General features: G+C 41.9%; 5 protein-coding genes across 13 annotated transcripts; 4 read left to right on the forward strand and 1 right to left on the reverse strand.

Moving 5' to 3' along the window:
- Positions 1 to 9013: 9013 nt before the first annotated feature.
- Positions 9014 to 66437, forward strand: LOC117551778 (EH domain-binding protein 1-like protein 1). Of its 8 annotated transcripts, XM_034224810.1 has the most exons (25): positions 9014 to 9318; positions 31242 to 31299; positions 32662 to 32757; positions 33350 to 33403; positions 33517 to 33695; positions 34191 to 34330; positions 35254 to 35322; positions 37924 to 38091; positions 38476 to 38661; positions 38767 to 38907; positions 39763 to 39981; positions 40155 to 40214; positions 40306 to 40411; positions 55851 to 58046; positions 58269 to 58359; positions 58797 to 58963; positions 59054 to 59102; positions 59195 to 59695; positions 59787 to 59838; positions 60152 to 60186; positions 60720 to 60831; positions 61194 to 61293; positions 61453 to 61526; positions 63221 to 63335; positions 64497 to 66437. In XM_034224810.1, the coding sequence occupies exons 1-25, from the start codon at positions 9215 to 9217 to the stop codon at positions 64588 to 64590; spliced, it is 5166 nt and encodes a 1721-aa protein (XP_034080701.1). In that variant the 5' UTR covers positions 9014 to 9214; the 3' UTR covers positions 64591 to 66437. The 8 variants fall into 8 exon arrangements, with proteins under 8 accessions (XP_034080701.1, XP_034080707.1, XP_034080702.1 ...); XM_034224816.1 differs by lacking the exon at positions 55851 to 58046; XM_034224811.1 differs by lacking the exon at positions 35254 to 35322.
- On the forward strand, positions 42772 to 51516 carry LOC117551780. Of its 2 annotated transcripts, XM_034224818.1 has the most exons (4): positions 42779 to 43216; positions 45561 to 49055; positions 49148 to 49213; positions 50380 to 51516. In XM_034224818.1, exons 1-4 carry the CDS (start codon positions 42783 to 42785, stop codon positions 51479 to 51481), a joined length of 5097 nt encoding a protein of 1698 aa, XP_034080709.1. In that variant the 5' UTR covers positions 42779 to 42782; the 3' UTR covers positions 51482 to 51516. The 2 variants fall into 2 exon arrangements, with proteins under 2 accessions (XP_034080710.1, XP_034080709.1); XM_034224819.1 differs by having other exon boundaries at positions 42772 to 43216; positions 45561 to 49213; positions 50380 to 50484.
- Positions 66438 to 70979: 4542 nt separating the features above from the next.
- On the forward strand, positions 70980 to 93652 carry si:ch73-40a2.1 (tyrosine-protein kinase receptor TYRO3). The gene is made up of 15 exons (XM_034224820.1): positions 70980 to 71206; positions 72521 to 72582; positions 73235 to 73832; positions 74842 to 74997; positions 75449 to 75781; positions 81693 to 81888; positions 83099 to 83190; positions 83792 to 83908; positions 84835 to 84915; positions 85000 to 85092; positions 88410 to 88531; positions 89869 to 89978; positions 90413 to 90572; positions 91204 to 91340; positions 92901 to 93652. Exons 1-15 carry the CDS (start codon positions 71092 to 71094, stop codon positions 93235 to 93237), a joined length of 2709 nt encoding a protein of 902 aa, XP_034080711.1. The 5' UTR covers positions 70980 to 71091; the 3' UTR covers positions 93238 to 93652.
- A 294-nt stretch (positions 93653 to 93946) lies between these two features.
- rab1ba (zRAB1B, member RAS oncogene family a) lies at positions 93947 to 108454 on the forward strand. The gene is made up of 6 exons (XM_034224821.1): positions 93947 to 94260; positions 101484 to 101556; positions 101648 to 101743; positions 104255 to 104350; positions 104826 to 104957; positions 105541 to 108454. Exons 1-6 carry the CDS (start codon positions 94247 to 94249, stop codon positions 105733 to 105735), a joined length of 606 nt encoding a protein of 201 aa, XP_034080712.1. The 5' UTR covers positions 93947 to 94246; the 3' UTR covers positions 105736 to 108454.
- A 7599-nt stretch (positions 108455 to 116053) lies between these two features.
- peli3 (pellino E3 ubiquitin protein ligase family member 3) lies at positions 116054 to 141962 on the reverse strand. The gene is given in 7 exon segments (XM_034224861.1): positions 116054 to 116291; positions 116293 to 116850; positions 117922 to 118110; positions 121521 to 121745; positions 132495 to 132596; positions 134831 to 134960; positions 141768 to 141962. Coding segments are annotated over 7 exon segments (1419 nt in total). The 5' UTR covers positions 141941 to 141962; the 3' UTR covers positions 116054 to 116249.
- Positions 141963 to 144179: the final 2217 nt, after the last annotated feature.

Raw genomic sequence — 144179 nt, forward strand, 5'->3', positions numbered from 1 at the left:
GACAGTTCAAAGCCACTGAGTGACTCGTCAGCCTCAGTGTGGTTTGTAAAGATAAGAAGGGTGCGGAAGATTCCAGAACAAACAGCCTCACACACTGATGCAGCAAGCTTTTCATTTTACTCATCAATTTGTTGTTGTTTACTTTTAGTAGTTATACTTTAATGATATGACTGTGTTCTTCTGTTATACAAGACTTGTTTCACGTATAGAAGCAGAAGTCTTAAGAATTATTCATATATTATTGTGTTTCCACAGTATTAATTGCTGGATCCTCTACTTCCCATGATGCAACTCAATGACGTGACATAAACCAGGCAAGAAGCACACGCAGTCCGACAGTCTAACCAAACAAACCCCCGTGTTAGAAGAGAAATGGAAGGTCAAATGATCAGCATTACCATCATACTTTCCCTGATTGATAATTGGCAACATTTCATTGTTCTTTTTTGTTTGTCCTCCAAATAAAGTCTGGATTCGATGTGTCCAGCCTGTTGATGTCTAAGAGCTTAGGTCACATGAACATCAGTCTCACTTTGTAGAGATCTCAGCACTAAACTATTTTCAATAAAGTACATTTCATCTAATCAAAATACTTTTGTGGTGTTATATATGTTTGAATTAAACATAACTATTCTCTAATTTAGCATTGCACACAAATCGCTAAAGAATAAACATTCTTCTTCCTTGTTGCCTGGCACCTACATTACCCAAGTTTGCAAATCAAATGTTGAGAGTGAATTGAGTTTGTTATGCGGGTAGATGCTATTGCAGCCTGCAGCAGATGCTCACGCTCAATTTGTTCAAACACTTCACCTCCAAATGAAGTTCATTTTCAAACTTGGGGTCTTTGCGTCACCAATTCACAAATAATGACATTTATCAAACCTCACACAGCTCCCTCAGAAGGGAGTCTTTATACAACTCTTTTCCAGTGCTAACAAGTAGCTAAGTACATTTACTCAAGTACTTAATTAAGTTTTTCAATTTTAAAGTATCATACTTCTAATCCACTACAGTTTGGAAGAAAAATATTGTACTTTGCACTCATTACATTTATTTGACAAGATTAGTTAATAATTACTTTAAAGTTCATATCATTAATATTAAATACATGTAATTATTATTATTATTATTATTATTATTATTATTATTATTATAGTATAGATTAAGATACCTGGCAGTATCAAACATACATTTAAATTATCTCCATATATACTAGCTGCAAAATTAAAATGATGTTCACATTAACAAATCATTAATTATAATCCAGTGATATAATAAATAATATTCAGAAAATTGCTATTTGAGTACTTTTATGGCGCATTTCCACTGCAGGGCCTCGCACGGCTTAGTGCTGTATAATAATATAATAATATTGGGAGGGATGAAACCCTCTTTAATGGTCACGCATGCAGAGCACACAGCACATACAGTGATTCTGCATTTAACCCATCCTAGCACCAGGAGTCTAGTACTCCTGGTACCAGGAGTCTAGTACCAGGAGTCTAGAACCAGGAGTCTAGAACCAGGAGTCTAGAAACAGGAGTCTAGTACTAGGAGCAGTGGGCAGCTATTGTACAGCGCCCGGGGAGCAATGGGAGTGAGGGGGGAAGGGGGATGTCCGAAACACAAAACCAACATAGCCGTTAGCTGTTAGCACTCAGAGCTCACAGCTCCTCATATCTGTTCAGAAACTAGACAAAAGTTAAACAAGTACAAACCACAGACTGTCTGTGTCATGGCGAGTACAGTCGCTGGTTTATTTATGTCTGTATAGGCTGTTGTTGTGAGTGTGGACGGTCGGAGCATATACTGCGTTAGCTTAGCCGATCTCCATTCAGAAAACACGCATTTTAAAAGGGTGTTTCGCCTGCCATCTGTCTGCAGACTTGTCAAAGCATTAATTCATGGTTGTTACTAACCGGTATCAGTATGTTGTTACTTCGGCATCATTTTGAAACGTGTATTACAATTAAATCACGGTCAAATATGTTCATTTTGTTGTAGATGCCAGCGATTCTCTCACTAGTTTAGCATACTCAGCCCGGTTGTTGGCGCAGAAAGAACCTCGATTTTGGAGAGCCAGAAAACTGTGAAAAAGTACCCGTTAGCCGGAATTACGCCTAGTGGAAACGCAACCAAAAACGGGCCGGGCACGGCACGGCACGCTTAAACCGTGCTGTAGTGGAAATGCGCCATTAGTTTTAGTACTTTAAAGGTAGGGTAGGTAATTCACTTCAGAAACACTTTTTGTTATATTCCATGGAATGCTCTTAACATCCCGATAGCAATAAATATCTGAAGTGCTTTGACAATAAATCCATAAAAAAATCCATCTGTGGAAGCCGTAGTACTGTAAAAAGCACGACCAATCAACTGAGCCGGCTAAAGTAACTGGATGGCCTACCTGCCTGTCAGCCTTCCATCTGTGCACAAACTTATCTCGTGCCCTCATTGGTCATGTGCGCGTTCGTGTGTGTTGATGACTTCTTCCACCCCTGCTCTTTTAACATAACCAGTACACCCATACACATTAAAAGATCATATTCAGCTTTTCAGAAAACTGATTTGAAGTGATGATCCCACACTCTTCTGCACAGATCCTTTTGAATGGTACACTTAAATAAAATGGTCCTTTAATCAACGTCTAACTGAAGGTTCACACTGCACAGAGGCCTGCTGTGTGTTCTCTACTATGGCTGTGTTTGTACAAGGCACAGAGGACTGGGAGGGGGCCGCCATGAATCTCAGCCTGTGCCCAGCACTGCCCCTCCCTGGCAACACACGCACGCACGCACGCACGCACGCACGCACGCACGCACGCACGCACACACACACACACACACACACACACACACACACACACACACACACACACACACACACACACACACACACACGCTCTCTCGCTTCCTCAAGTGTGATGTCAAGTCTTTCTTAGGTCACCTCCTTGACATTTCAAGTATTTACATCTAGGTTAAAGGCGTGCAATTCTTTATCAACAAACATATGATGTTGATAATGAGACTCGTGGATTTACCTTATTTCACCTCCAAACTCCAAATCGAGATTAAAAGTTCAGAGCACATGGCAAACTACACATGCTAGTTTTTTCATGTGTCCATGCATCCATATTGTCCATATTTTTTGTAAAATGTACAATATGGACAGAAAATAAATATATTAACACTAAGAAACTGCTCTGAGATAAGGCTATGGAAAAAGGTTATTATTATGAAGCTATACAGTACTTACAGTGTTCCCTGCTCCCAGTCTTTATTATCCATGTCTTTAACCAACATGTTTTTAATTACATCTTGGAATTTTGGAAATGAAACCCAGAATTTAGCTTAGCAGGATCACTTCTTTTGCCCTATAATTAGCTATTTTCAAGATATTGTATTGTCATACAATATGTATAACAGGAAGTTGCACTGTACAATGACATTCTTACGTTTCAGCACTCCACATCTAAATATTAAGAAGAATAGAGTATACATAAATATGCATAAGAATAGATAGATGTTCTTTTGGTGAGAAATGGTTGTTTGGGTTTTCGGCTGAGTGCCTCTATTGTCCTCTTCCTCCAGTCATCAGTCTGTGGCTGTGCTAAGGCTAACCGCTCGGCAGAGACACAGAGATGACTGATGGTCATGACAGCCTTGTGATGGCTGGTTATACGGACACATGAGTCTCCTTAGAGCTGGGTCAAACACAGAGACAAATCCCCCCCGACAACTGCTGTCCCCATCACGGCTTCAAAGCTTACAGAGTCACGTGATCAACAGAATGTAGCCCCTAGGGAACGATCTGTTGGCTGGAAGCTGTTGGCTCGGACTGTTAGCCTCCAGCTTACTGCTAGTAATACTACTTTCTCTTAACTTTATAGCTGTACTGATCAATATTTGTATGTGTACAATGGGTCAAATGACATTGACAATTATTTGAACCGATGGATTATGAATATATAATACATAATAATACAGTACTGCAGGGATGACAGGTTTTTTAGGCCAAACTTGGAAGTTAACATTGCACTGGTTCCCTTGGCACAAAAGCCAATGGGATTTTTCCATTGGATGTTTAATCATAGCACACAAGTCTGTGGCATACAAATGTTAATGATACTTAAATATTTAGTTTCAATTAAAAATATCTTCAGAAATGTACCACACTTTTATGATTATTGAGCCGTAATTCAAATGTAAAAAGCTAATGTTAAGCTATTAACAATAAACTATACTGTACTTCACTGTTGCATAGCTCACATCACCACCAGTTAGTTAAAGGCAAACCAGTGTTAACTGTTTAGCCTTGTCATTTAGCCACTTGCTAGCAACTGCATTTTTCCAGACACCTAAAAGCTTCAACAGTGTTCTATGGTAAGACAAAACATTTTCAGAATTACATTTAAATTGTAGAAAAAACTGTACATTAACAATAAATGAACATTAAACTTAGCAACCATTCAGTACCATTTTATAAACTGTCCTGAACCCCATAGAAACAGCATAGTAACCATTATAACATGTTGTAATAACTACCCAAAACATTCATACGGTATCACCACAAATACTTTATCACCACAAGGAAGTATAACCTAGAACAATATTCTATTCCAGGACCACGGTATATGAAAAGAAAATCATTAAAATATATAATGTGGTTTAACGACATATGATATACGTAGTATCATGGTGTGTAGAAGTCTGCTCAAAGGTCATACATGTGACTGTATGGTTGCATCACGGTTGCAGGGACACCACACTATTCAGTGACCTTATTATAAGTGGGGTGCATGCTTTTGCTGCCTGTCGCCCTCTCTGTGCTTCTGACAGACAGCGCACAGGTGTTTGGCTTAGCAAGGCTATTTTTACAAAGGTCATAGATGGATCTGTGGGGCATGATACAAGCAGGGATCTGATTACTCCACCATTGGGATCTCTCACGTACGTATTCACTCATACCTAGAAATGAATAATGTAAGCTCGTTATTTTTTTAAGTGTTTCATTGAGCTTGTGTGGTGGCGGTGGTGGCGAAGTCGATAGGGACTTGGCTTGGCAACTGGAAGGTCACCAGTTCAAGTCCCGGCAAGACCAAGTGCTACCGAGGTGTCCAAGGCACCGTTCCCCACACTGCTCCCCGGGCGCCGTTCAAAATGGCAGCACACTGCTCCTAACACTAGGATGGGTCAAATGCAGAGAAACAATTTCCCCACGAGGGATTAATAAAAGTCCATCTTAATCTTAATCTTAAAAGAAAACCAAAAGTCAATATTGGCATTGTAATACATTGGTCAAAGTGTACACTCAATTTCATTGCAATGCCCTGGACTCCAAAACAGGATGAACACCAACTCGTGGTTTGCCTACAGACAGGAAATGGATTGTTTCGGAATGACTACACTTAATAGTTGCCACCATGGCCCCCTCCACCACTCATGAACCCTGAACTGATCTTTTTTAATTAATCAAACTAAAAAACAGGGCTGTTTTGTAGTCCTTTCAAAGTTAACATTCTTTAAGCACTTACAGTTTCTATATGGAGGGCCAACTGCTGTTTAATGTGACACAATACATTCATTACCAAATTAAACCTGTCACTGAAACACAGGATACAGGAAATGCAATTCCCAGAATAGTTTCTCAGACAACCATAACCTCCCCATGACGGAGCTTTGGCAGAACGCCAAGTTTAAAAAAACTGCTATTCCCACATGAGGAGACTCCCCTCTGCTCTTCCTTCTTTCTTGCTTTATTTTTACTCGCCCAAATGCAGCTGTTTCCCAGCATGTCTGTACAGTAAACTGCTGAGAGACAAGGAGGAAGGACAGTCTGACTGGGAGATTCAGTCACATAACGGAAAACACCAATGGCTAGCGCAGGAGCCAGATAAATCACTTAGCAACAGATGGATACTGGGACAGGACAGCATGTACTGGAATCAAACCATGTGAAAGAACGTCTTTATAACCAATATGGTCCAATCTTGTCCACCTATGGAATCAGTACTATGATAGAACACAGAACATGCTGTTCTATCTTCTTCCTTATCTCATGTGGGGTTCCACAAGGCTCAATACTTAGCCCGATTTGATTTACTATGTGTTTGCTACCTTTGGCGTGTGCTCTGCCCAGCATTCCTAAGGATTACGTAATGAAAATATTGGATGATTCTGTCTAATGTGTAAATATTTCATGCAGATCGCCAGAGGCCTGCAATTAAGGATCACTTTTTTATTAACCTTTTTATCAACCTAAACTGCAATGTTTTTGGTTTATTGCAACATCGACGTTACCATAACCTCACACATACCAAATCTTTCATGCACACATACTGCAGGATTAAAACAATTCGGACATAGGATGAAATATCATGCAGCCGGATGTATTTGCGAAATACACATTTACACAGATGACTAATTTACAGGCAATGGACAAGCAACTTGTTTCGAATTAAAACATGGAGGTCGATTGCGTTCTGACTGTAAATAAACCACTCTAGAATTTAAGTGGAGGACAGCCATCCTGTCTGGGCAATCTCAGCTTGATTTGCCCCGCGTCAGAGTGTGATGGGTGTGCTTACATTTGCCAAAATGAATTTAGCCTGGGGGTGAACACAACATGTTTTGAAAAGAACTGATTCCAACAAGCTAGTTGGCAATATGTCATTGAATTCTTGTTCAGAAGTATTTCCAAACTTTGACCAATCCCGCTTCCCCCAACCCTCCCTCAGACAGGGGAGAATGCAGCAAGACCCCAGGCTCTAACTTCATTTAGGGTAACAGTCTAGATATGACTCTTTTTTCAAATTCAGTTCAACATTCTTTTGATGACACACAAAGCGTTCATTGACATTGGACAAGGAACACTATTTCTTTGATGAGTTTATTTGATTAAAAGGAGCCATAATTCAACATCATTCATTCATTCATTTCTTGTAGACCCCAGACAAGGTGTGTCTTGTGGCTATGGAAATGAATGATGATTGTATTATGTGATACTATCACCATGTATAGAGAGCAAAGTAGGGGACCCAGACAGCTTCCTTATGCAACTCCAAAACAAAAGTCATATTTCTGTGATGCATGATTACAAAGACTAACGTACACATTCCTCCCTTTATTGTATTGAATGTTTGGAATTGGATATAAACACAGAGACTGACCCAGTTCCTAGACCCAAAAATACTGCGTCAGCAGAAACACTTATCCTTCAAAATAGAAAATGATCACCTGCCAGCTTTATATGCAGTAGCTTAACATATTAAAACAACAACCTGTGAAATACAATTCTGCAATGACATGAATGTACTGAAACTGATTACACGTGTGTACTAGAAATAACAAAAATGGCTCTTATTGTAGAAGTGACCAGTGTCCTAGGTATTAAGGTGAGTAATTAAAGATTTAAAAATGGTGCCAATCTATAATGTTGTATCCAATGGTTTAAATGTCTAATGTGACATTTTGAAACTTAAATCAAGCATTTTCTTTAAGATAAGATCAAATTGAACTTTATTTATCCCTGCGAGGAAATTCTTTTATAGCAGCAACAGGGTCAGAGTATGCCAAGAAGTATACATCATTTGCATGAGAGGAAGTCCTCTAATCCTTTAAATACACTTGTATTTATAGATACATAATAAATATGCTGGACGAAATAACTTCAATGCTTGATATGAGATTAAAATGTGTTTCATTCTGGGTGTGAACAGGGTGTGTATTTCTGTTGTGTGTTTGTGTGACATTATATTCCCAGCTGCTCTATGTGTCAGAAGCGACAGATTATATTTAGACCCGGGGCTAAACTGGAAAAGTCCCCCCATCTGAGGTGGACTCATGATGACACAGGGAAACTTTCCCTGACACACTGACTAACGCATGTAATTTGTGTTTTGCAGTCAGGCCTTGATAATACCCTTCAACACAGCTTCTTGGGAACCCACTAATCATTGTTTGGCTCTTCATAGAGTCCTGCATCAGTTACACGTTACAGTGCGCTTTTTAAGTCATCTGCTGGAGTCTGTTGTATCCTTTTATAATGACTGTCATTATTGTTTGTATTACCACCATTCCATTGTTGTTATCAGATAATGCTGCAGAATAAGGTCATAGTAGTGTGACTTGTAAAGTTTAGGGAATTAATTGCCCAATAACCATCTTGGCTCTGTCAAGTCAGCAATGATTAACACTAGCGTAACAGGAAGTATGGGGTGACAAGAATGCCATTTTAAATTAGATTAAATCAAATCAAATAATAAACAAACTCGAGTTAAAGGTTTTCCTACATCAGTTTTATTTTCTACAGAGATAAAGTGCTTGCACACATTGGCTGATTAGAGTCTTTTCAAATGTACTGCTCTTTGCAAATAAGAACAAAATATATAATAATGATATTATAAAAAAGGAGCATTTGACTTTTCGCTGGTCATGTGTAGTTGATTAGATCGAGGACATTGAAATATAAATATTGTATTGCCCTGGGGGGAGAATACATTCCACAATTTAAAAAAGGAACTCTATACTCAGAATCAAGTTTTTTAAATAATATAGTTTTACTGTATCTCATAAGATCTTTATGTTAAACTAGCCCTAGTTGAGGTCTGGTATATAAAAACTCAACGTTGAAAAGTGGACAGCCAGTGACTGTGGAAGCAGATCGGGTTTAATTTTCCATCTCAGTGAAGATGATTTGTTTTCTATTAACCTTTTAAAAGAAATTGAAAATATGCAATAGCCTAGTATGTTAAGTACATTGATATTTAACATTAACAGTATACAAGGCTTAATAAAGGCTTTTATTTCTTGGAATTGTATTTTTGGCAGTGTGGGGAAACCTTTGAAACACCATCTTTGTGTTTGGACATAAAAACAAATCCAGATTTTTTTGCTGCGTCATAAATAATAGCGCAGCTCCGACGACCTGCATTCAACAGGCCCTTTATTTTGAAAGTCATAAACCTGTAATTTCCGCTTCATCTTGTTTAGCTTGATGCTAGCTGGACGGTGGGTGTGTTTGTTTTGTAGCCTGTGCAGCGGAGCCGGTGAGGAGCGGGCACACACCGCTGCGGAGGAGCTGTCAGCGGAGCAGGTGGACTTTCTCTCTCTGGTACCCCCGTTCAGGTCCCGGCGGAGGGACACGGTGGCGACGATAAACCGTGAAATATTAGTAGTTCTTCGTGTCTTTGAGAGGTAATTTGACAATCCTCACCATGACTTCGGTGTGGAAGCGGCTTCAGCGGGTCGGAAAGAGAGCATCCAAGTTCCAGTTTGCTGCTTCATTTCAAGAGCTGACGATAGAATGCACAAAGAAATGGTAAGTAACACTTCTAGCTTGAATAGTTAATATGTGTTGCGTTTTATAACAAAAGGAAACCCTTGGCATGCCGTTTATGGGGAGAGAAAGTGATGCCATAGGCTACTGGCAAAATAGTACAATTTCCAAGTAATATACGCCACAGAACAACAAGGCATTTGAAGGATATATACCCAGTTCATCAGTTTTCAAAAGTACAAATCTGCATGTTTTTTTCAGTTTTTCTTGTTATTCCATCATTATTACCCACCCGCCACTGTTTACACTCAGGGGCGGAAGCAAACATCCATACAAGTTTAAGCTTTTCATAAAAAAACACGTTTTTTAAGGGCTGTTCACGTGTGGACTGCGTGCCCTGCATGGTTTAATATAACAATGCCAGACAAGCGGTGGCTTTTGCCACACAATGTGCTAAGAAGGTTTTTTTAAATAAGGTTTTAGCCTGGTGCTTTATTATCATCTAAATATGGTGACACACCTTCAGATGGCACGCCCCATTACTTCCGCATCTGTTTTTTAAATAAATAAATACTGAGTATATTTAGTTGTTGCCATGTAGGAAGGATCCTGACTATGGCAGCCCTTCATGCTGAATACAGTGGTGGGAGAAATGCTTTACTTCAGTAAAGTAGAAATACTTTGGTCTGAAAATACTTCATTACAAGTGAAAGTCCTGAATTCAAGATGTAGAAGTGTAGAAGTATTACCAGCTAATTGTACTTAAAGTATCCAAAGTAAATTATTATGTACCATGGCTGTTGAAAGTATTATATTATTATGGAATATTAAATTATTCTTTATTTTAATTGCTTATAAATACATGTAAGAGCAGTTACATTTTGTCGTTTGTTAATATTAAGACAATTTAATATTTTGTTTAGTATATTGGTAGTAGTGTACTGCATTATATCATATAAAGATGTCATGTGTTTTCATATGTAAACAGTCGCTGGTAACTACTGGTTAAATAAAAGTAGGGCACTAAGAAGTAGAATAAATGCTTCCAAAATGTAGTGGAGTAGAAGTATAAAGAAGCTAAAATGGAAATAAAGTACAAGTTTGACAAAATAGTGCAGTACTTGAGTAAATGTACTTAGTTACTTTCCCCCACTGCTTGTAGGAAAAAGTGTTTTTTTAAATCTAGTGTCAGGTGGGGAAAGGATGTGGTCATCCACCCCGTCTTAGAACAATGAGAGCATGTAAACCTCCCCTTCAGTGCCATCCCACAACTGATCCAATGTTTCTGACTAGTCACCATTCCCAGAATAACTGGTTGGGGTGGGGGGCTGGGGTTCATATTCCTCCCCCGTACTGAAGAAGAAGAAGAAGAAGAAGAAGAAGAAGAAGAAGAGCCTTTGCTTACCCCCCAGGGGAAACTCAGTTTTTCACTCTGTTATTGTATACTCAAATATGCACACATTAGGTCTAAATACAGATATGCACAAACATGCATTTTTATGGAGAGATGTACATTTTTCCCAGTGCCAAGGAGCAGTTTTTTTTTGTGGGTGGGGGTTCAGTGCCTTGCTCAAGGACTGGCTCCTCCAGCTATCAGTATCACACTGCTTTTGTTGGTCCTATCGGGACTTACCCATGCCCAAGTCCCCACAGACCGAGCTATTTCCCTGAAGACGTACTGTATTTCACTGCTATGGAGCATTATTCTCACCCAGTTTTCATCATTTGTATTTATTTAATTGTTTTGATAGTTCAACTATAACACAAATCTTGAATTGCAATTCAAATCAAGTCCAACTAACCCTTGAGATGTTAGCTTTTTGGGTCCCTGGGGCTATTTTCTAGCTTTGCCCTGTTGGTAGAGACATCACCAATGTGTCTTTTTATATAACTCACACATTGGTCAGTCAGTGTTGTTTGTCTGTCACAAATATTTAGAAAATTAATTAAAGTTATTTAACCAGCAAAAATGGCAACATATTCTTAGCTTGTGAGAATGTTTATTTTTGTATATTTATATAAGTATAAAATGAACATCTTAAGAGTTAAGACTGTTGACAAAACCAAAAACACGGTGTCGGATCAAATCTGTTAGGGGTGCCTGGGGCTAACTAAATGTATTACCCATCCAGGCAAAAACTGTGACATTGTTTGAGACATTTTAGTTTTATTTTGAAATTGTGTGAGCAACAAGAAGATCATATTCAGTGGCACCTTTTAATACTAGACTGTTGTTCATTCATACTATATTTAGTTGGTTACCAAAAAAGATATTGAGGTTCAACCTAACGCTGATTAAAAAAAGGCCTGACCCTAACCCTTGCTTTGTCATTTTGGTCATGCTCACAGTCAGATCAAACACTTGATGATATCCACACCCAATGTAGACCAGAGTCCTGAAGAACAACCATATGTTGTTAGTGTATTAGCTGTTGGCCTGACTGCTTCAGTTTTGGCACTGTAGTTCTTTTAATTCCATTATTATTACTCATGATGCAGTCCGCATGTGTTTCCAATCCTCCAGCCCTGGCTTGTATATTTGCCTCACTTCCTGTGACTCTGTTCTGTACTAGCCAAGAAGTTTCACACACACGACCAGTATCAACATGTCGCTGCTAGATCCCGTCATAGGGTTGTGATCCACAGGATTGACACACTTGTTCTATGCTTTTTCTCTGCTATGCTCTGCCCCATGGCCTACAATAGTACATTATATTACACACACAATGGAAAGGGAAGCAAGATAGTCTATGATATTGAAATTGTGTATTTTTTAAACGAGGTCTGGAGTGATCTTTGAGGTGAGGGTCCTTGATGAGCTTTGTTAGGGTAGGTAGATGTTAGTAATGACATACGTACTCTTGATAAGTCAAATCTATGACTTACTTAGGTATAGTAACCTGAAAATGAACATAAAAGGGCCCTTTTTAATTTATATTTGTATTTGCTGGCTCTACTGTTCCAGTAGCAGTGGTCTTTATTTTTCTCATACTCCAGTGGACACGGTGGCGGGGATAACCCTTCAATATTAGCAATTCTTCGTGTCTCTGAGAGAGCATCCAAGTGTCTTATACCACAAATGTTTTATATCTTAAAGGTGGGGTATGTAATTCACTTCAGATACACTTGTTGTTATATTCCATGGAATGCTCTTAACATCCCGATAGCAATGAATATATTAAATGCTTTGACAATAAATCCATAAACACATTTCATCTATGGAAGCCGTGGTGCTGTAAAAAGCACGACCAATCATTTTGGATGGCCTACCTGCCTGTCAGCCTTCCATCTGTGCACACACTGATCATTTTGATAAATAGAGATACTTGGATAAATATGACAGTTAGCCATAGCAACATTTTGTGAATATTGTGATACTATGATTACTTTTATACAAAGTAGCAATTCTTACTGACCACTTCATAATTGATATCATCATAATAATCATTTTTATAGGAATATAATACTTTTTTATTAATGTATCTTATTATCTAATGATGTTGAGGACAGAGGGACTTTGACTCAATTTCGGACAATAATGACTTAACATAGCATATGTCAGCCTAAACATTGAGAAGTTGTTTTCATCTTTAAAATGTCCTGCCAAAAATATGTATTTATGTTATGTAACAAAAGATTATGTTTGCCAATAATATTTTAAACTCTTATATAACTCTCATTTCACTACATGTCCAATATCGAAGTGGCTATTGGTTGCATACTACCTTATATTGTTTTGTAATTTTGACATAGTTAGTCAAACTTTTTATTAACCTTCTCCTTATTATTACTAGTATATCATCACTTGGATTGATGAAGTCACAGTTTATTTTAAGGTGTCCAATAATTATGATTTAACCCAAGTATTGAATCAGTCCTTACATTTAGTCAGATTGCTTGTCTTGGCAGTATTCCATAATGTTGCAATGTTTAACATGAATAGATAGAGATCACACGGTGTCCCAGTCCTATTGGCTACTGCCAGTCTTGGAAGACTATTTGGTTTGATAACAATAACAAAGGTGTTAAGCAGTGAAATGAGTGAAATACTGTTATTTGCTCATCATCAATAATGGGAAATGGACAACACCAGAGGCCTGTACTACGAAGCTGGTTCAACCTAACCTGGATATGTTTGAGTTAGCCGGTTGGCCTAATCCAAAACATACGCGCTCTCGCTAAACTGTACTACGACGCTGGTTATCAAGTGGATCGCTCAAGCCAGCCGTGTCCTATCTAGTTAGGTGCGCGTTCACATGAAAGGGGTGGTATCTGGAGCATTCGACCAATCACAAACATGGAGAAGCGTACTGACAGCGCAGCGTCATACTTCCTGAATGAAAAGTCAACTATAATATTAGACATATGAAGAAGTTAAACTTTAAACATCCATGACTTAAACACTTGATCCAGGATCAAAGCCACAGAGCTGCACCTGCAAGGTGAATACAGCTGGTAACAGAACAAGTGTTTGAATGCTACATTCAGGGCCGTTTCTTCCTATAGGCCAGTGCTTCTCAAAGTGTGGTCCGCGGACCACTGGTGGTCCGTGAGCGCCCCCTAGTGGTCCGTGAGTATATTGGTAAAATTTCACATTTGAAATAAATAAATAAATGTAAGTTTTCCGCACTCTCGCGGGAATATCTCCGCAATGGAGCGAGCTTAAGTTTCACTTTCGATTGCATGATATAACCCAGATAAACACCTTCATCACACATGTGGCCACTTGTTTGTACCATTTTCAGGCGATATGTAAAAAACGATGTGTTTTTGGATATTTGTGGAGTTAGGTGGTCCGCGAGTGTTTTTTTATTGGTTAAGTGGTCCTTGGTATGAAAAAGTTTGAGAAACACTGCTATAGGCGGACTATGCAGATGCATAGGGCCCCCGCGGCCACTAGGGGGCCCCCAAGCTGAAAGTAATTTTTTTTTTTTTTATTCATCCAAAAAACAAAAACAGTATAATTCATCCACACAAAGATGAACAAAATTAGTAGAAGTGGGAGGGCTGAAGCATAGCTTATGGAAAGTAGCCCTCCCGTGCATCATCCTAATACAACATCGGCATTATTGCGTCAAAAACGTATAGAAATGAAGGAGTACAAAGAAATAAAGAAAACGGGAGAAACAATTAAATAAAAGTTAGGGCAGGAAAACAATAAATGCATATATATATATATATATATATATATATATATATATATATATATATATATATACGAAAACTAGATATAGGGTCATTTTCTGCACATGTCAATAGCAGTTTCAACTATCTTTTTTTGGAAATGAAAATACTATATATAAATATATACATATGTACACATGTACTTGGCAAATTAATAATAATAATAATAATATATGCATAATTGCATATAAACATTGTGAACACTTATTTTCAAGTGACTTTTTTTACATTCATATGTTCACGCTGGGGTTTGGAACTGCTTTTGAATGTTATTAGGCATTTTCTTATGGAAAATGTTGTGCATAATCAGTACTGTTTTAAGCTGTACTATCTCAACACATTTTAATAGATTGAGTTTTTTTAAATATGGGAGTTGTGTGTTCATATTTACCAACACCACAGACTATTCGTAACACTTTTTTTTGGGATGTTATTATTTTTTGTAGATTTGTTGAGTACGTGTTTCCCCATATATCGGAGCAGTAGTAAAGGTAAGGGAGAAATAGACTGTTATAAAGAGTATATTTTCTTCAAGAATGTTCTTAGTATGATACAAAATACCTGTTTTTGACAGTTTAGTCTGTACATAATTTATATGGTGCTTCCAATTTAGTTTTTCGTCAACAAGCAGTCCTAAAAATGTACATGCACCAATTTTTTCTATCTCTGTATTGCAAATCCGTATAATGCAGTCATTTCTACTCTCAGACTTTGTATTGAATAACATGTCATTTGTTTTGGCCACATTAAGGGATCATTTATTAACTGCAAACCAGTTACATAGTATTTTTAATTCTGCATTCACAATTTGAACAAGATTGCCAAGATTATGATGGGAGCAGAGAATTCAAAGTTCAGGTTCAGCCTCAATATATTTGGGGAGAATTAAAATGAGCCGTCTTTATTTGTAGACAGCCAAGCCCCCTCCTGTGAGTGTTCTGTGAAGCATTATATGCTTACAAATCCAATGTAGGATATAAACCCGACTAAACTGCAATGATAGCAAAGCTGTGTCTTGTGTTTTTGGGGTAATAAAGTCAAAATCATCGTTGGGCTGTCAGCCAATGAGTGACATCTGAGGAAGATGAAACATGTAAATTAAACATTGTTGACAAAATGCTGCATCTCTTGCATTTATTGACATAGAGGAGCCTTATTGTTTATCTTTTTAATATCATTTTTTGTAATTTTCAATTGCTTGGTTTTCGTGAAATTAGCCTGTTTTCCTATTAAAGTGTAACATCTCCACAGATCATCTTAAAGGCTTCGGAATCCCCCCATTGTAGTTAAAAAACTGTAAAAACTAGGGCCCCCAAACAGCATCTTGCATAGGGCCCCCAAAAAGCTAGAAACGGCCCTGCCTACATTAACAGGTTTATGATATCACTGCTCGTCTAAGACACGATCTGACTTTCATTACATTTGAATCGAGTGTTTCGTCAACTTAATGTGTTGCTTAAAATAATACTTCTGCATACAGTATGTGACACTGTGAGTGTTGCACGGCCAGATACGGCTCAGCTGACTCAGATAAGAAAATATATGATACATTATGAAGTGATATGCCGCGGACTGTACGTAATGTTACTCTGATCCGGTTACTTATGTTGTGGCAGATATTTAAGTAAGCTTTCTTAACGCTAATGTTATAATAGTCAGATTGCTCTGAAGATGGAGGTGATATTCTATTAATGTTCACGTTCACACAGTCGGTGATTTTTGCCGGCCGTCTTTCCTGCGACGGCAGCTTTTCTGTATTTCCTTTCTCCTGTAATATGACTTGATCGCTTTAAACTCTGCACACTGAGCTCTGATTGGTCAGCAGGCGGTGCTTTCACTGAGTTGAGCTCTTAGCCTGCAACCTAACCTGCTCCGGAGCAGGTTAGCCGTTCAGCATCAGTTACCATGGAGATCTAGCCGGCTAAAAAGAGAACCAGCGTCGTAGGACCGGAAACACCGAGTTTTCCCTGAAGTTAGCCGGCTAAGCCAAAATCCTGCTTCGTACTACGTAGTACAGGCCTCTGGTTCAGGGGGAGTTACACTCTGGATCTATTTCTTAACAACAGTGTATTCATCCACCCAGTGCCTCTGCACAGTGTCTCTGACTAAGTCTTCATTTGCCAGACAGTCTTGTTTTGGCATGATGGTGAAAAACCTGGCACCCTCACAACCCCCTTTTTAAAAAATGACACAAGATACAACATGTTTATCAGGGGTGTTGGGACTTTCTTATGTGCTTCTTTGAACAGAGGCTTGGCCTGTTGTTTCCACCAGATACAGTCTTTGGCCGGCTCTGGTGTGATTGGTCAACTGCTTAGAAATGTTCCGCACCTTAGCGTCACGTACAATGTTTTGGAGCGCTAGCCAATAGTAGTGCGAGTGTTACAAAGTGATGTTATTATTTGTTGTCCTCATTGTTTCATAAGGATATATTTCTTCTTTAAATCAACTCCTGCAGAAGAGTCTAAAATGAATAAACACTACAGTAATCAAACATAATATTATTTTTTACACAATTATTGAAGTATTTTTGAACATTTGGAGTCCGGTGCTCCACCCTCTTTACACTTCCATTTATGCATTCTATACTTTAGTATTTCAACTTCTATGAATATTTAGTGATTCTCTGTATGTACAGCCCTTTAGTCTCTTGCCCTATTATGGGCACTGGTGGGAAGTTGACCTAATTATGATGAAATGGCACACTCACAGTTCGAAACACTTTCTATAGAACACACCTGAATGCAATAGGATGAGATTGGTAAAGGAGGCTCATTCATTGTACAGTGGTGGAAGGTAACTAAGTACATTTACTCAAATACTTGACTTAAGTTATATTTTGTGTGGTTTGTACTTTACTTGAATAAGTTAAACTTCTACTTCACTTCCTCTTAGAGGGAAATATTGTACTTTTAACACTTTTTTCATAAGAAGCATGATGTGTTTTGATGATTTAAACAATACTTATCTACTCAGTAGTAAGTATACATAATTTGCTCCTCACTAACAAATATAAAATATAACTCAGGTGACTCACGATCACAGTCTGTACGTCTGGGTTATCTACGACAAGAATGTGTGAAATGTGGATCAGCTAGTTCCTTTAACTGATAAACAAAAGTCACCTACCTCGAAGTACAAGTATTCAAAACAACTGGATGATAAACAACTCTCATCACACCATACAGCATTCCATCATAGGATAAAGCTTAAACCCCTCATCATTCAAACTGACGGAGACAAACATTGTGTAGCCATCAGGCGAGTGTCAAAATGATATAGGCAGTGGTGTAAAGTAAGTAAGTACATTTACTCAAGTTCTGTTCTTAAGTTCAATTTTGAGAGACTTTTACTGTACTTGAGTATTTCAACATGTTGCTACTTTGTACTTCTACTCCACTACATGTATTTAATACTTTAGTTACTTCACAGATGTGGATGAATGATGTGAAATGTAATCAAGTGTTGAATCAGACTTTAGTTCCACCTGGAGTAAATCCACAAGCTACCCTGCAGTATACAAAGTCATTCAAACTAGCTGCACCTTCACCAGCTTTGAGAACACTTTCATGATCAATCATTATAAAACATATCATATATATTATTCTGAAATGGACCAATCTGCACAATGACTACTTTTACTGTCGCTACTTTCACTATATTTTGATGAGAATACTTTTCTACTTTTACTTGAGGAACATTTTGAATTCAGGACTTTTACTGTGACAGAGTATTCCTACACTCTGGTACTTCTAGTACAAGATCTGAGTACTTCTACTTTTACTCAAGTACAATATCTGAGTACTTCTACTTTTACTCAAGTACAATATCTGAGTACTTCTACTTTTACTCAAGTACAAGTTCTGAGTACTTCTACTTTTACTCAAGTACAAGATCTGAGTACTTCTCCCACCTCTGATATTTATAAAGAACACTTATTTTCTTCACTGCCAACATAACATTAAAACCGTTATGACAGTTAGCATGGCTAGCGTTAGCAACAACTGTTTCGTGATTTTACCGTGAAGTTATGTTTTGTTAGCTAAGTGTCAACTCTAAGAAACTCAAATACTGGGTAGTTGGAAATGAAAGATACCTGGTTAAAGCTTGGTTCTTGCTTTAGTTCCTTGACAAAGCACACTATAACACCTTGGACGAAGGACTTTAGGCAATTTGTGTCCGACTGTTCAATGAGCACTGCACTGGTACTTCTACGTTTACTTAAGTACAAGACCTGATTACTTGTCCCACCTCTGGGGAAAGCTTAAACACACTTATACTTCTAACCAACACTTAAATATGTAGCCACCAGGTCTCTGTGAGGGTTGGTAAATGATATGTGTTCTGTCTTGAGAAGCTGCACCCTGCACACACTCATCTACCCTCTGCTGAGCACTGGAACACTGCACCAGGAGGCCAGCCTGTTGCAGCAGCCCAGGATCAGCTCTGTGATAAATAGAGCAGCAGGTGTAGGATTGATATTAAGCCTGTGTGAAGTTCAGAGAGGCGGACGTTGTCATCTATTTCTGAGCTCTATCTTTCACTGTCACTCTCACTCCTCTCTCTCTCACAACCTCTCTCTCCCATACACACTTTGAGACGTGCAACATGAGAGGAAGGCCCAGGCCCCCAGCTCTTTAAAGGCCAACTGACAACATGGATTCAGTCCTGTTGGGAGTGAAGCTGCCCGTGTTGATCATTCTATATTCTTATTTCTAATTCGGGCTTATGAGGATGTGTCTCTTATTTGGTATTTGTTTCTATCAGTAAGGTTAAGTTGTACTCGCCAAAGAAATAACTATGCATTCAAACAGAATTCTGACTTTAATGTCAGAACAAAAAGAAGTACATGTGGCCCTAATCCTCTTCTGTATTAGTGTAGTATTTTTAAACCTTTATTTAACCAGATGGTCCCATTGAGATTATCGATCTCTTTTTCAAGGGAGACCGGTCCAGCATGGCAGCAAGTAGGTTACAACATGACCATAAAACAACAGATAACACAAAAGGACATGGTATTTACAGGGCTACATGTACACACCTAGAGACATTGACAAGTACCAACAGTATATTTATATCTCTGTCAATAAGCCTCACCTTCTTGGCAAACACTGTATTGTTTTTGAAGTGGCAGAGAGACAATGCACAGTTTGACCCACTGCTGTCACCCATGGCCAAAGCATATCTCTCTCCCAGCAACATCAGTACCAAGCAAGAGAGTTGTTTCCACAGCAGGGGATTTTGTAAACACCCAAACATCCCAGCTTCTACCTGGAAATGTGGACATGCTCATATTCCTAAAAGATAACCTTGATGACGCTGAGTGAGTGAGTGAGTGAGTGAGTGAGTGAGTGAGTGAGTGAGTGAGTGAGTGAGTGAGTGAGTGAGTGAGTTAGAGTTGAGTTACTTGAAAAACTAAAGTGAAATTTGATTTATTCTATTGCAGGGTCTGATTATTATATTGTTGACACTTTAAAATACTACTATCCTACTAAAATGCTGTACAAATCAGATGTATTATTTAATAAAAATAAAAAAATAAAAAAAATTCACATTTTTTTTTTCTTTATTTTTCAATATCGCGATAAATATGGTACCGTGGACTTTTTAATCACGATATTATCGTACCGTGAGTTTTTGGTATCGTTACATCCCTAATGATTTATGATTATTATTATTACTGGCTGCTACTTCCTAGTAAGACTATTTAATACTCTACAATCTGTAAATAACTCTATACTTATATATACTAAATACTTACTGCTACCACACTACTTTCTTCATGTTACACTTTTTATATAGTTTAACAGGACTGGGCAGATAAAGAGAAAAGTGGTAGTGCAGCAATCATGACAGAGGCAGTGTTCAAACCCAAAAAAGGCTTTATTGCTATCAAACTCAAAAATACCTTCAATTAAACAAAGGCTAACGTAGCCGGGCCGCTACCCGACTTACCAGCTTACCAAAATGTTTCCTCACGCTGGGAGCCTCCTGCTCCCTCCATGTGCCACACACAACTGAGCAACTCTGTGTGCTTTGTCTCCCTTGAGGGAGTGATTAGCACCAGGTGTGAGGTCTCCACACCTGCTCCCAATACTGCTAATTGGAAGAGGGTGGAGCCACCTGTTGGGAATGTTGGTGCCTCCCACTACCCTGCCTCTCAGCCCCTTAAACACCCCCCTTCAGTTCTGGCCTAGGAGAGGCGACCTTGGTCCACAGGGCATCTCTACGGGACAGGGCATCTGCACTCCCATGCTTGGCTCCGGCTCTGTGTACGATAGAAAAGTTAAACTCCTGTAGTGAGACAAACCACCTTCCTACTTTAGCGTTTGTGTCTTTTTTATTTGCCATCCAGATCAGTGGGGCATGATCAGTTACCAGAGTGAAGTGACGTCCCAAGAGGTAATACCGGAGGCGATCAAGCGCCCATTTTATTGCTAGGCCTTCTTTCTCCACAGTAGCATTCCCTTGTTCCCTTGTGTTCAGCTTCCGGCTGATGTACATGACAGGATGTTCCTCACCGTGAACCTCCTGGGATAGTACTGCTACTATGCCCACCTCTGACGCATCCGTCTGCACAATCATCCCCCGGCTGAAGTCTGGGGTCACCAACACCGGCCGTGCACAGAGAGCCCTCTTCAGTCCCTCAAAGGCGTGTTCAGCCTCTCCTGTCCACTTGACCATTAGCGGCTGTGAGTCTCTGGTCAGGTCTGTAAGGGCAGAGGCTACTGTGGAGAAGTTTGGGATGAAACGGCAATAGTAGGATGTCAGACCCAAGAATGTTTTCACCTGTTTCTTTGTTGATGGCCCTGGCCAGTCCTGGATCGCCTGAACCTTCCTTTCTTGTGGTCTAACGTTGCCGCGCCCAATGGTGAAGCCCAGGTATTCGGCTTCCTCCAGTCCAAGCTTGCATTTTCTTGGATTGGCTGGCAAGCCCGTCCTGCGGAGAGATTCCAGCACTGCTGCAAGCCTTATGAGATGGCTATCCCATGAGTCACTGTGGATAACAACGTCATCTAATAGGCAGCTGCATACTCACGATGTGGCCTCAGAACCTTGTCCATCAGTCTCTGGAACGTGGCTGGTGCTCCATGAAGCCCGAAGGGAAGCACAGTATACTGGTACAGCCCTGTGGGGGTGGCGAAGGCCGTCTTCTCTTTTGAGGCTGCTTCAAGTGGGACCTGCCAATACCCTTTCGTCAAGTCCAGAGTGCTGATATACCTGGCTTCCCCAAGCCGATCAATTAGCTCATCTATCCTGGGCATAGGATACACATCAAACTTGGAGATTTCATTCAATTTTCTGAAATCATTTCAGAACCTGTTGGTTTTGTCTGGCTTAGGAACCAGAACGACAGGGCTGGTCCACTCACTGTGAGCTTCTTCAATCATCTTCAGCCAGCATTTTCTGCACTTCTTCTTGCTCAATGGCCGCATCTTTACCTTTTGGCCCGGCTCTGTGTGGATTTGATGTTCCACCATCGTTGTGCGTCCAGGTCGTAGTGAGAACACCTCCAAACTCTGCTGAACCAGTTCCTTGGTTTGCTGTAACTGAGCTTTGGATAGCCCTGGACCGTATTCAACTTTGGCCACCTCATTGTCTACTCCTGGAACTGGTTTTCCCTCTATTTCCGTAACATTGCTGCGTGCATGCAACAAATTGGGGTCTTCATTTGCAAGGGATAACAAGGGTTATCATTTGCCTCATCTGCACTGGAAGATTGGTTTCCTCTCTGCTCCTCCGGCACAGCACACACAACTTTGGGGGACAGCTGAGGAGAAGTACCCTGGGTGGCAATTTGTCCTTTCCCTCGTTTTCCTTTGGCACGCTTGGGCTTTTTGGGACTCACCTCCTTCTGGTGCCGCAGGCTCTTGTATAGTGGGCAGTCTCGCCCCACCAAGACTGGGACTGGTAGGGAAGGAACCACTCCCACTTTCAGCTTACAGCTGCCTTTAATCGTGGTAAGGTGGATGAGGCATGTGGGGTATAATTTAGTGTCCCCATGGACACAGGAAACGGGCACTCGGCTCGGCCTCGCTCGGTTTGGTTAGGCCTTATTAGGCCCGGCTCACTTTAATGCTGCGCTTCCATTACAGTTTAGGAACTGGGGTAGTTACTATAGTAACGCAGTGTAGGCAGAGCCGTGACGTCATCTTCAATGAGCGCCCCAGAAAAACAACACAGCCGTTAGCTCTTAGCACTCAGAGCTCACAGCTCTTCATATCTGTTCAGAAACTAGACACAAGTTAAACAAGTACAAACCACAGACTGCCTGTGTCATGGCGAATACAGTCGCTGGTTTATTTATGTCTGTAGGCCGTTGTTGTGAGTGTGGACGGTCGGAGCATATATAACGTTAGCTTAGCCAAGCTCCATTTAGAAAACACGCATTTTAAAAGGGTTTTTCGCCTGCCGTCTGTCTGCAAACTATCCGGTATCAGTATGTTGTTACTTCGGCATCATTTTGAAACGTGTATTACAATTAAATCACGGTCAAATATGTTCATCTTGTTGTAGTTGTAGCCCCTTGCCAGCGATTCTCTCTCTAGTTTAGTATACTCAGCCCGACTCAGCCTGGTTGTTCCTGGCCCTAGAACCACGATTTTATGGGGCCAGAAAAACTGTGAATTAGGACCCGCTAGCCGGTACTAGGCCAAGTGGAAACGCAACCAAAAACGGGCCCCGCACGGCTCGGCACGCTTAAAGCGAGCTACCCGCTGCAGTGGAAATGCGCCATAGGTGCCTCCCACTACCCTGCCTCTCAGCCACTTACAATAGATACTGCTATTGCTACTTATTTTCTTTACCTTATTGTAGTATCCAATTCAATCCAACTTAAAGATATAAAAGATACGAACACAAAGCAAACCAGAATAAACGTAACAATTACAAAATAAAAATAAAAACATCAAACTATGTACATGCCTGTAATAGTGCTTCACTGTAGATTAACTTGAAGAGTTCGGCCTCGCACCCCTTACCTAAATTAAAGTATTGTATTTTGACACTTTTTTCACTAATTTGCATATCAATGTGGCGATTGTGATGACGTTATTAGATATACATGTTACTGTATTCACCTGTAGTGTCTCCCCTTAAGTACAGTACATTAGCCTGTATGCCCATGATAAATTGCCTTAGCTAAACCTTGAGCTAACTTATCCATTAGCTGGTAGCCTACCTTAGTTAGCCTACCTTAGTTAACTATATGTGTTATTGTCTTTTAGCTAATTAGCTGTAAACTCGAGGCACTGGCAGCTTAGTCATTTATTTATCACCACTCACCTTCAAAATAAGCCAAGAAAAGCCGGCATAACAAGGGACTGTAAAGTGGGAGGTGCTGCTACCTGTCTGTCTGAAGGGACTGTAAAGTGGGAGGTGCTGCTACCTGTCTGTCTGAAGGGACAGTAAGGTGGGAGGTGCTGCTACCTGTCTGTCTGAAGGGACTGTAAAGTGGGAGGTGCTGCTACCTGTCTGTCTGAAGGGACAGTAAAGTGGGAGGTGCTGCTACCTGTCTGTCTGAAGTGACTGTAAGGTGGGAGGTGCTGCTTACCTGTAAAGTGGGAGGTGCTGCTACCTGTCTGTCTGAAGGGACAGTAAAGTGGGAGGTGCTGCTACCTGTCTGTCTGAAGGGACAGTAAAGTGGGAGGTGCTGCTACCTGTCTGTCTGAAGGGACTGTAAAGTGGGAGGTGCTGCTACCTGTCTGTCTGAAGGGACAGTAAAGTGGGAGGTGCTGCTACCTGTCTGTCTGAAGGGACAGTAAAGTGGGAGGTGCTGCTACCTGTCTGTCTGAAGGGACAGTAAAGTGGGAGGTGCTGCTACCTGTCTGTCTGAAGGGACTGTAAAGTGGGAGGTGCTGCTACCTGTCTGTCTGAAGGGACTGTAAAGTGGGAGGTGCTGCTACCTGTCTGTCTGAAGGGACAGTAAGGTGGGAGGTGCTGCTACCTGTCTGTCTGAAGGGACAGTAAAGTGGGAGGTGCTGTTACCTGTCTGTCTGAAGGGACAGTAAAGTGGGAGTTGCTGCTACCTGTCTGTCTGAAGGGACAGTAAGGTGGGAGGTGCTGCTACCTGTCTGTCTGAAGGGACTGTAAGGTGGGAGGTGCTGCTACCTGTCTGTCTGAAGGGACAGTAAAGTGGGAGGTGCTTCTACCTGTCTGTCTGAAGGGACAGTAAGGTGGGAGGTGCTGCTGTCTGTCTGTCTGTCTGAAGGGACTGTAAGGTGGGAGGTGCTGCTACCTGTCTGTCTGAAGGGACAGTAAGGTGGGAGGTGCTGCTGTCTGTCTGTCTGAAGGGACTGTAAAGTGGGAGGTGCTGCTACCTGTCTGTCTGAAGGGACTGTAAAGTGGGAGGTGCTGCTACCTGTCTGTCTGAAGGGACAGTACGGTGGGAGGTGCTGCTGTCTGTCTGTCTGAAGGGACTGTAAGGTGGGAGGTGCTGCTGTCTGTCTGTCTGAAGGGACTGTAAAGTGGGAGGTGCTGCTGTCTGTCTGTCTGAAGGGACTGTAAAGTGGGAGGTGCTGCTACCTGTCTGTCTGAAGGGACAGTAAAGTGGGAGGTGCTGCTGTCTGTCTGTTTGAAGGGACTGTAAAGTGGGAGGTGCTGCTACCTGTCTGTCTGAAGGGACTGTAAAGTGGGAGGTGCTGCTACCTGTCTGTCTGAAGGGACAGTAAGGTGGGAGGTGCTGCTACCTGTCTGTCTGAAGGGACTGTAAAGTGGGAGGTGCTGCTACCTGTCTGTCTGAAGGGACAGTAAAGTGGGAGGTGCTGCTACCTGTCTGTCTGAAGGGACAGTAAAGTGGGAGGTGCTGCTACCTGTCTGTCTGAAGGGACTGTAAAGTGGGAGGTGCTGCTACCTGTCTGTCTGAAGGGACAGTAAAGTGGGAGGTGCTGCTACCTGTCTGTCTGAAGGGACAGTAAAGTGGGAGGTGCTGCTACCTGTCTGTCTGAAGGGACAGTAAAGTGGGAGGTGCTGCTACCTGTCTGTCTGAAGGGACAGTAAGGTGGGAGGTGCTGCTACCTGTCTGTCTGAAGGGACTGTAAGGTGGGAGGTGCTGCTACCTGTCTGTCTGAAGGGACTGTAAGGTGGGAGGTGCTGCTACCTGTCTGTCTGAAGGGACAGTAAAGTGGGAGGTGCTTCTACCTGTCTGTCTGAAGGGACAGTAAGGTGGGAGGTGCTGCTACCTGTCTGTCTGAAGGGACTGTAAGGTGGGAGGTGCTGCTACCTGTCTGTCTGAAGGGACTGTAAGGTGGGAGGTGCTGCTACCTGTCTGTCTGAAGGGACAGTAAGGTGGGAGGTGCTGCTGTCTGTCTGTCTGTCTGAAGGGACTGTAAGGTGGGAGGTGCTGCTACCTGTCTGTCTGAAGGGACAGTAAGGTGGGAGGTGCTGCTGTCTGTCTGTCTGAAGGGACTGTAAAGTGGGAGGTGCTGCTACCTGTCTGTCTGAAGGGACAGTAAGGTGGGAGGTGCTGCTACCTGTCTGTCTGAAGGGACTGTAAAGTGGGAGGTGCTGCTACCTCTCTGTCTGAAGGGACTGTAAGGTGGGAGGTGCTGCTGTCTGTCTGTCTGAAGGGACTGTAAAGTGGGAGGTGCTGCTGTCTGTCTGTCTGAAGGGACTGTAAAGTGGGAGGTGCTGCTACCTGTCTGTCTGAAGGGACAGTAAAGTGGGAGGTGCTGCTACCTGTCTGTCTGAAGGGACTGTAAAGTGGGAGGTGCTGCTACCTGTCTGTCTGAAGGGACAGTAAGGTGGGAGGTGCTGCTGTCTGTCTGTCTGAAGGGACTGTAAGGTGGGAGGTGCTGCTACCTGTCTGTCTGAAGGGACTGTAAGGTGGGAGGTGCTGCTGTCTGTCTGTCTGAAGGGACTGTTGATTGATTGATTGATTGAAAAGTTTATTAACAGCTTGTATATTGGGTACAGTACAGTACAGCTCAAAACATACAATTGTTAAGAGGATGCAGACCAGAGAAAGACTTTCGTCTTGTTTACATCAGGGTCCCCCATTTCCAATTCATCATATCATTTAAGACATATAAGACATATTTGACATACAGATGGCTTATTTACAATTTACATACAGGTGGTTTTTTTACATACAGATTGCTTGTTTACAATTTTCATTTTAGATTTCGTTCTAATACATCCTAACCGGACATTTAAGACATACCAAGTCTACAGATATACAGTTAGTAACAGAGTCTAAAATGCGAGTATATACATAGATGGGGGGGGGGGGGGGGGGGGAAGCTGTCCATTGAACGACAGGTTGAGATTTGTACCATTACCGGGGCCAGTTTTGCAATGCTCTCCCCCGAAGGTGCTCTTTAAGAGAGGTAAGGTGGGAGGTGCTGCTACCTGTCTGTCTGAAGGGACTGTAAGGTGGGAGGTGCTGCTACCTGTCTGTCTGAAGGGACTGTAAGGTGGGAGGTGCTGCTGTCTGTCTGTCTGAAGGGACTGTAAAGTGGGAGTTGCTGCTACCTGTCTGTCTGAAGGGACTGTAAGGTGGGAGGTGCTGCTACCTGTCTGTCTGAAGGGACTGTAAGGTGGGAGGTGCTGCTACCTGTCTGTCTGAAGGGACTGTAAGGTGGGAGGTGCTGCTACCTGTCTGTCTGAAGGGACTGTAAGGTGGGAGGTGCTGCTACCTGTCTGTCTGAAGGGACTGTAAAGTGGGAGGTGCTGCTACCTGTCTGTCTGAAGGGACTGTAAGGTGGGAGGTGCTGCTACCTGTCTGTCTGAAGGGACTGTAAGGTGGGAGGTGCTGCTGTCTGTCTGTCTGTCTGAAGGGACTGTAAAGTGGGAGTTGCTGCTACCTGTCTGTCTGAAGGGACAGTAAGGTGGGAGGTGCTGCTACCTGTCTGTCTGAAGGGACTGTAAGGTGGGAGGTGCTGCTACCTGTCTGTCTGAAGGGACAGTAAAGTGGGAGGTGCTGCTACCTGTCTGTCTGAAGGGACTGTAAGGTGGGAGGTGCTGCTACCTGTCTGTCTGAAGGGACTGTAAGGTGGGAGGTGCTGCTACCTGTCTGTCTGAAGGGACAGTAAAGTGGGAGGTGCTGCTACCTGTCTGTCTGAAGGGACTGTAAGGTGGGAGGTGCTGCTACCTGTCTGTCTGAAGGGACTGTAAGGTGGGAGGTGCTGCTACCTGTCTGTCTGAAGGGACAGTAAGGTGGGAGGTGCTGCTACCTGTCTGTCTGAAGGGACTGTAAGGTGGGAGGTGCTGCTACCTGTCTGTCTGAAGGGACTGTAAAGTGGGAGGTGCTGCTACCTGTCTGTCTGAAGGGACTGTAAGGTGGGAGGTGCTGCTACCTGTCTGTCTGAAGGGACTGTAAAGTGGGAGGTGCTGCTACCTGTCTGTCTGAAGGGACTGTAAGGTGGGAGGTGCTGCTACCTGTCTGTCTGAAGGGACTGTAAAGTGGGAGGTGCTGCTACCTGTCTGTCTGAAGGGACAGTAAAGTGGGAGGTGCTGCTACCTGTCTGTCTGAAGGGACTGTAAGGTGGGAGGTGCTGCTACCTGTCTGTCTGAAGGGACTGTAAAGTGGGAGGTGCTGCTACCTGTCTGTCTGAAGGGACTGTAAAGTGGGAGGTGCTGCTACCTGTCTGTCTGAAGGGACTGTAAAGTGGGAGGTGCTGCTACCTGTCTGTCTGAAGGGACAGTAAAGTGGGAGGTGCTGCTACCTGTCTGTCTGAAGGGACAGTAAAGTGGGAGGTGCTGCTACCTGTCTGTCTGAAGGGACTGTAAAGTGGGAGGTGCTGCTACCTGTCTGTCTGAAGGGACTGTAAAGTGGGAGGTGCTGCTACCTGTCTGTCTGAAGGGACTGTAAAGTGGGAGGTGCTGCTACCTGTCTGTCTGAAGGGACTGTAAAGTGGGAGGTGCTGCTACCTGTCTGTCTGAAGGGACTGTAAAGTGGGAGGTGCTGCTACCTGTCTGTCTGAAGGGACAGTAAAGTGGGAGGTGCTGCTGTCTGTCTGTCTGAAGGGACAGTAAAGTGGGAGGTGCTGCTACCTGTCTGTCTGAAGGGACAGTAAAGTGCGAGGTGCTGCTGCTACCTGTCTGTCTGAAGGGACAGTAAAGTGGGAGGTGCTGCTGTCTGTCTGTCTGAAGGGACTGTAAAGTGGGAGGTGCTGCTACCTGTCTGTCTGAAGGGACTGTAAAGTGGGAGGTGCTGCTACCTGTCTGTCTGAAGGGACAGTAAAGTGGGAGGTGCTGCTATCTGTCTGTCTGAAGGGACTGTAAAGTGGGAGGTGCTGCTACCTGTCTGTCTGAAGGGACTGTAAAGTGGGAGGTGCTGCTACCTGTCTGTCTGAAGGGACTGTAAAGTGGGAGGTGCTGCTACCTGTCTGTCTGAAGGGACAGTAAAGTGGGAGGTGCTGCTGTCTGTCTGTCTGAAGGGACTGTAAAGTGGGAGGTGCTGCTACCTGTCTGTCTGAAGGGACAGTAAAGTGGGAGGTGCTGCTACCTGTCTGTCTGAAGGGACTGTAAAGTGGGAGGTGCTGCTACCTGTCTGTCTGAAGGGACTGTAAAGTGGGAGGTGCTGCTACCTGTCTGTCTGAAGGGACTGTAAAGTGTGAGGTGCTGCTACCTGTCTGTCTGAAGGGACAGTAAAGTGGGAGGTGCTGCTGTCTGTCTGTCTGAAGGGACAGTAAAGTGGGAGGTGCTGCTGTCTGTCTGTCTGAAGGGACTGTAAAGTGGGAGGTGCTGCTGTCTGTCTGTCTGAAGGGACAGTAAAGTGGGAGGTGCTGCTACCTGTCTGTCTGAAGGGACAGTAAAGTGGGAGGTGCTGCTACCTCTCTGTCTGAAGGGACTGTAAAGTGGGAGGTGCTGCTACCTGTCTGTCTGAAGGGACAGTAAAGTGGGAGGTGCTGCTACCTCTCTGTCTGAAGGGACAGTAAAGTGGGAGGTGCTGCTACCTGTCTGTCTGAAGGGACTGTAAGGTGGGAGGTGCTGCTGTCTGTCTGTCTGAAGGGACTGTAAAGTGGGAGGTGCTGCTCTCTGTCTGTCTGAAGGGACTGTAAAGTGGGAGGTGCTGCTCTCTGTCTGTCTGAAGGGACTGTAAAGTGGGAGGTGCTGCTACCTGTCTGTCTGAAGGGACTGTAAAGTGGGAGGTGCTGCTACCTGTCTGTCTGAAGGGACTGTAAAGTGGGAGGTGCTGCTACCTGTCTGTCTGAAGGGACTGTAAAGTGGGAGGTGCTGCTACCTGTCTGTCTGAAGGGACTGTAAAGTGGGAGGTGCTGCTACCTGTCTGTCTGAAGGGACTGTAAGGTGGGAGGTGCTGCTACCTGTCTGTCTGAAGGGACAGTAAAGTGGGAGGTGCTGCTACCTGTCTGTCTGAAGGGACTGTAAGGTGGGAGGTGCTGCTACCTGTCTGTCTGAAGGGACTGTAAAGTGGGAGGTGCTGCTACCTGTCTGTCTGAAGGGACAGTAAAGTGGGAGGTGCTGCTACCTGTCTGTCTGAAGGGACAGTAAGGTGGGAGGTGCTGCTACCTGTCTGTCTGAAGGGACTGTAAAGTGGGAGGTGCTGCTACCTGTCTGTCTGAAGGGACTGTAAGGTGGGAGGGGCTGCTACCTGTCTGTCTGAAGGGACGTAAGGTGGGAGGTGCTGCTACCTGTCTGTCTGAAGGGACTGTAAAGTGGGAGGTGCTGCTACCTGTCTGTCTGAAGGGACTGTAAGGTGGGAGGTGCTGCTACCTGTCTGTCTGAAGGGACTGTAAAGTGGGAGGTGCTGCTACCTGTCTGTCTGAAGGGACTGTAAGGTGGGAGGTGCTGCTACCTGTCTATCTGAAGGGACTGTAAGGTGGGAGGTGCTGCTACCTGTCTGTCTGAAGGGACTGTAAGGTGGGAGGTGCTGCTACCTGTCTGTCTGAAGGGACTGTAAGGTGGGAGGTGCTGCTACCTGTCTGTCTGAAGGGACTGTAAGGTGGGAGGTGCTGCTACCCTGAGACGTGGAGGGGGGGAGGGAGAGCTACGGAACTTCACAGTCTAATCTCCCGACCTGATATTTTGTATTCAATCAATATGTTGGAAAGGGAAACTGTGCGCAAACAGCAGTAGATATATATTCATTTATAAAAATAAAAAAGGGGGGAAAAAGGGCACTTTCTCTGGAGGAAGAAAAAGGGCAGGGGCTCAAGCCCACTTTGATGTCTATGTGTGTACGTGCCTGGTGTTAATTGTAGGAATCATTGCAGCCATATAAAATGTAATACTTTCTGTTTCAATCACCAATAATGGTGACCTCATAGGTTTGTCATAAACTGTTCCAGAAAACATGCACATTGCTGTTTTGTGTTGACATTTGTTTTGAGCTTGATTCCCCCTTATTGCTCCTGTGTGTGTGTGTGTGTGTGTGTGTGTGTGTGTGTGTGTGTGTGTTCACTATCTGTCTGTCTGTCTGTCTGTCTGCCTGTCTATTTATGTCCACTGCTTTTTACTTGCAAGCAGTATCAGTGATAGCCCTACAATTATTATGAATCAAAGAAGTCACACATGTCAATATTCTTGCCCACTAAAAAGTGAACTATTCAATATTAAATATGTATAGAATAGTGAATGGAGTGAACAAGAGAGGGAGTTCAGTAACAAGCCCAGTCTTGTCTAGTCACTTTTTACTATAGAACTTTATTTAAAGACTGTACAAGCGCTATATAAATGCATTCCTTTACCATTAACATTTACAATTTATTTGCACAGCAGTCAAAGAGAAAGGAAACTCTACCTTGGTGTATGGAAAAAAGGTGATTTAAGGAACACTTGGAAAACACTAAAATGGTATTTGTGCTCTTCTGTGATTACAGGCAACCAGACAAACTGAGAGTGGTGTGGATCAGGAGGAACAGACGTCACGGCACGAAGGTGAGGAAGCAGAGAACAACCACATGAGAGGAATTAAAATGGTCTCACAGGGCTCATATTGGTTCAAATGTCCTTCATTTTGAATGTTATGAGCCCATGGCATAGCTGTCATGGGTTGTTATCACCACCATTATAATGCTTCGTATGGGCCAATCTGCACCGACCCGGCACACGCTGTGAAAGTGAAATGGTTTAAACACGTGGTCAGCGTTGTGAATTTAAATATGACTTGTTACGTATTTCTTGGTTAAATAAAAAATGGTGGTTTGGGTTAAAATAAGTACTATGGTTAATTAGAAGTAGAGTTGTGATGGCTTTAGGGTTCACAAAGGACACTAACTAACATGTCATCCACCAGGACCTCCTCTATAACCAAATTGTGTTCATTTTTACATTACGTTGAGTTTATTCCATAACAATGATTGTGCAATAATACATTGGTCTAAAAAAAGACGCTTTGTACTAGACAGCTACTAGCTAATTGATATCAGTAATAACTTCTTCTGTTGCTTCTTCATAATGAATACAGCTACTGCAGGTCACCGGCTAACAGTTAAGAACCTTCTCGCAGTGACACAGTTTACCAGTAGATTATCATTTCCTACTGAGCCAACTAGGAGGTAGAGTAGGGCCATATTACCTCAAATCAATCAATCACAATTAGATCAGCATACGGCACCCTCTGTAGACCCCCGCACTATTGACAGGGAAAGATGAAAGGAGAGCAACAGAGGAGGGACCCCTCTCCTGGACAGACCTGAAATAGATGTTGAGTTTATAGATTACAAAGATAATGAATTTGCTATATTAACAGTCCAAATGTTAGAAAAATGCATGTGTTTATGTATAAAATGAATAGTTACTAACATACATTTTTGGACATAAGTGCAAAAAGAGGTGGACATGACTGAATACAGAAGAAGAGAAAGAGAGGAGAGATGAAAGGTGAAAGTCAAAGCCCCCTGACAGGCTAAGCCTTGCAGAATAACTAGGGGCTGGTTCAAGACTAGCCTGAGCCAGCCCTAAATATAAGCCCCCAATAACGGCCTGTTGATATCATTCGATAACGAGTGAACATTTGATGAAATGTGTTCTTGTTTGCATGGTTCCAAGAGTATACACCTTAGTCTTGTATTTAAAGTGAGCTCTGGAAATGCTTAAATACCGACTGAAAAACGTTGACTTTAATTAAATGTGTTATGTCAACAGATTTCACATTACTGTATCAGGTTAGCTGAAAGCAATAATATTAAGTTGAACCTCTTTAATGGTAATATTACTGCAACGTGTCTCAGTCCAGTCCGGAGGACACTGAAGCAGCTGTAGAGACCGAGTCCTTTGTGTCTGTGTTCTGTTCCTCAGCTCCACAGCTGGCAGCCCGGGATCAGAAACCCCTACAGAGGCACGGTGCTGTGGCAGGTTCCAGAGACTTTGGACATCAACGTCACACTCTTCAAGGTAAGAGGCTGAATCAAAGTAGTAGCATTCAGTCGTTTAATATAACTAAGTACCTAATACTAGTACTTTACTTGAGTATTTCCATTTTATGCTACTTTATACTTCTATTACACTACATTGTGGCAACCAGTATTGTGCTTTTTACTCCCCTATATTTATCTGACTCCTTTAATTCATATTTACTTTTCAGATTCAGATTTTTACTAATACAAAAAAGAAATACATTCTTCAATAAACGTTGACATTAGATATCCAGCAGCACTATTTAAAGCATTAGCTCCACCTTTACCAGCTGTAATGAGCATCAATTATCATTATATACAAATGTAATATATGTGAGTCTGAAATTGGCCGTTATGCATAACAAGTACTTTTACTTTTGGTACTTCAAGTACATTTTGCGGATACTTTTGTACTTTTACTTAATTAAGACTTTGAATGCAGGCATTTTATATGTATCAGAGTATTGTTACAATTGAGTTCGCTACTTTTACTCGAGTCAAAAATCTGAATACTTCTTCCATCCCTGGTAGCAGTTTATACATTGTTGGATTACTGATGGGAAGTGTGTGTTTTATTTGTTTGTCAACAGGAACCTACTGCAGAGGAGTTTGAGGACAAGGACTGGACTTTTGTCATTGAAAATGTGAGTCTGCAGGATCGGGGTTTTCTCATTGAATTCACTTTTAATCAGAACATAATACTAAGGAAGGAAAATGTTTCTGTGTTGAACTTTCTTCTCATTGGTTTTATTTACAGGAGACAAAAGGCCGTAGGAAGGTGTTGGCATCGGCAGACGTCAACATGAAGAAGTTTGCCAGTGCCACGCCGGCCCAGTACGATGTGACGCTGAAGCTCAAACCGATGTCCGTCAAAGTGGTGGAGGCCACTCTGAAACTGAACCTGTCCTGCATCTTCCTCAAAGAGGGCAAAGCCACGTGAGTCATCAACTCAGAAGCATATTGAATACCACCTACTAAAAGCAGTAATTGTCAAATTGTATCCCGGAATTTAAATCAATCTCTTAAAATATTAATACCGATTTGGATTTTCCTTGCACTGAAAGAAATGCTGCTCCAAAAACAAGTACAAAAACCTGCCAATAGAACAATGGAAAATGTGTTTGGAAAGATTTCTTGAAATAAGACGGGATATCTACATAATAAATAACTTGTCATTTCCTGGGAAAACTTATTTTGAACTATATTTACCAGAATCAATAAATGTTGTGTTACAAAACAAGCCAGAAAGGCTTAAAAGCAGTCTTTGAAGATAATTCAGATGCATTGTTTAAAACAAGACCCTATATCTCAGTGTATTGTTACTTCTTAAGTTAGTATGTCAAGTTTTAAGACATATTCTGACTGGATGTTAGACAAATATACTTGGCAAGATTCCGAGAGTCATCTAATGTTTTGTTCTGCTCTCCACAGAGATGAGGACATGCAGAGTCTGGCCAGTCTGTTGAGCATGAAACAGAGTGACATTGGAAACCTGGATGACTTTGCAGACAGTGATGATGAAGGTGGCGAGGAGAGGAGGGCCAGCTTCGGACCGGCTTCTCATGTCACTGGTGAGACTGATACTGAAGGTCCTAATTCAACGACTTAAAGTTGATGAGCTATAAGTACTGATATGAGCTGAATGAGATATAAACGGAAGGAAGCAACCCTTGAAACAGGACTGACGCGATCTGATGGAGGAAACCACATTATACCCTTTTGAGTATACAATCTTGACAACAGATCATTTAAATGTCAGTTTTCCTCAATTATTCCCAGGGTTATTAAGCCACAGCTGATGAAATCTGCTGCTGTCAAAGTGTATAATTATAACCTGGGAAGCCTCGGTCAGTCCTGGCTCAACATGAGAAGCTTTCACCCAATGTTTCTATTGCTTCTTTTTATTAATGTACACACCTCCAGCTTTCCAACTGCCTACTGTAACAACTCTTTTTGTGCACTCTCTACTCTCTAATGAAATTCCAAGACCCATACCATTTCTTTGTCTATGACATGGCATCCTAGCTTGTTAAAAGACCAGATTTGAGTCCCCATTTGCCTGTTAGATCATTTGTTCGGTCTTGGATGTGCGTGTTTTCTGTCAGTCCATCTGTCTGTTGGAAACTCATCTCACGTACTACTTGACCCGTCTTATATTTGTCATGCTCTTTTATGACTGAATGCTGTCTGCTTTTTCAACACATAGCCCAAGCCTGTGGACAGCGGCTACTCACTGCACATGCTTCCAAATGAATCTGTGTCAAACAAAGTGTTGCTGTAGATTAAGCAGGGGAATGTGTGCACTGTCATTTGCAGCTTCAACACTACAATGTTTGCCGTCATCTCTATTAACTTTAAGGATCTCCCTTTCACCTTTTATATTTCTATTTCAATTGTTTCCTCTCCAGCTGCTTCCCCTTTTGTTTCCTATGTTCAAAACTCAGTTCCCTTTTCACATAATCTGTATGTCTCCTGTTCCTTCTTCCTCTAACAGCCTCTGCTTCTTCTTTCATGAGAGTACATGATTTGGCTTGGAGGCCTGCAATGGAATCAGGTCCTGCAGGTAACTGTGTGTCCACGGATCCACTGTACCACCTTCCGATTGCCAAATTGCACTTTGTTTCATCTTAAAGGGGCCCTATTATGCTAATGTTCAACTTAATATCAGTGTGTAGTGTCTCTACATGTCTCCATGCTTTAATGTTCTCATACTGCCTCTGTCTGAAACCAGAGCCCAGTCTGCTCTGATTGGTTAGCTGGCCCCTCTGTTGTGATTGGTCAACCTCTTACAGAGGTCCCGCCCCTTAGCCTATCACGTACAATGTGTTGGAAACTCCCCCTGTAGGGAACACAGGGATTTGACCATTTACATGCACACAAGCCATCTTAATTCATCATGCACACTACAGGAAAGGGAAAAGCCCAAAAGCATGGTAGGGCCCCTTTAAGCATCTGTTTAATTTATTTAATATGTTTATATTAAAACATATTAATCTTTGCCAGAAAAGCCAACAATAAACACATACCTACTATCACTGTCCATCTCACTGCTCTTCCCCTTTTCACTTCCTCACCTTCTCGTGTGTTTCCTCAAATATGCTGTACAACTCCTTCCTACATCTCCACTTTCATCCATCTGTATTCTGTGTTCAACTGCTCTGCCATCCTCCTTTTTCTTATTTTCCTCATTTCCTCCCTCTCTCCATCTTTTCTCTTCACCCTGTCCTTCCATTCTGCTCATCCTCAGAGATGGATTGGAAAGCGACCTCTGGCATTTCCTCCACCATCTCAGCCCCATCTCAGCCTCCTCTGCCCAAACCCCCAGACCCCCCCCGTTCCATCCTCTCTATGCATCCGACCACCGAGCACTGGCCCCCAGGCCCGGCCCTCCCCCTATGCCTACTCACTGCCAGCCTTTACTCGTGCTCACCCTCCTGCACTTCCCAAAATCTTCCAGCCCGCTGCCGGATCAGGTATCGGTTACCAGATATTCCTCATCCTGTGTGGTCACTCAGGGTCAGATTTGATGGTCCTACACTTCTCTGTTACTTGTGGAATTTAATTCCTACCACTCTGCACTGAAAAAACATGAACCGTTGACTTTAATTTGATGTATTACGTCAACACATTTCACACAACTGTATTACGTTAGTTGAAAGCTATAATATTAAGTTGAACCTAAATTAAAGTCAATGGTTCCGTTTTTTCAGTGTGTATGGTTTCCAGGAATATTAGATATGTATATATATATATTTGATAACGTTTCTCAGCATCGGTTCCATGTACATACTGTAGTTCAAATGTTCATATCCAGTCATTCATTGCTGATGTTTTTAAACTGAAACCAGTTTCTAATGAATTTGTACCTAGTTGCTTCCATTTGCTGTCAATAATTCAACACTTTAAACCCAGGTTTTCCACATTAGGAGCTTTCCAGCAGCTCAAAGGACATCACGTTGAATTGACATTATTGAGTTTGAATTGATGTTACCATAAAAACAGCAATATGAATGTATTTCTTTGAGCTTGACACTGACATTATTTAGATTTTGACACTTTTTAAATGTATTAAACCATTAGGATACAAACCATATCATTTGTGCATTGTAACTGGCTGGTCCTGTAGTTCAGCTCGTTTAGTTTGTTTTGATTTAGACTTGGAACTGGCCTAAAATCAGATTTAATCAGATCTGGATTCTTCACCACATACAGAAATCAGTGTCATTTAATACCTTGGTTGATGGAATCAAATGAATAGAAAAAGTCCATGAATTTAAAACATGTGATCTGGAGTAATGTAATATGTTGTCATTGTAGTGTCCTGCCGGGCTGATAAGTTGGAATGCCCTCAATTTGAGTCTTTCAGCCTCCAGTCATTGTCTCCATGAGTAACCACAGTGTAGTAACAATGGCCTCTCGCTGACAATGTGTGTGTAGAAATACCTCCGTCTTTCAACTGGTCTCCATCACCATCCACACACTGTAAGGCAGTGGTGTAATGCAAATAAAGACATTCACTCAAGTACTGTATTTAAGTAGGAAATGTAGGTATGCTACTGGTACTTAAGTATTTTTACATTATTCTATTTAATAAATTTTGTAGGCAAATGTTGTACTCCACTACTTTTATTTTATAGATTTAGTTACTAGTTACTTTCCAGATTTAGGTTATTAATACAAAAATATAAATCAACACACATTATTATATATTATTATAGGTTAGGCTACACAATAGTGTATAAAGTAATTCATAAACCCACCTTAACCAAATGCAACATTGAAGCGATGAACACATTATTGCACCAATAATTGTAATACATTAAAAAAATATATCTGGGGCTTTCCATAACAGGTTCTTTCATTTCAAGTATTTTTGAATTCAAACATTCTGAATAGAGGACTTTCACTTCTAACTTAGTATTTGTACACTGCAGTATTGCTACTTACACTTCAGTAGAGAAGTAGAGAGTACTTCTTCCACCTCTGCTGTAAGGCCAGTAAAGACCGGTGGCTCCATTTGTGGTTTGTCAGGGAAAGCTTGCCTACATTGTGGCTTTACTTTACAACACTGAGTGATGTCCTTTCCTCTTCCTGTCTTTGGGTTTGTCTTCCCTCTCTCCCCTTTCCTCTCACTTCCACCACTTCCTGTCTGCTATCTTTTCAGGGCCCATTTCAGCTCCGCGGAGGCCCCACAGCTTCCACAGTGGCTCCACTCCAGCTGAGGGCCTGGAAGCTTTTACCTTCACCCCTCCTAAAGCCACCTCTTTCCTCTCTGCCTCACCCTCTGATCCATCTCTACATACTCCCACTTTCCCTGGTACCTCCCAAACAGGTATTACATCATTAAATAAAAAGAATGTGATTGGTTTCTAATCGACAAGACTATTCAAATGACGGTATACATATGGTGCTGTTCAGTGGTCTTAATGAGCTTTTCGGACTGATGCTGCTTTCCCATTAAATAGAAAAGATGGACATAAGCTCATATTTAAAGATATGCCATTCATTCAGCTTTTATCTGTCTCAGGTATTTATGCTGTGATGGAGACATGACACCCTGGCGACATGTACATTTTTGCCCATTTGACACTGCTATGACATTCATTTAAGTGCATTTTTAATACAATAAATGAACAGGGACTTTTGTATTATTATTTGTATTTATTAAATTACAAATGATTATTCTCTATTTCTTTCATTTGTCTTGCTTTCTCAGCCTGTCCCAGTGTCCCTTCCTTTTCTTCTCCGTTCTCCTCCTTCGCTTCATCTTCAGCTCCTCTCAGTTCCTGCCCTCCTCTACCTCCTCCTGCTCCCAGAAACCCTAAAGCTCGCCCCCTCTCAGTGGGGGAGCCGGGCTCTGGCCTAACCCGGCCCACCAGCCTGCCCTCGGCCCCAGAGACAGGTACAGGGAGGGTCTTGTCAGAGGCTAGCTCCCACCTTCCAATTCAAATACCTGTCACTTCTGTTTCTCCCTTCATCCCTCCATGTTCTTCCCTTTTCTTTCCAGCTTCCTGGCAGAGTGAATGGAGGCCTCCTAAATCTCAGGCTCCTCTAGCACAACCTGCCATTTCTCCTAAGTTCCTGCATCTCTCTGCCAAGGACCCTGGAAAGCCTGCAGTGCCACAGAAAAAGCCGATAGAGACGCCATGTAATGCTCCACCTTTAACCCAGAGCACACTGTTATTCAGCCTCACCCTCCCTGCTCTACCTGTGTGTCATTCATTTCCTCTTATCTAAACCCAGTTCCTCCTCTCCTGTGCTAACATGGTATTTATAATTACATTCATCAGTCATCATGATGATGAGGACTTCAGATAGAATGAGTTGAGACTCATTTAGATTCACTGCTTATTTGATGCCCCAGTGCCCAAGTGGATTTGAACAGGTCAGGATTTGGTCATGACTCTCATTGGATTTAGATTTGTTCACATGCTGTATTTTCCTTTTGACTCAATTCCACGTACAATTTCCTGCTGCCTTAAATACTCACTAGAACACCAAAGTTGGATCAATCCGCAGCTGAAAATAGTCCCATACAATTGGACTATTTGAGTCAGTTGAACGTTTGTTAAAAGCTTTAGTGACCTGCTGTTTTAGGAAACTACTGAGTTAAGGAGAAACATTAAAGAGGTCCTATCCTGCTATAGGCATGTAACTGGTCTGCAAAGGTTCAAATGTTCTTTCTTTAAAGAGTTTCTTTATAGAGGGGTTAGCAAAAGTCATCCATTTCATCCATCCCCATCCCATGCTTTTCCCATTTACCTTGTTTTGCTCTTGGCTCCTCATGTGCTGCTTCCTTGGACATTTGTTCATGTTCTGCACTACCTGTTGTTTACCTAGTTACTCACTGAGCTAAGTGACTGCTACGAAAAACAACATAGGAGAAAATGCTTGCTGAACTTATTTAGCTAAATATACTTTAGTTATGTGTCATTTATATTCCATCTTCAATTCCCTCTATCCTTTTCCTCCTTCCTCTTTCCCACGTGTTCCTCTCTGTCAGCTTCAGCCTCTGTGCACCCTGGCCCTTCTTCAGAGCAGAGGCTCCAGGGAGGCTCTGCATTTGTTCCGTCCTGGAGACCCCAGGTTCCTGCTGCACTGCAGACGCCCTTACCTTCTCTCAGCCCTCCTTCTGCTCTCATATCCTTTGGGCCTCCTCCTCCTCCTTCTCAGCCTCATATTTCCCAAGCTGCCATACCTTCTCACAGTGACCAAGATGCAGGTACAAAATCAAAAGGGATGCTCCACTGAGTGACTAAACCTCACCAATATGTGAGCACATGCCTCCCCCTGCTGGTTTTCCTCATAAAAGCAGAGAAACAACACAACATGGTCGCATTTAAACTTCAAGCTTTTTATGTGTAATCTCTCTTCCATGTTTTCTTTTGATTTCAGAATTCAAAAGACAGTTGAGTACGTTAAACGAAGAGGACAACCAGTCTACAACACCTACAAGTGAGCTTGAACACACATTGAGTAGAATAAGTGACTGTTTTTATGGACTACACAGCTTTTTAACTCGAACAAAAATGCCTTTGTTGTTCAGCCCCTGATCCCAGACTGCCGCCTAGCTTTAGGACCGAGTCTTCCAGGGCTTCAGAGCGGAAAAGAGACGCACAATTTGGATCCGAGGTCGTTAAGGCATCAGCAGGGTGAGTTCATATAAAAGGTTGCTTTTGATCTGGTTTGGTGTTTTTTGCATATTTGGTGTGGTTGGCATGGCTGTAAAGGAATAATCCACCCTCTGATACTCCAACACTTGTTTTCAAAATGTGTGATGTTGGATGTTTTGTACGGGTTGCATATGTAAATAGTTGAGCAGGGTTGTTTATTTGAGACATTGGAAGTAGCAGTTTGATTGAGAATAGGGATAGGGTTCAAAAGGGCTCCAAAAGGCTAGTAGAAGTATCTCAATTTGGCATTGTTGTGTCTAACATTTTGGAGCCTCTTCAAAATTATTTACCAGAAAATGTCTAACAGGCAGGATTTTGTGAAACCCCAAGAGCAACAATATTAGGACCCCCTTTAACCTAGAGAGAAACTCCCTCTGGAGGGAACACAGGGATTGTAGCCTTTGCAGACCATTTACATGCACACATCCTACAGGGAAGGGACAAACCCAAATATAAATAAAGGTTGTTTCCTCCCAACGGTGTGCAACATTTATTCATTTCAATGTGTAAAGCTTAACTAAACAACTGGTGATGCCATTCCGCTGATCAATGAGACTTCTCTTTGTCTTGCCTGACAACTATTTGGCATTTCTTGTATAGATCCTGGAGAAGTACATTGCAAAGCCGATTGCTGCCATGTGTGTTTAACAATGTTAGAGCATTTGGGGTAGACTCTTCTTTTAGTAATATGATCCATTTAACGTTAATTGCACTGCATGTTATTGCTACCAACTTTCTTTTTGCAGTTTGAACATGATAATGTCTTGTATGATATATATATATATCTATTCCATACTTACATTTGGCAACTATGGGATATAGGAGATAATCACTGCCTGTATGTTGAGAGAAATGGTTCGTTTTGATAAACATTTTTCTATCTTAACATGGGTTCTTTTTGTTGCTTGACCCTACACAGACACACTTATTAACTTGGTTCTATGTGGAAGCTAAAGTTTGCACTAAGTGGTTCTCATCTTTTTGCAGATTGCAGTGTTACAGCTGTTTCAAGCTATTTACCTTGATGCTCTTTGTCTGACAAACAATGTCTCTGAATCTAAGGTTGAGCTAGGCTGGGTTTATATGAGGTTAGAGATGATGTGTCTTGATGTATTCCAGTCATTTCTGGTGAAATATTGTCTACAACCTTCATCATAATTAAAGTTAAGCACAAAAGACTTTGTTCAGGGCAGTATGGTACCTGGGACTGTCACAGCAGACCTGATATTTATACAAACAAAAGATTGTACAGATAACATTTTGTAAGCTTGAAGAGACAGTAAATAATGGGATTAAAGCAAAGGAATGTTTTTTGATAATTGAATCAAATGACTCCCTCCACTATGGAAAGGTTGACAAATCATTATTTGCGTGTGCAGGTTTGTATTAAATGACATGTAAGCATGCACAGCTGCCATTAGTTCAAAAGCTTCTATGTTACCTGAACAGTGCAAAAATGGTAGAACCAAATTAAGTAATTTGCTTGGGAAGAGCCAAATATATTTTCTGAAGTGAATAGATTGTAAAATGCAAATTCAGTTCCATTTAACAGAATTAGCAAAAGGTACAGTAGCTAAAAGAGGTAGCTAATGTAGTGTAGCATGTTTTGGCATGTATTTGCCATTGATTGGTCAGGCTTGGATTTGCAGTTTTGGCATCAGATACTTAATCCCACACAAACACACTCCTCATTTGTTTGGTTTGAAAGCAATTCTGGGAATCTTACAAATGATTTTGTCTCAAACTCAATTACGTTAACTAGAGAACTCTGTTATGTTATATAGAAAACTCTATTAACCTCAGACGGCAACAAGACAGAAAATAAGAAGTATGCTAAGCTAAAATATATAGCATTAAAAACGAGATATAAACATTTATTTTACATCATATATATTTTTTAAATATCTTGTTATTTTCACTGTAAATCTGATGAAGCAAGACCTTGATTCTCTCTGTTGAGCTGCTTCTATATTCAAAACATACAAAAGACGTGTTATTACGCTGCTTGTTCAGTTGCATGTGAAATAATAACATCGTTTATGCGATTTTTAAAAAGGATTCTTTAAACGTTAAAAAATAAACGAGAGCACCCCAGTCAAAGTCATGTTGATGAAGCAAGTTCCAAGTGATCTGGCAGTGCATTTTGAGTGAACATTATACTTTTAAAAACTGCTGCCTAGCAAGGACTGGCCATTCCTTCTGTGGTTCCATGTCACATTGCTAATTTGCTTGTTCGCTTCTGTGGAATTCTGTGGCCTGGATATGGAGTGCATTACTGCCGTGGGGACCTTCCTGATGACGTAGCAACATAACTCAGATCTTCATTTGTTTGTCCCTCAGACCTGAGAGCATGGCCTCACTACTGCCACTTAGCCCCAGAATGCCCGTAACCCCAGGGCTTAACTATTTTGAGATGCCAACAACAAAGATGGATCAAACAGAATCATTGCCAACAATGAAATTACCACGAATCCAGCCAACAGTACCTCCCTCCCTTACTGCACCTAAGCAAAACCCTGATCCTCAAGTTAACACATCTGCTTCAGTCAAGGAGGCCCTGGATAACCCAAGAAGTCACAAGAAGTCCAAGATATCCATTCAGTTAGGGAATCCAATAGCCAAACCAGAGCTGGTTACAAATGTACCGTTTACTCCCACCAGCCCCCAACCTACTTCCAGATCACTCCAGGGAGCTTTGTTGCACTTCCCTCAAACTGCTGCAACCTCTGACACAAAAGCAATAGAAGTGACTCTTAAAAAAGAAGCTGTAACTATGGATTTGGGGTAAGTTAAATACCCATTGTATTGTCTTGAACATGCAGTTCAGTATGAATAAACTTAACACAAAAAGTAAGGACATTTGTGTTTGGTAGATTATTTCTTTGTTGTATCAATGCTTTTTGGCAAACTATCTTATACCGTTGGAAAGCCTGTTTTCTTACCTTTCAAACGGTGCCACATTTGTGAGGAACATGCATTTGTGGGATGAGCAGCAGAGCTGAGTATGTGCGTTGCGCCCATGGAAAATGGGACAAATCTCCTCTGCCAATGCCAATCAGCTTTTTTCTGTTGACTCTTGTTTGGAGTTGTTTGGTGGATTGGATGATTAAAGTCTGATGAAACAAGACTTATTGGCAACAATGTATTTATTAACAATTGATTCATTTAACAAGCAGCGTGTGGAAGAACCAAACACAGCCACAACAGCCTCTCCTCCTCATGCTGTCACCAGCCTGCTCACACACTGCTGTGGGATGGCATCCCATTCTTCAACCAGCATTTGTCCCAAGTCAGCCAACGTGGTTGTGTTGGTCACTCTGGACAGCACGCCCAAGATGATCCCACAAGTGTTCAATAGGGTTGAGGTCAGGACTGCAGGAGGCCATCCCATCCTCTGCCCTCGTAGTCTATCGGTGCAGCAATCAGCAAGGCGTTCTCCACGTCTTCTCCACACCGGGACCCTACCATCCTTGTGCCGTACACAGAATCTGGACTCATCGCTGAACATAATGTTCCTCCTCATGTTGAGGTTCCAGTGCTCTGAACATAATGATCCTCCACATGTTGAGGTTCCAGTGCTCTGAACATAACGTTCCTCCACATGTTGAGGTTCCAGTGCTCTGAACATAACGTTCCTCCACATGTTGAGGTTCCAGTGCTCTGAACATAATGTTCCTCCACATGTTGAGGTTCCAGTGCTCTGGACATAACGTTCCTCCACATGTTGAGGTTCCAGTGCTCTGAACATAACGTTCCTCCACATGTTGAGGTTCCAGTGCTCTGAACATAATGTTCCTCCACATGTTGAGGTTCCAGTGCTCTGGACATAACGTTCCTCCACATGTTGAGGTTCCAGTGCTCTGAACATAACGTTCCTCCACATGTTGAGGTTCCAGTGCTCTGAACATAACGTTCCTCCACATGTTGAGGTTCCAGTGCTCTGAACATAACGTTCCTCCACATGTTGAGGTTCCAGTGCTCTGGACATAACGTTCCTCCACATGTTGAGGTTCCAGTGCTCTGAACATAATGTTCCTCCACATGTTGAGGTTCCAGTGCTCTGAACATAACGTTCCTCCACATGTTGAGGTTCCAGTGCTCTGAACATAACGTTCCTCCACATGTTGAGGTTCCAGTGCTCTGAACATAACGTTCCTCCACATGTTGAGGTTCCAGTGTTCTGAACATAACGTTCCTCCACATGTTGAGGTTCCAGTGCTCTGAACATAATGTTCCTCCACATGTTGAGGTTCCAGTGCTCTGAACATAATGTTCCTCCACATGTTGAGGTTCCAGTGCTCTGAACATAACGTTCCTCCACATGTTGAGGTTCCAGTGCTCTGAACATAATGTTCCTCCACATGTTGAGGTTCCAGTGCTCTGGACATAACGTTCCTCCACATGTTGAGGTTCCAGTACTCTGGACATAACGTTCCTCCACATGTTGAGGTTCCAGTGCTCTGAACATAACGTTCCTCCACATGTTGAGGTTCCAGTGCTCTGGACATAACGTTCCTCCACATGTTGAGGTTCCAGTACTCTGGACATAACGTTCCTCCACATGTTGAGGTTCCAGTACTCTGGACATAACGTTCCTCCACATGTTGAGGTTCCAGTGCTCTGAACATAACGTTCCTCCACATGTTGAGGTTCCAGTGCTCTGAACATAATGTTCCTCCACATGTTGAGGCTCCAGTGCTCTGAACATAATGTTCCTCCACATGTTGAGGCTCCAGTGCGAGTGGGCCTGAAGGTGAAGGCAGTCATGGCAGTTCTCCTGGCAGCCGTACGAGACCGGAGAGTGGCTGCTGTTTGGCATTGGCAGAGGATATTTGTCCCATTTTTCATGGGCGCACCCCACATACCCAGCTCTGCTGCTCATCCCACAAATGCATGGTCTTTACAAATGTAGCACCATTTGAAAGGTAAGAAAACAGGCTTTCCAACGGTATAAGATGTATTGCCAAGAAGCATTGTTACAACAAAGAAATAATCTACCAAACACAAATGTCCTTACTTTTTGTGTTAAGTTTAGTTGCAATGCAAAAGTATATAATGATGTAAACAGACTTTCTAAAAAGAACACCAGCCATTTGACAACAATCTTTGGTATACTTTGTTCCTTCAGAAATGAAAGAACGTCTGCCTCAGTGTCATCTTGTCTCAGAGATGCCAGTTCTGCTTCTTCTCCAATGGTGATGAACAAAACACCTGATATTCAGTCTGGAGACTGCTCCATTGTAAAAAAACAAAAGAAAAAGAAGCCAAAAAGAAACACACAAAAAAAAAGCCCTGTTCCAATACCCATCATGGACCAGACCACTATCTGCAACAGGACTGTTTCAGACAAGGTCTCAGCACAGCAGGCCACAACAGACAATTTATTAAAACAAAAAGAAGATTTTAAAGTAGATTTGGCATCAACCTACAAAAAAAGCTTTGATGCACATGGTTTGGATCCAGAACATTGTATGGCAAATGGCAGAACTGAAAATGATGTGAGGTACACCAATGAAAGACCAGTGTCTGAAAAAGATAGCAGTATTACGGGGGGACATGTGGTACCAAGCCCTGTAGTAAGTGTAGAGGAAAAGTGTGTGTACATATCTAAGGTGGAAGTTAGTCCATTGTGTACAACAGGGTTTTCTATTCCTCATTCTCCGTCCACTATACAACCTAAAGTTCAGATTGAAGGAACAGTGGCAAGTATGATTAAATTACACTCAAGCTGCCCACAATATTCCAAGATTCCTGGCTTGCCGTCTGTTCATCCGTCTCAAGTTATTACTTGGCCTGCTGATTGCAGGTCATTGTTTAAGGAGTTACCCATAAACAGACTTCCTTCACCCCTGTCTTCAGATTATGTTAGTTCCTTTTATGGGGGTAGTGCAGGGATTGCAAGTATGGTGGACTTAGCTCCGACCTGCCCCAGGTCTGCAAGTATTCCTGGATTCCCATCTGCTTTAAAACGTGAGCCAAATATGACTTGCCTTTTACCTATATGTCCCAGAGTGTGCAGCATTCCAGGTTTAGCTGCTGCTGGATCAGCGACTAGATATGAAGATATGGTTTGGGACAGATGTTCTCTATGGAAGAAACCATTGCAGATAAAAGAAGCATTTATTTCGCAAATGTCATGTGTTCAGGAAAAATCTGTGGGTGATACTAAAGCCATGGTGGCTATGTTGCCAACATGTTGTACTAGGGCCAGTGTTCCAGGGTTTCCATCTGCACGCCTGCAAAATGTTTCAAATACTCCAAGTATGGCCAGTCTACTCCCAACATGCCCCAAGCAGTCAATGATTGTAGGTATGCCAAGTAATCACAGATCTATGGTATATAATGATACATGGCATATTTTGAGGGAATGTATCTTAGACAGACCATTGAGAGGTTATACTGTTCTGGTTCAGGGAAAGTCATATGAGGATAAAGAACATTTTAATCATATGGTAGATATGTTGCCCTCATGCCCATCGAGAACTTGCCTTGTAGGTATGCCCACAGCACCCAAGAAGTGTTTACCAAGTATTGTTAACCTTGCACCTATATGCCCTAAACAGACACAAACTGTTGGCATGCCATCTAAAGATCAAAACAATTCTGAGAACAAAGATTGGCGTGCCATGAAACGATTCATTAACAGAAAACCAGAGAAAATAACACCAACCTACATTGAGCAGTGGATACCAAAAGAAATTCCTAAAGATATGGTAGCTATGTTGAGAAGCTGCCCACAAAAAGCCAACGTTGTTGGCTTACCCTCTGCTCCACGACAAAAACCCAGTATGGTTAACGTAATGCCTTCATGTCCCATACAAAGTAGGGTCCCTGGTTGGCCTTCAAAAACTGGACAAAAACTTGGTTTGTCCACTTGCAATGAATGGTTTGCGGATAAAGGTTTACAGTGCGAGAATCCATTAATCAAAAAGGAAGTGCACATTCTGAATTCAGTTTTGTGTTTTGATAAGAACACTACTCAAAGTATGAGTGCAATGTTACCCTCTTGCCCTGAGAATGCTAGGGTCCTTGGGTTTCCCTCTGCTCTGACATTAGCAGATGGTACAACTATGGTGAATATATTCCCTAGTTGTGCAAAGCAATCTAGAATTTCTGGAATGCCAAGCAGAGACACCGGCAAAAAATTAGGGTGGCCAATGGAAAGTAAGCCACTGCTACTCCCTAGGAAATTATCTGCAGCAATGTTAGATTTACAGGATGTTAATATGTTCTATTCTGATAGACATACACTCATAAATATGGTATCAATATTGCCCTCCTGCCCACAGACAGCCTGTTTAGCAGGTTTTCCATCAGTGCCATGTCAAGTGTTGGCAGATATACCAAATATGATAACTCTGCTACCTACTTATCCAAAACATTCTAGGGTTCGTGGAATACCCTCTCTACTCTACAGTGAGGCAGAATGGAGTGTAGACAAAAGCCCAATTTGGGAAAAACCATTAAGGAAGCCAGGTAGACTGTCAGTAATAAATGACCATAAAATGCATTTCAAAGAAAAGGCGTTGTTAAGAATTATGGTATCAATGTTGCCACCCTGTCCGAAACATTCATGTATACCTGGGATTCCCTCAAAGGCTTTAAAGAGACCAGGGAAAGTTGTGAGGAAAGAAGCTCCCAGTATGTTAAAATCCTTGACCACTTTTCCAAAACACAGTAACATTTCAGGTCTACCTGCAAAGAATATTGCAAAGGACTCTGATGGCTGGTATATGGATAAGGATGTAGTTTGGGAAAACACATTCAATAGAAGGCATGGAGTTGTCCAGCAAGATTTACCTGTCAAAGAAATGTCATATAGGGACACATCAATAATGCTGAGTATGCTTCCATCATGTCCACGACAAGCCCTGCACCCTGGGTTTCCATCTGCTCCAAGACCCAAAGCTGTTGATGACATTGTGGAAAAACATCCAGAAATGTTACAGTTGCTGTCATGTTGCCCACAACACTCACGTATCATTGGTTTCGCCTCAAGAGTTTCAATTATTTCTGATTCTAAAGTAGTGGGATGGCCAGTGGTGACAATTAAGACGCCAGGGGATCTTTACACCACAGATAGTTCTAACAAAGATATAATAATGGCAAGCATTCCTCTTAAACGTCCTCTTACAAAAATGTTTCTCAGTTCTGGCCTCACAGCAGTTCCACCACCTGGTGTAAACCGGCTACCAAATATGATAAATATTGTGCCATCTTGCCCAAAGAAAGCTTCTGTTCTCGGGGTACCATCAACACATGTGCATCATTCAGAACAGGGTTGGCCAGGAACTAAGATAAGTGTAAAGCAGAGGACAAACCTCATGGCTTGTAAGCTTTCACTGAAAGAACAGCAAAGAATGGAGATTGAGTCATCAACCTGTCCTATCAAGGCCATTGTTGAGGATTTACCAGCATCAAATTCAGAAATTCAAGTGCACCAGCAATCCTTCATAGTTAATGGGAGTAACATATTGTGGGATGATGCCAGTCCAACTAGATTAGATCTTGACACAAAGAAAACAAAATCTGATGTTTGCTCAACTTTGGAGGGACATAAAGATGAACGGGGCTTTTGGATACCGATTGAGGAAGAAGAAGAAATAGCTGTTCTAGAAAAAGGGTGAGTGAGATGGAGATTTGAAGTTGGAGTTCTCTCTGTGATGTCAGCGTGCTAGTTTTTGAAACATTTGCCTTTTCAAATGTCTTTTTCAGAAATGTGCATTGCAGAATGTGGCACTCCACTCCTGACATGCCACTTATCTTGAGTGTTAGGAAGAGGTGGGTTGCCTTGGCTTGCACTGTGATGCAATGATGTGATGCATAATGCATTGCCTTATCTTAACACAATCTGACTGCAAAATGTGCATTTGTTGTGTGTCATACTTTGAGTAGTTCTGTGGTTTATACCGTTTTTTCCTCTTGTTACTTGTATTGTTTCAGTCACAGAGGTCAAAAGCATATTCAAGAAAAACAGATATTAATGTATGAAAAGGGCAAAGAAGTAGAAACTGCTGTAGTGAGCGTGAAGGGTTATGGTATCATACCCTTAGAAGAGTCAAATACTCTACATACAACTTTGCCGGGAGAGTCATTGGACATCATTCCTAAACCTTATGACACTGTGGATTAAGGGTGTGTTAGATATTCTGATAGAGGGTAACTGTGAGAGGCTAATACACAGCCTCTGCTCTTGTCAGTTTGCTATAGGTGTATTGTTGTTTGTTGCATGGTTAATTGTTATAATGTCCACTGAAGTTATAGCAGTAGTGCTAGTGAGCAACATGGTTTGACAAACACTTTAATGGCAGTAAAACAAAAGTGCAAGTCAGTTTATAAACCCATCCTTAAATAAATCGGAATAGAAGTCAGTTTTCAGCTAATCATGAATTATTAAAAACATTTGTGATCGTTTTTTGTTATTTGAAGAGTTTTAAATGTTAAAAATTAAGGTTTTCTACATAACTCTGGAGGTAAAAACAAAGTTATCCCAGAGGTGTATAACAACATCCAACATCGTAATAAAAAAAGGAATGTTAACTCGGTACTAATGCTGGCTTTACTGCAGTGGCTGTTACATGTAGTAGTTTATTCAACACAAACAAATACTGTGGCATGATGTTTTGTTTGCAGTGCAGCTTTTTTAACTCAAGTGAACGGTTGTTTTAATACAGGCTGTTTGGAGTGAATATCATTTGTTAAAATTGCATGCTTGAGAGTTGATTATTTGTCTTAAGAATGATGATGAGAAGTAATATACAGTTTTTTATCAGTCATTGCTATCATAAAATAGCATTCATTGAGGTACACTGTACCAGGCTTGCATTCAGTTGTGATAAATGTATGTAGAATTACAATATAGCTTATAGAAAGGCTCTTGTACATTATCATTATTATTTGGTATCTTTCAACAATACACTTTGACCTTTATTTGACCTTCTCTTCAGATATGGACACTTGGGTTCACTACAGCCATCATGCCCAATTGTTGCTGGGGCAGAAGAACCCCCATCCCAAACCAAAATAAATAATGCTGAACAGCAGTTACAAAGACATCCAACAAACACGACTATACTGTGGGAAGAGCTACCAAAGTCGACTACAATAAAATGCTCTACAGACAAGATCATATTATGGGAGGAGCTACCAAAGGCGACTACAGATGTTTCTAGAAAAGCATCAGAGACTGAAATGAAAATGATAAAAGAAATGGTCAGTGTCTCTTCAATGATGTTATACACTGGTAATGAATTGAAGACACGTACAGAACCTGGGATTGCAGATCAATTACCAATTTGCCCAACAGCGAGCGGCATATTTGAATCCACAGCAACTGCTAAACAAACAGATCAAACCCAGCTGGACAGAGAGTCTACTTTCGAGACGCCATCAAAGGATAAGGCAATGGGAGAAAGAAAGTTTGCCTGCCCACCCACACAATGTGTGCCATCTTCCGTGAAGACTGAAACTGAATACAAACAGTCCACTTTCTCCGAAGTCTGTCCCAGTCTCACAATAATTGCTGGCATGCCGTCTAAATTGCCTGTAAAAGAGAAACACTGGCTCCTCGATCCAAAGCCAATCTGGGAGAAACAATCAAAAATAAATGTAATATTCATGCCATATGCATCAAAGGATGATACAAAGGACACAAAGGAAATGGTCTTAATGCTACCCTCTTGTCCCAGAGAGGCCAAACATCCAGGGTTCCCATCTGCACCACAAAACAGTTCAAATATGGCGGATAGTTACCCTGGTAGTTCAAGTGTGTCCAGTAAAGCTGGTTTACCATCTATCAGTAACAGATCATTGGTATCTCAACAGGAACCACTTCTGCAAAAGAAAACTGACCTTGTTTTCGTACCAGCGTCAATAAAAGAAGAGAACATTGAACTAATGGGAGCTTTGTTACCAACCTGCCCAAAATATTCTTGCATACCAGTCATCCCTTCAATTCCACAACATACGATAGCACATTGCGGATCAGATATGATGAGCCTTTTCAGCTCTTGCCCAAAACTTCTCGTATTGAAGGTGTTCCATCATTAAAAGAACATTTGAGCAAAAGCTGGTCTACAGATCACAAACCTTTAGTGGAAATATGTTCAAAAATACATGCAGTCATGATTGAAGAGAGACCTTACCATGAAGACATGGGGGCCATGTCAGCTTTAGCTCCAACTTGTCCAAAAGAAGCTTGTATCCCTGGATTTCCTTCTACAGTACGCTATAACAGATTTAGTATGGTCAATCTCCTTCAATCTTGCCCAGCTACCTCAAGTATGGTGGGTTTTCCTTCGATGCAGAACACTGACAGCAAAGATTGGAACACTGTTTATCAGCCATTATGGGAGAAGCAAATGAAACGGGAATCTGTATCACTACTAGGGGACGATAACATGGACAAAGACATGAAAGGAGTTGTTTCTCTTGCACAAAGTTGCCCAAGAGAATCACTCATCCCGGGCTTTCCCTCTGTCCCTAAACCGAGGAAGATTGATGTTGTTGACATGACAAATATGGTCAGCCTTTCAAGCTCATGCTCACAAGCATCACAAATACCCGGATTTCCATCATCTCATACTTCAAAAGATTGGAAAGTGAGCAGGAAACCACTATTTGAACCACATTTTAAAGAAAAGCAGGTGTTGTTGATTGACAAATGTGAAGTTCAAAAGAGATCAATGAAAGCAATGGTTTCCCTTGTACCATCCTGTCCAAAAGAGGCACGTGCACCAGGATTTCCTTCTAATCCAAATTACAGAACTGTGTGTAGTGAACCAAATATTATCAGCCTTTTTACATTGTGCTCACAAGCCTCCAAAATACCTGGATTTTCTTCAGTTAATGTGGATATGAGAGTAGGATGGGTAGCAGAAAAGGGGTCATTGCTGAAGAAGTTACCAAAGAAGAGGGTCATATTTGACACACCAAATGGCAGCAAAAAGATAATGAAGAATATGGTTTCCTGTGTACCATCCTGTCCTAAAGTGTCAAGTATCCCTGGTTTCCCATCTATTCCAAATCCCAAAAAGGTGTATTATGGACTAAATGTAGTCAACCTCCTTCCCTTGTGCCCCTTGGTGTCTATCATACCTGGATTTCCATCAGTCGAAGATCACAAGGAAGAAGGATGGGGTGCCGAACTGGGTTCATTGATGCAAAGACCTCAAAAGAATATTCCGTTTCTGAATAACAGCTCACCAATTAATGTAGACAAATCCAAAAACATGTATGCTTTGGTTCCTTCTTGCCCAGTATCATCAAAGATTCCAGGCTTCCCATCCGTCTCTCAATACAATATGCTGAGTCTTGTACCTATTTGCAACAGAGTGTCCAATCTCCCTGGATTTGCATCCTTTGTAGGGGCCTCAATATTACAATGGCCTCCTAATCCACATGCCGTGTGTGATAAGCCTATAAAGAGCACTGTTTTTGTGATACACAGTCCAAATCAAGATGTAGTAACTGCGAAGACGATGTTTGCCTTAACACCATCTTGCCCAGAAGCATCCAGAATCCCTGGCTTCCCCTCTGCACCTCAAACTAAATCCAAGATTGAACCCAATATGATACGTTTTGTACCTAGCTGCTCTATTGCTTCAAGTCTCAAAGGGTTTGCGTCCATGACTACACACCCAAGCACAGGGTGGCTAAATGAAACAAAACCAATTTTGATAAAGCTTCGGGAGAAGAGGGCACCGATGATGATGATGTCACTTGCTGGACAGGATGAGCTAAATTGCTACAATATGAAGGGCATGGTGACATTAGTGACAACCTGCCCTAAAGAGGCCAGAGCATGTGGTTTCCCTTCTGCTCAAGTTGTAAACAGACCACCAAACATGGTCAGCTTATACACATCTGCACCATGTGTTTCATGTATCCCAGGATTTCCATCAGCGAGGATGCTTAGTTCTGAATGTACAAATATACCATCTAAGACAACACACAGCAAGCCACTGTTTGAAAAGCGGCAGATTGAGAAGCATCTAGTCATTGCAAATCTTCAAGCCAAAGAAAAACATGAACAAGATGAACCAAAGTATATGGTAGCAATTGTCCCATCATGTCCAAATGTAACTCGAATCCCTGGGCTCCCCAGCATTTCCCAACTGAGTCCAACAGAGAAGGAAACATCGACTATTCCATTCCCTTGTTGTACAGAAAGGGTTACACCACATGAATTGCCTCATGTACAGTCAACTCAGTCGCACCTCAAGGACCCAATAACTCCTGGTGTTCCCTCTACATCTGTTAGCCTCCCCAGCACAGAACTTGCAAATGGTGAGACTTTCAGTGTGCATTTTCAGGTCACATTCTTTTTTCTTTATCCTATCTTGTTTAGTGTATTTGACTATGTTTGCTTTCATGACAGAGGAGAAATTCAAAGGCAGTGCAAAGCAAAGCATAGACCTATGTGTAGATCATGGGTAAGTAAAAGAGCCCAGTGCTCTTGCATTGTTTGCTGTGAAAGAAGTCAGTTTAGTGCTTGCCTAACATGGACTGTTTAGACCAATAAACCATTACTCTAGTGAATTAACAATACAGTGCATGGTACATTCCTGTATTTCTGTGAAGTCTGTATTTCATTACATCTTTTATTGTTTTGCTTTCGTGACCTATCTGGGTTATTCTAACATTTGATGTATCTGGGTCCTCAGCAAATCACACATAGAAAGGGGTGTTGCAGAGAAAGCCCAGACAAGGAAAAGAACATTGGACCCATCAGACCCAGCAGGAGTCTTGGATTGGGAAGTAGTGGAGGCAGAGGGAATAGTTACAGGAAAACAGACCAAATCCTTTATGTCAGCAAAAGAGGAAGAGTCTTCAGGATTAGTAAATGTTATTGCGGGTGTTTTCCACAAAGGGTAAGTGTCGGAATGCTGTGACATGAACTCTTTGCAGCATGCAACATAGTGTGCATAAATCATTTTGTAACCCTGCATTTCACGGCCCACTTATCATACATTAAGCTCATTCTATTTTTAAGTGCAGATTTCAAAGTTTTGGTTCATATTAATTTGGATACATTTGCATGGGAATTGATTCTACTTTCTCCGATACTTATTGTTTTATATAATTACCTACATGCAAATGGAAACCATGGCTTTCACATGGTTCCAGGTTTCACTTACTTACTCCAATATCCATGTCTCACAGTTATGAAACAGTAGCATCCATTTTGGGGCCATCTGGCTCCGCTCTAGCTGAAGTGGAGCACCAACCGAAGGCTGTCTCCTCTATAGATCTGAAAGACAAGACAGTGACCCCTTCAGATGAGTCTTCAATGCATTTTGTGGACAGCACTACTGCCATACAAAAGATAGAGGGCCAGATTGAAGACGTTCCCCCCCAACATAACACCGAATATCTCACAAGTGCTGAGCCTTACATGTTGGACTCTCCATCACCACCTACCAGCGAAAGTGATGACGGGGTTTCGGTTTGTTTAAACATGAAGAAATGGCCACCACTGACTGAGGCAGATATCTCTAAAATATCAGAGGAAGATGGTGAGCAAGTACAAGAGGCATTTCTTGATCATACAAAGGCGAGATCACTCACAGGGCACGACTCTGATCAAACACCTGTAGACGATGAAAGTTTGTTAGCAAGGCACCAGACTGAGACAGAACAGGATGAGGTTAGGACAGTGTCAACTTCTCCACAGCTGGATAAAGGGTGAGTGCTGGGGGACAATGACCCATTTAAGTGTTTGGTTGCACGGTGTGGTACTGTAAATGTTCTGCATTACATAGTCTCTTGTTCTGCTTATGAGCACTTACTCCTTCGGAAATCGTAATGGACAGCTATTTGTGATGGCAATAAAGATTGGCAATGTGATGTAGAATTGTAATTTTGCCTTTTTTGTTGCGTTGTACGTAGATGTGGTCTTTATGTCCTTTATGTGCTGCTTTGTATTTTCAATGAGTATGGATATAATAATAATAATAATGCATTACATTTTTTATTAGAGCGCTTTTGCAGGTGCTCAAAGCGCTTTACACATTACACAACATTACACATATTAGACATGTAAGAGTCATTACTGTGGACATTACCCACAGCAGCAAATGCAGGTCAAGTGTCTTGCCCAAGGACACAACAGCCTGACGAGGCGGGTTTGAACTGGAGTTCACCAACGCCCCTTGATCTGATGATCAACGCTCTAACCACTGCGCCAAAACCGCCACGTATACCGTATACCACATACCCATATACCGCCGCATATACACAAGTAAAGCTGAATATTTACAATGACAGACAGTTTTTCGCTTTGCAATGCGTAATAAGATTAGGATGCTGTCTTTCTGGTTTGGTTTGGATTATTTGGTTGGAAATGAGGTGCACCGTACAACTATGACAAAATAAAAAACAGCACTTTTTTTAAGCTTCTCCTTTTCTTTTCTTTAAGACCTCAACAAACAAATATGGAAGGAGTTTCTGCCACTTCCCAGCAGCCTACATCAAATGAGTCACTGACAGGTACAAATGTTCACAAGGAGATGCTCATGGACAAGCCTGCAGGTTGTCAGGACATAAGTCCAATTGGACCACAAGCTGACTTTGCTGTCCCTCAGCGAGGCAGAAAGCCAAAGAGAAAAGTTCCAGACCCTCAGAAGAAAAAGTTTGATCAGAAAGAAGAAACAGTACCAGTACGACCTCTCCGACGGAAGGATAGTTTGACACCAGACCGCAAACATAAAACTGATAGTTTGACAGTCAAGCCCCCACCTGAGGTTGTTCCAGTCCATTCTGAAGGAAGAAATGCTGCTGATGAGATACAACCTGCAGCTGATCCATGTTGCAATCTCAACAAACAAGACACAAGCACTGCTCTTGATGTACCTCAGAATGGTCATGCTCAAGATGAACCAAACACAGGGGACTATAGGCAGAAAGAAGAAACAAAATCAGTTCAATCTATTGTTGTTGTTGCACCTCCTCGTGTGAAAAGGAGAGATAGCAGTTTGCCACCTGTAAAGCCTCCGAGGAGAAAAGGAAGTGTCGCTAGAGACTCATTTGTTCGAAAAACTAATGACCAACAATATTTAAAAGCCCAAGTCAGTTGTTCTTTGAACACTACAGATCCAGTTTCTTCTCAACCTTGTGAGAGTAGCTCTAGCGCTCCATGTGCTGGAGAAGATTCTGTTGGGAGTGCCTCTCTGCAGACAGACACAGAACTGGTCTGCTCAAAGCAAACCTCTTCTACCCCAGGATCGCCCAAGAAAGACAGTAATACAGCTGTCCAGGCCTCTTCTCCAAAGGAAATTGAGAGCATCACACCAAAGCAAGAGCCAGATACATTTTGTGCTAAGCAAACTGCTTCTCTCTCCATTATCAAAAAGATACGACTTCCAAAACGCAACAAGAAATTGACCTCAAGCAAATCTGGCAAAATTGAAACTGACGAGAAGTCACAAGAAAAACCCGTCCAGATCGAAAACGCAATGGAAGAAATAAAGCAGACAAACAATGCTGGTGACGCATCTGTTGATAAAAGCAACACCACATATTGTCAGAAATCCCAGGATGCATCAGAGATAGCAGAATCAGAAATGGGCAAACAAACAACCCTTCAAACCGTTACAGCTATGGCAAGCACGTCTACAGTATCTCATGTTGAAGATGCAGAAAGGGAAGGGTGTCCTTCATCCCTTTCCTCAACAACTAAAGAATGGTCAATGGTGCCACACAGCAAAGGTGTCCCCTCTCCTCTGGGTGATAAACCTTCTACATCTACTGAAGAAGATGCTCCTGTAAAGTTGAGGAGAAGCAGGTTGATCATTGAAAGCATTGTTCAAGTAGAGGATGCTCATATTTCTGAGAAACCATCAGGAGCTTCAAGCTTGCCCGTACCGAAACCACGAGTAAAGAAACGTCTTAGTGGTTCCTTTCCAGATGACATTACAATCTCTGGTTCATCACCTTCCTGCCAGGAAGACAAAGGAACCGACAACACTTGTCTTGGATCAGTCCAACAGAATGAACAGTCAAGCTTGCCTGTGCCATTGCCACGGGCCAAGAAACGTCTAAGTGCAACTTATTCAGATAGCCCACCACCTGTAGACAATGCATTCCCCATAGAAATGGAATTATCTCAGATAAACCTTGAGGATACATCTGCCACTAGCAAGGAAACAAAGGAAGGCTCAACATCATTGGATTCCCGTGTGATCTCTGAAGTCCCGGTCGAAGGAGAAGATGGTGCTGCTGCATCAGAGTTGGAACAGGGAATGCTAGAAGCAATGGGAGAAGAGGACTTTACTCTGGTAGACTCTGTTGAAGATACTGAGAAGGCATTGGATGAAATCATTAAAGGATGGACCTTTACAGAAAGACCTGTTGCAACACGTGACTCAGAGAATGCTACAAAGTTGGGGTCTGAGCAGGCGGACATTGAAAAGGTCCTGGGAGCAGAGGTCGATATGTCCCTTGCTTCCACTGTTGCATCTTCTCAGGATGACTGGCTGCATGTAGCCAATGATAAAGACAATGATAAAGACGGTGAACTAACGGAAATAAACTCAAGGAAGGAAATGAGGGACGAAGAGTTGGACTTTGGCTTTGAGTCTGTAGATGTAGACACTGGTTGTTTACAGGAGGAAAGGTAAGATTAGTCGGTACACATTTATGTGTGGGGGTATAATCATATCTGACTAACGCTGCACAATAGAAATTCTCATTTCCATTCATTTTTTCTAATGATCTAATATGGTATTTTTTAAAAGGTTTCAATTGTGAAAATCATCAATAAGCAGTGTTTTGCTTTTCATCAAATTACTAGTTGAACTTATCTCTTGCTTTGCTTTGTTTTTGTGTGTCTTTCCAGGAAAAGAGAGAAGTCAGCTGCTGCCATCCATCAAGGGGGTGAGCCAACGACACCTCAGAAAAGGCCTGCAGATGGGGCTGCCTCTATGGAAGTAATTTGCACTTGTCAATAAATATATATTTTTAAGATTGATCAGAAACTGTGTGTAAGAATATATCACCTGATAATTATCCCCAACTTTGCAATTCCCTTCATCTTAAAGAAGTTCATTCGCCTCTTTGCGTTTTTTGTTTTGGTTTAATTACCTGCCAACTCTATTGTAATCAACCTAATTACCAGCAGCAGAACATGTTGATGAACCTACTATCTACCTTCCATTACCATTACCATTGTTACATTGTGTTGGGCTATAGACAGAATAAATAACTTGCATTTGGCAAGTGTGTTTGTCTCCAAAGCGACAAACACACCATTATATAATAGTCTTTATTCAGTCACAAGCTCTAGCTCACTTAATAGGGATTATTTGGTCTTAAATGTAATTAACATTTCAATAATTCACAATAATTGTCATTTTGTGTGTTCTAGGGCTTTTCGCCCAGTCCCAGCTTAGTAACATCCAGTCAGTCTCTACTGGACTGGTGTCAGGAAGTCACACAGGGTCACAAAGGATTGAAGATCACCAACTTCAGCACCTCCTGGAGAAACGGCCTCGCGTTTTGTGCCATCTTACATCACTTCCAACCAGAAAAGATGTAAGAAACATTTGAAAATACTCGGTCTACAGGTAAAGATTTGATTTTAATCTTCTAAATTCACCATTTATTTTGTCTTTCTTTGTGTAGTAATTATGAAATGCTGGACCCCTATGACATCAAGATCAACAACAAAAAGGTGAACTGTTAAATACATTTCTAACACAACCTTACAGTAATGTCTTTGCATGTGGTAATTCCTAATCTGATCTATTTGTCTCCATTTGGCAGGCTTTTCATGGCTTTGCAGAACTTGGCATATCGAGGCTAATGGAGCCTTCGGACATGGTCATGCTAGCAGTGCCTGACCGCCTCATTGTCATGACCTACCTCAACCAGATCCGCACCCATTTCACGGGCCAGCAGCTCAGTGTGCTCCACATAGAAAAGGACAGCAGCGAGTCCAGCTATGCAGTAGCAGGGGACAGGGATGTTCAAGAGGACCCAGAGGCCACCGCTCGCTACTGCGCCCAGAGGCTACAGGAGGGGGGCATCAATCTGGAGACCAATGGGGCTGCAGCAGAGTCGGACAGTAACACCGGGGAGGTCCTTCCACCTCCCAGAACCAAACGGGTTGCTGGAGCAGGTGGGGCTAAGTTACCAGTGGCCCCACCAAGGACTCACTTCCTGTCCAAGACTGGTTTCTCTCATGTCAAAGACGCTGATCTGGTCAAGAAGCGTAGGTCCTCACAGCGAAGGAGTGGGTCATTAGAAGAAGGAGACATATCAGTGGTATTGTACCTACTCGGTTATCCCTTTTTATTCTTATCATTACATTGTTCTCTTTTACTTATCTGTAATATATAACTTTTTGTGTCTGCAGGTTGTTGAGGGGCAAGAAGACACTATAATCAGTCGGAGGAAGTCGGACACTGGTTAGTCCAATTCAAGAACAACTGTCATATATCCATCTTGTTATTTATGTTAAAGATTCTTCTGGTGGTGTTCCCTTTCCGGTTTTGTAAACATGTCACAGTAGAGGCACAAAATACAAATATCAACCTTTTTTTAAATTGTATTTGGACGTGTCAATTTGTGACGTATATCCATTGTTTAATTAAAGTTGTCCAGCATTGATTCATTCTTACAGTAAGGTTCTTTTCATGTATTCAATGCATTTCTAATTAAAATGCAATCCCTTTGTTGCATATCTACTCTTATCCAATACATCTTGTGTTCATCTTACAGAGAGAACAGAGGCTGTGGTTGAACCAGAAGGCCAGGTCAGTACGGTTTGTTTCATTGTAGGGTTAAATATCTAGAACTGACTCCAAGTGTACGTAGGTCATTGTGTGTGTGTGTGTTGTGTGTGTGTGTGTGTGTGTGTGTGTGTGTGTGTGTGTGTGTGTGTGTGTGTGTGTGTGTGTGTGTGTGTGTGTGTGTGGTGTGTGTGTGTGTGTGTGTGTGGTGTAGTGTGTGTGTGTGTGTGTGTGTGTGTGTGTGTGTGTGTGTGTGTGTGTGGTGTGTGTGTGTGTGTGTGTGTGTGTGTGTGTGTGTGTGTGTGTGTGTGTGTGTGTGTGTGTGTGTGTGTGTTGTGTGTGTGGTGTGTGTGTGTGTGTGTGTGTGTGGTGTGTGTGTGTGTGTGTGTGTGTGTGTGTGGTGTGTGTGTGTGTGTGTGTGTGTGTGTGTGTGTGGGTGTGTGTGTGTGTGTGGTGTATTGTGTTGTGTGTGGCTGTGTGTGTGTGTGTGTGTGTTGTGGTGTGTGTGTGTGTGTGTGTGTGTGTGTGTGTGTGTGTGTGTGTGTGTGTGTATCCAGGACCCCAGCCAGTATGTGCTGAGTCAGATGGAAGCCCTGGAAGCGGAACAAAATCATATTGATAACAGAGCAGGTGTGGTCGAGAGGAAACTCAGACAACTGCTAGAAACAGGTAGGATAATCGTAAAGTATTTTATAGCTACACATGTGGGCACAATAAATTCATATTTATGGTAATGAAGTACGCATTGTACTTATTGATAGGAAGAAATTGGTTTCAAAGAATAACGTGTCATTTGAAGGCCCAATTACTACAGGATACTGTGCATGTCACCAAATGTTCACATGTTCCCGTATTACAATAGTAAAAGCCAACATTTACATAAAAACATATATTAACAACTGTGGTTATAGAGAAAAAATAAATGATACATTTTGATGTTAGCAGTTCTGATCGTACTACTGCATTAACCTAATTAGAAAGGAAGTAGAAGGGCTATAACTGACAGAGTTGTAATGTCATTCCTCCTGCAGGCAGTGACAAGTTGGAGGAGGAGAGGTTGATTCAGGAATGGTTCATGCTTGTCAACAAGAAGAACGCTTTAATCAGGAGGCAGGACCATCTGCAGCTGCTGTAAGATTCCACACACCGCTGGAACTATGTGTAGTATACTGTTCAATTTACAGTACATATACATCTCATTGCATGGTCCATTAGTACCAGTTGTGGCGCTTCTGATAAATTCGTTTTTTCTTCTCATGGATGTTGTAATGCATCTCTTGTGATTGACAGGCTGGAGGAACAGGACTTGGAAAGAAAGTTTGAGCTGTTAAACAAAGAGCTGAGGGACATGATGGCGATGGAAGGTAAGACTTTAATGCTTAACGTACATTGCCTTAACAACATGCTGGAAAAAAGTGAATTTATTTATCAAATGTGGATAGAGTATTTCTTGCAAGAAAGTCCAGTCAGTCACACAGAGAGCATACAGTCTGCAGAGTGACAGACGAAGAGTAGAGTTTGGGTTGCATGTTCAAACACAGAGAGGGGAGAAAGGGAGGGGGGAAGCTTGGTGATAATGAAAGGGGGAGTTAGGGAGTTAGCGAGGCCGTATCGGGATGTTCTCAGTTCACCTGAGTTGAAGGTCATACTGTTGGTGCACATAGAGTGAAACTAACAACACTGCAACACATCTTCTTAATAAGGAATTGTCCCAAGTTTAGCAAAGAAGTGTGAGAAGTAGTAAATATAGATTAACATTAGCCAATAAGAATCACACAATGATATTATTAAAGCAAGTAAGTGAGTATAATATGTTTCTATTACAATGCTCATACTGTAGGCGTGTGCTCCTCTTGACTTTCTGTCTCATTCCATGGAATTCAAATGCAAAGTCTCTATAATCATTTAGGAAGTGCTTGAAATATGTGTGACTGCTTCTCTTTCGTTATTTCTAAAACCCCCTGCCTTGACAATGCCAACATACTGTATATAACTTCTTCTTTTAACAATGGATAAAGTTGATGGGCAGCTTTCTGGGGATTGGAGCGTTTCCCCCAAAATGTATAAAATGGGGTTCAACTTAGCACTAAAAATCATAAGAGCTTGTTAATTAAATGATTCCAAACTGACCAAAAAAAGTTACTTTTAATTAGTATATGCACTAATATATGTATAATGCAGTGTCATCCATAGATCCATTGGCTGCTCATAGCTAATACTTCACAGGGAACCTTAAACATTATTTTGAAGACTCCAAAGTTCCCTGATTCCCTGAGAGGCCAAAATAAATGTTCTTGAAGAACAGATTACACCTTGTTTCAACAGGTGGGGAAATAATGAACTAGATGCAGTAACACTTTTGACAGGATTCTTTTTAAAGCAAATACAGGTGTAACATTGATAGGCCTATGCATATTTTGAAGTGTATGTTGTTGTAATACTCATTTCGACCACAAGAGGCTGAGTGCACCTCTACCCCATGTTGTACATAGATAAAAACATTCACATGTTAATATAAGTTTTAGGGCGTCTGTGTGTTTAAGTGCAAAATAGTTATTTTCCCCCAAAACTATTTGTGATCATCATTTCATATTGTTCTTTTTTTATTTTTGTAATACTGTGAGCCATGTTCATCTCTGAATATATGTTGCACACATTTCAGCACAGCCCTCCATTTTAAAATATAACACAGTGCAGAAGTTTTTTAGATTTTTCATGTATTTAGTATATTTAAATGTGGTGTAAATACTTGTCTTTATTCTTTTTGAATGCTAAATAGTTTTCTTTTTAATATTTTCTCTTTATAATAGTTCTGTCTTTGACCTTCTCTTACAAATGATTTCCTTGTGTTGTTTACGTTTGCATCATCATTCACTATATCTGTAAAGCGTTAACAACATAAATCTATTATTATCATCATCATACACCAAAGCAAAGTCCTTGTGTGAACATACTTGGCAAGAAAGCTGATTCTGCAAATAATACCTGCACAGCTCCAAGTTCTGATGTTGTCTTTGAAGCTTATCGTTCTCTCCCTCTCTCTCTGTTGTCTGTGCAGAGTGGCGTAAGAGTCAGGACCAGAAACACAGAGAGCAGCTGCTGCTCCAGGAGCTGGTGTCCCTGGTCAACCAGAGGGACGAGCTGGTCCAGAACATAGACGCCAAAGAGAGAGGGTGAGACACACGGCCAGTAGGGTGACCTGTCTTTATCATTTGTCCCACACATGTAGCCCATGTCCTGCATTTGATTGACAGTTGCCCGTCTTAAACTTGGCTTTAATCCAATGGCTGTGTAGAAGACAAGAGAGCGCATCACCATCAGCTGTGTCAGAGGGTAACTTAACTCATGTAGTCTGTGGAGGAAGACTCACTGGAGTTTTCCAGATATTTTCCAGAGTTTTGTTTCAATTGCGCATGGAGGGGAATACAATGTGAAGCAACACTACCTGCAAAACTCACAGAAACATACATCAAATAAATATATTGCCAGGATTTTATTTTAAGTGAATACAGGTGTAAAAAAATGGAGTTTTTTTTAGACATTTGCTAGAGTTTTGGTGAATCCGGTTTGATGCTACATCATAGGCGGCGCGTGAGGCTCAGGTTTGGGAAGGCTAAATCACTTTTTTTACCTGACGCTGCCCGCCTCCGGCGTCTATAGAAAGAGATCAACTGCTGACCAATCAGAGCTCAGTGTGCGGAGTTTAAATCTATCAAGTCATATTACAGGATAAAGGAAATACAGTTTAAAACTGCCGTATGCAGAGAAGACGCCGACGTGTCGCACTTATTCATATCACACTGATATCACATCATCAATCAGATCATCGATCATATAATATCACAATATTTCCTTATCAGAGTCAACTTCTCGAGCCGTATCTGGCCGTGCAACACTCACAGTGTCACATACTGTATGCAGACGTACTATTTTAAGCAACACATTAAGTAATTAAAGTCAGATCCACTCGTGTCTTAGACGGGGCAGTGATATCATAAAACTGTTGTACCCTTTCAGACACTCAGTAGTTGATTTATTTTTTAACCAGTTGTTCTGTATTCACCTTGCAGGTGCAACTCTGTGGCTTGTATCCTGGATTATATGTTTAAGTCATGGATGTTTAAAGCATTGTTGTTAATATGTATAAGCTTTTAGTTTCAATAGACATTTTTGTTGGACAGACATTGTATTTAAATCTAAGCTCTTATCCTTGCAGTAACATGTCCCGCATTGTCCCACTCATACGTACTCTTTGTCCCACATGTGGCATTGTGGCGAAATATGGGTGGTACATCAGTTCATGCATACATAGACCCCTCTCTCCTCTTCCTCAGGGCTGTGGAGGAAGACGAGCGCCTGGAGCGAGGCCTGGAGCAGCGGAGGAGGAAGTACGCCAAACAGCAGAAAGAAAAGTGTGTGATGCAGTGATTCTGTCAGCCTCCAGCAACAAAACTGTCTCACTACCTTAAAGAAAACGGGGAAGACACAACCAGGAATGGTGCGGTCGTGTTGGTCCTCCTGCTGTCAGGCTGGTTGGTGTGTCAGAGGATATTTATACACAGGAAGTTACATGTGATCAATAGGAGCTGGATGTGTTTCCAATGGAGACTCGGATGGCCCCAAACCACAGAGAGGCTATGTTTAGGCACATTTTATTTTGGTTTGTTTCCCTTTTTTAAATGTGCAATCAAAGTGGGCAGTAGATTCATTTCCTCAAATTCAATGTCCATGTCCATTTACCTAACCCAGGATTCCGCACCCGTTGAGCAGAAGCCCTTCAGAGCCTTCACAGAGCTGCTTGTTCGTCCGGACCGTGTGCTTTGCTGTGTTTATAGTGACTATTGTAACAAATCGTGAAAGTGTGTTTGATAAAAAGTGTCTGTATGAGACTGTAAATGTTTGGGAGAGATAAGAGCTGGCTACGGCAGGAGAGAGTCAGTTGTTATTAAGGTTCGGCAGCATTTCTGACATGTTGGGAATTGTAGCTGCAGACTACCTAGTGCCAGTACATTCATAAAAACAGGTTCAGCAGTTCCTGGTGACTGTTAATCACGGCAGGGTTAGAAAGCCCTTAAACAATACCATATTGAATAGCAAATCTCTCACAATGTAACGCTATAACACACTGCTGTTACCTCCTGAAACCATTTTGGATCCTGGATCTGGATAAGGTCTGTTTAAAGGGACAGTTTACGTACAAAAAGAAACGTAAAACGTTTTTTCACAGCACAGAAGAAAGCATGCGAGCAGCTCAAGGTTGCGTGAGCTATCTTACGTCACAGCTCCCCTGAACGGACGACTGTCCCTTTAATTCACATTTAAAAACAGCAAGGTTCAGAAAACAGATTGTAGTTAAGGGTAAAAAAGGACTTAAGGTTATAGACATATTTTGATCATGTTGGGTGAGTACAACAACGCATGTGCAAAAACAAGTATAGGTCACCAAAGTTGCCTTATTAAAGGATGTTTTACATTATAAAAAACACCCCTGTTTTAGGCCAGGATTTTAACGCATGGCAAATTCCATTGAAAATGAATTTGGCTCATGTCCTGTCCAAGTTTGAATATTTTCAATGTTACGTTTAAATGTTTGTTTAAAGTTGCAAATTGAATGCAAGGATAAGGAAAGCAGCTATGGGACGGATCAGATATTCTAAATAACTTATTGGAATGATTTAAAGTTTTACTATTTATTCAAGACAACTGTAAAATGGTAATTGTTGTAACCAAAGCCATCGCTTAGTGTAGCATTTAAATGTGTAGAGAATGTTCACACAGGAGCATGTGTCCTCTCTGTAAACGGATTCATATCATGACAGTGATATTTCTATAGACTTGTACATTTAGGACGTTTCTTTTGCCGACTATTAGGAAAATGTTCTGATACGTGTTTGTTTCAACACATTCAATGAGTCCTGACAATTATCTCTCCTATTCAAGAAATTCGAAATACTTTTACATTATGCAAATGTGTTTTTGTAATTGAAAGCAGAAGATGTGATCTTTGTTAGCGCAATATCAACATTAGCTTAAAGTGTTGTTGCACTTTGACTTCAGTACGAGGATGTTCTGTGATGTTTTAGGCCTGAGGTTTTGTTTTACTTTTTAAAGTTTGCAGTTCTCATGTTGCCAACATCTCTGGTGCGAGCAGCTCCGTGCACCTCGTGTGTGAAGTGGTTACAACCGGTTTAAAGGATTGCTGTTTTATTTGTGGTTTTAATGTTACACTTGCACTATTTGTAAAGTCTGGAAAATACAAATGATTGAATGCCTTATTTCATCTCATGGATTTTTATTTAATAGAATGTATACTTTGAAGAATGTAGGAATGATTTCAATCAATCGCATTATATTGATATCATGAATTGATAAAGGGTTTATTCAGCGTGGGGAAGTGCTAATGTTGGTCTTTTAGATGCACTGAAACATGTATGACTTTAATGAAATGTATTATGTCAACAAATTTACACATAATTGTATTAGGTTAGTTGAAAGAAATATTAAGTTTAAATAAAAAACATTAGGCTCAACCTAACATTATTGCATTCAACTAACCTAACACAAGTATGTGTTACAAGTTGGCATTAAAGTCAACGTTTTAGTTTTTTCAGTGTGTTTTTTAAAGGTTGTAATTCAGAGCATATCTGTAATTGAGGCCTCCACATGGCGATGGCTAATCAGCTAGCTAGCAGCTAACGGCGCTAATAGCACAAACTACAACTGACAGAGCTTAAAGTGTTCTGGGAACTCATCAGGTATTGGCTGACTTTCATTTAGCTTCTTATTAGTCAAAGAAATAACTGTTAAAGGTCCCATGTCATGGTCATTTCTACTCATCATAGTTCCATTGTTGAGGTCTACTAGAATAGATTTACATTGTCCAATTTTCTCAAACAGCATCTCTGTATAGTATGTGTATTCACTCTCTGTCCTACACGGCTTGTTGGAGCTCCTGCCCCCCCCCCCCTCCCTGTGAGCCCACTGTGCTCTGATTGGTCGGGACGTCGCGAGGCTCGTTGCTGCGAGGAGCGGACAGGCTTTCGGGTCGGCGATACAGCGAGAACAAGCGAAACTCATCCTGAGCACGCAAACACTCACAGCCGAAGTAAAAACAATAAGTGTGGCTTGATATTGAGAAAGAAGAAGGTTTATAACGCTGTGAGAACGGGTCTGCGGAGAGCATTTCTCCGCCATCCCAACTCGTCTATTACCAACCAGGGAGCTCTATGCAAGTCAATGGGACTCCCTGATAGTTAGCCAAGGGATCCTGGTGTGTGAGGTGCTCCACGGATTGGTCCATTAGAGTTTTACTCGCTACAGGGTGTACTTTGTGGGTTTGTGACTCTGCAGAAAAACCTTCATAACACACAAGGGGACGGGTAATAACCAGAAAAGCAAGACATGGGACCTTTGACTGAGTCTAAACCTATGGTCTAAACTAGCTAGCTGCACAGCTCCAACTCCATTCTTGTGTTTTAATTGCTAAATTGTCATCACACTTATATTACGTAGCTTGGCATTGAAAATGGCATTAGCATTTATTTGGAATCAGGTTTCTGGCCATCCAAGTCAAATGTTCTTTTAAAAAAAAAAACTTTTTTTAAGTTCTTCATTCCGTCCGTTCAAATCAGCTATTTCCCAACCTTCTGACAACAGCTTCCTCTGTCCTACTGCTGGACACAAGTTTCATAAGAGTACTTAGAATGAACTACATGATAAGTGGGCTCAAAACAAAAGGAAGTTTTTAAAAGTGGTCAACCCTCAACAAATGTCTATTTGATTGAATGAGAAATATTTAGAAATGTTTTGTAATGAAAATGCCAGTTTCTCATTCCATTGAATGATATGATGACACTCTTTGGTGTTAGAGGCTGTGAGTGTGTTTTCAGTTGCAGACAAAGAAATGAGAGATCTTATATCTGCAGGTTGATGTGCCAGCGCTGCAATGTAGACGGAACAAAACATGTCTTACAATGTCTTACAATCAGGTTCAAACTTCAGTAAGTTAACATTGTGTATTCTTTTCAGTCCTCAGTTTATTTGAGGGTGAATAATACTCTTTACATGACAGAAAGCTACAATTCTTTAAAGTCAGCATTTCCAAAAAGATAGAAAATAGAAATAGGAAGTGAGAAAGTCTTGCCCAATACTGCCCATAAAGGATTTTGTCTTTGGGAACTAAAACTAAATACAGATGTTTATTAGGGTTAGGTTAGGGTTTAGTACTAGTATACAAGTACTAAATACTTGTATACTAAAGCTTAATTCAAAGAAATTACAGTTTATTACAATTGTCTTTATGCATTGAGAATTAAAACCTGTTTGTGAATTTTTGTACAATTCCAATTTTTAAAATGATCGTCATTATCAAATCAAATCAAGTTTTATTTATATAGCACATTTATAAACGATTTTTGGTCGAGCCAAAGTGCTGTACATATAATAAAAATAGCCTACAGTAGAGACACTTTACAGCAAATACAACAGCACAGATTGTTCAGAATATGAGTATGAGAAAAACGACACCCTCTGTCCTTAGACCCTCTGTCCTTAGACCCTCACATCGTACAAGGAAAAACTTCCAGAGAAAACCCACAGTTTAAAGGGGAACATGGGAGAAACCTCAGGGAGAGCAACAGAGGAGGGATCCCTCTCCCAGGACGGACAGACGTGCAATAGATGCCGTGTGTAAATCGAAGAGATAATACATTTTACAGCATATAGACCGAATGTTAGGAAATACATGTGTCTGTAATAAGAAGATGAATCCACGAGGATGTCAGCTACAATCCTGTGGAAGCCATCAGGGAAGCAGCATGACGAGACCCAAGGCAGGATCGCAGAGACAGGTTCAGCCACGACCCGAAGTCCACGACTTAATCCAGAACTCAGGATAGAAGATCCAAGACACAGGACTACAGCAAGAGGATCAGCCTCGACTCCGGATCCCGGCGTAGATATAGATACAAGACAAGAACAAAGATTTGGCTGGGTTAATCGGAACAAGAGAATACACAGACACAGACAGAGAGGGAAAATGTCATTGGATAAAAGTTATTCTTGATAACCCTCTAGAAAGATCTCATGAACTTCCCCACTCAATCTATCAAGACCCGAGCAGTTCTATTAGATATAGGATAAGAAACAGAGATAGGGAGCACAACAACCTATCTCTTCGTCAGATGCACTCCCCCGCTTATCTAAGCGACTCTGTACCCCGTTACCCTACAAGGCCATAGACCAGCAGAGGGACCGTTACCCTCTACAAGGCCATAGACCAGCAGAGGGACCGTTACCCTCTACAAGGCCATAGACCAGCAGAGGGAACATGGGGGGTGTGTAAGGGTAAGGATTTTTAAGAATAAACCGCAAGGGTCTAAAGGGAAAAAAGATTAAATATAAGTTACTATATTTTAAGTAATCCTATCTACTATTCCTATATTTGAATAATGTATACACTATTTTAAAAATACTTTATGAAATCCTATGTTATGTTATAAATATTAAAATAAAGAACTAAATGAATAAAGAACTAAATAAATGAATAAATTAAACAAAAGCCAAAGAGAAAAAGTGAGTTTTAAGTGTTGAAATCATTTATCCACTTTTGGACATTATATATATATATATATTAGGGCTGTCAAACGATTACTGATTTTATCAGATTAATCACAGCTTTAAAATTAATTAATCATGATTAATCACCATTCGAACTATGTCCAAAATATGCCATTTATTTATGTATATTGTTGTGGGAATGGAAAGATAAATGAAAGAAGGCGGATATATCCATTTAACATACAGTATCTATGTTTATTAAAACATTTTTCTGCGTGTCAAAATGAAAGACAACCCACACACCTATCAATCATCAAACCGTGGGGTCTTAATTCATTACGTGTTGATTTCTATCAACGGGGGAGTACTTCAGGAAAGTCGACAGAGGGGGGGGGGGGCGGCGGCTCGTGGAGTACTTCTTGACCACAGAGTGTGAACGTTGTGATCAGCTGTTTTAGCGCAGTTCTCCAGTGAAGGGGGGGAGTCTCCCTCCGCAGCCGGTTGGCGTAGTTTTGGCACAATTCCGTTGTACAGACCGACGTTAACAGCAGCCCTGTCTGTGCACACGGAGACCGACTCTGTCGTCCGGTGATCTAACCGCCTTCTGGAAAAGCTTCACAAGTACGTCGGTACGCAAATGCACTTTGTGACACAAGTGACGGTACGCATTTCAGATTACGCACATAACCTGCGTACCAGTTATGTGCAACCCTGTACTACAGCAAAAGTATTCTCCGTCGGGACTTCCTGCAAAAACACCACGCCGTTATCAAAGATGTTCTATTGAGAAGACGATCACTACGTGACAAAAGTTTTCAAAACCGTGGCTACTGAAATCAATCTTACTAACAGCTGTCTGTGCAATTTACTCCGCGCGAGTTGGCAGACTTTATTTCGCTTACTTTAACATCATTTTTCATGGTGGGGCTAAGCCATTTCTTGGTATGGGTGTAGCCTACCCCAGCCATACCCTGGCGCTGCCACTGGTGGCACGTATGGGGCGGGCCATTCTGCACATGCGTTAAATGCGTTAAATATTTTAACGCAATTAATTCAAAAAATTAATTACCGCCGTTAACGCGATAATTTTGACAGCACTAATATATATATATATATATATATATATATATATATATATATATATATATATATATAGTGAGGATATCAGTGTGTTCTGAAGTATACTGTCTTATTGTATCGTCAAAAGCAATAATAGAGGAACTCCAGTGTGGGAGGCGACATTCCTCTGAGTCCAATCATTATAAGGAGATGTAAACATTGTTCCAGTGACTCCCTCAGTGCAGACTGACAGGCTGGATGTGAGATCTGGCAGGCGTAGATTATGATACTCATTTCTAACACGCTGTAAACATGGCTGTTAGTAACACTACACTGTTTACACCCCGGTGTGTTTGGCCTACTTTACTCCTATGGTGGATCCTGCTGTGGGAAGCCGGCTGTGAAACTCAATACCAAGCAGAGGAGGGTGAGTGTTTCACATTTCATTATTTGATACAAATGTATAATCGTGTATTTAATCTCTGTGGGACATTACACTGGTTGTCAGAAAGTGGATCATTTTCTAACTGTTGCCTCTGCACACCCTAAACCAAAGAGTTAGTGCAAAAGTACAAATAGAGTTAACTTCCCTTAGACAAAGGTATTATTGATGTTAAATTACACACAGTATTGTGTTTTTCAAAGATGATATAGTATATTGAGCGTGTTATATTATTTAGTGTAAAGGCAGTGATAGAAGAAGATCTTATGAGCAATAAAGCACGGAAGGTTAACAAGAATGCTTGCAAATTTATTGAAATGACATCAGCAAAAGGTTAGTTTAAGCTTTTTAAGCAGCATTTTAATGTTGGAGCTGTAGAGGCAATTTAATACATGTGTATACTGTTGGTTACGTTATAACATCTATAACAATCTGTAAACCAATCATTTGTTTTGTATATAAGATTCATCTTTTAACCGTACAATATTCCCCACTAAGTACAGTGTTTAGCAGATTTACTTTCCAACATGTTGCCATTTCTTGCAGTCTGTGGTTCAACCCCATCATGTTTACAGTCGGAGCTGATGGGAAAGTGCTAAGGATCTTTACCTGACAAAAACATGATTTTATTTATACAGGTTTTATTTACAATCCATCAATTGATCATGTGACTTCAAAAGGGAAATATATACAACATTACTATACATGTCAGATAAATAACAACCATCTTTCTTAACTTTACAAAATATTCAATAATTGTATTTGATCATTGTTAGGAAGTGTTTTAATATTTGTAACCAATACATTGGTTGAAGTTAATGATATGTCGTCTTTCTTGACCTCATTTTTTTACAGCAGTCAATTGAACTCATTCATATGTTTAAAGCGTCTTTGGGTTCAAGAAAAGCGCTATAGAAATAAAAGATATTATTATTATTATATGTCAATTTGGACTTAACACTTAATATCTTTCCTTAACGGAAACATTCTGGTAAGATTTCCATTTTGTTTTGTTTGTGCAAATGTTATGCAACTAAAATCAATGTTATTGCAACTGTAGAAAGAGGAAGCACCCTCATAACGAAAAGCTGAAAGCATTTAGGAAATTGTTATTGTTGTACTAAATCAAAAGAAGCCAGTACTAAAGGAAATATGTGACCCCAAGGAATGATCCAGCTCAAATGTTACGATATTTTACTCTTTATAGATGTTTTTTTTTCTTATGAAACGCCTGTTGTCGTTTTGAAAATGTCCAGCATAATTAAACGGAGTGTGTTGGCTTTCTCTCTCCCTGTTTAGTGGAGATTTTCCATTCTGATAAACAGAAATCATTGGAATGGAAATCCGAGCCAAACGCAGAGGTAAGACGGGATGCGAAATGACACATTTTTGATCATTCTAATGCTTGTTTCATGCGCAGTAAAAGTTTAATCCATCACTAAATAATGACGATACAAGATTGGACCCAATGTTAAATGCTAACTAAACACGTCACTGTATTTACTCTAGCTGTGTTACCAATCATGGTGTGCAACCTGCCTGTTGCTTGTGTTTTACATAACGAAATATAACGTAAATCATAGGATATGAATTTGGGAATTTGACCAAGATGTCATTCAACAAGAACTCCCAGTGAATGGGATCACTGTTCAGACAACATCATATTAGGTTGAATGATTAGTATGCATACCTTATTATTTATTTGCTTATTCCACTTTGTTGAGTCCCATCAGGATTTTGTCTACCCTGCAGCTTTTCAGCAAGTATACATTGTTTACATGTTGTTAGTTTAGGCCTATCAAAGTATACTGACTTCAATTATATTTGTTAATCTGTATATTAATATCATATATTCAATAGAGATACTCTAGGTATACGTAGATACGTATATATGTACTGTTCTGTTTTGTATACTTTTTGATACATATACAATGTTGGTCTACATTGCTGCTATGATCAAATGTTTTCCCACACTGGTATCAATATGTTATCTTATCTTCCCTAACATCCCAGTGGACTTCAGTTAACCTTGCTTCAGTCCCTGTGCTTCAAGCTTGTGCAAGGCGCATGACAAGAACTGTTTTAAGCCCGTGGATGGAGCGGAAAGATGCCCACTACATACTGATGGATATTTCCTTAGCCCAAGAACAACAGCCGTCTGAACAGCTGAGCCCACTACAAGTTCACTTTTTTGATATAAACACACCAATGACAATCTTTCAAAATAGTTTGACCGTCCTGAATCTTAACACCTCCAGGCCTTTCCCTGTCAATGCAGTCCTGCCATCCGGGTACTTTGAGCGCAGACTAGCTCTGGGCCTGGGCCCCGTCAGACGGACAGGCTTCCAGCTGGCCTTCTCCTACTCTGGAACATGTGTGCTGCTGACATCCATCAGACTGTACTACAGGAGGTGCCCTGACATCGTTAGTAACCTGGCCTTGTTTGAAGGGACGGGGGCCGCGTCGGGTGACCTGAGGGGCTCCTGTGTGAACGGAGCTGTGGAGGTTTCTCCTCCTGTTAGAGAGTGTGAGGCGGATGGAGAATGGGGTCCAGAGCATGGAGGATGTACCTGTAATCCCGGCCATCAAGTCATGGATGACACATGTCAAAGTACGGAGATTAACTTTTTCAATTACATTACTTTAAAATATGCTGCTTTACTGATGACTAGAGAATACAATTAGATAGAAGACAGACAAGTCAGAGGAGGAGTTATGTTTCCTGACTGTACGCTTCCTAAAAGCTCCACAGGTCTGCTTGATGGATTTATTTACTTAGATTTATATATATATATATATATATATATATATATAGAGATATATATATATATATATATATATATATATATATATATATAGAGATATATATATATGACAGCTTTAGCTCAAACGGTGTATGTCCGCCAGTGACTAACAAGACATGTCAAAGATAAATGTGATTTTTTACTTTTACACAAAATGTTCTGTTCACTATATAAAAATAAATCTAAAAAGGACAAATTAAAAAGGTCCTTGTCAGAAATAATCTTTGTTCGCAATGCTTACATAAAAAATGAACTGATATATAAAACCAGGGTCATTCAGGAACCCAACCACTCTGGAATAAAGTTCCTGGGCATGCATCAGGTATTTTCTTTAGATGCCCAACATGCATCGCGCGCGCGCGCGCACACACACACCACACACACACACACACACCACACACACACACACACACACACACACACACACACACACACACACACACACACACACACACCACACACACACACACACACACACACACACACACACACACACACACACACACACACACACACACACACACACACACACACACACACACACACACACACACACACACACACACACACCCACACACACACACACACACACACACACACACACACACACACACCACACACACACACACACACACACACACAGGTCTTGAGGTAGCCCTAATACATAAGGATTCAACATCTGGGGACGGTGAACATGCACAGCAAAATGTCATTGTATTCTGAAAATAACATTATTACCACAGTAGAAGAGAACTTCTTTTTTTTTTTTTAAATAAAAGTTAGAGGAAAGGGACTCACTCTATCTTTTCCCACCAGCTTGTGATATGGGCTACTACAAACCAGCCAATGAGAGTGGAGTATGCCGGCCATGCCCACAGAATAGCAACACATATGGGAAGGGATCTGAGAGGTGTGTTTGTCTGCAGGGTTACACCCGCCTACCAACGGACCCTGAAGACCTCGGATGCACTAGTAAGACACACTCAGTGAGTTTATGCAAATAAACTGGTATCAATCAATATACTATTCAACTAATGAATGGGATTTGAATTAAACGTTGACTTTTATTAAATGTATTATATCAACAGACTACAAATAATTTTATTAGGTTAGTTCAAAGCAATAATATTAAGTTGAAATAAGGTTCAACTTAATATTATTGCTTTCAACTAACCTAATTCAATAATGTGAAATCTGCTGTCATAATACATTTAATAAAAGTCAACATTTCTGTTGTTTCAGTGCAACATGGAACATTTCCCCTCAATTGTCATTGATGCAGTTTATTTTATTATTACTTGTAAATCTAATGGACACAGGTTGTCTCCCTTGTTCTACCTTTATCTAATGTGATGCTAAGGACACTTATTTCATACGATTTTGCAAACTCTCCTCATGTTTTACTTCCCTTTGTCCCCCACAGAGCCGCCCTCTGCTCCAGTGAATCTCACAGCCCGTCACCATAATGACTCCGTGCTGATGGTGACGTGGGATCCTCCTCATGACCGTGGAGGCAGACAGGAAGTGATGTATGGCATCAAGTGTGAGAAGGAAGTGGAGTCCAGCCGTCAGTGGCAGGCGTGTGGCGATACTGTGGTTTTCCTGCCTAACTCAGCAGGGCTGACCAACACATCAGTCACTGTCACCGAGCTGAGCCCCCAGCACGGATACAGGCTCTCAGTGCAGGCCTGGAACGATGCATCCACCCTGGGGGGGGCTCCACCTTCATCCACTGCCACCGTCACAATCCACAGATGTATGTAAACCCAACTAAGATTTCGACACATTAGAAAGTCCAAGAAAGGCGAGGGAAATAATGAGACAGACATGTGTTAGGAAATAACAGTGTTAGGGTTCAGTTCTGGTTTCAGTTCCTAACTTTTAAGTTTTTTCCTTTGTGAGTCATTACAGAATTGGATGACGTTCAGATGTAAAAAAAAACTTTATTTTCTAATTTTCTGTTATGTATTTGAGAAGAACAGATAGTAAATCATCACATTTAGTTGGCCAGCTCAGGCATCAATGGTATATATTTTAGAACATTACATTGCATTTAGCTGACGCTTTTATCCAAAGCGACTTACAATAAGTGCGTTCGACCAACAAAATACAAACTTGAAGAAAACAGAATCATAAAGTACATCAGGCTTCATAGAGCCAAAACATTTCAATTGCTACTCAACTGGCTTTAGATAAGCCAGTGCTTTGTTAGTATATAAGTGCTCTGTTAGTATGTAAGTGCTTAGTTAGTATCTAAGTGCTTTTTATTTTCTTTCGTTTGTTTTGTTTTTTTGTTTTTCATTTTATTGCTCGAAGTGGAGTCGAAAGAGATGAGTTTTCAGTCTGCGCCGGAAGATGTGTAAGCTATCTGCTGTCCTGATGTCAATGGGGAGCTCATTCCACCATTTTGGAGCCAGGATAGCAAACCCACGTGTTTTTGCTGATGGGAACTTGGGTCCCCCTCGCAGTGAGGGTGCAGCGAGCTTGTTGGCTGATGCAGAGCGGAGTGCACGCACTGGGGTGTACGGTTTAACCATGTCCTGGATGTAGGAAGGGCCAGATCCATTTGCAGCATGGTAAGCAAGTACCAGTGTCTTGAAGTGGATTCTAGCAGTTACCGGAAGCCAGTGGAGGGAGCGGTGTGGTGTGGGAGAATTTAGGAAGGTTGAAGACCAGGCGAGCCGCTGCATTCTGGATGAGCTGCAGAAGTCGGATGGCACATGCAGGTAGACCAGCCAGGAGGGAGTTACAGTAGTCTAGGCGTGAGGTGATGAGAGCCTGGACCAGAACCTGCGTGGCTTTCTGGGTCAGCTGTGGACGTATCCTCCTGATGTTGTAAAGTGTGTATCTGCAGCAGCGGGTTGTAGCAGCGATGTTTGCAGTGAAGGACAGGTTGTTATCTAGGGTCACACCCAGATTCCTTGCAGTCTGAGTCGGGGAAACAACAGAGGTGCCGATGTTGATTGTTAGGTCAAGAGTGGGACAATCTTTTCCCGGAAGGAAAAGCAGTTCAGTCTTGTCAAGGTTGAGCTTGAGGTGATGAGCAGACATCCACTGAGAGATGTCAGCTAGACAAGCAGAGATGCGTGCGACGACCTGGGTCTCTGAGCGGGGAAAGGACAGAATTAATTGGGTGTCGTCAGCGTAGCAGTGGTATGAAAAACCATGCGGGCTAATGACTGATCCGAGCGAGTTTGTGTACAGGGAGAAGAGGAGGGGACCAAGAATAGAGCCCTGAGGGACCCCTGTAGTTAATTGACAAGGGTCGGACTCCAACCCTCTCCAAGTTACCCTGTAGGTGCGGTCTTTGAGGTATGAGGTGATGAGGGAAAGTGCAGAGCCTGAAACTCCAAGTTCTTGGAGAGTGCGAAGGAGGATCTGATGGTTCACCGTGTCGAATGCAGCAGACAGGTCCAACAGGATGATGACAGAGGAGAGGGATGCTGCTTTAGCCGTGTGCAGTTCCTCAGTGACAGCAAGGAGGGCAGTTTCTGTGGTGTGACCTGCCTTGAAACCAGACTGGTGCGGGTCCAGAAGGTTGGATGGAGATGGAGAGTTGTTTAAAGACGGCGCGTTCAAGTGTTTTAGACAGGAACGGGAGTAGAGAGACAGGCCTGTAGTTTATAACATCAGACGGGTTGAGAGTGGGTTTCTTTAGGAGAGGGTTTACTCTTGCCTCCTTGAGACTGTTTGGAAAGTGACCAGAAGTTAGAAGTGTTGATGAAATGGGAGAGAAACGGTAGAATATCAGGAGCGATAGTCTGAAGGAGGTTTGAAGGGACAGGGTCCAGAGGACAGGTGGTAGGGCGGGCAGAGGTAATGAGGGTAAGAACCTCACTTGTGGCGCATTTCCACTACACGGCCTCGCTCGGCCTCGCTCAGTATGGCTAGGCCTCGTTAAGCCTTGTTACGACTGGCTCACTTTATGGCGCATTCCATTACAGTTTAGGAACTGGGGTAGTATCTATAGTAACGCAGTGTAGGCGGAGCCATGACGTCATCTTCGATGAGAACCCCAGAAAAATAACATCAGCCGGTAGCTGTTAGCACTCAGAGCTCACAGCTCCTCATATCTGTTCAGAAACTAGACAAAAGTTAAACAAGTACAAACCACAGACTGCCTGTGTCATGGCGAATACAGTCGCTGGTTTATTTATGTCTGTAGGCCGTTGTTGTGAGTGTGGACGGTCGGAGCATTAATTCATGGTTTTTACTATCCGGTATCAGTATGTTGTTACTACGGCATCATTTTGAAACGTGTATTACAATTAAATCACGGTCAAATATGTTCATCTTGTTGTAGTTGTAGCTCCCTTGCCAGCGATTCTCTCTCTCTCTAGTTTAGCATACTCAGCCCGACTCAGCTTGGTTGTTGGCCCGGAAAGAACCTCGATTTTATGGGGCCAGAAAAACTGTGAAATAGTACCTGCTAGCCGGTACTACGCTAAGTGGAAACGCAACCAAAAACGGGCCCCGCACAGCTCGGCACGCTTAAAGCGAGCTCCGCACTGTAGTGGAAATGCGCCATTGGAGAGAGAGGGGAAAAGGAGGTCAGTGTGTTGGTGGAAGGAGGGTCTGGTGACCCAGCGGTGAGTAAAGGTGAGTCAGAAAAAGAAGAGCGAATATCATCAACCTTTTTTTCAAAGTAGTAACAAAGTCGCTTGACAGAAGGGAGGAAGGGGCTTTGGGTGGGTCCAAGAGGGAGGAGAAGATGGAAAATAGTTTTTTGGGATTAGAATAGGAAGATTGGATCTTATCTTGAAAGAAAGTGCTTTTTGCCTGAGAGATCGAAGCAGAGAAAGAGGAGAGGAGAGCCTGATAGGTTAGGAGGTCGTCATGGTGTTTGGATTTCCACCGTTTCCGCTCTGCTGCCCGAAGGACGGTTCTATTAGCACGCAGTGCGTCATTTAGCCAGGGAGCCGGAGGGGACTGACGAGCCTGCCGAGATGTGAGAGGACAGAGAGAGTCCAGAGAGGATGAGAGAGTAGAGAGGAGAGTTTCTGCAGCAGAGTTTGGAGGCAGGAGTTGGAACGAGTCAGAGGAAGGGAGGGCTGAGAGCACCAATGAGGCAAAGGTAGAGGGGGAGAGGGAGCGAAGGTTACGGCGGACAGGTGCAGGATGAGAAGAGATGAGTTTGTTATGTTTGGAAAGGGGTAGAGAGAATGAAATGAAGAAGTGATCGGATGTGTGGAGCGGGTTTACAGAGAGGTTAGAAGCAGTGCAGTTCCTTGAGAATATGAGATCAAGGACATTGCCAGCTTTATGAGTCGGTGGGGACGGAGACAGTGAGAAAGCAAAGGCGGTTAACAGAGATGTTAGTTCGTCTATCTTCCCTGTCTGGAGGTTGAAGTCTCCGAGAAGTACAGCGGGAGGGCCAGTTTCAGGGATGTGTGAGAGGAGATTATCTAATTCCTCCAAGAAGTCCTCCAAGGCGCCTGGTGGACGGTAGAGAACAACAATGGTTAATTGTATAGGATGGGTTACTGTGACGGCATGGAATTCAAAGGTGGAAGGAGTGAAGTTAGGTAGCTTGAAGAGGGAAAAGCTCCATTTGGGAGAGAGCAGGAGACCAGTGCCACCTCCTCTGCCAGTGGGTCTGGGTGTATGGGTGAAGGAATATGCTGTGGAGAGAGCTGCTGGGGTGGATGTGTTGGATGGAGTAATCCAGGTCTCAGTGAGAGCAAGGAAATCCAGGGACTGCAGGGAAGCGTAGCCAGAGATGAAGTCAGCCTTAGGAACAGCTGACTGGCAGTTCCACTGGCCGCCTGAAACTAGATGTTGGATCTCAGTGGAGCATGTGGGATAGACGAGAGCAGGCCGGTTATATCGAGTAGGAGATACACGGGGCCAGTGATAATTGCGAGAAGACACATGAACAGGGTTGGAGAATATACACATGTCTTAGCAAGAGGGGACCAAAAACACCAGAGATACTTAGCACAGTTAAAGTAGGATTTGCCTCCTCTTTGCCTCCAACAGGACTCCTTTGTCTTTGTCAGTCTGACGCTCCAGGAAAGTGCTGCCTAAAATGGACACCAGTCCTGATTGTTAAGTTGTCAGAGCTGTGGGGCCACGCCCCTTTAATTTGTTAACTCTCTGCAGCTGGTGGGCAGCAATAGGAACTGGCTCACTTCACACTAGCTGGAGTCTCCATGCCTTTCTTAATGAACTTTTTAGTGACCATTTTTTCAATTACATTAACCCTAGGTAATAAAGTTATGAGGTTAACCCTAATACAGTTACCCATAGTCAATAAAGCCCTTAGTATTATACAAATGTTTAAATCAAAGTTAACCCTAAGAACCAGTTAGTTCAGTTTTAAGGTTTCTGTAAAAATAAGTTTCCCACATTTCTGCCTGAAAGTCAGATACTTTAGCTGTTTTGAGATTAAAAGCACAATTTTAATCAGACGAACTACAGAACATTTATACAGAGCACACTGAATCAGAGAAGTCTAAAAACAAAATGGTACTTATCCCAGGTTCTAGAAGTCAGCAGTTGTATCCTATCTTAAATCGAGTTGCACACTATAAGATGTTTTATCTGTTGCTTTTTAACTGTGCTCAACGGTTAGCTAGAACTTTGAAATAAATAGAATCAGTTTAAAATGTAAAAACTATAATTTAAACACAGATGTGTTCATTTAGAATTTATTTTTAACAAAAGGGTTCATTGTTGCCATTAACAAAGAAGGCAATTATTATTCTGGGAATATACAGTAAAACTTTTGGATTATGCTAAATGTAAACATTTAATTTAACTTTAGATAATAAATGGTACTGCAGTAAATGCAACTCTGTAACTGTAATTACTTTAACTATAGTAACAGGGTTGCAGATCAATGCTAATATTAGTTTTTACCTCAGGAATTGATGCTCGATGCAGAATATAAGGCTACTTTCAAGGCAAGAACAACATTATTAAACTAAAGAAAGATAACTATGATTTTTATGTGTCTTATTCTGATAATATGAGTAACAGGGTTGACCCATTAATGATTTAGCTAGCTCGATGAAAGAAGGATAACACATTCTGCCTCCTACACAAGAAAACTGAAGCTATACTCAGTAACACTTTTGCTCAACACAATTAGAGGATGGGTTAGCTAACGATGGCTAAAGTTAGCTAATATTAGCATTCAGTGCTTCTCAAAGTGTGGTCCGCGGACCACTGGTGGTCCGTGAGCGCCCCCTAGTGGTCCGTGAGTATATTGGTAACATTTCACATTTTTAATTAATTAATTAATTTAAGTTTTCCGCACTCTCGCGGGAATATCTCCGCAATGGAGTGAGATTAAGTTTCACTTTCGATTGCATGATATAACCCAGATAAACACCTTCATCACACATGTTGCCACTTGTTTGTACAATTTTCAGGCGATTTGTAAAAAACGATGTGTTTTTGGATATTTGTGGAGTTAGGTGGTCCGTGAGTGTTTTTTTATTGGTTAAGTGGTCCTTGGTATGAAAAGGTTTGAGAAACACTGCTTTAGCTGGATGTTGTTGTCTTTTTAGCACTCTCTTGTTATACTTTGGGTTACTCTGGGTTCTGTACATGTGCACAGGCTAGCTTTGAATAACTACTGAACAAAAAGTGCATCATTGAAGTAAATAAAAGTCAAAAGTGCTGTTAATTTGAGCCACCTGAATCATTCTGTTCTGTTCCAGGGAAGGTTCCTCCTGTGGTGAGCACACAGATGCCGGGCTTAAACTTCTCAGAGCTGGCAGAAGTTCCAACAGCTTCTAAGTCCCAGAGTCGCACCTCCATGTGGATGACAATTGGTATTTTATTTGCCATCCTGCTGCTCATGGCTCTAATCCCCATTGTTGTGTGTGTCCTGCGCAGCAACTACACTAAACTCAGGTAATGGGACCTAACACGTCTTATTCTTTTGAGTACTACTTTAAAGTTATTTTTGATGAAGTGTGTGGTCATTGCTGAGTTGAGATGTTGAGAGTGTTGGAAGGGAAAGTAATCAAAATAACTACAGAACATGAGGTGTCATATGAAATTACAAAGCTTTATAATAGGCCATAGATGAGTTTCTTAGCGCCTTCATTGTGAGATACTTTCGCACACGAGGAGATCAATGTGAGGAAAGATTTATGTGTAAAATTACAAAGGTAATAGGTGAAATTGTTCCATATTAAAACTTTACTTTCAGCTCAAAAACGTACTTTGTCAATAAGGTGGTGGATAGTTTTGCACAAAAAGAACCCACTAGTGATAAAAACGAGACTGCTCACACTGGTAAGGATTAGTTTAATGTTATTCAAGCAGTTTAAATTGCATTTAGAGTTGACTTTGACTCGGTTACAGCTAGAGCTACAATACAGGCTGATGACTTGGCCTGTAAAATGTATCATGAAAAAGAAAGAAAAAAATCCCCAAAAGGTATACCAAATATATTTTTTTATAAATCCCATGTAGCATATTAATAAGAAAGCATTCTGAAAGTTTATTAAAGTAATCTCAGCCAGTATACAACACATCTAAGATGATGAATGAATGCCTTTGCACTGAGGTATCCCATCAGGCATGTATCAAATATCAAAATGATCTCCAAGAAGTATTTTAACTACACACCAGTCAGTGGTTTAATGTGCATTCATCTTGAACATGTGTAATATGAAAGCTGACCATAGTCAGTTTTTGCAATAACTGTCAGTGTGCACCAGAGGGTGCTCCACTAACTGAGGACTGCACAGCAGCATGCTGGGGAAACATGGAAGGGCTTAAAAAGCTAATTTGCTGTAAAGGACAAAAGACAACAAAAGTTACACGATGAGAGGCTTTTGTTTAGTAAACATTCTGGCTTGGTGGACCTTGGATTAGAAAATATATCTAAAAAGGTACTGTGGCAAATTACTACCTAATTCAAGTATATTATAATATTGTCTGAAAATCTCAATTTATTCTAGTAATACTCAAATGAATATATCAACATTGTTTTACTTACTATGAGATAAGATTAGTAGTTAGGATGCCCGTTTTTCTTAGCAAGGAGTTATGATGACTAAACTGTCAAGAAAAATGTATTGACAATTAAAAGAAAGTTATAATGTTGCTGCAGGTCCGACCAGGATGTGGAGCTTCTGCCAATGAACGCTGGAGTTTCCTACAGACTTCAGCAGGAGGAGGAAGCTGAACCTCAGCCAGCCAGCAGTGAGTGTCATGTTCAAATGTTATGTTTATTACATGAAGGGTATCGCACAATACTTAGGACACAAATCTAATCCCAAACAAATAGCATTCCAATAACCATCCACACAAAGGACAAAGCATGAATAAACATATATATATATAACGTTGTTTGTGCTGCCGACACATGTTCTTTATCCCATAAAATGTTCTATTTTTTTTAATGGATAAACTTGATAGCCCGGCACAGCATTATCATTAGCACTGTTTGAGTCATTACACAAACACGGTAAAATATCAAATGTACAGAATTCCTTCATAACATTTAGCCTATTTTAGATGTAAATTATTTCAAGTATATGTATATGGGTGTGACGTATAAGGTCTTGTAGCCCCCCCAATGTAAACAACCCACTTAGTTTATGAATTAACGCTAATGACTAAAGTCTGAACTTTTACTAACTGTAATTCATTGTGTCAAATTGTACACATGTGAACTTAGGCAAAGAATGTCCTTTATGCTGGTATTTGATACAAATACAGTCTCTATTGTACTTCCTGTTTTAAGGGATTTCAGATTTCAATGTGCAGTTACTTTGAGTTTACTCCTTTGTGTTCCCTTTAGTTTCAGTGGTGGGGGTGGTCCAGATGTTGGAGGCGCTCGGCGGCAGCATGCTGGACAGTCTGAAGGAAGTCCTGGTGGAGAGGGAAACACTCACCCTGGGGAAGGAGCTCGGCAAAGGTCAGTTCATGATGACTCAGCAACAATTATAGAGACTTTGAATGCAGGGCCACCATTTGCAAACTGGAAACAGGGTGAATAATACTGTGGATGTCTCGAACACTTCCTACAGTTCAGTGTTAAAGCAGCCTAGTTCACTTTCACACAGGAGAGCAGAGTCCCACATCCAGCAGTGAGTTCTTCCTAAAAAACAAAACCTTAACCTCCATCTTTTTCCAAAATGTTAGAAAAGGGTTTTAGTTTCAGTATGATTGTTTCCTACCCTGCAGCACAGATATTGTAAATGTAGAAAGGCTGCAATGAAAATAAGTTTAGTGTAATAAATAAATCGACCCACTATAATTTTCAGGGTTCAGTAGGCCAAGTAAAATAAGATTGATTCTGATTTTAAGATCATGGTGATGTGGTGATGGTATATTCATATATACATATATGAAATACATAAACCATTAATCATCACCACCTTTTATTAAACGTTGCTTTTTATTGCTAAGCATATTGTCATTATGTCCACTACTTTAAGTTGTAGTGTAAAACCTTGGTTATGTACTGTGGAAAGTTCATTCAAATGATTTTTGATAGTAAAGAACATGGTGATAAATGTTGCAGATAGAGTCTCAAATATAATCTGACTCTACAGATTAAACACTGATTTCAATTCACGGTAGAAGAGAAGTCAGAACATTACCAAAGTCATGAAGATACATAATCTAGCCACCCCAAAAGTTTTCCTAATCCATTTAGTAGATTTAGAAGTATTTCAGTGAAGGACTGAACACTTTGACCTTCTAATTGCACTAGAAGTGAAGCGATGTTATGGTGATCCATCCAAATGCTGTCGAATCTTCCGTTTTGAAAAAAGAAAAGAAGTATTTTACTTGGGAGTAAAACTGTGTGTTAAAATCATGACTTCCTGTGTTCTCCAGGAGAGTATGGATCAGTCTATGAAGGGGTCTTCTCACCAGAGGAAGGAGGGGACATGAAGGTGGCTGTGAAGACCATGAGAGGTGGGGACTGAAATTAACCCTTTATCTAAACTCAACTGTACTTCTACTTATTTTGTGTTTTTATTCTCTGTCCTACAAATCCAGTTGGAATCCACAGCCAGGAAGACTTGTATGACTTTCTGAGAGAGGCAGAGATCATGAAGACCTTTGATCACGAGAATGTGGTCAGACTCCTGGGTAAGAAACCACCTAATGTTTCCTATCGGACTGTGATACTGTGTTTATTCAGAAATGATTAGGACACATCCACTTCCTCTCCCGTCCCACAAACCATTGCAAGCTGGTTGTTGGTATTTGCACTGAAAGGCAGGTTCATTTAACTCGCCCTCTGTGTTTTCACTCTGTTGGCCGTGTTCATACACAGTTCTGAATCAGAATCAGGATATCTTTATTGTCATCATACATAGGTGTATAACATTATGTTGTTGGCATCCCTCACTGCAGTAATGGAAATAGTCACAAATAAATAAAAGCAGTGATAAAAGCAGAGGTAGCAGCAATGACAGTGCACTGCAATGAGACGGCACTTTGATTAAATTAAACGTCAATGTACAGTTACACATTTCACAGACTGTAACATTTAAATATACAAAGCTACAACAGTTTTAATATAACTGTGTTCATAAAAAGATAAAGTAACTAACGTCACATAGTTCTGTTGTCTAATATAAGACACTTAGGTTAAAAACATGTTATCGATATTTAGTTTCTCTCTTGCACTGCGTTTGATGTTGGACTGAAATCATTTTCTCTATGGTTTATATTTAGGCTAACTTAAATCATCTATATTTGAAATACATTTATTTTTTAATGCAGTTGATGGAAACCTGAATAAAAAAAAAAATACACTTTGCTTTTGATTAATGTATTAAGCTTAAATAGCATTTGTAAACTATTGCTGTTGCTACATCTTAGATATTAAATATATTGGTCTCTTCTTTGCTAAGGTGACATTGTTACATACACTTAAAGGTGGGGTAGGTCACTTTGGAGAAACCGGCTCGAGTGCGCTAGAATTTGAAAATACACAGCCGAAAAAAATCTGCAACTTCCTTACGGCCCGTCTACACTACAACGCGACCAACAACCAATCACATGAATCTCCCGCCCCCGACATACAAAGCAATAGCAATGTTAAAACGAAGTAAACTGGATATAAAATCCCCAAACAGCCGAAAACCTACCAGATTCATCCACTGTCTCTGCCACCTCCCTCCATGCCTCGCTCCTCCGGTTTGTATCCCGGTAGATGAACAGAGACTGATCATACAGCACCGGGTGATTCACTACCGCTATAATGAATTTTCCCTCCATTTTTTTGAATATGAGGAAATGACCTGCGTAGTCTCTCCCAGCATACACGCGGTTTGATTGGCTAGCTTGTACTGGCAAGATTTGCATAAACGGGATTTCATTGGCTGACGCCAGCTTCGAGCAAGCATCGAGCCTCAAAAGTTGAACATTGTTCAACTTTTGACGCCGATAGACGCTCGCGATGCTTGCAACGCTTTGCCATGCTACCCACAATGCAGTTCGGCGAAGTTTGAAAATATCCTACGTCACCCCATTCAAATGAATGGGCGAAGCGTTGAAAGCATTTTTTGACGCCTGTAGTGTAGACGGGCCGTTACAGAGCCCACTTTTAAGTAAAACACACGCATGGAAGTCTTTATTATTCCGCTGGGTTATTTTGCGCTGCTTCTTCTCCCACATTCCACATCGCAGAAACTCCATTCAAACATCAAAACGTTCAGCTCGGTCGGGAATCGATGGCTATTACTTTTCTCATTCATAACTTTCATAATTCCAGAGATACATCCCATAATTCATCCCTTTTTTAACATGGAAGTCAATGGAGAAACTCTTCAGACTTGAACAATCTTCATGCAACTTCAACTGCTAACTATTCATTCATACTTTCACTCAGAAACCTCATTCCAACTTTAAAATGTCACACATCTTTCTGACATTATTCCGGTAACACAACTTTTAAATCTGATTCTTATTTTTACAGATATGTAAACAAATATATATGTATATATATATACAGAAAAAATATACTTTTCTGTATATCAACAACAAGTGTATCTCGAGCCGGTTTCTCAAACTTACCTACCCCACCTTTAACAAACCTGTTACAAATGTGTTGTTCAACACATTTGAGCCTTTGCCACATTTATTTGATCACCATGGAAACCTTTGATCTCTGGACACGTCGTTAGATCAAATATAAACACCTGTGTAATGGAACACGATGATGTCATAACTCCAACTGACATGCTCAGAGCAGCAGACTTCAGATAAAGGTTAATGATCCTGCCCTCAACAGCTCTACGTCAAATCTGAGATCTCACCATAGGCTGTTGCCATGGAAACGCATCCCTCGCCATAAAACACGATGTCGCTGTAGCTCCAATGGACACGGTCCGGTCGTCCCACAATCTTCACCTGTATATCACCGGTCCATGCCTCAACAGCTCTACGTCAAATCTGACATCTCACCATATGCCGTTTCCATGGAAACGCATCCCTCGCCATAAAACACGATGTTGTCATAACGCCTACGAAAAGGGTCAAAACAGCACCACACTTCAGATAATGGTTAACGGTCCAGTCCTCAACAGCTCTAAGTCAATTATGGGGTTTCATCATATGCCGTTTCCATGGAAACGCATCCCTCGCCATAAAAGACGATGTCGCTATAACTCCTATGAAAATGTTCAAAAAGTGCTCAAACTTCACATGTGTGCTAACAGTCCAGCCGTGAAGACATCTATGGGACAGTTTTGAGATTTTTTCAAATGCCGTTGCCATGGCAACACAATGCTTGCCATGAAACACGGTTTTCTCATAACTTCAGTGAAAATGCTCCAAACGGCCCAAAACTTCACAGGTTTGGTAACGATACAGCCATCAACGCATCTAAGCGTATTATGGGATGTCATCAAATGCCGTTGGCATGGCAACAGATCATTCACCATCAAGTTAGTTCAAAAGTTTGCAGTTCAAATATTCTGCTGCTTTTCCAAACCTTTTTACTTTATTTTCTTCTCTCATCACACATTCAAGCCCCCAGTGTTCATGTATCATTTCAATATAAATGATTCACTTTCTTCTTACACATTACATTTCAGCATAGCAGTTCAGCGTCAGCTTTCCAGCATAAAGCATTCCCACTAGCAATTTCTTCAGGAATTGCATTCTCTAGTTGTTATTGATTTTCTCTTGTTTGTATTTGCATTGCATTTGATATTGAGGTAATCACAGAGTTACCAGTTTATATTACTTTTATATTTTGATACTCAGATTAGGTTACTGATTACATTTTTTATATGTAACTAGTTTTTTCAAAGTAGCCCTCCCAACCCTGGTAAAGGTTCATCTATTGTACCAAGAGACAGTTTTTTTCTCTCCTCTGCAGCAGTAGCGACCTTGTGAAATATGTGTGTGTGATTGTGTGTGTGATTGTGTGTATGTGTGTGTGTTTCATGCAGGGGTGACTCTACAGAGAGAGCAGGACTCTCCTCTGCCGGTGCCCCTGGTCATCCTGCCGTACATGAAACATGGAGACATGCGCCGCTTCCTCATCGCTACACGATACGGAGACATTCCTATGGTGAGGCTGGCAGCTCATGTATGCACATCAAGGAGAAAATTGCAACACCAGCACTTGCGAAAATAGACAGTATTTTTGTAGAGTTTGCCATCCTTTAAATTGGTTTCATATACAATAACATTGTAATTAAGTAATTGCAGAAATACAACATGTTAACATTGGTTCTTACTTGTTCATAACACACACCAATAGTTAAATTACAAATTACGTTTTACAGTGACATGTCACTAAGACAAAAAGAAAATCTTCCTGCAATATTTTTATTTTGTCATTAGAAACTATGACAAAATAATGTTGCAGACTTTTTTCAGGGAGAATAACAATATTATAACTCAATAAAAATAAGCCTTTGACAAAGAAAACACTTTGATTAAACCCATATAAATTAAGCAATACAAGGGAAGACACTCAAATGGACACATAAGCATTATAAAAATAAAATATTTAAAAGCTTAATTAGTCTGCAAACTCACTGTACACTCAAGTACAGTACTTATGTACAATTTTGAGAGACTTGTACTTTACTTGAGTATTTCAAATGTTTTGTTTTTCTACTCCTCTACAGTTCAAAGGTGAATGGTGTACTTCTACTCCACTACATGTATTTAATACCTTCAGTTACTTCACAGATGTGGATGAATGATGTGAAATATAATCAAGTGTTAAATCAGACTTTAGTTCCACCTGGAGTAAATCCACCAGCTACCCTGCAGTATACATCTGCTTACTCACTGTAGTGCTCCCCATTATGTTTCTTTTGTGTCCACTTGACTGTCTCCTCCATGATTTCCTGTTTGTGTTTTTATCATGTTCTGTTGCCTATTAGCGTTTATTTATTTTTATTTTTATTTATTTATTTATTTTTTAACAAATTGTACGGTGTCCTTGGGTGTCATGAAAGGCGCCTAAAAATAAAATGTATTATTATTATTATTATTATACAAAGTCATTCAGACTAGCTGCACCTTCACCAGCTTTGAGAACACTTTCATGATCAATCATTATAAAACATATCATATATATTATTCTGAAATGGACCAATCTGCACAACGACTACTTTTACTGTCGCTACTTTCACTATATTTTGATGAGAATACTTTTCTACTTTCACTTGAGGAACATTTTGAATGCAGGACTTTCACTTTAACAGAGTATTCCTCTGGTACTTCTACTTTTACTCAAGTACAAGACCTGAGTACTTCTACTTTTACTCAAGTACAGATCTGAGTACTTCGGCCACCTCCGCCCACACCCCAACAGAAACATGTTTACATCTGCACATGTGTCTGTTCAGAAATGTTAAAAACAAACAACCCCCCCCCCCCCCCCCACCTCAGTTTGTGCCCCACCAGAGTCTGCTGCGCTTCATGGTGGACATCGCGGGGGGGATGCAGTATCTGAGCTCTCAGGGCTTCCTGCACAGAGACCTGGCTGCACGCAACTGCATGTGAGTCCATCAGAGGGAGACATTGAGGGGGGGGGCAAATGAATGACTCCTTGTTCACATATGACTGTGACTCTGTCCTTTAGCCATTGGTATTCAACCATGGCTTGTGTCTCGGGAGGAAGCTGATCAAAATATCAAGAAAGTAGACTGAGGCTTTAGAGGAGAAAGTGTATTAGCACAAATAAAAAAAACTGTTTATCAGAACTCTATTTGATGTTATTTTATCCTATACTCCAGAAAGCATTGTTCAGAAGAGGATTAGGACCATATGAAAATATTTGTTTGGGATGGGCCCAAAAGTAAAAAAAAAAAAATGGAGTTCTGAAATTCAGAACTTCCGAATTTTAAGTATTTTTTCTGAAATGTCCCCCACATTTTTTTTACTGGCACTAATCCTCTTCCTGCCTAACCTAAAGCATGTTTTGTATCCATAGGCTGGGCGATGACCTGCGGGTGTGTGTGGCTGACTTCGGCCTGTCCAAAAAAATGTACAGCGACAATTATTACCGCCAAAAAGTGGCGATCCGTGTGCCAATCAAGTGGATGGCGATGGAGAGCCTGTCTGAGTCCCTGTATACCACCAAGAGTGACGTGGTGAGTTCAGGCTTCACGGGACATCGCTTCATTAGACACATGATTAACAGCTGTGAAAGAAAGATAAAAGATTCGATTAGATATTGATCCCAATTTGTGATTTAGTTTCGCCACAGCAGCACCAAGAGAAGACATGGCACAGAAGTAAATCAAATGAAAAACAATAAAGATATACATATTAGAAGTAGAATATAAACAAAATAAGCAAAACAGTGAATATATACGTATCAATAATGAAGGATAAATAAATATGTATAGAGTATATATAATGAATATACAATATAAATGTACAAATATAATTGAGGGCAGTGTACATTATGCTTGTCCAGCCTATCAATCTCACAAAATGGAAATATTGAATACAATTTACATTTAAGTTAGCAGAATAATTACAATTTGAAGGTAAATCCTCAAGGGACCACCTTAAAACGATATATACAAATGAGTGAATTAGTGATTTGAGAAGGGAAAAACGGATTAGGATCTGGTTAAACCAGGGGTTAAACAAAGAGCAACTCAAGAACGCTATGGAGCAGTGAGTTGCTGTGAGAAAGTAGAGATTGGACTCTCATTCCTGGAATGTGATATTTTCTCAATGTCTTATCTGTATTTGTCGTCCCTACCCTCTCAGTGGTCCTTCGGTGTGACCATGTGGGAGATTGTGTCCCGGGGAAGGACTCCCTATCCTGGAGTGAGCAACCACGAGCTGCTGGAGCTGCTGCTGTCCGGACACAGGCTCAAACCCCCCCAGGACTGTGACCACAAACTGTGAGTTCATCGCTGGTTCAGCTTCAGGCTATTTATTGGTACCCGTAGTTAGATTTGGGTTGCAGATAAAAAGACAAGGGATTTACCCTGACACACATTCTGACAACAACACAACAGACACATCTCTAATAAAAGTACACCCTGCTCCGTCACAACTTAAAACATTTAAAAAACTCTAGTAAAACTACTGTATGGGCATTTGTAGTTGATAAATAGGTATCTGTGTGACACTGCTACCACTTATTCCTCTGTGCGATAGCTGCTGGAGTAAAGGTGTTTTATAACGCTTTGTACTACACTTTGGGACAACTAACCTCCTGAAGGAAGAAGCTTAAACTCTGAGTGCAGAGGTGGGGGGGGGAGTCATCATTCAATTTAGAGCTGGATAACCACTGTGACTGTAACTCCAGGTTCAGCTGTGGCTCACCAGTCAGTCTGCTGGACCACTTTATGATCTGAGTGTCTGCTCTTTAAAGGCAGGTTACCAAAGCATGACATTAAAGATAAGCACAGAATTGACTCAATAAAAGCAAGATAAACATGATCAGCATGGTTTTGTCAAAGTTAAAATAGGACAGTTTCCTAAAACAATACAAAAGCAGGTGACACCTTTTGCACACAGCTTCACAATTTGATTCAGAGCTCAATTTTTTGTCAATAATTGTCCTGAGATATTTGTATGATTGCACAAATTCCACTTTCTGATTTACGATGGATAGACTTCATGTAGGTCAATGAACATGTCCTTGGTTTTGCTTATGTTCAGTTGTAGATAGGACTCCTCACACCACCTGACAAAGTCGTCGATGACAGGGCCGTGGCTGGTCTCATTATCCTGGAGCCTACTAACAATTATATCATCTGCATACTCTAAATCAGGCCTGGGCAAACTAAGGCCCGCGGGCCATATACGGCCCGTTGGGCTTTTTAATCCGGCCCGCCGAATATTGGTACAAAATTGTCCAAATTATAGTAAAGACCGCATTAATTTTGTATGTGTGTGTAACTTGTAACCCAGTGTGTTAAGAGATTCTGAAAGTTTCAGAAAAAAAGATTTTCTCTCTTTTATTCCTGATCCATTTCTATAAAAACCTGTCAGAAAATGAGCTGATCAGATTTTGGCCACTTTGTGATGTCACAATGTTTTTTAGGGGTTGTGCAATCATTAGCCAATAACCAACCAAGGTAACCCCCCCCCCCCCCCCCCCACCTTATCACCTGAATCTCCTCCTAGAGCACCATTGTGTTTTTTCAAACCAATCACTTCTCAGAGGGGCGTGGCCAGCAGCAGCTCATTAGCATTTAAAGCTACAGATACAGAATCAGCACTTTTGGAACATGGCTGAAACAGAGGGGATTATGGGATGCTGCAATGATCTGTCTGTTATTACAGCCAAACACTTCAGAGACATGTTCTGTATATATCTGAGATCTATAATATAATGTTGAAGGAGAGTATAATAGGGGACCTTTATACAATTGCGATAGAACATATTTGTGTGAATCAACAATATGCATAGTTGTATATACCCTGCCTCCTCCTTCGCCCCACCATCACAGTTACGAGGTGATGCAGAGCTGCTGGCACGAGGACCCGAGCCTCAGGCCTGGCTTTGGGGAGCTGTGTGAGACACTGAGAGCTCTCCTGTCAGAGCTGCCGGAGCTGGAGGCCAGCCAGGAGGAGAGCTACATCAACCACGGCCTGGAGGTGGCTGCTGCTGCTGCTGCTGCTGCCTCTCAGGAGACACACACTGAATGTGGGGGGAGATGCGAGAATGTGTACCTGCCTACTCCTCTGGGTGCTGCTGCTGCAGCCAGAGAGGAGGATGAGGAAGTAGCGGATGGCTACCTTAAGTATATTACTGGCTCTGCAGTTAAGGGGGATGATTACGACTAAAAAAGACAATGTTTAAGATACAACATTATAACTGAAACTCTCATTAACTGTGTTTGTATAAAATGCTCAGGGGCATTTCCGCATAGACTGAGAGAGCGACAGAAAAGAAAATCTATTTTGCACTTTTTACATGTTTTGTATAATTGTATTGTAAATATAATATCTATTATACTGTAGTTCGTCCTATATTCATTGTGCTAAGTTGTTTAGTTTATTTTGTATTTGTATATATTTTCTTTTTAAATTGTTCTATTTTTTATCTTTAATTACAACTTATTTCCTTGTGTTGTTTATGTTTTCACACCATAGAAAATTCCTATAAACTCAGTTCTGATTCTTATTCTGATCTGGTACAGACAAACCTAATGATTGTATTTCCTTTTATAAAAGTTAACTAATAAAGTTGAATAATTTATATTAAAAGTACACATATTTAAAAAATAATAATAGAATCTGATTCAGCAAAACATAACTATTTTAACAATTTGATGTCTTTACTTGTGTTTTTAAACATCTATATATATTTTTTTATTGGGAGTTGACGTTTGAGAGTTTTAGCAATAATAATTGTGTTTACATCACCCAACCCTAGCCGTCATGTTTAGTGAGTACAGTTATTTTTTAAACCTACTTTTCCTGATAAACTACAAATCCCAGCGCCACTGTTGTTCTCGATTCGTCCCTGCTTTCTGAACCGAGTAGTGACACGTCACCTCACGTCACTACCGCACCTGCGCAGCCATCTTGAGCTCCTAGCAAGCAACGGACACAGAAGGCAGAAAATAGGAGTAAATTACGGCAGCCTGACCCGAAGAAACAAGGATATGTCCGCTAGTATCGAGGGTATATGAAACGATAAAGGTCGAATACAGTGGAACGACCTCGGGACGATAACGGAGACGGTAAAACAGCCATCCAAGTGCCTAGGATACCCGGACCTACAAGTCATCTTTTTCGCCGGAGTAGGAAGGAAGATTCGCCGACAGAAAAACACATCCAGAGAGAAACCATGAATCCCGAATAGTGAGTTTATATTTAACACGCTACATGTTAAGGCAGACTCTGTATTGGAAAGAACTGTTTTAATATGTTGTATAAATAATTAATGCTAATTGTTCTGTCGATACATGTATAGTCAGATATTCGCTAGCTGGCTGTGAACAGGGCGCGGACAGCTCCTTTAATGTGTCGGGCTCCTTAACGTCAGCTGACAGGGCTCGTGCCTCATCGTGTCGGCCGTGTCAAGCGACCTCTTCACGGGACAAATAAACCACCAGTCCGCTGTATAAAACTAGAGGAAAAACAAGATGGAACGCGGTCATAGCTCAACCTAGAAACTAGAACTAACACGGATAGCTTTAGCTTGACAGTAACGTCGTTTCATGTAGTAATGGAATACAGTTTGTTGAGCAGTGGCCTCGGTAGAGCCTGTTGTTGTTTCCATATGGACCCTTAAATCTTCATACGCACAGGTGCATACTGTACCTATTTAAGACGCCGGGTAATCAAATTATTTAAAAATGGCTTCCCCTTTAATTCAAGGCTTACACGCAAACTGATATTTAGCAGTGGTGTTAAGTAAATAAGTACATTTAATCAAGTACTGTACTTAAGTTTGTGATACTTGAACTTTACTTGAGTATTTAAATGTGTTTGTACTCCACTTCAATTCAGAGGTATATATTGTACTTTTACTCCACTACGTTTATGTAGTACCTTTAGTTACTTTGCAGGTAAATGATAAACAATATGATAAATAAGACTTAAATAAGACTTTATTTGCACCTGGATTGAATTAACATTCTCCCCAGCAGTCAATAAGGTAATTGTAATGAGTTCCACCTTTACCAGCTTTCAAAACACATCAATAATGTATTAGAAACATACACTATTGTGAAATGGTCCAATCTGCATAATGACTGTTTTACTTTTGGTTCATTAAGTATAATTTGATGCTAATACTTCTGTACCTTTCCTTGAGTAACATTTTGAATGCAGGACTTTACTTGTAACAAAGTATTCCTACACTTCTACCTTGACTCAAGTAGAAGATCTGAGTACTTCTCCCACCTCTGATATTTAGCAAATATTAATAATCATAACTATTTGGTTGGTGCCAACCTAAAACAGGTTACCAGGTCATAATGTTGAATACTTGCAATGTGTTAGTTTTGGAGTTAAAATGCCCAAACTGGCTTCTATTACTTGCATGCTGGTGCTAACGCCAGGTGATACGACAGGGAGCAGATGTTTGACGGCTGACCTGCAGCCATGAAACGAGAGGACACCCGGTGTCACCGAATCTGTCTGCCGGTGCGGAAACTATCGACTGTCCGGGAGTCCACAGGAGAAGCTTTTCAATCCCTATTGAGCCCTGTCTAACTAGCTTTGCTAACACCTCCACACCCTTAGCAGACATTCTGGATTTCCCTGTGTGTTTTAAACGAACTGTGCAACATTGCCTCTAGTTGGATATTACTCATTATTGGCTACCATTATACTGTCATTTAATTGATTGGGCTGGTTATCTTTCTAATATAAACGACCCTATGTAAAACGTGTATCTACTAAGTTTATTAATGATTAACAGATACTTTTGTAATGATTTAATTAACAGTCATAACCATATAATAATACCATATTGAAGGTTGTCAGGTTGTTTACAAAAATAAAGCATGACACTAAAGTGATTTAGGAAACCCCTCCCCAATAGATCGCTTGCCTTATCTTGACAACAATGAAATGATTACCAAGTTAACAGTGTTTATTATTAATGGCGGACCAGATCTGATGGGTTGTTATTAGTGGTGCACGATAATTATCGGCCCGATAATTATCGGTCCGATATTAGGAATTATGACGTCATCCCGATAAACCCGATAACAGTATTAATAGCCCCGATAATATACAATATATTTTTTGGGTAAAAAAAAAGAAAAAAATACTGCGGTGTGGGTGGATTGGGATGAGGGGTGCTTGTTTTTCACTCGGCTCCTCCCGTTTTGCCAGTACTGTGGTATTAGTGGTTTAGGAAGAGGGGAGTTTTTCACAAATCCAGCGCTCCCTAATTTATGCCTGGCTGTGACGTAAATGGTGTGCGGCCGTGAAGCCAGGACAGTAAACAAACATGTCGCCGGTAGTATGGGACTATTTCAAAGTTTCAGAGTTAGATAGTTCGCTTGCTATTTGTATTAACAAATGCAATGAAGAAGTTCCACGAGGAGAGAAAAAGGCAACGAGCTATAATACTTCCAACCTGATTAGTCACCTGAAACATCGCCATCGCTATGATGGCGTGTTAAAAGCGTACGAAGACGCCTGCGATGCTAAACTAGCGGCGAATCCAAAGCCAGCTACAAAGGCACCGGGGCTTTTACCTATCGACGAGGCTTTTGAAAAAGGCAAGAAGTTTGCCAGAGACGACCCCAGGGTTAGTTTTGTTCATAGTAGTAATGCTCATGTCATTTGCTCACTACTAGTCTTTTTTTTACCACCAGGTGTGCAAAAACTACAGGTACATTTAATATATATATATATATTATATTATTATCGGGTATCGGTCTTGAAAAGCAGGAAGGTATCGGTTTCAAAAAACCAATATCGTGCATCCCTAGTTGTTATAAATAACACGTTTATTAATGATTCATTAATGGTTATAACTGCTGACCCTTTTGCAAAAACATCTTATATTACTCAATATAAACGTTTCTACTTCTATGTATTAGGTTTTAGTTAAATAAAACACAACTTAAAACAAATACTAATATGATATATATATATATATATATATATATATTAGGGATCGACCGATATGGCTTTTTCAAGGCCGATACCGATACCGATTATTAGTAATCAAGGAGACCGATAACCGATATTTGGAACCGATATACATTTGTAATAAAATCAGAAAATCTTGGTGTCAAAATGTAGAATAACACAAACTCCAACACAACTCAACACAACTTCTTTGAAATGCATTTAAGCATATATTATGTTTAATGAACTTTAAACATCTTACAACTGGTTTCCTCTCTGTGCCCTTTTCTTTAGTGCAGGCCATCTGCAATGAGTTAGAGCAGTGGTTCTCAAACTTTTTCTGTCAGGCCCCCCCTTTGGAGAAAAAAAAAAGTTGGGCCCCCCCAACACAAGTCAGGCTCAGTGGCGGCGCCAGAGATTTCTTTTGGGGGTGCTGTGGGGTAGCTTGACGTTTCATAGAGGGTGCTCAAACATTTAGGGTTTCCCATTAATGTACCGGGCGCTACAGTGGAATGTTCTACTGCAACACTCCCCACGCATATACACAGTGTGACAGTTACAATGAAGGCTCGATATTCAGCTCACGGCATATAGGTGTAAGCAGGGGTCAAGTGCTATTTTTGTAGGTGGTGTGTGGACCTCACATAGGGGGGTCCGGGGGCAAGCTCCCCCGGGAAGATTTATTTTTAAATATTGAAGTTAAATGCATCAATCTGGTGCACTTTGAGAGCAAAATGAAGAGATCTATGGATACATCTCTCAACACCCATTTGAAACAGAACTGTAAACAGATTTACTTTTTCTTTATGGATATTTTACAAATCACCCTTTTAAACTTTATTCTTGTTTTACTGTCATATTGTCGTATTTCATAGCTGTTTTTCATTTATTCTCTTATTTTTTTATAACTATAATGATCATATAATGTGCCTCAGAAATAGTTGTTTACATTAATGGTGACCAAAACGTTTGAGACCCACTGAGATAACACTGAGAGTCCTTTAGCTCACTGAGTCTCTCAGTCTGACAGGAGAGGACTCTCCTCCACTTTGTTGTTGAAAAAACTCCTTATATCTGTTAGCGTAGCTCGCTAGCACCAGAAGCTAACATCAACGATCTCCGGTACCGGTGCGCTCTCTCTCGCTCACGCACACAAAATGGCTCGTTCCACACACACACAGAGCCGAGCTTTAATGAAACACAGAGACCCAGACGTAATAGTACTGTACTGTATCATATTATTTTCAATCAATAATTTTTCCAAATATGATTTTTTATTTTTTTATTTTTTAATAACCATTTTTTCTCCTGGTCTCCTGGGCGCGCCCCACACTTTGAGAACCACTGAGTTAGAGAGAGAGACAGGAAGTGGGGCTGCAGGCTGACATGCTTAACTAACAAGAATGCTTAATTTATTATATCTGTCTATCTAGCATAACATCCCAATAAGCTGCTAGCAACTGCAAAACACTAGTGCTAGCTAATGTTTTGCAAACTATTAAAAGTGAGGCTATTACAGTAGACCTAATGTTAGTCTATTAGACTCCCTTCTAATATGTTGCTAAACATTTGCTAGATACATGTTGGCTAGCAAATGAGCTTCACATATCAACCTGAAAAACTGCGAGGCTCCACTGAGAAGGTCCCGCCTCTCTGGCTCCCGCCCGGAACATCTTCAGTAATAGCCTATCAGATAGCGCTGTGGGCGGGACATTGCTCGTGTACACAGAGTGGTGACTGCAGCCAGAGAAACGGCCGCATCAGAGCCAAAGTTTTATCGGCAATTTGATTAAAAAAAGGCCGATACCGATAATCGGTCAAATGCGGAATATCGGCCCCTAATATATATATATATATATATATATGATCAACGAGTGTATCAGCGATGTAGTACTTAACAAGGAGTGAGTTTACCAACCTACCTAATGATACATCTTTGAAACAATGTGTTTTACATAAGAATCTGCTTATTTACTATCAGCTGCCGACTAAAATGTGTCAGTTGAAATTAGTTTGATCAAAACCAAAGTTTATTTTCTGTTCTGGCACTAGTATGAATACAGTTTCAAACGATACACTGCCCTTCTTATGGCAGTGAAGCTATGAATGTTGCCACAATAACTATTGTTAGCTGGCAGCTTCCCTCAGTTTAAGTGTATATAAGGCCATGTACTTAAGATGGTCTTTGGATTTGTTGTTTGCCCTCAACATCAGTCCACATCAACAGAACCCCCAGCCATACAGACATGTGAAATGGGCTGATTGCGACAGTGCTGTTGCATCCAGTGTTTGTGAGATATTGCCAGTTGATCAAGTGTCAAGTGGCTGTGATGCACGACAGGTCTCAGTTTCCTATGACACAAGAATAGCAGGGGCATTGGGAAATTCTCTCCAGCTGTCTTTGCTGTGTGTCAAATTCATGTGATGTTGTTTTCCTCTCAGGGATTGGGAGGATGGAGGGTGGGAGATGTTGTCCCATCCTTTTAAGAGAACCCGCCAGTATCAGCATAACAGTTACAATCCTTCAAGTTACATTAAAAGAAGTATTGTTAAAGCATCAGTGTTGGATGTTAGGAATGGGCACCACAGCCGTAACGTTTTAAGTTCTAATTCTAGGGCCGGATCAAGCTGCTGTAGTGCCCGGGGCACAAGTGTGTGATGGCCTATAGTAAACATTTCATTCATCGCACTGTGTGTGCATTCTGTATGTTTGTGCAGGAGTACGGCCAAGCCCTAGAATACTTTTACCTTTGACTTTATTATTGAACAGCAAACAGTAGTTGGACAACAAAGAAGTCAACAGAGTTGCAAAAAATATTTGGAATAAGCAACATAAAAAGTAGCATTGTCCTAACCCCCTAATCCCACCAGGAGCGTCTGCGCTGCGCTGCGCTGCGGCGTTTTTAGCGATCGCGGCCACTCTAGTCAATGGGTGCTATTCCACCAGACCCGCTGCGCCGCGGCTCGAAGCGTCCCAGAAGCTCCTCGCCGCAAGGAATTTCTAAAATATAGGATGAATCCTATTTTTGACGCGGCGCAGCGCGGCGCAGGCAGGAAGTGGAACGTTCATCCAACAACTGCGAGGCTGCACACACGACGCTCCGCTTCCGCAACGTTTTGAAACGCGCCTGGTGGGTTAGGACGCAGGAGGAGGCCGCAGCGCAGACGCAGCGCAGACGCTCCTGGTGCGATTAGGGGGTAAGGGTTAATATATTGGCTGATCCATCAGCTAAATAAAGCAGAATACATTTAAATCATTTCTTAACTGTACTCTTATGATTTAAATGATAAAAATCAACATTTAAACAAAGCCATACCTTTTGTCTCTTAAAATGATCCGTTGATCGTCAATCATATTCTCTCAATAAAACCGTTGTTAATTTCACCGCGTATCAACCATCGCATGTAAGATTCTAAATGTATTTGTTTTGAGCCATGATTATGTTTTTTAAAGTAAGTAGCTTGTAAACAAATAAGCTGCTGCTTGTATTGGATCAGACTCCTCTGGCAGACGCTAAGTATTATAGGACTTGGATGAGTCAGGCAAAAACCCCACTGTCGACCCTCTGTGTAATAAAAGCACAAACTATTTGCTCGTGTTGCATCTGCTGGATTGGTATTGTGTAACCTTAAAAAATTATTCCAGTGAGTTCCACACTGTAATATATGCAGATAAGAAAATGGGCAAAATAAAGACGATGTGATATCTGATTGGTAGACGCCCTTATTTGTTACAAGCACCTTTTCACCACAGAGCTTCAAGATCTAATAAAGATGCGGGACTTTCATGTCTGAGGGATTGTTTTGATACATAATATCCAACATAGGAAATCATTTGAATTGGCACAAACAAATGAGCACAAGCTATGCTAAGGTCAAAGTATTTATCAACAAATCATGCAAATTCAAGGCCCAAATAACAAAGAATGTATCAACTAAAAGTGTTGTGTGTGTACCCAAAACCGCTTATATATTTGTCCTTTGTGCCATTTATTTTTGTCTAAATACTAATAAAAACCCATCATGAGCCACATTGTTGAAGTGGGTTACATGACCCTATAACATATTACCATAAACACACATTGTAGTTTGTTTGACTCAATCACAGACTGAACTGTACCCCCACAAACGCAGTACCTTTTCTTCTTTCAGTTATTGTTGCTTAAAACGACAGTAACCAAGTCCTTTAGCAAACTACTGAGCCGTCAACAACAAGGGAACATCCTTCAGTCTCTCCAATGGTCCTGGAGCTGAGAGACACCCAGGTGATAGGAGAGGAATTCAGACATGTTGTTGGTATTGGTTTAACATCTGCTTTGTGGACTCTAAGAAAACAAAGGTTTATACTCATGAAAACATTGTTCATCGATCTTCCTTGGTGATGAGAAAGCTGTGTCAGTCAATGTTTAACACAACTAGCATTGAGACGTGGTACATGCACTGAGCTTAAAGATGTGGCCCCTGTTCTGACCTGGAATGTTTTCTTTCAGTGACTATCTGTTCAAGCTCCTCCTCATTGGAGACTCTGGAGTAGGAAAGTCCTGTCTCCTGCTGCGTTTTGCGGTAAGTTTTCACCACCCACATGTTCTTCCATTACTTTTGGTCTCTTCAAATCGTTGTCCTTACACAACCTTTGGTCCAATTCTCTCTGCAGGATGACACCTACACAGAGAGCTACATCAGCACCATCGGCGTGGACTTCAAGATCCGCACCATCGAGTTGGATGGCAAGACCATCAAACTGCAGATTGTGAGCACACGCACGCACGCACGCACGCACGCACGCACGCACGCACGCACGCACGCACACACACACACACACACACACACACACACACACACACACACACACACACCTGAGCTAGGGCTTAGAGCCGACCATTGTTATCAAAACACACAAGAGGCCTTCTGTGTGTGCGTATTTTACACTTGGTCCAAGCTGTAAGAGGATCCTGTTTTATTTAAAGGGACAGGCGACACCACCTGAAAACATCCAGTGTGTTAAGCATACACACAGCAGCTCTGCTAATGCTGTAGATATACACAAACAACTACAAGCGCACTTCACAGTGCTCTTTATTGTAGATTGAAACACACCTCATAGTGAATGAACTGTTCAGGTTCCCGTCCTTTAGCTGATTCTCTCAGTAGAAATGAACAGTAACCTGAAGCTTCACATTACTTCAACTGTTATGAACCTTGGTACGAGATTCTTCTTTGTGTTTACAAAGTTATACATTCCCAATGTAGATCAAAAACAACTAGGAGTCACACACATGATGTCATAGAAGCAGTTTGGTAAGCAAATTAATTAATTCAAGATAAGATTGTTTTGTTGTGTCCTGCAGTGAAACCCTGTTGCTGTAACTTTGACTCCTGGTGTTTAAACTAGGGCTGTCAAACGATTACACACTGTAATCAGATTAATCACAGCTTAAACATTAATTAATCATGATTAATCACCATTCAAACTATGTTCAAAATATGCCATTTATTTATGTATATTGTTGTGGGAATGGAAAGAAGGCGGATATATCCATTTAACATACAGTATCTATGTTTATTAAAACATTTTTCTGCGTGTCAAAATGAAAGACAACCCACACACCTATCAATCATCAAACCGTGGGGTCTTAATTCATTACGTGTTGATTTCTATCAATGGGGGAGTACTTCAGGAAAGTCGACGGGGGGGGGGGCGGCTAGTGGAGTACTTCGTGACCACAGAGTGTGAACGTTGTGATCAGCTGTTTTAGCGCAGTTCTCCAGTGAAGGGGGGGGGGGGGAAGTCTCCCTCCGCAGCCGGTTGGCGTAGTTTTGACACAATTCCGTTGTACAGACCGACGTTAACAGCAGCCCTGTCTGTGCACACGGAGACCGACTCTGTCGTCCGGTGATCTAACCGCCTTCTGGAAAAGCTTCACAAGTACTCGGTACGCAAATGCGCTTTGAGACACAAGTGACGGTACGCATTTCAGATTACACACATAACCTGCGTACCAGTTATGTGCACCCCTGTACTACAGCAAAAGTATTCTCCGTCTGGACTTCCTGCAACAACACCACGCCGTTATCAAAGATGTTCTATTGAGAAGACGATCACTACGTGACAAAAGTTTTCAAAACCGTGGCTACTGAAATCAATCTTACTAACTGCTGTCTGTGCAATTTACTCCGCGCGAGTTGGCAGACTTTATTTAGCTTACTTTAACATCATTTTTCATGGTGGGGCTAAGCCATTTCTTGGTATGGGTGTAGCCTACCCCAGCCATACCCTGGCGCTGCCACTGGTGGCACGTATGGGGCGGGCCATTCTGCACAATGCGTTAAATATTTTAACGCAATTAATTCAAAAAAGTAATTACCGCCGTTAACGCGATAATTTTGACGCCATTAGTTTATATCAACACTTTTATTCCATTTCCTGTATTTTTTTATGAAGATTATATTTCAACGTATGTTTTATTCTATTTTGATCTCATTCCAAAATGGAGCCACGGCCACAAACCCTATTCCCCCGGGATAAAGCAAGTATTCTGTTGGTGGTGATTGTGATTACAATGGCTGAGGAGGACACAACAGGGTTACTAAAGGCAACAACAGAACAGTGACAACGTGCTTCAGAGAACAGCGCATAGAAAGGTTTCACAAAACTACGTTTAGATAACCAGGTTCCTTCTGTCAGGTGACGTGAGTTCAGAGCAGAGCTAGAGGAATGCTCACATCATCCACTTCAGGGAAAACTCCAAAAGATTCCACTGTGTTCTTCACAGACCCAGGAGCAGGGCTTCCTCTCAGCAACGGCTTCAAAGCATTGCTTTTCCTTTTTCCACAAATACTGTTACAATAAACTCATAGTGCTACAGCCACTAAACAGAGGCTGCTAAGATGAAGTGTGGGGGGGGGTGAGCTGTACTCTAGTAGCCTGTCAGTTAATATGGTAAACTTTGAATAATGTGCATTTACACATCACTAATTGCATCATTACAACATCACACCACTCTGCTGCTCAGTGCTATTTGTGTATTTCCAAGCGCTGCTATTTTGCTATCCAGAAATAAGCTCAATAGCATTGATGTTGCTACACTCCATTTGTTTATGGTACATCCTACTCCTCAATGCTCCATTTCTTCTTACTGCTCCGTGAAGTCAAAACAACACATGAGATCTTGGATTGTCTCAAGGTGGTTATAAGTTAAGGTATTAATCCATTTGTTCACATTGTTTACTAATGTTCTTTCTCTGCCTGTGTCTCTGTCAGTGGGACACTGCCGGTCAGGAGAGGTTTCGTACCATCACCTCCAGTTACTACCGCGGAGCTCACGGCATCATTGTTGTATATGATGTGACGGATCAGGTGGGTAATCGCTCCTATACTTTAGGATGTTCTAGTTTGTCTTGGTACTTTGATAAATATACATTCTGTGTAGCAAATGTTGTTCATTACCTGTTCCAGTTGAAACTTGAACTGGTCTGATGTGAGTTACATGGACAGACAATCCCAGTTGTGTCTTGTCCTAGCATGACATATATAGCTATGTATTTGTATTATATGACTGTATGAATACATCATTGTGACAAATATAAAAAGATCACACTATAATTCATTGCTAAACACAGCCTAAAAAACAGTTGCATCACTTTCATGACCCAATCTCCACAAGTAGAGAACCCCTATTACTAGAGCTACACAACAAGTTGGTACTGCAGGGCTCTGGTGTGTGATTTCATTAGATTGTTCAGGTGTTAATGATGTACTACAATGACCTTTAGCTGTATGCATGTCGAGTGCTGCAGTTAGCTCTAAAGCTCACATCCTTGTCTCTGTGCAGGAGTCCTATAACAACGTCAAGCAGTGGCTGCAGGAAATCGACCGCTACGCCAGTGAAAATGTCAACAAGCTTCTGGTGGGCAACAAGTGTGACCTGACCACTAAGAAAGTAGTGGACTACACAACAGCCAAGGTGAGGCAGTCACAACATGATTCTTCTTCTCATCTGTGAGGGCGGGGTGCACATGGCATACTATTCTTTTGCCTCATTCATGATAACGCCTGTACTCTAATGGAGATGCAGCCCCTACTACACCATTACGACAGGCATACCTATCACTGCTGAAAACACGGATACATAGCTTTTATTAAACAACCCATTGTCCTTTGGCATGTTTTTGATAGCTGTTAGAAACTCACACTTACTGCAGATGTTTCAAATCAATAGCCTTTAAGGAAACGTAAGGATTATTTCTTTGAATGTGAACACGCCTTTGCAGCCATCATTATGCTACCTAACCCCAATCTACCGTGACAACTGGTGTGTGGGAGAGAAACTCTCAGGGAGTTCAGCCTCTGCAGACCATTGACATGCACTGAAAGCTATAGCACACACTACAGGAGAGGGAGCACCCCAAGGAGCATCATTGATTTATGATTACTCATTATTGATTGATCTGTTTTTCTGTTTGACTTGAATACAGCACCCGTTACTCCATGTCTGTGTGTGATGAGTTCACTGTCCCACTATAAGTGTTCTCCATGTTCTCCATCAGGAGTTTGCCGACTCCCTGGCCATCCCCTTCCTGGAGACCAGCGCCAAGAACGCCACCAACGTAGAGCAGGCCTTCATGACCATGGCAGCAGAGATCAAGAAGCGCATGGGCCCCGGGGCCACAGCCGGCGGAGACAAGCCCAACCTCAAGATCGATAGCACTCCTGTCAGGCAGTCCGGAGGGGGCTGCTGTTAAAGACCCCTCGCTCCACACCCGCCCACCCACCCTGACCATCACCTCCACCATTCCCACTGAAATCTCCCTCTCTTCTCCATCTGTGTTCCCTCACCCCCCCCACTCCTCCATCACACCCCCCTCTATCCGCCCTTCTGGAGATCCGGGGGCGGTTGATCAGAGGAGTAAACTGTAAGATTGTTAAGATTAGGAAACATTTGGGCCCCTACACCCGTCAAACAACGGAGAGAGGAAAGGGAGGGACCCTGAGGCCACTTTTACTTTCTGCCAAGAGGACAGAGAGGAAACAGAAACACGGGGAAGATTGCTATTGATTTAGGATGGAAGTGAGGCAGGTTAGGTTTAGATACAAGTGAGCTTATTGCCACACACACACACACACACACACACACACACACACACACACACACACACACACACACACACACACACACACACACACACACACACACACACACACACACACACACACACACACACACACACACTGTAGATGCTCTTTTCCTGAACAGTGACTCGTGGTTTGAAATGTATTGATGGAGATCCAGGGGAAAGCCTCTCCCTCCATCTGTCCTCTCCCTGAAGCCACTGTGTTTCTTAAGGTGTGTTCAGACAGGAAGCAATGACACTCTTGTGGTTTATCATTCACATGCTCTCCACAACTTGCTGTTCTAATGCTTGACTCGCCCTTTTTATGCGCTGTCAGTTGAAAGGAAACATTTGCCTCTGCCAACTACGAGCTAAGACAGTACTTGGCAAACAGCCAATCATATTGCAGCGGGTCAACAGGCCCAACCACCTACACTTGGCATCAGATGTGTGCTATCCCCTTTGATTGCCAAAGGCTTTGGACAAGCATTATGTAGTTTCCCCACAAACTATTATATCCAACTGCTGTTCTTAAACTGTGGATTGTTGTTTTCAATTCTGCATCAACCGAGGATTTATATTACTATTCATTTCTCTGTAACTCCACTACAACCACACTACCAGCTGGTAGGGCAGCAGGGGACACACGTCTGATCCCAGACCCCCTGGGTGAACCTGCATCTGTTTATGCCTTTCCATAGAGTTTGTATGCAATCTCGCTAGCATTAAGAATTGACCTCGGTTTCTGTCTGAACACACTTTGAGGGAACTGGCAGTAGTCATGTGAAGAATGAAAACTCCTCACATGCAGCTAATGCTGAATAAGGCCATGGTCACACTTTTGCTAAATGAATATTCAACTCACCTTGACTTCCATTCGACACGAGTGATGACGAATCTTTGCTTGGCATAGAGTTCAACTTTGGTCAAATCCGTCAGGGGTCTTCATTAGCTCATGTGTGACCTTGCCCTAAACTGATCATCATTGTTGGGTTGAAGTTCCAAACATTGTTGGATGCAGTCCCACATGTGCACCACGGAAAAGAGGCTTTTGGAACCCGACAATGAAGCATTCTGAAGGGGCAGAGCAAAATAAAAGTCACCTTCTAGCGCAACAAGCTAGGTAGCATAGGGGCTACTTGTGGGGCTAATTTGCAAGCCAACCAGTTGCATTTAGCAAGCCAGCTAGCTTGGTCGCTAACAGCCAGTTAACACGGTTTACTCAAGAGGCCACTCTGTACCATAGTGTGTATGGTACCGCACGGCTAATACCATAGCCTGCTTCATTTTGGATCTATGTTCTCTTAAGTCAGAACGTGATTGGTCAGCTGCATTTCCTCTGAAATGAATTGTTTTGCTACTTTGGCTCGGCTACATACAGGAGAGAGATCTAGATGCAAAGAGGGATCGTACTTGGTTCTGAAGGAAGCATTCACTGCTCAACACTTGGGGAAGAAGAGGAGTACTGGCAGGTGACTTAATTCCACATATAGACGTCAGAGCTGGGGTGGAGGCGCGGTTGTGAGAACAGCAGGATATGGGGTTCATTTGACTTTTAGTTTTCATCTCATACATTAAAAGCAAGCAACGTGACAACATGCTGTAACATTTGACACGGGGGCTTCCTGGATACACTAAATATTACAGAGCAGATGCATAGAGGGGGCGAAGATTTAACTGAAATGAAAGCGATTGGCAACATTCTGCATTGATCTTACAATTTATTGTTGTTGTGGTTTTATTGTTTTTTTTTTATTTACTCATCGACACTTCTGAAGGAGACGTGTATCATTTGCTTAAATTCTCATGCTCAGCGGGTGACGGGTAGCTTTTAGGATTTCATTTCTTGCTTGTTTGCAGGTGGAGGTGTGTTGTGGGTGTGCCTGTTTGCTGGGGGGGGGGCTGCTGTTCCTTCCCTGAGAACGACCTGTTGTAATCGTGTCACATTCGGACAAACGGTTAGCCATTTCTTATTTGTCCCTGTGCATTTTGGGTTTCTGATCAGATGCTTTAGTTTGCCAGTTGTGATTATTTTGTTCACATTTGAGTCCCTTACAATCATTACTCGCTATACTTTTAATAAACAAGGCTATATGTTCAAGAACAGGACAAAGGAGGCACTTTATTTGAAGTATACTGAAGCTTTCATGTTCAACAAAGCAAAAGACCTTTCTACATGTTTAAAGAAATGTTAATAATCATGGACACGGACACAGGAAGAATTCCCATATCATTTAAAACTCCTAAAGGCATCTTAAAGAAGCAGTGTTTCAGAGTAAACTTGTACTTCAGCGTGACATTTCATTCTATTGGGCATATGTACATGAGAGGAACATATTCAATCCGTCTTGCAAGACATATATGTGAACAGATTTGATGTTCTGTTAGGACCTTGCTAGCCGGTTGTCATTAAATGCCCCCTGTTGGCATAGTAACGTTGAAATGGCAAAGGTAGGAGAGTGTTTACATGCCTGGAGCGCTTCTCGTAACTGTTAGGTCTATTTCCAGGGAAACTAGGAGGAGTGTGAGGAAAAGAGCTTCTGTAGAGGGGCCTCCACTCTGACGTAGAACTCTGAGACCTCAGCAATCTGAGCCCTAACCCTTCACCCCCCCTCACAAAGAACTGGAAACAAGCATTAGGGCCTTCTAAGAACTCACTTTGTTTTGACTTCACTCGGTTATCTGTGGCTCCTACACAGCAGGGAGATCCATGCTGAACTAAAGGAATTTAGTCTGCTTCATCCCTTGTGTTGTGTTCGGGGGTGTCTGGAGATTCCGGGACTGACTGGTCTTGGTTTGCAGACCGGATATGAACTCCAAATTCAAAGGCAAACCCTTTACTGCAATTTGATACATCTGAATGAAGGAAAAAAAGTGTGTGTGTGTGTGTGTGCTGTGTGTGTGTGTGTGTGTGTGTGTGTGTGTGTGTGTGTGTGTGTGTGTGTGTGTGTGTGTGTGTGTGTGTGTGTGTGTGTGTGTGTGTGTGTGTGTGTGTGTGTGTGTGTGTGTGTGTGTGTGTGTGTTGGTGTGTGTGTGTGTGTGTGTGTGTGTGTGGTGTGTGTGTGTGTGTGTGTGTGTGTGTGTGGTGTGTGTGTGTGTGTGTGTGTGTGTGTGTGTGTGTGTGTGTGTGTGATGTGTGTGTGTGTGTGTGGTGTGTGTGTGTGTGTGTGTGTGTGTGTGTGTGTGTGTGTGTGTGGTGTGTGTGTGTGTGTGTGTGTGTGTGTGTGTGTGTGTGTGTGTGTGTGTGTGTGTCCTTTATGTTTTTCCAGCCCTGTGAAGAGAAAGTGGAATACAGTAGTTTGCTTTGCAGGACTTTAATCTCACATTAAGAGGAAGGGAAGGAAACAGCCGTGGGTGTCAGGGTTGTGTGGGTGTCAGGGTTGCGTGTGTGTGGGTGTCAAGGTTGCATGTAACATTCCTGAAGCTTTATTGACACATGTTGACATCCTGGTATCACACTTGAGTAGATGCAGAACAAGCAATCGTTTGAAACCTAACACTTGAGACACACACACACACACACACACACACCCTGGATGTTGTCCTTTTTTAAATCTTTCTTTCAACAAGTCTTGTTATTCTACTGATTTTAATGTATTCATTGAATACTGTGTTGTCTAGTCGATGGAAGAATGAGAAGGGGAATCTGATTATGAATGTGATTCTGATGAAAAGACACTTTTCTTTCTTAGGCTTCTCTTGATTTAGGGTGAAAGGGGGTATTTTTGTCCATGTCATTTGCACACTTGTCCATGGCTGTTCAATGGCTTATTAAAGGCACTCACTAGGTGTTGTTGTTAATAAAAAGCACCGGGCAGGAGCTGCCTGTCACTCACCTTCTGTCTTTTTCTGTTCGGCTTGTTCACTTTGGTGCTGTCTCCCTGCTGAGTTTGGTCATGTTTTTTTTTCTGTACATATTATAAATATATATATAATAAAATGATGAAAAAGATCAACGTCAAAAAGAGAGCTGGTCTGGTATTGTTACTAAACAGCATCCACATAACGGCTTCCTGAACACTGACGGACTGAACAGACATTATTATTGTACAGTTGATACCATACTGTATGTGTCACTGTTGATAACTCTAATTCAGGCTGATGTAACCCAATGTAATCCTTAATCTATGACTAATCAGGATGTGTTTGTTTTTTCACCAAAAATGGTCCTTTTCTTTGACCAATCCCCGTTAAAATGTGCAGCCCTTAACAAAATAGTTAAATGTAATTGTATGATTATGATAATGCCTACTGTCCGTTTGCCGCTCATAGGGTCCTTTAGTGAACCCGGAAATGTTGAGTACCCCAAAGTGCTATGTTAGAAATGTATAGCAGGGTCCCCAGCACAGAAACTGACGTTGCTAACCTGCATATGTTGGGCAATTTGCACAGTTAGCATAAGGTGCATTCAGGTACATCCCTATGCTGGTTACTAGACCAATTTTTTTGGAATAGTGGATTAAACAAGGGCATCACACTGGGGGGGGGGGGGACTTTTGGAGCACGTCTTAACTACTGAACAACCCTGAGGACTGGGAGGCTGACTGATCTGCATCAGAGGGATGCTGAGGAGAGGACCCCCCCCCCCCCCTTACCCCACCCCCTTACCCCACCCCTCGTCAGCTGTTTTCGGCACATTGGTGGCACAGCGGTAAGTCAACGACACTTGCCTCCCGACAGCAGAGGTTGCATCACCCAGGAGAGATGCATGTTTAGTCCAATGCAACACTCAGAGAAAGGCTCCAGTAGGTATTACCAGTAACCTTTACGCAGTGGTGTAAGAAGTACTACAGTGTTAAAATGTGCTATTTAAAAAAACACTGGATTCTACATTTCCCAAAATGAAACTAAATAAGGTGTTTGTATCAGACAGTGCTGGTGTACACTCAAGTCTAAATCACAAGCCTATATCTCCAATGATGACATCACTATGACAACATCAAGATTATATTCTCCGTCTTGATTTAACTGAGATTTAAACTAAAGGAAATTGAATTGTAATCCTTCATGCTGAATATTTGCTTGCAGATGATTTCCAGTCAGTCACAGCTGGTATTATCCTGACAGGCTGAACTGCAGCTGACTCACCTCTCTCCTGTTTGGGTGAGGGACATTTCTGAGGTAGTACTTCACTTCAGTATTCTCAGTTAATGCTACTTTATACTTCAGAAGCCAATATTGCATTTTTTACTCGACTACATTTATTTGACAAAATTAGTTATCAGTTACTTTTTCAGATTCAGATTATAAACAAAAGCCAATTTGAATACACTAAAACTAAAACAGTTTTTTAGATATAGATTAATACAGAATATAAATGAATTATTAAATACACTTTGATATATTTGTAAAGGTTAAGACATCCGGTAGCAGTATATGAAGTATTTAAATGAGCTCTGATAAAAACACATCAATAATCATAAATATAATCCAGCAACTCATTATGATTCTGAAATGGGCCATTACGATACTTTTGTACTTTTACTTGAATTCGATTTTGAATGCAAGTACTTTTACAATTTAGAAATCCTATACCTTTACTTTAATAATGTTCTTTAAAAAAATCTTCTTTAATTCCTGAAAATGGGATCGGTAAATCCTATATGTTTTTTTTATTAAATATTATTGACATCTCCAAGAGGTAGCACGGAAAAAAGCAGACAGCAGGGGACGCCTCACTTTAATGTAGCAACTTGAATATTATCCCCCTACATTTCAATATGTTTTGTGAGTGAGTGAAATGTTTGACCTGATGGGGGGGCTAGAGGAAAGACCAGGAGGGTCACCATCAAGGTCCCTTTATTAAATACACTCTTCAGAGTTCAGTCTGGCACTATATGCTGAGAGCTGAATTCATGTATTTGACACATTCAACAGTGATTTTCTTTCATCATAAGGGAGGTTTTACACGGGGTCGAGAGAGCTATGCAAATGTGATCCGTTACAATTCAAAGTTAGTTTTAAAAAAATGTAATCAGTTACGTAATCTAAGTATAAAAGTAATGTACCCTGATTACTATATGCTACTTTTGGATGACCTCAAAATCAAATGCAATGCGAATATATATATATATATATATATATATATATATATATATACGAGGAAAAAGAAGAAGAAACTTAAGTGTATTATGTAAAGCAACAAAACAATATGATCTTAGAAAAGAAGACAACAGGATATTTTGTATCCAAAATGTGTCATCTTAAATCAGGTATCCACCTACTGCATTTAAATATAAATAAATATATATATTAAATTAAGAAAAGCATACCGATAATTTATTTATATTTATTTAGAAATGTATTTTAATGTTCTAATCCTGCAGTAATCCCCATTTTGGAAAAATGTCACAGTAATCTGTCATTTTTTTAAATGTAACTGTAAGGGAATACATCTACCTTTTCTTTGTATCCTGATTATGTAATCCATTATCAATTGCAAGTAATCTGTTACTCCCTAAACCTGGTGTTACACATAGAGCACACACACACACACACACACACACACAGACACAGACACACACAGACACAGTAAAGTCTCCTGAAGGCACCACAGGAAACACACTGAAAAACTGAAACGTTGACTTGAATTTAATGTATTATGTCAACAAATGACACATAACTGTATTAGGTTAGTTGAAAGCAACACTATTAAGTTTAAATACAAAATATTAGGTTTAATTTAAGATTATTGCTTCCAACTAACCTGACCTAACGAACCTGTTGACATAACACAATTAATTAAAGTAAACGTTTCCGTTTTTTCAGCGCAGGTCCCTCCCCAGCATCCATTACCTGGACCACCGTACTGTAGATCTCTGCTGATGCCTGTCATCCACATGGCGGGCGCCCTTGATTTGTACCCCTGCCCCTCCCTGTGGGCCTTTAAATAACCACACACACCGAGCGGATCATCTGCAGGCGCTCCGCTGTTGAACATCACTGTCACACGGACATGTTGGAAGGGCGATTAAAGAGTAAGACACACCTGCCACTGAATATGGTCCGATGTTGTTCAGAATCTGGCTCTTGCTCTGATCTGAAAACCCTGCGGCAGCTCTGGGTGGGATTTGAGTGACACCTTTTTCAGCAGATTTTACATAAAATACAAGTAATCTGCTCATAAACACTCGTACTAAAATACCGTTAAATTGAGGATAATGTCATGGTGCAGCTTGTGGAACAGCTCTTGAATTGGGACAGATGATAGGGTTTGTCACTGTTTATTCAATACTTCTGTACAGTAGGTGCTGAAAGGTTATATGCAAGTGCAACCCTCCTGATGCCCTGTTGTGTTCTCTCTATCTCTTTCTCCCTCCTTTCCCTGGTGGGGGAGGCAGGGGGAGCTTGGTGACCTTGAGTTATTTTTAGCACAATGGGGGCACTGCAAACTGGGAGCAAGTCTCAGAGACACTGTGGAGTCTACATGCTGGATGCTACTGTGGATTGAGGTAATCTCATAGCGAGCACTGTAGCATCTGTCCAGTCAGTTACATGCTAACATGCAGTTAATGGGAACATGTAGCATTGCTAGCTGAATGTTGCGCCTTTATTAGGATTAGTTACATTTTTAACAATTTGGTTCTAATTTTCGGAAAATCTTTCAGTAGTTATAAAAACATCGTGCTTGCCAAGACGTTAGAACACAGCTACATTGTTACAAACAAGTTGTAGACCTCTAGTCCCAGTATTAAGCTGTATTTGTAAGGGTCCCCGTAGCCTATATATGTATGCACACACACACACACAGTCCTACCATACTGTTCCACTGACCAGCAGGTGGTAGCACGCCAAGATAAACTGCTAGCTGCAACAAATAAACTGAAGAAGAAGTCATGGGTGTGAACAAGGCAAGATTGTGTTGTAAAAAAACATGTTCTTTATGTTTGAGTTAAGAAAACACAACATGTGATATATTAAAAACTGATTGTAATAAACCTTTAAACTGTGGTGAAACTGTTTTGATAATAAAATGTTTTTACCTATGTTTAAGCTAACCTCAGAGTTGGGTTTCTACGTTTCAATGTCAGTTCATCGGTCCCTTTCTTTTAGTGATGCCTTCATGCTTCCATGTATCATAAATTCACTTGGTGAGTACAATGTTATGGTTTGAGATTTTTCAGGTACTTCCAGGGCCGGCCCTAGACATTTTGGTGCCCTGGGCGAGATTGTGATTTGGTGCCCCCCCCCCCCCCCCCCTCCAAGCAATACACAATAGAATTTATAAAGATTAAATGAAAAATACACTACAAAAACTGAAACGTATTGACATGTTGGTTATATACATAAAGAATGTTGCAAATATATTAATTATTGTATGAACATGTTGTAATTGGGGGGTGGACATCACATCCTCTAGGGGGGTCCGGGGTATGCCCCCCCGGAAATATTTGTTTTAACATTTTGAAGTAAAATGCTTCAATCTGGTGCACTTTGAGTAGAATTACTAGAGACTAGATCTAGGGGGTACAACTCTAAACACCCATATGAAAAAGATCGGTTTACATTTTAATAATCAAATAAGTATGAGAACATAACCAATAACCTACCATAGCCAATAACAAATAAATGTAACTTATTTTATTTGTGTTGTTCATTCATATCTTATTTTACCTGTTAACATTTATTTATTCATGCATATTTTTTAATATCTCCATATTATCTCCCATATTATTATATATCTCGATATGTTTTGTTTACTGTCCTATAGTATACATTGGAATGATTTCAAACCTGTTGTTATTTATTCTAATAATTATAAAGGAGTGCCTTGGAAATATTTGTTTACATCAATAGTGACAAAACCGTTTGAGATCCACTGAGATAACTTTGACTAAAGGGAACTATCTAAACACTCAAGACCTCACTGAGCTGTAGTTATCAGCCTCAATCCAACAACAATCCGCGGTACCGATGCTCTCTCTCTCTCTCTCCTCTCTCTCTCTCTCTCTCTCTCTCTCTCTCTCTCTCTCTCTCTCTCTCTCTCTCTCTCTCTCTCTCTCTCTCTTGCTCTCTCTTGCTCCGAGGCTTGCTCGCACTTTGGCTGTGAGCTGCGGGTGCCTGATAAGTCAACATCCCCCACTTTCATCACTTACAGCGCCCATCGTACAGGGCAAATGCAAAATGTGGCCGGCCCGGGGTGCAAAGGGTGTTGACTTTATTCAATTGTAAACGTATCACATCAGACAATTAGGCAGAATACAAATTTAATTTTTTTTAATTTTAAAATGTATTTTCTTATTTTTTTCTCCCAATGCAGCGCCCCTCCAGATCTGGCGCCCTAGGCGACCGCCTAGTTCGCCAGTGCCAATGGCCGGCCCTGGGTACTTCCATGGGCTTTTGGCACTTCAAATTCTTAGCACAGGGCTAAAGCTGCTCTGGAACAGGGCCAGCATCGGCTCACTGATGGTGCGTTCCAGTTGTACTGGGAAGTGGGAGTATCCAAGTTCAAAGCTGGACATTTGTAACTGGAACGCCCCCTGAAGTCAGACTTCCTACTTGGAAACTCGGCGATAACTCGCCACATCATTCAAAATATGAACAGTAAGAGAACCCTTTAAAAATATAAGACGTTTAACTCTTCTGTATTATTTGTGTCCCATTAAATCAACTGTACATAAGGTATTGCTCATCTTCCATCTGTGGATATGTTGCTACGATGTTTGTATTCACAAAATACAAAATAAAGCGTAGTTATCAACCGGTATTGCTTACAGTGGCCTTCTTTTTACGACTTGTGCCACTGGAATGCAGTCAATTCGATGTGACGTCACTCCCAGGTCTCACCTCCGACTTCCAATGTAAAAGGAACGCATCATTAGCCCAGGGCTAAAGTTGGTGCTAATCCTGCTCTGGAACACGGCCAGCTAGCCCTAGGCTCACTTAGCCCCACACTAAGTGCAGTGTGAAAAGCCTGAAAAAAGAGGACAAAGGATCACTAAACGTGTGCTCATTTCAACACAATTTATTTACACATCTTCATACAACTCAGTTTGAAGCCATGGCAATTTACTATTGCATGGCACCTTCAGTTCATCACTCCTTTTGTACTTCATCAGTGCTTTTCTTTCATCCCACACGGCGAGTGTTCAGATTTTTGTTCTAGCACACAGTCTTTCCTCAACACCTCTACCCAGGGGTGGGCTTCAGTCGACGGGGCCCTGGAAGATGAGTTTGATGTGGCCCTGCCTCCCCTGTCAACCAGGTACCACAGAAGGGGCAGGCAGCATGGAAGGCATGGGTGCCGTGGGGCAACGGGATCTGGCTCCACCCCACCACAGTCTTTTCTGAGCATACATGGCCGCAGGGGCAGAAAGCGTGAGTGGGGGGCCCGGCGTCCAGGTACAATCCTCCCTCACAGCCCAGCCACAGGGGAACATAGGGGCCCACTCTCCGGCACATGGGGCACTCCCTCTCCCCGGTGCTGGCGGGTGCGGTGCCCCCGGGTCCAGCAGGGCCTTTCTCCTTGCGGTAGCCCCAGTTGTGGTAGCCGTGCACGTGGCCACAGTTGACGTAGACCCAGGGCTGCTTCTTGTCCACGATCTCGCGCTGGGCCAGACTCGGGAAGGCCAGCGTGTTGAAGCCCACCGGACACTGGGGCCGGGCGGCGTTCAGCTCCTGGCGAAGGGACTCCAGCTGTTTGAGGGTGGGGGTGTGGCGCAGTCCAGCGGGGGTCCTCCACAGCAGGGTGGCCCCACATAGATCAATCAGAGATCCATCCTGGAGGGTGTTGGACTCATTTTCCACCTGAAGAGGAGAACAGATGATGGCAATGTAGCAGAGGAAGAGAAGAAGAGAACAGTTTCTATCACTGGCTGGAAGGAGGACATGGGGATTCGTTAGACCCGTTGTCGAGGGGATATGACACAAAAAGTTGATCATGCCACCAGTTTCACTAAAACAACTCTTCACTGGGCTGTACACTGGTCTGTTAAGATGTTTAAAGGGACAGTTTGCCAAAAAATCCAATCCAAATCCAAAATGTAATTTGAACAGCAGCTTCCACTGGTTCGCTAGCTGTTTGGTTCACACCCCTTAAGGTCAAGACAGGAAATGCGTGTACGAAAATCAAAACCCAAGAGTAAGGGCTCGTGTCCACATAGCGCCTTTTATTTTCGCTTTTTTAATGTTTCTATGACAACGATATGTCAACAACGTATCACCGCTGTTGTAAGACTGACTAGCATGGATTTTATCATCTGTTTATGCTACTATATATTGTTTTACTATAAGCACCAAACGTCAGAGTTTTACTCTCACACTTTGATTGAATGAGCTTCACCCCTCTGTCTGACAGCCATATGTTGAGGGGGGTGGACGATAACACAGTGTCACACCCACCAGGAGATACATCCGGTCCTACATCCAAGAAACGGGCTTTAAGGTTTTTGTTATGATAGTTTTCATCTGACAAACACGGCTAAATATAAGCTTTTCATTCAATTCACACAGCGTGTCACCAGCGTTATTCTGGAAAGTTGAATTATTTTCAACTCTGAGTGCTCTGAGCTAAAAAAGACGCTAGCGCTCAGAAGGAGGCGCTATGTGGACACAGGCTCTTACCCTCTGGTAAATGTATAATGGGAGTCCCATTATACATGTTTAATCCCAATAATGAAAATGGACATGATCCTACAATAACACAATATTTCATTTATTTATTTCTTTAAAAATACTGAAATGTATAAAGATCAGCCACGTTCTTCAACACCAGGGTGATGAATCAACTCGTTTCTGGAGAACTCCCTGAAGTACACCAAGTTCAGTAACCCGTATCAAAGCAAACGTATCATTTTCCCATCATGCCCTTCATCTCACCAGTTTCCCCCTCTGCTGCGCTGAGCGAGTCTCCCTCAGGGCGAAGACGTTTCCACAGACTGAGATTTCCCTCCAGACGCCCGGAGCCGGCTCAGACACAAACTCCCCCGCCGGGTGCATCACCAGAACCCCGTTGGTGGTCAGGCCGTCCATCAAGCCGTCCGACGTCCTCCATTTGGCTGCCCGTTCCTGAGAGACAAGTCAACACGAGGAATATGAGGCGGAGGCAGGATGGAGGAGGGGGGTGTCAGAGGTGGCCGGCTGGAGGAACAGCTAGCATTGCTTTTCTCTGCTGCTATATTTAGCTCGGTACAGAATGACTACTGTACTGACTAATGCACCCACGCTCAGGATGAACCCTGGGAGAGAGGAAGGCTGTATTATGAACACAAATGAGCTCAGATGGAATGATACAGCACATTTCTGCCGTGTGTAGCTGCATTAAAAAAAAGAAGTGCCAAGGCAGTTATAAAAAGCAGCGACTCAGCTCTGCAAACATTTATTTTAGGCTGCTCTGGAGGAAAGAAGGATTTCACTGAAATATAGTGAGACATTAGGGGAAGGGCCAAGGGTCCCACGCACACTGAGAAAACTGAAACGTTGACTTTAAAAAATGTATAAAGTCAACACATTTCACATAACTGTATTAGCTAAGTTGAAAGCAACATTTTTTGTTTTAAATAAAACATATTAGATTCAATTTAATATTACTGCTTTCAATTACCTTGATACAGTTATGTGTAATCTGTTGACATAATATATTTAATTAAAGTCAATGTTACAGTTTTCAGTGCAGGAAACTCAAACTGCGATGAGATTTGTCTTTCATAATAATACTAAAGAAGACACTATGTCAGAAATATAAAGCAACTATTTATCACATTTTGTAAATATATTTAGTGGCTAATCCTGAAAACATGCCCGCTATAATCCGATGACATCGTGATAAGGTCTTCTCCTACTTAGTCATACATTATTTACAGTATCAACAGTTGTATCTGCATCACATCCATCAACACTACAGAGATGAACCACAGAGCCTGGCTGTAACAAAAAGAGAATAATTGTTTATCATGTCGGTGTGATTGTAGTCCTGATGGCTGCCGGAGCTAGCCTGCGTGGTGACGTGTGTGTGTGTGTGGAGCGCTGGCTGCTGACGCTATCTCTCTGCTCGCTGGCCTAGTTGTTGGGGGTCCTGAGAAATCTTTCATGGGATGATGTCATGAGAAAGGGCTATTATTGCTTTTGTGATAAGCCTGTAGCTCAGGCATTGTTTTGACCGGGCCACTTTTGTAAAATGATGGCCAGGGGTCAGCTAGTAAACAAATATTAAAGGTCTCCTATTATACAAATTGTAGGCATATATTATAGGTCTCAGAGATATAAAAAACATGTCTATGAAGTGTTTTGCTCAAAATACTAAACAGACCACCCATTGTAGCGTGAATGGGTGAAATATCCCTCTATTTCAGCCCTGTTAGAGAAGCGCTTATTCTGTGTCAGTAGCTACGGGGCCACGCCCCCTTTGGAGCACACATGCAGCAGAGCTGCACAGAGAGAAGCAGAAACTCAGCTAAATGCTGCTGTGATGAAACGCCACATCATGTTCAAAACCACTTTCTGAAACAGGATGGAGCTCAAATGCTTTTTCTCTCTCAGGTTTACCACAAGGTGACTTCCTTTTTATGGCTTCTTTACACATGCTCTCTCCAGTACAGGTTAGCTCTGAGTGTTAGCGCTGCTTGCTAATGTAAACAAAGACCATATTACTTCCAAAACACGTTGCGTATTGTTTCTGATAGCAACGCTTCTGATAGGGCCGTCGGTCTAAAGCCAGCCCACATTTTCGATGTTACGTCATATCGGACGTAAATCTGGATCAGCTCCGTTGTACCCCCGTTTTTAGAGATGTGGGTACGGAGGAAAAGAGAGAGGGTTGTATTGACACTTTGTGAGTTCCCTGACACACCGGGGGACACATGTTAATGTATAAAATACATCAAAAAGTGTATTTTGCATGACAGGAGACCTTTAAAGCTTGGGGAAACATTCGATTTATGCTTTTGGAGGTTTTCCCTCTCCTGTGTTCTATAGTTTTTGTGCATGTAAATGGTCTGCAAAAGCTACGCCAGAAACGTCTCTATTGTACTCCTTTGTTTACTTCTGCAGCATAGTGACATCACTACGTAACACTCGTGCTTCTATTGGCTAGCACTCCAACACATTGTACGTGATAGGCTAAGGGGCGGGACATCTCTAAGCAGTTGACCAGTCACAACAGAGCCGGCCAGCTAACCAATCAGAGCAGACTGGGCTCTGGTTTCAGACAGAGGGTGAAAAGAGGTGCTGCAGCACAGGCAGTATGAGAACAATAAAGAGCTTTAGAACATTAAGGCATGGAGACATGTCACCGTAGAGGAGCTAAATACATTTAGCATGGACCTCTGTTAGGGGGCTTCAGGGGATCCTACCTTGGTACTTAATTGTTTTACTAACAAGCTTAGCACCGCATTAGCAGCGAGCATACCCTTCTCTCTGATGGAAAACAATTACAAATCTTCCCCAGGCGGCCTCAGGCTCCAGACAGCTCCACTGAACTGAGATCAGCAAGATGGAGGGGAAACTGCTGAGTCGGCTTGATGGAGCATGACTGTGCTGCATTAATGAAAATAACCAGTGCCCTGCTTTCTATTTTAGGGTAAAGCTATTTGGAGCTTTCTTTGTAGTTCTGACAGTAAGTCTTACTAGTAATGGCACAACTGTTATCACAGAAATGATGAACATTATGGATTTTCACATTAGACATTGTATTTTCATAGATTTGCTAACTGGTTATGATGATATTACTTTCTAAAGTAAGAGCTGAGCACAGCTATATCAGTCAAAATAGAGCAGGTTGTAATCATTTCCAGATCTCAATATCTAATATCTAATAATATATCAGTATATTATTATCATATCCGATCAGACCCGGGCCCCACTGACATGGACACTTACACCCCTTATTAACACCTCACGTTACATATTAACATCATGACCGTTTATATACGTTACATTAATGCACGTCTTTGGGATTATATCTCTGTATGCTTTTTTGAATCAGAAATATTGTACATGTTCTATTGTATGTGTTTTAGAAGTTCTGCTATTTTATGTTTCTTAATTTCTGTACATGCTTTTATTATGTATTGAATTTCCCCTTACTGTGTTGATGTCAAACATCTAAGCAAATAACTTGTATGTGAAAACATACTGGTAAAAAATAAATACATCGGATTCTGATTTCGAACAAAATAGGGAAGTTATAAAAAACACAAAAAAACCTGAATTATTGGGTCTTTGAAATAATGAAATAGAGTAGCATGCAAACAGTGTACTGCGTGTACTCATATGCTGCATTCACTGACTGATATTTACGACAAGAAGCAGTTACATTAGAGCCACACACACTCTGCTCCCTCCTCTCCAGGTCACATGCACTGACACCCATCTTTACAGCTATGATGTCACCCGTGGGAGGCAAAGTCCTGTCCCTGAAGTCACCCACACTGTATGCTAGTTGCCGTGGTAACCGGTCCCTGTGTAGGGAGAACACTCACCCCTAGGAAGATGTTCTTGGAGGAGTCGAAGCCGGCGGCGTAGATGCGGGCAGTGTAGGGGGCGCTGCGCTCACACATGATGCGGCAGGCGTAGCGGGAGATGGTGCTCTGCGCCGACTGGCCTCCCCCCCCCCCCTCCCCCGCTGCACCCCCGCCCTGACCGCTGCTGCTCCCCGCCGTGTCCGTCACCACGAAGTCGATCATGCTCTCTGTGGACCGGCCGATCTGAGGGGCCAGAGAGAGGGGTCATTGTCAGGAAACAGTTAAAAGATGGACAGTTAAGGGTTACTTCACACAGTCATTCACAATTAGATGTTCCTACATTAAACACTTTACCCACAACCTATTCCAGATGATTCACTTAATCTTTCTCCTGATAGGCTCAGAGTGAAGTGCTTTTGTTTGCGTAAACTCCAGGGGAATTACATTCGTCAGTGTGACTTTGGTAAGGGGGGGGGGGGGGGGGGGATTTAAATAGTCCCCTTTGAGTAAAAGTAGCAATACTACAGTGTAAAAATACTCCGTTGCAATTAAAAGTCCTGAATTCACATTTCTACTTAGTTAAAAGTAAAAGTGTGTTAGTGTCAAAATATACTTAAAGTACCAAAAGTAAAAGTACTCTGCACAATTGCACATTTAAACACCAGATATATTTCCTCATTATTTGATTATAATTATTGTTGCATTCATGTGTTCATCACTTCAATGATATGCTTGGTGAAGATGGGGTTTATTTGAATTGCTTCATACACTACTGGGTAGGTTAGCCTATAATGCAGACGTCACCAACTACATTTGACCAAGGGACAAAATTAATCCAAGAGACGCTTTCGGGGGCCAGAGTTTTTTATATATATATATAAATCATAATAAATTATATATGTATATTTATATATATATATATATACTGTATATATAATTGATTGAATATGTTGACTTTATTGAAACATTTCTTTTTTTTGATGAGCCTGTATCCGGGGTAATAAAATTGAAAACAGGGAAAGGAATCAACTTTTTTATTAATACCGTGTCCTGATTGCTGGGAAACGGTTGCAGGATGTAAGAAAATTGTTTCCCAGGCACGCAAAAATGTCACCGTCAAAGAGCCTCAAGTGTAAAGTTGACGTGGAAAACCGCAGTTTTAATGAGGAATGGACGATAAATATGCATTCATCATGCCATCGTTCAATAAGGCTACACCTGTTTGCCTTATCTGCAATGAAACGGTCGCTGTTGCAAAAGGACACAGCAACGTTTTTTGACGAGCGTGGGGCTTGAACCCGTGTAACTCCAGGTGACACGAGTGGGGGGCGATCGCACTAACCACTCTTCCAACGCCACAGTCACTGTGCGGATCAGAATGTCTGGCGGGCCACCAGTTGATGGTCACTGCTATAATGTATGATAATGTATGTGTTGATTTATATTTTGTATTAACCTAAAACTGCAAAGTACTAGTAAAGTACAAGTACCTCAGTTTTTTCAAGTACAGTACTTGAGCTTCTTTCATGCACCATTGTGTCACAGTGTTTCCCACATAAACTCATTTGGCTTTCTATTGAAGTGGATTCAAAATGTGGTTTGGGCTTAAAGGGTTAGTGATTCAAAAGTTGACTGTGATGCGATACATTGGCCCCTCAACTCTTCCAATTAGTTGTAAAGTATGACAGGTATTAACAGGTACACCTAAAACCTCAACTTATTTCACTTCATTAAACCTAGACTGAAAAGCGTTTCGGTTTCATTGCACTGGCAATTAGTTCGGTCAGCTGAGTTGGACAAACAACAGTTTAGCCAAAACAGCTGCACTAGAAAACCCCAATGACCGTAAGTACAGTGGCTTAAATCTGAAGCAGGAAGTTGCTCTGTAAACTGTATTGGATGTTTATCAATCTGATTTGCATTTGTTGTGTCCTTTAAGGTGCCTCCAGACAGTGAGTGGGTGTTGCTCCCGCCCACATTGTTTTCAGCCCTCAGCAGCTGTGTGGCTGTGGCGGTCAGCGGCCCCAAAAACAGTCACACGCTGAAAGCTGCATCCTCCGCACGCCGCCTGAAAGCACCTTCAGCGATGTCGCCGCCTCCCAAGATCCCATAAATAGCTACACTGAGTACAATGCTACAGTATCATGCGAAAAGCTGACGGATCAAACAGACCTTCGTGCTGGACTAAAGAAAATAAGACGCAGTGGCGGGTTTTAGGTAATTTCAATTTTTGTGTAATGTATTTATTAATTGCTATTTTGATATGTATCTAGTCAAGAATGACACAATTTCACAATCTTTTAAAAATGTGATTATTTTTCAAGCCGTGTTACACCAATGTTACACACATTAAATGTTACACCAATGATGAACACATATGTCACCTATGTGACAACCATATTACACCCATGCCACAACTATATTACCCAAATATATCACCCAAATTACCACCATATTACCACCATGTGGCCCCCTTATAATCGCACATTACACAAATACTAAACTCATTATACATGCATATTACACCCATGTTACTCCCTGTTACATCCATCATGTAGGCAAGAGTCTTAGTCAACGTATGCTGCCATTTTGGATTTTGATATGAACGATGAGTATATTTCTTATTGTATCTAGTCACATGACCTGAGTGCTTGACCAATTCCCCCTTTAGTGTTTCTCATGAAATAACGTGCATCCATGTAATGCTTTACCCCCCACTGCCTGCCCAATGACTCCAGGATACAGAAACCATTCAAGGGTTAAATGTCATTTTTCAATGCTTTGAGGAGCACAATATGCATTTCCTTCGCCTTAATCATAATGCGTTGGTGGGAATATCTTACATATATCTATAAACTTGAACAAAGCACACTAGGTGAACCGCAGCAGAATGAGAGAGTGAGACGGTATGGATTGAAGTGGAGCTTGTTGATTGTGTCTGCTGGAGTCTTTGTATGGATCTCCTCGATGAAGACAGAAGGTTTTTGGAAACAACTGTGACGGGTCTGACTTATCTCCTCCTGCAGGCTTTATCTCCTCAGACTCTGGTCCTCCCTCCTTCTGCCTGTTCTCACGCTTCCTCTTCATTCCTTATGCCCTCAATGCTCTACTGTTGTATGAGTCTACAGGGCTGACAGCGTACTACACAACTTCATATTACAATCTGACACCTTCAAAAGTGCCCTTTTATGCTCATTCGGGTGTATATCAGTATGTAGTGTCTCTACTTTAAAGAGTCCTCTCCTGCTGATGTTCAGGTGTATATCAGTAGGTAGTGTCTCTACTTTAAAGAGTCCTCTCCTGCTGATGTTCAGGTGTCTATCAGTATGTAGTGTCTCTACTTTAAAGAGTCCTCTCCTGCTGATGTTCAGGTGTATATCAGTATGTAGTGTCTCTACTTTAAAGAGTCCTCTCCTGCTGATGTTCAGGTGTATATCAGTATGTAGTGTCTCTACTTTAAAGAGTCCTCTCCTGCTGATGTTCAGGTGTATATCAGTATGTAGTGTCTCTACTTTAAAGAGTCCTCTCCTGCTGATGTTCAGGTGTATATCAGTATGTAGTGTCTCTACTTTAAAGAGTCCTCTCCTGCTGATGTTCAGGTGTATATCAGTATGTAGTGTCTCTACTTTAAAGAGTCCTCTCCTGCTGATGTTCAGGTGTCTATCAGTATGTAGTGTCTCTACTTTAAAGAGTCCTCTCCTGCTGATGCTCAGGTGTATATCAGTATGTAGTGTCTCTACTTTAAAGAGTCCTCTCCTGCTGATGTTCAGGTGTATATCAGTATGTAGTGTCTCTACTTTAAAGAGTCCTCTCCTGCTGATGCTCAGGTGTATATCAGTATGTAGTGTCTCTACTTTAAAGAGTCCTCTCCTGCTGATGTTCAGGTGTATATCAGTATGTAGTGTCTCTACTTTAAAGAGTCCTCTCCTGCTGATGTTCAGGTGTATATCAGTATGTAGTGTCTCTACTTTAAAGAGTCCTCTCCTGCTGATGTTCAGGTGTATATCAGTATGTAGTGTCTCTACTTTAAAGAGTCCTCTCCTGCTGATGTTCAGGTGTATATCAGTATGTAGTGTCTCTACTTTAAAGAGTCCTCTCCTGCTGATGTTCAGGTGTATATCAGTATGTAGTGTCTCTACTTTAAAGAGTCCTCTCCTGCTGATGTTCAGGTGTATATCAGTATGTAGTGTCTCTACTTTAAAGAGTCCTCTCCTGCTGATGTTCAGGTGTCTATCAGTATGTAGTGTCTCTACTTTAAAGAGTCCTCTCCTGCTGATGTTCAGGTGTATATCAGTATGTAGTGTCTCTACTTTAAAGAGTCCTCTCCTGCTGATGTTCAGGTGTATATCAGTATGTAGTGTCTCTACTTTAAAGAGTCCTCTCCTGCTGATGTTCAGGTGTATATCAGAATGTAGTGTCTCTACTTTAAAGAGTCCTCTCCTGCTGATGTTCAGGTGTATATCAGTATGTAGTGTCTCTACTTTAAAGAGTCCTCTCCTGCTGATGTTCAGGTGTATACCAGTATGTAGTGTCTCTACTTTAAAGAGTCCTCTCCTGCTGATGTTCAGGTGTATATCAGTATGTAGTGTCTCTACTTTAAAGAGTCCTCTCCTCCTGATGTTCAGGTGTATATCAGTATGTAGTGTCTCTACTTTAAAGAGTCCTCTCCTGCTGATGTTCAGGTATATATCAGTATGTAGTGTCTCTACTTTAAAGAGTCCTCTCCTGCTGATGCTCAGGGGTATATCAGTATGTAGTGTCTCTACTTTAAAGAGTCCTCTCCTGCTGATGTTCAGGTGTATACCAGTATGTAGTGTCTCTACTTTAAAGAGTCCTCTCCTGCTGATGTTCAGGTGTATATCAGTATTTAGTGTCTCTCCTGCGACATGTCTCCATGCTTTAATCTTCAAAAAGCTCTTGATTGTTCTCATACTGCCTGTGCTGCAGCACCTCTTTTCACCCTCTGTCTGAAACCAGAGCCCAGTCTGCTCTTATTGGTTAGCTGGACAGCTCTGTTGTCATTGGTCAAACTGCTTATAGATGTCCCTTAGCCTCAAATCACGTACGATGTGTTGGAGCGCTAGCTTGAGTGTTACATGGTGATGTCATTATGTAATGGAACTAAACAAAGTAAAGTGTGTTTGAGAGAAACTCTACAAAAACCTATAAAACACACTATAAAGATACAATTTAAGAAATAATTATAAGGCCGCTATAAAAGAATAGGTAAATATAGACCTTATACCCTCTTTTTCAAACACAGAGATATGGATATTAATCTCATGGCAGTGTGTTAGGAACAGATCTGGGGTAATAATACTGCTAGCCTATAAGACGGGTAAACACAGCTCACCTGTTACATGCTCTCTAAAAGCTAATTATACAAATAAATGAATTGATCAAATGTCTGTGGATGAACATCATCAAGTGCAGCACAGATTATTGATGCATTCAATGTCAGGTTAAGGAGTTTTGGCTATTCCTACGTTAAGCTAGCACATTGATTTGTTTTAATGAAATGAAGCTAGAAGGGCAGAACGCCGCCAAGGCCGAATGCCCCATCTGGCAATATAAGCAAAAGGGAAATATAATTTGAGTATCTGCCACATCACTCTGGTTACACATGTCCACAGAGCTTCTTAAACCACACCTGTAGCACAGTCCACTTACATTAAAGGGGACACATCATGCTCTTTCTCAGGCTCATATTTGTACTTATGGGGTCTACTAGAACATGTGTACATGCTTTAACGTTCAAAAACACATTGCATTTCTAATACTGTCTGTCTGACTGCACCTGAATCCCCCACTGTCTAAAACACTCTGTTTTAGCACCTGTCTCTTTAAGGCCCTCCTGAAAAGCCCATGCTCTGATTGGCTTGTGAAAAGAATATGTCACACCATTGCAAATGTTGTTTTTAATACGTGGGATGTGACTTGGTAGTCTTATTTCACAGTGTGTGGGTTGGGCATCTAGATACCCAAATGTGTGTGTCTGTGTGTGTGTGTGTGTGTGTGTGTGTGTGTGTGTGTGTGTGTGTGTGTGTGTGTGTGTGTGTGTGTGTGTGTGTGTGTGTGTGTGTGTGTGTGTGTGTGTGTGTGTGTGGGCTCAGAACAGTCTTATAATACACACATGCAAACAGAAGGATCCACACTTGTGTTTTTCAATGCACACACAAATGTGTTCCGTTTCAAATACATGTAAATAAAATCCAAATACAGAGAAAAGTTTTACATGTGTATTTTTGATCCTCACATATTAGTTTTCCGTTGAAATCCCCTGCACCTGCAAACACAAACCGCTTTCTGTGCACGGATCGCTGTGCATTCGTGTGTGGGTTTTTTAGACTCCCCTGACGGTCAGCCGATACTTGTAATTTTTTCTATCTATAGCCAATCAGATGTCTCCTCCATTCTAAGCCAATCACATGAGCGCGCCCCCACGAGGGTAGATTTCTTGCGTTCATGACGTAGCGCTTCATATATGCATTTTGCGCAGTCCGGAGCTGACAGCTCCATGGAGCCTGCCTGCAGGCGCTAATCTCAGGACCGAAGGACCGTAGTATAGTCGTCTTTATTTTTACGTTATTATTATTCAAAGATAAATAAGGAAGTGTGTGTTAGATGAGATGGCAGAGAGGTTTCAGCTCCGATTATTAAATCAAAGAGGCTTAATGTTTTAGATTATATTATTTCACTATAGCTATGTGGACGGTGGCAAGGTCCAAAGTTGACAAAATTAATCAATAGCGGGTGTAACAAAAATACAAGATGTTTTTATTTATACATATATTATTATTATGTATAAATAAAAACATCTTGTATTTTTTATTTATACATATATTATTATTACCTCTCTGAAGAACCAGCACCTTACCGTGGTAGAGAGGTTTGTGTGCCCTGATGAACCTGGGGGCTGTGTTGTCTGGAACCTTGTGTTCCTGGTAGGGTCTCCCATGGCAAATTGGTCTCAGGCAAGGGGCCAGACTAAGATTGGTTCAAAAGACCTCATGAAAGAAAAACTAAGAAGTGAGGATACCCGGCCCGGAGGAAGCCCGGGGTCCCCTTCTGGAGCCAGGCCCAGAAGGAGGACTCGTCGGCGAGCGTCTGGTGGCCGGGCTTGCCACGGAGCCCGGCCGGGCCCAGCCCGAAAAGGCAACGTGGGCAACACCTCCGCTTCTCCGTCCCGCGGGCCCACCACCTACGGGAAACATCGATGGGGTCGGGTGCGCTGCCAGAAGGGTGGCAGTGAAAGCGGAGGGTCTCGACGGACCAGACCCGGGCGACAGAAGCTGGCTTTGGGGACGTGGAACGTCACCTCTCTGGGGGGGAAGGAGCCGGAGCTTGTGCGGGAGGTGGAGCGTTACCAGTTGGATCTGGTTGGGCTCACCTCTACGCACAGCGTCGGCTCTGGAACCTTACTTCTGGATAGGGGTTGGACTCTATTCTTCTCCGGAGTTGCTCAAGGTGTGAGGCGCCGGGCGGGTGTGGGGATACTCACAAGTCCCCGGTTAGGTGCTTCGTTGTTGGAGTTTACCCCAGTGGACGAGAGGGTCGCCTCCCTACGCCTGCGGGTTATGGGGGGGAAAACTCTGACTGTTGTGTGTGCTTATGCACCCAACAGCAGTTCAGAGTATACGGCCTTCTTGGAGACCCTGGAAAGAGTCCTGTATGGGGCTCCTGAAGGGGACTCTTTAATCTTGCTGGGAGACTTCAACGCACATGTGGGCAATGATGGAGACACTTGGAGGGGCGTGATTGGGAGGAACGGCCCCCCTGATCTGAACCGGAGTGGTGCTTTGTTACTGGACTTCTGTGCTAGTCATGGATTGGCCATAACAAACACCATGTTCGAACATAAGGATGCTCATAAGTGTACGTGGTACCAGAGCACCCTAGGCAGAAGGTCCATGATCGATTTCGTTATCGTATCATCGGACCTGAGGCCGTATGTTTTGGACACTCGGGTAAAGAGAGGGGCGGAGTTGTCAACTGATCACCATCTGGTGGTGAGTTGGGTCGAGTGGCGGGGGAAGCCTCTGGATAGACCTGGTAAGCCCAAACGTGTAGTTCGGGTGAACTGGGAACGTCTGGAGGAGGCCCAAGTTCAGGAGGCCTTCAACTCACACCTCCGGCGGAGCTTTTCGGGCATTCCTGTGGAGGTTGGGGACATTGAACCAGAGTGGTCGGTGTTCAAAGCCTCTATTGCCGAAGCCGCGGCGGGGAGCTGTGGTCTCAAGGTCCTAGGTGCCTCAAGGGGCGGTAACCCTCGAACCTCCTGGTGGACACCGGTGGTCAGGGAAGCCGTCCGACTGAAGAAGGAGGCCTTCAGGGATTTGTTATCCCGGGGGACTCCCGAGGCAGTTGCAAGGTACCGACAGGCCCGAAGGGCAGCAGCCTCATCCGTGGCCGAGGCAAAGCAGCGGGTGTGGGAGAAGTTCGGAGAAGACATGGAGAAGGACTTTCGGGCGGCACCAAAGTTGTTCTGGAAAACTGTCCGACACCTCAGGAGGGGGAAGCAGGGAACCATCCAAGCTGTGTACAGTAAGGATGGGACGTTGTTGACCTCAACTGATGGAGTGTTAGGGCGTTGGAAGGAACACTTTGAGGAACTCCTGAACCCGACAACTCCGCCCTCTATGTTAGAGGCAGAGCTGGAGTATGACGGGGGATCAACACCAATCTCCCGGGGGGAGGTCACTGAGGTCGTCAAACAACTCCACAGTGGCAAAGCCCCGGGGGTGGATGAGATCCGCCCGGAAATGCTGAAGGCTCTGGGTGTTGAGGGACTGTCATGGTTGACACGTCTCATCAACGTTGCGTGGAAGTCGGAAACAGTACCGAAGGAGTGGCAGACCGGGGTGGTGGTCCCCCTTTTTAAAAAGGGGGATCAGAGGGTGTGTGCCAATTACAGAGGCATCACACTACTCAGCCTCCCCGGGAAAGTTTACTCTAAGGTACTCGAAAGGAGGGTCAGGCCGATTGTCGAACCTCAGATTGAGGAGGAACAATGCGGATTCCGTCCTGGTCGTGGAACGACGGATCAGCTTTTTACTCTCACAAGGATCCTGGAGGGGGCCTGGGAATACGCTTATCCGGTCTACATGTGTTTTGTAGACTTGGAGAAGGCGTATGACCGAGTTCCCAGGGAGTTACTGTGGGAGGTGCTGCGGGAGTATGGGGTGAGGGGGTCTCTACTCAGGGCCATCCAATCTCTGTACTCCCAAAGCGAGAGCTGTGTCCGGGTCCTCGGCAGTAAGTCGGACCCATTTCCGTTGAGGGTTGGCCTCCGCCAGGGCTGCGCTTTGTCACCAATCCTGTTTGTAATATACATGGATCGGATTTCGAGGCGTAGTCATGGGGGGGGGGTCTGCAGTTCGGTGGACTAAGGATTGCACCACTGCTTTTTGCAGATGATGTGGTTCTAATGGCTTCATCGGTCTGCGACCTTCAGCACTCACTGGATCGGTTCGCAACCGAGTGTGAAGCGGCTGGGATGAGGATCAGCACCTCCAAATCTGAGGCCATGGTTCTCAGCAGGAAACCGATGGACTGTCCACTTCAAGTAGGGAATGAGTCCTTACCCCAAGTGAAGGAGTTCAAGTATCTCGGGGTCTTGTTCTCGAGTGAGGGAACAATGGAGCGTGAGATGGGCCGGAGAATCGGAGCAGCGGGAGCGGTACTGCAGTCGCTTTACCGCACCGTTGTGACGAAAAGGGAGCTGAGCCAGAAGGCAAAGCTCTCTGTCTACCGGGCCATTTTCGTTCCTACCCTCACCTATGGTCATGAAGGATGGGTCATGACCGAAAGAACGAGATCGCGGATACAAGCGGCCGAGATGGGTTTTCTCCGCAGGGTGGCTGGTGTCTCCCTTAGGGATAAGGTGAGAAGTTCGGTCATCAGGGAGGGACTCGGAGTTGAGCCGCTCCTCCTTCGCGTCGAAAGGAGCCAGTTGAGGTGGTTCGGGCACCTAGTTAGGATGCCACCTGGGCGCCTCCCTAGGGAGGTGTTCCAGGCACGTCCAGCTGGGAAGAGACCAAGGGGTAGACCTAGGACCAGGTGGAGGGATTATATCTCTTCGCTGGCCTGGGAGCGCCTTGGGATCCCCCAGTCAGAGCTGGTTGATGTCGCCAGGGAAAAGAAAGTTTGGGGCTCTCTGCTGGAACTGCTACCCCCGCGACCCGACCACGGATAAGCGGAAGAAGATGGATGGATGGATATTATTATTATTAATAATAATAATAATATAAAATATTTTATTTGCGTGCATTACCTGTTTGGAAAGTGGCGCTGTACTGAGAGTGGCGATTTTATTTTGTAATTATATAATACTTGTAATAATGGTGCGTTCACACCGGACGCGATGCGAATAATCGTTCGAGTTTCTTGCCAACTGTCAGCTGTGTTTACTCGCCTCATTCATCTGAGTCAGCTTCTTGAGCCGTATCTGGCTGTGCAACACTTATACTGTATGCCGAAGCAGTGGCGGACTGGCCATCGGGACGTACCGAAGTGGGCCGGTCGGGCCACTCCGATCGGCCCACTTCGGTACCGGCAGGGGCGGACTGGCCATCTGAAGTTGCTTTGACAGCGTCACCGTTTCCCCGCAGGCTCCCCCCGTTGACAGTTCACTGTAGCACCCACGGGAAGTGGCGCTGTACCCTAATAATATAAAAGCTTGTATTTACGTGCATTTCCTGTTCGGAAAGTGGCGCTGTACTGAGAGTGGACCTGTCAGCTCCGGACAGCGCAACATGCGTAAATGAAGCGCTACGTTTTAAACGGAAAACAAATATGTGAGGATCAAAAATACATATGTAAATCTTTTTTCTGTATTTGGATTTTATTTACATGTATATGAAACGGAACACATTTGTGTGTGCTTTGAAAAACACAAGCGTGAATCCTTCTGTGTGCACGTGTGTATTATGAGACTGTTCTGAGCCCATATTTGTGTGTGTGTGTGTGTGTGTGTGTGTGTGTGACACTCACCTGGAACATGTCTGTGTTGGTGTCATGTGTGTACTCCACGATGACAGAGTGGCTCCGGGACAGTGTGTAGGAGATGCTGTGCTGGCTTTTGTTGCTGAGCGCCTGCCAATGGAAAACACATCATCCTGGTCACATGACAAGGAGAGCTGAAGGTCTGCCCCCCCCCGCAGAATCTACCCAGAGGACACTTCCTGTTCCACAGGGACAGCCCCAGATCTAATTAAAATGACTCCTATCGTTTTATAACTGATTTATTGTCATGATGGAGAGATCAATATGTACAGTAAGTGATCATTCTGCAGCAGCACTTATTATGGTTTGGCTCATTGAAAGCTGATGCACCTGCAGGATTCCTGTTTGTATCTTCATGGTTTAGTGCACTTTGGATAAAAGCGTGAGCTAAATGTAATGTCAATTAATTATAATTCAGCACAGAGGCGCTAACGTCAGCATGCTAACATTTACAATGACAATGCTAACGTACCATTTGTAAATGTAATCCATCCAAAGCAAATATTACAAGGCTTCATAATTCAGCAGAGACAACATTTAAATGTTTCCCTTGATAAGTAAAATAAAAACCAATATTCATTTATTATTGTATCCCTCCTATTTGCCAGCACCTGAAATGCACACAATAGGAGGAAGAACATGAATGTGTTTAGCTACTTGTTAATTCACCATCCTCACTATGATTTTTTAAATGTATATTGATCCTTCAGAAATGTTTGTTATGTCCCCTTGGGGTCTCATTGTAGAAAAAATGGTTATGTTTAAAACCGTGCGCAGATAATCTCCCATCTGGAATACCGTCTTCTGCATAGTGGACTTTATGTTCTCCCACAAAGACAGTTAGTGCTGAATTACATGTGGTGGGGGGGGGCACTTTTGAAAGTTTTTCAGTCACTTTGTTCTCTTTTTATTGGTGTATAGTTTCTTCTGCATTGTGCTGAGATGTCCCGCTACACTGCAGAGTCTTTATTATATTTTATGACAACCCATTGTCTATGTATGGTACTCTGTAAATCTGATATGAACACCCTGCACTTTGTATCCTTTTACCTGCTGTTGTATCACTATAACGTTTCTTAGGGGAACCTATAATGGGCCTGTGGTGCTGAATAGTGGCTGTTTTATCTATTATATGCACTGTAATATGCCTACTGGGAGTTTTATCCAATCATGCAGTGTAGTGATTTTTAAGTGTATATTGTCCATATTATTACTATATAGTACATTTGTATTCTCTGTTGTACAGTATATACATGAGAGCAACCCATCTGGGTGCTTTCCCTCTGCGTCATGGCCGTGTTTCTTTTTGGGTGAGACGTTTGCTGTCATTTGACTGCCGGTAAATACAGATTCTGAGGTTTCCCTAGTCTGATCAAAAAGTGTATAGAACAGTGCATTTTTTGCCCAAATACAATGGTCAGCATCATTATGGTGAAATCAAAATCAATATTCAATCAATGTCCTCTTAGACTGGGGAGGGGGCAGCACTGGGATTTCCTTGGCTTGTCAGTGTTTCATATTTGAATGCAGCATTCTACATGTAATACTTGAGAGACCATTCTTTATGGACCTTTACTTTGACCTTCCTTTTGTCTAAGTTACATTAAAGAAAGTCGTAACTTTGGATCTTTTTGTTGTTTGACGTGTAATACACAACATCTTTGAGGCATGATAAAAAAACAAATGTCTGCTTGGTGCAGATTCTTTGTTTTCACCGTAAAAAGGGCGGGGTGACGTAGCGCTGCTCTCATCTATTGATTTTGGAGTCAATAGTTTTAGCACACAGTCAAAGTGCTGTTATATTCATTTATTTATATGTTTATTGCTTTAGTTCAATAACATTGGTTGATGTCCCAGAATGTGTCAGTTCTCAGAAGAAGTTAGTTTGGTAGAAGTACCAATACCAACATATTTGAATAATTACTCCATAAGTCAACTAATGTAAGTATTCCGCGCGCATGGATTTGTAAACTATGCAGTTTGATTCACAATCCTTGAGTGCCATATACAATCCCATATCATGGATTAACAAATCAAGGCTTTTTTTCTACCATGTGACCCAAGAGGAGCTCTAAATAATGTTTTTACATTCGTATGTTGCTATTACAGAGGGAATAGGCACTCTACATTGACTAAATTGACTAAAATCGAGGGCTGGCATCCAGCAGGAATTAAAAAGAAACAGCTCTACGTTACTTCAGTAAAAGTACAAATTCTTCCGTCCCTGAAAATAGCATCAGTTTTCTTTCATCCTGGCCCAGGGAAACCTCCTCCTCAGTTTGAATGTGCACCTTAACTTTAATGATAAAGCTGTGATCCTTCACCTTGGACACCAGCGGGGTGGAGACATTGTGGATGACGTCAGGTTTGACCCCATTAGCTTTGGGTCTCTTATAGAGGGCCAGGCGACTTCTTCTGCGGCCCTTGTCCCCGTTGGCCAGGGACCCATTGTGCCTGTGAAACAGAAGAAATGTTACGTACTTTCCTCTAGATGTTATCTAATCAAAAGACATAGGAGTTAATGATCCCCTTTTTATGTCCTCACATTGATCCCATGGACAGATAATCAGTGGTGGGAGAAGTATTCAGATGTTTACTTGAGTAAAAGTACCAATACATTTTGTCAAAATACTTAAAGGTGGGGTATGTAAGTTTGAGAAACCGGCTCGAGATACACTTTTTGTTATATTCCATGGAATGCTCTTAACATCCCGATAGCAATGAATATCTGAAGTGCTTTGACAAAAAATCCATAAAACATTTCATCTCTGGAAGCCGTGGTACTGTAAAAAGCACGACCAATCATCTGAGCCGGCTAAAGTAACTGGATGGCCTACCTGCCTGTCAGCCTTCCATCTGTGCACAAACTTATCTCGTGCCCTCATTGGTCATGTGCGCGTTCGTGTGTGTTGGAGGAGGGGCTCTGTGAGGAAGTGGCAGATTTTTTCCGGTTGTGTATTTTCAAATTCTAGCGCAATCGAGCTGGTTTCTCCAAAATTACCTACCCCACCTTTAATTACAAGTAAAGGTCCTGCATTCAAAATCTTACTTAAGTAAGAGTATTATCAGCAAAATGTACTTACAAATATAAAAAGTAAAAGTAATCATTGTGCAGTGAAATGGCCTAATGTGTGTATATAATATTAATATATGTGACATTTCTAGATAATATTGTTGCATCAAGCAGCATTTTACAAACAAAGTTCTGATTGACTTTTTGTAAAATATTTAAATAATTTGACTCTTTTGTGACTTAAAGAGTTAGTCCACTAGGTTAATGTTGAGAGATGCATTTGTTAAAAGTAACTAAAGCTGTTTAATAAATGTAGTAGAGTATAAAGTAGCATAAAATAGAAACATTTGAGTAAATAAAATTGTACTTAAGTACAGTACTTGTGTAAATGTAATTCCACCTCTGCTTACTTTCATTATGGTTAAGTTAGATTGATATGAAATACATTTACTTTCCTAACTAGTTTTTACTTTTTGTTCCCAATAACGGATTGCTGTGTCTAAACTGGAAGAGCCATATTCATGTAGTGGATACTCAAATATGATATCCTTTGATTTATTTTGAGACTGGGTGAACTATCCAGTGTTACCGTCCATGAGTAAGCCACATCATGCTGCATTCATGATGACAACACTCTCCAGTTCTGCTGACGGCAGAGAAGCCATGATTGGATGGATGTTGTAAAATGTCACAGGCAGGTTATCCCCCCCCCTCCCCCCCTCATCATCCATCAAGTGTTCATCCTCCAGTGCATGGATCAATAGGTGAGGAGTGGAAGCATATGTGGCTCTGTGGTAAAGATGTCCTTTTCTTTTTTTCACAAGCAATGTATAACCTCTCTGTTTGGTGTTTTTCATGGAGGTTAGCATTGTGGCTCAGTTTGTGGATGCAGGGGCGGATCTAGAAAAAATATTCATGGGGTGGCAAGAGGGTGGCAGGAGATTTTGAGGGGTGGCATCCCCTGGCAGATGTATATGCTGATTTAATCGCAGTCATATCAATCAATGTTAACTTGGAAAGCCACAATATTAATATTTTAACTCAATAATGACATTATTGTGGCACATCAGTAAAGCCTTACATATAAATATATAAGGTGGCAGACATCATTTAATGAATTTTAAATGAAGAATAACTGAATGAGTTTGTTTCACTCTTAGACCAGCAGGGGTACCAAATGTATGCAGACTGCTGCAATAAGTACATGAATTAACTGTCTCATCGATGTTTGTCTGAATTAATATGATAATATTAACAATCATATTATTCCTATCAGCTGTCAATCACTGTTATGATTCACATATTCAGTGTTATTATTGAATAAACTATATTTTCTAGTTATTGATGAATGTTCCTCAAGATGCTTGCTCACCCTCCTTCAAATTTGAAAGACAAGTAATTATATCATGTATCAAAACTCAAAAGATTCAAAGGAACAGTTCAGTGCCCCACAAGTTCATTGCCAACAGTTACAACCTTGACTTTACATCAGAAAGAACAAACATTAAAGAAGTGACTAACTGCATCAGTTAGGGTTAAAACGTGTATTCAGCTAAAACATATACTCTCACAAACTTATTCAGATCAACAGCTTTAGTGCATTTTGATTCAATGCTGAGTACAGCCAAACTTGACAGGCTCTTCTCTGTCATTGTAGACCACAAATACCTCATTCCTTCCGTGTACTTGAGTCAGAATGCTTCTCGTTTTGCACGGTCCCGTTCGAATGAAATCGCCGCCAATCACATTTCCACGCTCGCGCCAGGGCCGGGGGAGGGGTTACAAGACTCGCGTCGTGTGCTGCATTCACTTGCACTCGGACATTAGAGACTTTCTCTCATAAATCTCCGATGAGCCACAACTTTTCTTTCAAAACAAAGCTGCCAACTGGGGTGGCAGCTGGGGTGGCAAGGCCTATTTTTAAGGTGGCAGTTGCCACCCCATGCCACCCCTGTGTGGATGGCATCTTTCTGTGAAGTCAAATAACCTATTTTGCCTTTTAGTAACTGTCTCCATAGGCGTCATTTAAACTGGGGACGCTCGGGACATGTCCCCACTGTTGGGGAAATATTTTCCAAGGCCCATAACTTTGACCCAGTTGAGTTCAAAGTGTCCTGACTGAGCACATGCACCTGTAACCTTGGCTGCTGTGCTCTCAGTGTGTTGTCTTCCTGTTCCTGCCTGTTGGCGTCAGCTGATAGAGGTGTTACGGCCCGTCCACACAGCGGCGTGCATTGAAGCTTCCAACACTTCTGCCCATTCACTTTGAATCGGGTGACGTCACTTTTAGCCGAACTGCATTTTGGGAAGCGACGTGGAGCGTTGCTGGCGTTGCTCGCTTCAAAAGTTGAACAATGTTCAACTTTTGACGCCTCGACGGAGGCGTCAGCCAATCGAATCATATGCCAGTACAAGCTCTAGCCAATCAAACCGCGTGCTTGTGTGTCTGGGGCGGGAGATTCATGTGATTGGTTGTTGGTCGAGTGTCAGACACGCCCGCCGGCAAGCGTCAACGCACGCCGCTGTGTGGACGGGCCGTTATGATTCTATCTTGTTATGCACAATGTTGATTATTCTCTCTGAACTAGCTAAATACATGGGTCTAGGGTTGAGTTCTTCAGAATTGACGTGGCAACTCCACCGTGAAGTCAGAACCTCTGACTCTTGGACTTGTTTTGTGAATTCTCCGGCCGAAGCTCCAAATAAACCATCAGTGTTTGACATCAGAGCTCCAGCTCTCCCCGTGTCTTTGAGTCGGTGACTCCTCCTGCATTGCTACACAGAAGTTTCCCCCACACCCACCACTTTTGGAAATGGACAATTTTGTCCCCACCATTTTGCATAATGGTAATTATTTAAAAATCTTCGGAAAATGCCGTGCACAAAGAATTGTACACTTTGGGAAAGGTTTATTAGCACAAGAGAACATGTCAAATCTGGAGGACTGTTCACACTTTCTGGGTGCATTTCTGGTTACCCCTGTGGTGCAGTTTGGACCTGCGACACGTTTAATATTAATAATAATTGAGTAGAGAATAAAATAGCAATTGTTGCTCCCGCTTTGCAGCAGCGTAGCACTAGTTGTCAAAAAAAGTATTGTAAGAATACAGTATGTATTGTATGTAAACAGTATATGTATGTCTTTTTTACAGGGGGCGGTTAATGCAGTGGTGTTTTTTAAATCTCAAAAGTGTCCCCACCACTTTTCCTAACAAAGTGCCCATGACTGTCTCAAATAAGGTATTTTCCAATAGACTGGGCACATGATTTAATTCATCTCAACAGGCCCCACCTTGTCTAACAGAATAAACCAAGAGAGCAGTGAGAGGGTTATATTGTGATGGCAACTGGTTCAAGAAGAACAAGCACAAACATAAGAGTATTTGTTTAATCAAGCATAGCCTAATAAAGTGTGGTCTTTGATGCTGTAGTTGAGGGACGTCAATCGGACAAGCATCTGAGCCACTGATTACCCTGCAGTGGTAGAAAATAAATAACTTTTTGTTTTTGTTCAAGATCAAGATAAAGCTTATAGTTAGGGCTGATTAGATTCAGCCCCTAGTTTTGCTGCTATAGGCTTAGTTTGTCGGGGGACATCTTACTTCTTCCTTCTCTCTGTCTATACCTGTGTACTCTCATGTTCCGATTAACCCAGCTTCCCCAAATGTCTTTCTTTTTGGTGTCTATATACGTTGGGATCCGGAGTCATGGATGATCCTGCAGTCCTGTGTCCTGGATCGCGAGCCCTGGATCTTGAGTCGTGGCTGTGGTCCTGGATCATAAGTCCTGGATGGATATCCTCGTGGATTCATCTTCCTATTATACACACATGCATTTCCAAACATTTGGACTACCTATGTTGCAAATGTATTATCTTTTCAATTTACACACGGCATCTATTGCACGTCTGTCCGTCCTGGGAGAGGGATCCCTCCTCTGTTGCTCTCCCTGAGGTTTCTCCCATTTTCCCTTTAAACTGTGGGTTTTCTCCGGAAGTTTTTCCTTGCACAATGTGAGGGTCTAATGATAGAGGGTCTAAGGACAGAGGGTCTAAGGACAGAGGATCTAAGGACAGAGGGTCTAAGGACAGAGGGTGTCGTATTGTCATACTGATATTCTGTACACACTGTGAAGTCCACTGAGACAAATGTAACATTTGTGATATTGGGCTATATAAATAAACATTGATTGATTGATTGATTGATAAACCAAATGTTGCTTTTTCACAGTGGAATATTTTACTTATTGTTGATGATTATTATTTTATGGCTTTAACCCTAACCCTAACCCTAGTCAGATGCCTTGACATCCTGGAGTCTCAGTCGTCGTTGTGAGGATGAACCACACTCCATTAAATTAAAAAAAATGCCAGCTGTAGCCTTATATTTAACAGACAGATGTAGACGTTAGTAATCACTACATTCAGCTCTTTAACAGAAAGTGGTGTCTTTCTTTTAAAGCGTGTGTTTGTCCCATCAACTTAAAGATTTTTCTGTGCAGTCTTCTTTGATTCTGAAAACATGAATGATGACCTTTCTGACTCTAAGGCCAATCATCTCATAGTCTGTCAGTTCTCTTCTCTCAGAATGTAAACATAAATGTGCCCTTACATAAATCTGCATATGCAAAACATATGCATATGTCCTGTGGAATACAGGTTTGGCTTTGTTCATTGGCTGGACACTGAAGGACTTTGTATGGAAAAGTAGCGCATGGATAGATAATGCAAAATCCTCACTAATCTGGTTAAGGCCCCGTCCAGACGGAGACGGAAATGAAAACGAACCGATGTCGATATCAAAAAAGTCTTCCGTCCACACGGAATCGGCTCAAGAAACGTGTCCGTCCACAAGAGACCGCTCGACCCGCTGGAGGCGCTGTAGTACATATGCCGAGCCTGTAAGTGGCGCTGTACTTCCGCTACAAAATACACCAAAAGCAGCGAATAAGCCCCCCCGAGCATGGTTGCCTGGTTGCCCTTCTGGTTATTCTCCTCGTGGATTTAGCAACATGTAGTTCATGTAGTTCTCCATGTCCACTTGTTGCTGATGGTTATGGTAGAGGAGCTGTAGATGTTGCACTAACATCTGTAGCATGGTCAGTAGCGTCTGCAGCACGAACGCAACCCTGTGATCCGCCATTGTTGTTGTTGGCGAAACGCATCAGCAATGACGCGGGTGACGCGGGGGTGAGCAGGAGAGGTGGGGAGAGGCGGGGCTATGATCGTTTAGGGCGTACACACGGTGCCGCAAGCGTTACGTTACCAGACCTTCCCACTTTGGGATGCGTTATCGTTTGAGGGCTCCGTTTCCGCAGTTCCGTTACGGCCTCGTGGGAAGAACCGTCCATACGATAAAGAAGTATAGCGGATAACACCCGTTTCGTCTCCGTGTGGACGGGGCCTTAGATGTGTCCTGGGTCAGGGTCCTATAACACACACTGCTATATGACTCACACTAAGCAAACATATAGGCAGGCTTGGGGAGTAACAGATTACATGTAATGGGATTACGTAATCAGGATGCAAAAAAAAAGGGAACTGTATTTCCTTACAGTTACATACAAAAAGATGTAATGAGATTGCTGTTACATTTCTACGATTACTAGCAGGATAACAATGTTAAAATACACTGAAAAAACTGAAACATTGACTTTAATTAAATGTATTATGTCAACAAATTTCACCTAAATGTATTTAGTTTTTTCAGTGTACATTTAAAAAAATGTAAATGAATATATTATAGGTAGAAGTACTCCCTGCATTTTCTTTATGGTTTACATTAAGGCTACTTTCATTCTTTTTTAATTATATATTATTTCAATGCAGTTTGTGGACACCTGATTTATTAACTAAATGACTATTTACTTTTAATTCAAATTAAAACAGCATTTGTAAACTGTACTGTTCTATAATATAAGAGGACACATTTTTTATCTTACATTTAAAATATCTTTGTTTCTTCTTTTCTAAAGTCACATTGTTCTATTGTCTTATACAATACACTTAAAAACATATTATTATTAATTATTTTCTCTTGTATTTATTTGCATTGCATTTGATATTGAGGTAATCCAGAAGTAACAGAAAGTAATCAGGTTAGATTACTTTTATATTGTGATACTCAGCTTAAGTTACTGATACATTGTATTAAAGGTAATAATTGTAACATATTACATTTATAAAGTAACCCTCCCAACCGTACATATAGACGTTGTACATCAGCAGAAATGTCTCTCGATGGACTCACCCTAAGACGATGAGCTCGCCGTACTTGACGGGCTCCTTGTCCTCGGGGAGAAAGACTCCGTCGTGGGGGTGGAGCTGGAGCCCAGGGGGGGCGAGGGCTGGCTCTTGTTGCAGGATGGCGCAGCTCAGAGATGGGGGGGGACAACAGCGCCTCTGAGCTACCCTCCAAACCATGCCCACCGGCACAACTGGGGCTCGCTGCTAGGGGGGGGAGAGAGGAGAGAGAAGAGAGAGAGAGAGGAGAGAGAGAGAGAGAGAGAGAGAGAGAGAGAGGAGAGAGAGAGAGAGAGAGAGGTAGATGAGAGAGAGAGAGAGAGAAGAGAGAGAGAGAGAGAGAGAGAGAGTAGAACACTTGATTTGCTGATGAGAGTCAGAGTAGTGGGATACATCTGCACATTATGCTGCTTATTACACGGCCACATACTAAATAAACGAACGACTTGACTCCAAATATTAATTGAAAATGATTTTATCTACTTAAATATTATTGTATTGCTTCTGCTAAGAAGAAACACTTTGTTCGCACCAACGGCTGGAACTGCAACAACAACAACAACAACAACAACAACAACAACAACAACAACAACAACAACGTTACTTAAAATGAGGGCAGCACTGATCGAGGTGTTCTGTAACTGTCTAATCAGTTCACAGTTTCTGTTCCACTAACAGTAAGTCTTTACTTCCTGTCTGTCTTCTTCTGCTGTTCTTGTGAGTGTTTACTTCCTGTCTGCCTTCTTCTGTGGATTTATCTGACGTCCAAGGCCGTATCTCATTTCTCTAACTCCCTCGACTCCCCTCCTCGACTCCTATCCTCGTGTCTTAGTCCCGCCCGCAGGAGATGCGAGCGGAGGACTGAGGAGGGGAACCGAGGAGAGAGGAGTGGAAGCAGCAGGCGGTTAGAGAAATGAGAACTCCTCTCCTCTGAGCGGTCATTTTAAAGAGACGTCCATTAATGATGACAGGAGGCACAGCAGCCCTCTGTCTAATGGACAGATGTGTTCATGACCACTTATATATTTACTTTGATTCATTCACAGTGTGGTATAATGAGACAATAACAGGCTACAGATTTTCCCTCTCTGTCTGTGTCTGTGTATTCTCTTGTTCCGATTAACCCAGCCAAATCTTTTTTCTTGTTTTGTATCTATATCTACGCCGGGATCCGGAGTCAAGGCTGATCCTCTTGCTGTAGTCCTGTGTCTTTGATCCTCTATCCTGAGTTCTGGATTAAGTCTTGGACTTCGGGTCGTGGCTGAACCTGTCTCTGCGGTCCTGCCTTGGGTCTCGCCATGCTGCTTCCCTGATGGCTTCCACAGGATTGTAGCTGACATCCTCGTGGATTCATCTTCTTATTACAGACACATGCCTTTCCTAACATTCGGTCTATATGCTGTAAAATGTATTATCTCTTCGATTTACACACGGCATCTATTGCACGTCTGTCCGTCCTGGGAGAGGGATCCCTCCTCTGTTGCTCTCCCTGAGGTTTCTCCCATGTTTCCCTTTAAACTGTGGGTTTTCTCTGGAAGTTTTTCCTTGTACGATGTGAGGGTCTAAGGATAGAGGGTGTCGTTTTTCTCATACTGATATTCTGAACAATCTGTGCTGTTGTATTTGCTGTAAAGTTTCTCTACTGTAGGCTATTTTTATTATATGTACAGCACTTTGGCTCGACCAAAAATCGTTTATAAATGTGTTATACGTCAACTGTCTGTATTGACCATTCTGTCAATTTTATTGACAACTTTAACTTTTTCTGGGACCGCAGACATCTTTTTAAGGCAAATGGAGTTTGTCTGAACAAGTCAGGAGTGAAATTGTTTATCTCTAACGTATTCAACTGCGTCATCAATCTGTTCCCTTTGCCAAGGACAAGCAACAAGAGGAATCAAAACAAGAGAAAGACACAACACATCGCTCAGAAAACCTTGAAAATCTATCACTGCACCCGCCTGAGGAATGTCTTGATTATGGGAGATAAATGGAGGAGTCTCCACCGCCCTTCATCCCCCCTATCACCTCTGAGGATACTCTTCCTTCACCCCACAGCTCTCTCTACTCTCCGTTCACCCTTTCACCCTCGCCCACCCTCCTGGAGATCGCTGAACACACAAAGGAGATACAGAGGGTTGGCACCGATTCCTTCCTGGAGTTCAAAGACCAAACTAAGGCGATACGCAGGGTTGGCAGCATGTCCTTTACCCCCGCTCCTCAACGACGCCCACCAAAATCACTGCAGGTGACGGACAGGATCGTAAAACTTCCGTCAAAATCCAGAATAACCCATCGGCCTTTACACAACTCTGACGAGGGGAGGGGAGAGGGGGGGGGGGAGAAAGCATGCTTGTGAACTGTCAACGGGGGGGGGGGGGGGGGGACAGTTCACATGTGCCGTGTTATGCATGGCTGC

This window comes from Gymnodraco acuticeps, unplaced genomic scaffold, assembly GCF_902827175.1.
Source record: "Gymnodraco acuticeps unplaced genomic scaffold, fGymAcu1.1, whole genome shotgun sequence".
NCBI classification, from domain to species: domain Eukaryota; kingdom Metazoa; phylum Chordata; class Actinopteri; order Perciformes; family Bathydraconidae; genus Gymnodraco; species Gymnodraco acuticeps.

Coding starts and splice junctions, on each gene's coding strand:
- LOC117551778 (XM_034224810.1), top strand. CDS start 9,215: ATGACTTCGGTGTGGAAGCGGCTTCAGCGGGTCGGAAAGAGAGCATCC. Junction 33,696..34,190: donor CTCAAAGAGGGCAAAGCCAC/GTGAGTCATCAA, acceptor TGCTCTCCACAG/AGATGAGGACATGCAGAGTC. Junction 58,360..58,796: donor ATGGGGCTGCCTCTATGGAA/GTAATTTGCACT, acceptor TGTGTGTTCTAG/GGCTTTTCGCCCAGTCCCAG.
- LOC117551780 (XM_034224818.1), top strand. CDS start 42,783: ATGGCCTCACTACTGCCACTTAGCCCCAGAATGCCCGTAACCCCAGGG. Junction 43,217..45,560: donor GCTGTAACTATGGATTTGGG/GTAAGTTAAATA, acceptor TTGTTCCTTCAG/AAATGAAAGAACGTCTGCCT. Junction 49,056..49,147: donor ATAGCTGTTCTAGAAAAAGG/GTGAGTGAGATG, acceptor TGTCTTTTTCAG/AAATGTGCATTGCAGAATGT.
- si:ch73-40a2.1 (XM_034224820.1), top strand. CDS start 71,092: ATGGCTGTTAGTAACACTACACTGTTTACACCCCGGTGTGTTTGGCCT. Junction 81,889..83,098: donor AGCAACTACACTAAACTCAG/GTAATGGGACCT, acceptor ATGTTGCTGCAG/GTCCGACCAGGATGTGGAGC. Junction 84,916..84,999: donor GGCTGTGAAGACCATGAGAG/GTGGGGACTGAA, acceptor CTACAAATCCAG/TTGGAATCCACAGCCAGGAA.
- rab1ba (XM_034224821.1), top strand. Junction 101,744..104,254: donor AGACCATCAAACTGCAGATT/GTGAGCACACGC, acceptor TGTCTCTGTCAG/TGGGACACTGCCGGTCAGGA. Junction 104,351..104,825: donor TATATGATGTGACGGATCAG/GTGGGTAATCGC, acceptor GTCTCTGTGCAG/GAGTCCTATAACAACGTCAA.